The sequence below is a fragment of the Colius striatus genome, chromosome 10 (genome assembly GCF_028858725.1).
Source record: "Colius striatus isolate bColStr4 chromosome 10, bColStr4.1.hap1, whole genome shotgun sequence".
Taxonomy (NCBI): Eukaryota; Metazoa; Chordata; class Aves; order Coliiformes; family Coliidae; genus Colius; species Colius striatus.
In genome coordinates, this window is record NC_084768.1 from 7,267,458 (window position 1) to 7,394,085 (window position 126,628).

Consider the following 126,628-nt stretch of genomic DNA (forward strand, 5'->3'; position numbering starts at 1 on the left):
AATAAGTCGGTGTTTATCTATCGCTGTCACCATCGTGCCAAGGGGGGGGTGTACGACCCCCCCACGGTGCGAAGCCACGACTCCTGCCTCTGTCCGGGGTGTGAGTCAGCGCTTTCCCGGGCAGGAGCGCGCAGGCCGCTCAGCCGGGCGGGACACAAAGAGTCAGCGCCGCGCAGCTTCCAGGCGCCCCCTCCCCTCTTCCTCCTCGTTGACGGAAAAACGGCGCCGCCGGTGCGGGGAGCCGCCTCTCGCCGTGACGCGGCGCCGGTGCGGGGAGCCGCCTCTCCGCCCCCGTGGCCGCCGCGGCCTACAAGCTCCACGCAGCGCCGCCAACGCGGTTGCCTCACCGCCTCTCATCCCCTCGCCGCCTCAGCCGGGCCCGCCCCTCTCCCAGTCTCCTCCGCGGCTCCCCCCTCCCCGAGCCAGGCGGAGCTGGCTCTGGGACCGACGTTGTTTCTCGTCGCTGCCGCCGCCTTTCCCCGGTGACCGAGGGCACCGGCGCCGTCCGGCGGGATCCTTTCTCTGGCCACCGCCTAACCCTCAGCGTCGCCTCTGCAGGAGCCGGCACTGCCCGCGAAGCGGCCATGAGCTGGGGCACGGAGCTGTGGGTGAGTCTCGGCTCGCCTCTCATTGTGTCTGGGATTCACCGCCTTCCCTTGTCTGGCGAGGCGGCTTCCTCAGAGGAGGCGCGGAGCGGCCGATGCCTCTGAGGCCTCTGAGGCGCTTTGTTCGGCCCTCGCGGGGGGAAGGCGGGGAGCCGCAAGCCTCGGGCAGGGGGAGCCGCGGAGGGGCGCGCGGCGGGCCGCGGAGCGCCTCGGCCGGGAAGCGAGTGCGCGCGCGCCATGGCGCTCCCCGGGCCGCGGAGGAGGGGCACGCGCCGCCTCGCCCTCCGCCGCTCGTCCGGTAACGGTCACGGCAGGTCGAGCGCCTTTGTGTGCGCTCGCCACTGGGGTGCGGGAAGGGGAGGGCTGTCGGTGCGAGGGGGCGGGGGCCTGAGGCGCGCCCGGGGGCTGCCAGGGGCGGGGTCCCGGCTCGGGCAGGGCAGGGCGGCCCCAGCGGCTCGCACCGGGCGTTCGCAGGGCGGCTGCTCCTTTCCCGAACATCGCCGGTCTGCGCTGGCGAGTAGAGCGTTTTGAGCCCCTCATTGGAAGCGTGGCGTTAGGTCTTTTCTTAAACCTCTGCCCCTCGTCGGAAGGCTTTTTGTCTGTGCCGAGGGCAGTAAAGAAAGGGCTTCTCGCGGGGCATGTGCCGAAGTGAAGCGCGGCGATGTCTGCTCGCGGGCAGTCACGGGATGTTTGATTTTGTCTTGTCGGATTTCCTGCTATAACTAGACCCGATACTGATCGTGGGAAAGTTTAAACAAACAAACAAAAAAGATAGTACCGAGGAAGGTTTAACGTCCCCGTTTCAAACGCTCCCTGCGTTTGTTTGATTTAAAGATTGTGAAGCACAGACGCTTGCAGTGAGGAAAAAATAATTAAAGCTGGAGATTCCAGCTCGTGATCCTGGCGTTATAGTCTTTATTTATGGTTCTTTAAAAAATGGAGTTGAATTAAATTCCTTTATCAGTAGTTTCTATGATAAGGGCTATTGGTTGAGGAGCAAAGAGCTGCTTAGCACTGAGACAGTTGGCCGAGTGAGCTGGGGAGGCCGAGGGCACTGAAGTGTGTGAGCACTGAAGTCTGGTTGTGTGGGTAAGGTACAGGAGCTGGGCCAGTGGAGCTCCCCAAGCCACCGGAATAAGTCGTATCTGGCTATGCAAATGAAGATGTTATAGCATTGCATCAAGTGTGCTATGTGGAGAAGCCTGAATTTAAGAGTTGCTTTAGTGCTTTGTACAGTAACTTAATTAGGATGAGGCATGATGAGAAGTCAGATAAAATACACTTGTGAAGTACTGACAGCACTGCTGTAACAAACCTGAAATATAAAACTGTTGTACTGTTAACAGTAAGGAGTAAGTAAAATCCAGGGTTTATATTATCAGTACAGGTGTGTCTTTGTAGCTCATGCTTGTGTATACTTCAGGTGAGGGTGTAAGTATTTTGGAAGAGTGGAGTTTTACATTTTAGGAGAGCACTTAAGTGTGTATCATTTTGGAAATGATACCCATGATTTTGCTTATGTGTCTCCATTTTGTCTGCCTCTTATTTTCTTTGTTCAGCTTCTAAATGACACTTAAGACTTTGAGGTTTCTCTTATATTCAGTCTTGTTAAAAAGTGTTTATCATTCTCACGTGCTTAAGAAATATATACAAAGGTGGATTGTGACTTTTCAGTTCGTTTTAGTGATGCACATTTCATTCAAAATGTCATGAAACTAGCTGAATTTTATGTAGAACTACTAGATTTTTTTTCCCAAGTCATTAATTATTGTATGTTAGCTTGAAGAAATGATGTTCAGAACTTGGAGCTAGAAGTTTTACTACAACACTTATTTCAATGAAATGCTTTTTTTCTTGGTATTGGGGATGCCTGCATTTCTGCACTAATGAGGCTGCTTCATGCATAAAATGGTCTGTTTGTAACTCTACCACTAGACTGACAATACAAGTTTTTACATGAAAATGTACCTTTTAAATGTGGGTTGTTTGTTTTTTTCTTCCTGTTGAATCTAATCATACTTCAAAAAAATTTTAGGGCTCTAAAGCAGATTTGTTTTCTTAGTTGGAAAAATATTCAGTACTTCCCTTATTGCAAACCAGATTGAATGTTTAATGGTTTTAACAATATGCATTGGGCAAACTAACATTACTTTTTAAAAACTGATACTTAATTAAAAATTAGCTTAAATCTAGGTTAAAAACACAATATCAATACCTGTGGAAATTCAAAGACAGGATTCTGAACAAGGAGTAAATAAACTATTAGATGTGTTTGTGTTCTGCTGTAGCTTTTCTTTCATCAGTGCAGCTTCGGAAGGTAGCCCACCTGCACTGGGTTTGCTAATGGCCATAGGACACTGGCAACTAGTGATGTCAAGCACGTGTAGCTGCAGAAAGCTGTTCTGCACAGGTTTTCTGAAGGCCTGATGGAGCTCTTGGTCATTTAGTGCTTACACCTGTGGTTGTAAAGTGGAATTTGTCAGGATTAGGACTGATACCTAGATGATAGCTTTTTCAGAGCATTTTCAAATAAGTATTTAGGCTTTGCTGATTCCCTAGAGGCAAATTTGATGATTTTTTTTTTTAAATCAGATGTTTTAATATGTCCTTAACTCTTGCCTTCTCAAATTATATCTCTTTGTGCTGATTATTGGTATTTTATGCTGATTTTTTTTCCTGAAGTCGTGCTTTTTGTGATTTCCGATGAAGTAAAAAGTGTGTGTGAAGGAATTGATATCGACTGCTTGTCTCTAGACAAATGACGAGCCAGAAGAAAAGTCAGGGGATTAGGAAAGCAATTTGTATGTGTGTTTGGTATTGATGTGGAACTTACTTAATATGGGTGTTCTGGTATTGAAACAATGCATGTGCTAATTATTACACCAGGGACATGACAAGGGAGAGATTTTCTTTGCATCAGTATTTTCTAATTCTTGATATTCTGTAGCTGCTCTTTCTGTTTGTGGATAATGGTGTGATTTTGTTTGTTTGTTTTTTCAAGCAACTGTTTTTATAAGTACACCCCTGTTCTCTGCAGTGGGTGTGCATTGGCCAGAACATATGCCTTGAGTAGGCTAAGGCTCTTCTTGCTTTTCAGTATGTCTTAGCTAAACAGCATGCTCCCTGTTGTGTTTACTTTGATAGCACTGAAATATGTTCCCCTTTTATGCTTGCTTTTTTTAACAAGAAGTTTTGGTTGATTTTGAAAGTATTGTTCCACAAATAGTTTCATCCTTCTCAGTGCATTTATCTTTGTGGTCACACTGCAGCATATACCTTATAGTATTCCCATACAAACCAGTGCAGGGCCACCAAGATGATAAGAGAACTGGAACAACTTCCTTATGAGGAAAGGCTGTGGGAACTGGGGCTGTTTAGTCTAGAGAAGGGGAGACTGAGGGGGATCTAATTAATATTTATGAGTATCTTAATAGTGGATGTCAGGAGTTTGGGGCGTACCTTTTTTGCTGTTGTATCTAGCAACAGGTCAAGGGGTAATGGGATGAAACTGGAACACAGAAGGTGATGGAGCAGTGGCACAGGCTGCCCAGGGAAGTTGTAGAGTCTACTTCCTTGGAGGTCTTCAAAACCCACCTGGATCCGTTCCTGTGCAACCTGATCTAGGTGGACCTGCTTTAGCAGGGGATTTGGACTAGATGATCTCTAAAAGGTCCCTTCCATCATTCTGTGATGATTCTATGAAAACTGAAGATACTTTCGAGAACTCACTTGCAGGATAATATTCTCTGTTACAACAGAGTAGTCAGAACTGGGAAGGCTCATCTTCTGTAATCCAGTTGAAATGATATTTTCTGAGAATTTGATTCTTGTGTGCTGAGTTTTTGTATCTGTAATATTTATTTTTTTTGAGGTAACATTTGTAAAGCAGTAACCATCTGATGAAGGAGGGCACTTAATCACAAAGTAGTATTGCTGCATTTTCTAGAATCATAGAATGGTAGGGGACCTTTAGAGGTCATCCCGTTCAACCCCCCTGCAGAAGCAGGTCGCATAGGAACATGTCCAGGTGGGTCTTGAAGACCTCCAAAGAAGACTCCACAATCCCCCTGGGCAGCCTGTGCCAGGGCTCCCTCAGCATGAAATAGTTTTCTCTTGTGTTTAAATGGAACTTTTTTTGTGTTCCAGCTTCATTCCCTTACCCCTTGTACACTTCATTAGTGATAGAAAGTTGTTGCTGTTTATTTAGGTAGAATTTGCAGAGTTTTAACTTTTTTTGACAGGCTTTTTTTTTGAAAGCAGCATGCTTACGTTTGCAACACGGTGGTAAGAGACTGGGCAGACTTGCAGACTTGCTTTATAAGGTGCCTCTGTCTTATTTCTGTCAAACTGTGTTGCAGTATCCGAGGCAAGAGCAGGTGAATGAAACTAAAATTGTCGGTTGGGTTTTTGTGCATTAATTGAATATATAGTGCATATGCTTTGATGCTGAAGGCTGATTGAGCCTTGGAAACACAGGGATAGTTGATAATGAAGTTCTTGGCTTCGTGAGCGGGACAAGTTAAACTGTATGATCAGCACTCTGAAGTGGCTTCTTTGGAAATTAATTAAAAAGTTTGTGCTGTCTCTTGAAAAATATCCTTCCTGATTTTTTTTTTTTTTTAACTTTTGATGCATGTTCTGTCTTTCCAACCCCTTAATGGCAGTTGGCAGGAAGAGTTTGAATACTACGTCAGAACATTTTTAATCTGTAAAACCAGTCTATCCATCTGTTCCTCACCTCTTAAATATTTAAAGCAGAAATTCTGCTGAGGGCTTTTGTGCTAAGATGTCATGATTAAAAAAAAAGTTGTAGAAGATTTAATGATACTACTGTTGTGAGCTCCTTGAGTCCAGAAGCACAACATCTTCTACAATTAAGAAACCACTGGCACTGAAGGATATTATTTTAGAAATGAGTTACGTTGGACCACAGAAAGATTACAGTATGTTTGGTGACTTGTGCTTTTTAATCTTGAGCAAAATGCATTCTGTGCCTAAACACAAGTTTTACTACCAAAGATATTAAGCAGTTTTCAGTTTTATTAATAGTGTTCAAAAGCTGCTAAAAATTTTCCTATGCTTTGCAGACATTATTTCCTCTTTGTTTTAAAATCTCTTTTTGTAGACGAGAAATTGGGTGACATTGTCTAATCGTAAAAGTTGCTGAGTTTAATTACATGAAAAACATCCACAGAATGTAAATATGGAAAAATTAGACTTTAGAAAGTAGCTAGAGTATTATGTAGCATGTTTCTGTTGTAATAATTTCTTGTATTTCTGTTCACTAGATTAGAAAAACTGATTAGCTAAATAAGTTTTATTCAAAGCAGTTTGAAACTGAGAAACCTTTCTCTACAATTAGTATGTCTGTGTGATTATGTAGTCCCTAGCATTGTTAATGACAGAAGTTGTTTTTTAATCAGTTAAGAAAACATTGAAGATAACTCTAAATATCAAACTATATCCCTTGTGGAAAGTTCTTCTGGGCTTTTGAACCCAAATCTTCTGTGAGCTTTCTTTTCCAGTGTGCTAACGCAGCTTGTGTTAAAGCTAACGTTCTGTTTAATACATAGATGTTTGTGAGATGAAACTTGGATATTTTCCCCCTGATTTCTCCTTCAATATAACCCAAAGATTGCAAGTAGTACTCCGGATTCTCTTTTAATTCAGTGTTCTTGCTGTTGTGGTCTGCAAATATGTGCAAGGTATGTGTCTTGTGGCTGAAGGATGAAAATACAGAGTTTTCCAGATGCATGCAGTGGTCTTACATGTCTCCTGTCATGGGTAGGATACTGGATAAAATGCTTAGCCTCTGTGAGGTTACCATCTTTCACAAGGAGTATTGTGCGATTTATCCCATCCTTGTGAAGACCTCTGAGATTTTTCCATAGGAAGTTATGTAAGGATCAGGTACTTGATTATTGAACGTGTAGTTGCTTCAGATTCTGGAATGAAACAATTGTATTGAGTTTTAGTTAGCAATAATGTTTGTCTGTATTTTTCTTGCAATTGTCTGGTTTGTAAACATCTGCCCTTTTTACTGATTTTTCCAGGAAGGAGTGAGTCATTGTCTTGAGACTTTATCAGTTTGATTTTGGCAGTGAACATAGTTTAATTTCAGAATGCATGCATGCTGGTGACTTTGAGTATCAATTTAAAAGTAGTTTTTTCATTTTGGAAAGCTGATTATCACCTGATAACCATTAAAATGGCATCTGGTTTTATTTATGGCCTGAATTTTGTATATACTTGGAAATGTATATGCTGTTCAAGGAAGTTTGAACGAACATACATGAGACTTTACTAATCTGGAAATGCTAAGTGCTTTCTTTGTAGAAATGTATGTAATATCCTTATTCACAATACAAAATCTGAGAGTTGCCTAGATCAAGATTCTAAACGCCACAGCTAGTAGTTTGTGATTTCCTGAGTGAGAATAACAGGAGGTTGGTTGAGATTTCAAGATCTTCGACATCAACCAGGCAGAGAATTTCTTTAAGGAGTGTATCTGTCAAAATGATCATCCTTTTCAATGACAAATCCATCAGAACTTGGGGTGCTGAACAGCACGAACAGAGAAAAGTCCATTTTAATGTGCTGAGGTTTCTATTCGTGGTCAGGGATGTCCAAGTAGATATGATTTGTGCTTTCAACAGTTTGCAGGTAAATACTGGGAGACAGAAGGTTTCTGTTAATGCTTGTGTAAGTTGTCACTGATGCTATAGACCTACTGAAATAAGTCTGAAATCTCTAAGTTCATTTGTGTATTTGAATTAATTCTTACACTGTGTATAGTTAAATATGCGGTCCTTACATTTGCAGAACAATGCTTTATCATGCTTGATAAGGCCAGTAATTGAGTAACATGGGGTTTTTGGGTGCTTTTTGTGTGTTTTTTTATGGAGAGGAAGTTTTTCAACACATTTCAAATTAAAATGTCATTGTTCATAGCACACACATGTGCATACTTCTTAAGCAACTTGAATTTGGTAGGAAAAGAATTCCCCAAAGCCCAGCTGTGTTCATCTTTTTCCTGTGTTGGTGAACAAATTGTTCAGTGAAAGTTGACATTCCAATTAGCTTGTTTCATTTTGTCCCTAGTGAATTTATGTACCCCAGTCTCAGTGCTCTCTTGGCAGAAAGTTGAGAGGTTTGTCTTCAAATGAATGTCAGTGCTTCAGCTGGATGGGAGAAGGAAAAAAAAACTGTGCTAATGTAAACCTAAGCTTCTGGTTTTCATTAAAATGTGGACCCCCTACACTGATTTTTTTTTTTATGGACTTATCTGCAACAAATTTTGTTAGTCTGAATTTGTTTTTTCTCAACTACAAGTTCTGTTTTAAGAGGAGAGTGGCAGCAGTATTGTATTACCTGCTAGGTAACAAGAAGAAAGGGCTTAATTTCAGGTGTACTTACCTTTCTGTTATTTCCAATCATGCTGAAATTTGTAGTAGTTACATGTGAGACTCACATGAAGCTTTTCCTTCATTAGTCAGAACTCTGCATCTGCTTTGTCATTTACAATAAAAGGGTATTAGCCTGCTAAAACAGCTTTCTGGCAATATGCTTTATGTGTTTGTACATAGCTTTGTTACTTCTCCTTAAAAAATGTAAAAAATGCAGTCTTACAGTGAGCCAAAAAGCTAGTATTTCAAGCCCTGAATTTTTCTTGGGCTTTACTGTGAAACTCTTGTGTGGTCTTGGACAAGTAAACTTCTTGTCTCTGTTCTTTGGGTTGTAGGTTTGGAAAAAAATATTGAATTTTTAAAAAAATCAAATGGAAATCGTAACAATACCTGCATTTATAGAATACTTTAACGTTCTTCAATGTTTAAGTGCAAAACAAGTTTTTAAAGTGTTAGAAGCAAAACACAAAAAGGAAGAAGTTTTAATAATTTATCCTAACTCTCTTTGATCTTGACTTGGACTTGGAGTAACCATTAAAACTCGTCACTTGCATGGGTGAACTCTGCTATGTAGGAACAGAAAGGTTCACCCTTGTATTATAGTATCTATCCTTGTAAAGCTTATGCTTGGCAAGTATTTGTTCAAGAGGCAGGTAACATGCATCAGCTGGTACATCATCAGCAGGTACACATGAAATAGTAGAATGTGCTGTTTTGTAGTTCCACATTAAGTAAGCAATATTTTTTCAGCATTGTGCAATGAAATGACATCTACTTGATTTGAGATTGCAGTACTATTTAAGAACTGAACTACTGAAATATGACAACAGCTGCCATGGAGAGTTGAGAGGCAACCTTGCTTTTGACATGCTTGGGGGAACCAGGTGTGAGTGAAGGTAATGAAGATAAGTGTGCCTCTTAAATTTTGTCTTTCCTTTGAAAAGGCAGCATCGATTGCTGGATTCTTTCTCATCATGGATGCCCATGTGGATGGGAAAAGCTCACCTTATGAATTCTGTTTGGCAGAGTAATTGAGAGGGTTTTCTTTGAATGTGCATATGATTAATGTGCACTCAGTTTTCCTCTCAGATGCTTCATTTCTTTCCAAGAAGGTAAATTGCTCTTGCAGGGGAATTGGACTAGATGATCTTTTGAGGGCCCTTCCAATCCTGTGTGCTTCTGTGATTTGCTCTAGGTTACACAGGGTTCACCCCTGATAATAAGTGGATAAATTATACCTGGTTTAGCTATCTGTTATGATGATAATTACCTGGCTGTTTTGTCCGCAATTTATATGAAGTCAGTTGCAAGCTATTGTGATGAAATGAGTGATGCTCATACAAGAATGTAGAGACATAAGGGACATTTGTGCAAGGATGCACGCGGGCAACATAGCACAACCAGCAGGGTTGACTCAAAGCCACCTTTTGTTTGCCTTCTACTTCCTTATATATCCTGCTTCCACCCATATGATCACACAGGGTTCCATTGATTAACATGGAGCACTTGTTCCTAATAATTGGAAGCAGCTTGGCAGCTGCATCAACTTGTCCCTGCCACCTTTACTCAAACTGAGGAAATATCTGGCTTGTCCAAATCATATTCTTTCTCAATTAAAACACGTGCCCACAGCAAGTAGAGGAAATTTTAGGATATTTAACATCTGTAATCAATGATTGGAGTTTATTTTATGTTTGTAATTATTTAATGCCTAGAACCATTGGTGGCATAGGGGGCTTATGTTGTGCTGTGTCCTACATACAATGTGACGACCATCCCCAATTCAGTTAACTTTCAATTCTAGCAGAGGATGGGTCATTTACTGATATGGCAAATGAAGGAGTTGTGGAAAATGTAGTATTGTTCAGCGTGATGGACAGTCATCTCAACTGTGGCATCTTACCTGTTTCTTTTGGTAAGCCTTGAAAGCAAAGAGTAGCAATGGGGTGAAACTTTGTCATGTTTGCAGGGTACTAGCATGTAAGCAACCTAGGAGAATGCAGGAAATACTGGTTGAAGTGTATAAGGGAGTATTGGAGTCTCCTCTGCAAACAGTAATCCTTTGGTATAATGAGGTAATAGAGCAGGAATCAGCCAGCAACGCCCTTAGAAGTGAGGATAAGAAGCTAATGTTTGATGTAAAGAAACAGGGAGAGAGAACACTCAAGAAACATGGAGGTGAAATTATCTCTCAATACTAGAAAAAAGACTGTTGCTGTAATAGGGAAATTAGATGGATAGAGAAAGGATAAAGGTTGCAGCTATTTTAATGGTTAGAAAGAGCTTGATTTTCCAAAAAAAAAGTAGAATTTGTTACCAAGTCTTAGGATAGAACATAGATTTGAGGAAGAAGTAAAATGCTCAGGTGAAAGAGATTAAAAGATTGACCCAAGTTTGTAAAAGGTACAAAGCAGTACAATGAAATTAAGGAATGATGCATATTATCTGCATTTTAATGAAACATGCTTTATCTCTGAAATTCTTGAAAATAAGTAGTAGTTTGTCAGGAAAATCCAAATGCCTGGGATTTTTCTGCTTTATAAGCAATGCAAGAACTATTTAGACGTGTCAGTTCCATGAAACTTCAGTAGAAGTGTCACCATGTGAAGAAAGCCAAGTAATTTTGAGGTGTCCTGACTCTTTGGTGTGATACTCAAATATTTACTTCTGTAGCAAGAGGTGTGGCAGTCTGATTAAGTCTTCAGCTTAAGACTAAGGAAGTAAGCATTGTGGGTTATTTGTGTTGGTTTGGTTTGATAGCTTCTTTGTTTTGTAAAAGTTGCAGGGCTGTTTGTTGTCTTCCTGCTGCATTAGTATAACCTGGAGTTTATCTCCCTGAGTTTAAGGCTCGTATTTTTTTTTTTTCCTGACTGATCTCTCTATAACAACAAGGGTAACTTCTTTCTAAAGTATTTTTTTAAGAAACATTTTTACTTCGGTTCTGGTGGTGTATTGATGATCTCTTTCCAGGAACAATGTGGCAGTTCCTCAGGCACTAGGCTGGCACTTGGGAGATACAAGCGTGATTTCCCAGAGTTTCAGTTTTATCATCTGCATTTCTGAGAAGGAAATAGTGGGGTAGGGGTGGTTGTGTGTAACTAAGATGTTTTTACTGGAAAAAAAATTCCAATTAATGGATTGGAATTGGATTCTTGTAAAACCAAAAACTGACTCAGTGTTAAGACCTTAGTTGGTGCAAACAAAACCAATGACAGCTGTGTTGTCCTAGCTGCTCTTGGTATAATGACTTTCAATTACCTTGGTTCTGAGGGTATGTCATTTAATTTCACTGAAATTTCAATAGTTGAACTGAAGTAGTTTTTATATGGGCTTAAATACCTAAAGATGAGATGGCAGTAGTATTTATGCTTAGTGATTCTTAGATAAAACATTTTTTTCATGGTTTGTACTGTAAGGCTGTAGTTGTGGGCTGTGTAATGAATACAACTTGACATCATGTGAATGAAATGCCTTGCAATTTTGGAGAAACTAAGTCATCAATGGAAGGGGACAAAAATACACAGATTTTATTACAGTATAGACTTTATTTTTGCAATTTAAGAAATGCCAAGTATTAAGCTGTATTTCATTCTGTTATCATCAGAGTCACATTCATTTAAATGACATGGGCTAAAATCTAGTTAGGGAAAAGGCACTTATCTTGCTTTTTTTTTTCCCTACTGATTATAATTAGGCATGTTTTAGTCACCGAATTGAAAATGTTTTTGCTAGGATGTAAAGTGTGAAATATCGATTTTCAGTGGGTTTTAATCAAGCTCATAATGTTAAAACCAAAGTTGGAACTCCCATATGCAATTAGATGGTTTCAGTTTTAGAATCAATGTAAGAAGAGCAGATATAACAGTTTTGTTCAGTGTAAAATATATGATTTTGTGGTTTTCCCGTATCTCATGTTTTATTCAATATTTGAAGCTGTTTCTTGGAATTTATTTATTATTTTCTGACAGTTCCTAGAGTACTGATTGTCACTTATTGTTTAGTATTTTGCTATTTGAATTCCCTGAGGACTTATCTCACTAAACACTTAATAAGGACATAAGTAGCACTTTATGTTTAAAAGGAAATTACCAATAGTTGGATTTTACGTATAGGACATACAAAATACGATGAGTCAATGCCATAAAATACAGAAGCATTTCCATGTCTTTAGGTGATGTCTTTCATTCTCCTTACAGGTCTAAGTGTAGTAAGGAGTGTTAGTTTTATAGAGTTTGGTTAGAACTTGCTTTTGAAAGGGAAGTACTATGATTTGTGGCAAGTTACTGTGCTGATCTGCAATTAATTTTAAAGTATATCTCCAGTATATTATTGAGCACTTTCCTACTGCTTTACTCATTATTATTTCTGATTTGGTAATCACAGAATCATAAGGATTGAAAGGGACCTTGAAATATCATCTAGTCCAACCTCCCTGCCAGAGCAGGATCTCCTAGAGTAGGTCACACAGGAACTCGTTCGGGTTGGTTTTGAATGTCTCCAGAGAAGGAGAATCAACAACCCAGCTGGGCAGCCTGTTCCAGTGCTCCATCAGCCTCACAGCAAAGAAATTCTTCCTTGAGTTTCTTTAAGACTTTTTTTATGTTCTGGCTTGTACCTGTTGCCTCATGTTCTGTCGTTGGACATCATTGAGAGCAGCCTGGCTCTATCCTCCCGACACCTGCCCTTTACATATTTGTAAACATTAATGTTTACATATTTGTAAACATTAATGAGATCACCCCTTGGTCTCCTCCAAGCTAAAGAGCCCCAGCTCCTTCAGCCTTTCATCATAATGGAGGTGCTTCATTCCCTTAATTATCTTTGTGGCCCTGCATTGAACTTTCTCCAGCAGTTCCCTGTCCTTCTGGAACTGAGAGGCCCAGAACTGGACACATTATTCCAGATGCAGTCTCAGGAGGGCAGAGTATGGGGAGAGGAGAACCTCTCTTGGCCTGCTGCCCACAGGCCTTCTAATAGACCCCAGGATGCCATTGGTGTTCTAGGCCATAAGGGCACAGTCCTGGGTCATGCTCATTCTGCTGTCCATCAGGACCTGCAGGTCCTTTTCCCTACTCTACTCTGTTAAGAGTTCATTCCCCAACCTGTACTAGTACATGGGGTTATTCTTCCCCAGATACAAGATTGTACACTTGCCCTAGTTAAATTTCATTAGATTTCTCCCTGCTCAACTCTCCAGCCTGTCTAGGTCTCATTGAATGGCAGCACAGCCTTCTGGTGTGTCAGCCACTCCCCCCAGTTCAATATCATCAGCAAACTTGCTGACAGTGCCCTCTGTTCCCTCATCAAGGTCGTTAATATATTGAACAGTGCTGGTCCCAGCACTGACCCCTGAGGGACTCCACTAGACACAGGCCTCCAGCTAGACCTTGTCCCATTGATCACAACTCTCTGCTTTCTTCCCTTCAACCAGTGAACGATCCACCTCACTACCTGATCATCCAGCCCACACTTTCTCAGTTTTGCTGTGAGGATGCTGTGGGAGATGGTGTCAACTGCTTTACTGAAATCAAGATAAACCACATCCACTGCACTACCACCATCTATCCACCTGATTACATCTTCACAAAAGGCTATCAGGTTGGTCAAACATGACTTCCCCTTGGTAAAACCATGTTGACTGCTCCTAAAGACCCTCTTGTCCTTTAAATATCTGGAGACAGCACCCATGATAGGTTGTTCCATCACCTTGCCAGGGATGGAGATGAGGCTGACCAGTCTGTTGTTACCTGGGTCTTCCTTCTTGCCCTTTTTGAAGACTACAGTGACATTTGCTTTCCTCCAGTTCTCAGGCACCTTGTCTGTTCTCCACAACTTGCTGAAGGTTACATATTACAGTAGTTGTGATGGTCATCAATGGAATAAGCACTTTTGCATGGAGTATAGAAATAACATAGTGCTTAAAATGATGGTGTGGAAAATCAAAGTATTTCTTGATTAGGGCAGTGAGAAAATTCTCAGTATCTGTCTATTGAGTAAACAGTGCAGTTACATTGGTAGGGCAAATTGTGCAAAAGGGGCATGAAGAAAGAATTAAAAGGCAAATAGATGGACAAGAGAGTGAAAAATTAGATTAGATGATCAAGAAGTGATCCTGAGAAATTGTGAGGGACAAAAATTGGCCAAGACATTTTTTTGATTGAGTCACAGATGAAGTACCTAGATTGGATGCTTCTTTATGCCTTTCTGATCTCCATTGTATTTCAATGTGAATACTCTTATATTTGTATTAGTCAGGAAGGAAATAACGGCAGAAGGGAGGCTCCTGTTGGAGTAGCATTTGATTTCTACATTGGCTGTTTGATGGTCTCTGAAATGGGAATTGTCTCTTCAAAAAGAACAGATGCAGTTCAGTTTCAGTTTTCTCAGATGGAATGTCATTCCATGTTTAGTCCTCTCCCGAAGTGAGTACTATTTGTCTTGCTTCAGAAATATTTGCACCAGTTATGTAGTAGATTGCTTGCTTTCAGTATTGAACTCCTGCAGTGCTGTGAAATATATTTATGGAGGCTATTGTCATTTTCATACTGAAGAAATTGCTATGCCGGATTACCAAAACAATACAAAATTTAGCTGTATTGATTGTGGGCTTTGTATGTGTTTTGGAAAGAATCAGAAATGTAGCTCTGACAATTTAAAGATGTGGTGGTTTGCTTTTGGTTGGGTTTTTTTTTAATATGCTGGAGTATGTATTCAGCTTTTATATATCCAACTTCAATGTCCAAATATGCTGTAATAGGGGTTTTTTTACCAAGTCACTTTTCTTACAGGAGTGCATATGCTTATGGTTAAATTACATCACTTTGATAATTTCCCATGTAATTTAAGGTATTTGGAAGGAAGTACACCTTGTTAACTTGGAAGGGGAACAGTATGTTTTTAATATTTGATCTTGCAAAGAAAGTACGTTACTAGAAAAGGTGATTTATGAATAATTTTAATCTTATCCTGACAGTGCAGGTTGTGACTTCGAAGTATATGGTGAAATATAAGAGGAATTTATTGTATATTTTAGGTTTATATCTTAAAAACTGAAACTTACGGGCAGTACCATTATGTTATGTTTTAATATTACATTGTCTGAATCTCAAAACCTTAAAAAATTCCGTTGTTTTGGAGAGGCCATTAGTTACATCTGGTTTTAGTTTAAATTCTTTATTCAGCTATGTTCATGTTACTGCAAATTTTGCTTTAAAAGCAGTAAGTGCAGTAGATCTGTTTTAAGTAACGGATGAGTTTGGAGGTGTCTTGTGGGTGTGTTTTTGTTGTTTGGGGGTTCTTTTGTTTGTTCTCCCAGAGTGCTATCTTTATCTTATGTAATGTTCCAAAGAAGACAGGAAAGCTTTTCTTTGCTGTGCTGTTAATTTCCTGTTAAGTATATGGATCTAGTTTTATAATCAAGTTTGTAAAGTATTTACTGTTTGCAAGATATTTGTGAAGAGGTAAAAGTGTGGCTTGTATATTCTGTCTCTTGAACACCAAAAGTCTTCACGGGTGATACTAAAAAGGGAAGTTCACCTTAGAGTGATTTTTAGAGACAAATTCCCTAGTCTATTGACAAAAAAACCAAACAGCATCTGGTGAATCAGTTAATGGGTGAGCCTGCCAGTTTCACAACTGTTTACCTAACCCAGTCCCCTCTGATCTCTGATGTTCTGAAGTGTTGAACATTGTCTGCTCCTGTTTAGTGGGGAGTTGTGCACAAAACACTCTGTGGTGATGAATCCTGTTACTATATGCAGCCTTTTCTAAACAAAAAAGGGCTAATGATTCAATCTTACTCTGAGTGATTTAGAAGAACAAATACTTGTTGACAATCTGTATAGCACAGTTGTATCTTTTGAATGCCAAGAATTTCAAGGTATATGCCTTCATCTTAGAATTATCTGATAGGAGCTGATAATAGCACTAGGAAATACCTTCTTTCATTCCAGTAGCATTCACTGACTCGAGTAGTTGAAGCAGCTTATCAGAGCTATGCTAAATAAGGAGATTGTGTCTGGACCTAGTGTCTGCACCATGGACATAGTGTCTGTGTTTAAAGGTAAAAGATCTAGTATATATTATTTCAGTACAAAATCCTTGTGGGCTTACTAGGTATTTTAATTGCACTTATTGTGAGAAGTTATCTAAAAGTTAATACCAGGATATGTTTGGTTTATTCCTATGCCATAAATTTTATTTTATGAGTTCATTGTTTAAAGAATTATGGATTAGAAATAGTGCCATGAAATATGTTTTGTTTAAGGATCTGTTGACTTGAGTTTAATATTCTAAATAATGTGTACCTTTACTTTCCTCACAAATATTTAATATTAAGGAGTGTACTTTGTTCTCTATGTGTTGAAATGATAAAGGTCTGCTGCTGATACTCAATGCTTGATTCGGTATAGGTATTTTTATATTACGTTTTTCTTAATTGTCAGAATGATAAAGAATATGTGAATCATATATACCAATTTCTTCTCTCTACTTACTCCACTGAGATAACGCTTACATGTGCACCTTTAAATGCGAAACACGGCAAATTGACTCTTCTGTGTGGGATTTGTGTGCTCTACTTATTAAACTCTATGGTTTTGAAGTCAGTTAAAAATTGTATTCTTGGAGCCGCCTACTTAATAGCTGAGCAGACAAATACAAGGAAATGCTATTTGAATAACAGGGAAGTTGATACTCTCCCTTCTTTTTCTCCTCCCCCAGCTGGCAGAAAGTACTTCCTTGTTTTAAATTGGTACTGCTTGCTATCACAGTCATCTTGGCTTTTTGGTGAGTTCAGAGCTGTGACTGTCTATACTATAATATATAGTGTAGACTCGAACTACGTTATATGCAAACAGTTATTTTACTTATGTCACATTTCAGTTCGGTAAAATACTCACATAGTGCAGTGTAAGCTGGGTGTCATGGTAGTGCAACTGGACATACTGTAATACAGCTTGTACAGAGTTGTGCATGTATATTTGAGGGATAGAGATAAAAATAAACAAGGAACTGTGTCCTGCAAAGCAGTGGATGCAGGTTCATTGCCATAAAGTGAGCAGCAAAGCTGATAGAACTTGTTTTCTTCTGAATTTGTGGTGTAGGGCATCTAGGTGTTACATAATAATATTCCATTTACAAAATCTTCTGTTTTCCCCAGTTGTCTCCTCTGTACCTCCTCCCTTATCACTATACCCCAGGGTAATAACCAGCTACTTGCAGGGAACTTTTTCACTTTGTGGCATTGATACCGCTCCCTTCTTCTGTTGAGCCCACAAGGTGTTCTAAGTTCACTTCCATACATGTGTATAGAGAGGAAAAAAGCAGTGCATACTCGTGCTTGTTGGATACTATGCTAGACTGGCCAGAGCAGGAACTTAACAGTAAGTAAGATCTCTTCCCCGTTTCTACAAGTTTTTAGAAAAGAGGTCCTTTAGAATGCAAAAATAGACTGTCACAGATATAAGAGCTGGAGAGTATCAGGGCTGCTTATGCATTTGGGCTCCTGTAGATGCATTTTTACTAATATTGTGGCAATATCTAGTATTTGTAGAGCGGCATTTAGAAGTTTTAAAAGTTTTCAGTAGTTTAGTTTCACCAATTCATTTTTAGTCATACACTAAAATACCTTGTATATTGAGCATCAAGCCATGTAATAACATTTCTAACTGAAGAAAAACATTTTTTCAAAAATAAAAATCTTGTAGTATTGTTTTCCAAACAAGATACTTTGTTCTTGCAGATTTTCTGCAGGCTAAAGTTACTCATGCAGTAGATGTGCTGGTTTTATACAGAACTTCTCCTTCACGTGGCTCTTGAGCATACAACGCATTCAGTATTTTGCTACTTCATTGATGGATAGCCCTACTGCTTTATACTATTTGTTATTGCAGTGTTGCTTTAAAGACATGGGATTTTTCCCAAGTATTTATTATAACGAACAACAGCAAATCTAAGCATTGTATGAATACTAGTGTTTTTTTACTCTGGTGCATTACATTCCACTTCTTTATGGTTAATCTTAAGGTCTTCCTGGCTCTTTTTGCAGTAACTAGGACTTAAATCTACTTATGCTTCTGTCTTTTTATTAACAGCATTCAGCCACTCCCAGAAGATTCGAGAAGTGCCTACTTTCTGCCTTGGCTATGATGAAAATAAGATATATTTAGGGGAATTGACATAATTATGTCCTTTGTATAGACAAGGCAGGTATAGTGCTGTCCCTGTGTTGGTGACAGCTATTTTAAGGAGCTTAAAGGGGCTATTTGGAAGCTAAGTGACTGGATTCTGATTCAGTTTTCAAAGTAGGATTTCAGGGTATATATTTTATGTATGGTTGTATTCTGCAGGAAGGAGACTATGGTTAGTGATGCTTTATATATATGTGTGTATGTGTTTATATGTTTCTCAAATGGTGATGGTTAGGAAGTCCATTCTATTTGCCTGGGGCAAAGTATCTTACTTTTGGTAAGTTGTAGGTAAAGACAGTTGATACCACAGTGAACAACCCTATTTATTGACAAGCTCATTGTGTAATGAGTAGCAGAGACAGCGGATGCCTCTGAGTGTTCTGGCAGCTATGCTGTGTGTTGGTAGAATGTCCTGAGGAGGAGACAAAGATGTGTTTAGGAAACCACCCTCACTGCAGAATCAGACAGGTTGTGACCTGTCCTGGGAAGACAGAGCCAGGAGTCCCCTGAGAGCAGCAGAAAGCAGACTCATTGGTAAACTCATGTGATTAATTGAATTTTTTTCTTTATGTAAGTTTGCATCTTGATAGGGTGAAGTAAATACACTGCTTTAGTTCAGATAAGTGTGCCCATCCATTCTGGAGATGATTCATAAGCTAGACGAATAGGAGTGACCATTGAGATGCCCTCTGTGGCATTCCTATTCTCTCTGTTGTTCAGTCTCCCAGCAGTTAACAGTTTCAATTGATTTGTTCTGCTGGTAGAAAACTGATGCTGTAAAATTGCTAGTCTAGCTGATATATTCAGTGGCATGGGTGAACTGGAGTGCACAGCTGTAACCTCTAATATCTTTCTGCTGATGTCCAGATGCAGAACTTGATTCTGTTGTGCTTCTGGCTGCTCATTCCAAAAGCAGTCACAAACATGTCTTCTCTTCTGTCTGTGATAGATTCCTGCCCTTTCCTGGAAAATAAATGTGGCTGTCACACCTGTGAAGTTGTTAGCTGCCAAACAAGACATCCCCTCTTGCGAGCCCTGACTTCACAGCAGATGTTTCCAAAGCGATTCCCTTGCTGCTTCTCTTTGGCACTGCAGCTCTCCCTTTTCAGCTTCACTTTAGAAACCTGACTTGCCGTGTATCTTATGGCATGGCTAGATATCTAGTGGCTTGGTGTCACTTTTGAGTTGTTTGCTCACTTCATGCAAACATTTCCCTAACCATAGAAATAAACTTTTCAAAAAGAAAACTGATGGTGGTGCTACTTTTTAAGAATATATGCGAAAGTTTTAACAGGCAAATGGCTTTTTCACACTACATTCATACTATAAATTTATTGATTCTTTATTCCTTAAAGCAATGGAGTTTTTCTTCCAGCTAGAAGTAATTTTTTAATTCCCATTGTTTTCCTTTTGGATATTAAGCACTTCAAGACTGCATTTCTGTAGTAGAGTTTCTCACAAATATTTTCAAGCTACGACATAAAGTTTACTGTTAATACCAGTGTCTTAATTTTTGCAAGCAAAATAGGTCCATGTCCTGAAGGTCTGCCTACGAATTTTCAGAGGTTCTTTTTAGGAGTGATTTTTCCTTTTCATGTCTCCAAAGGACCAGTAGTTTCTCTTCATACTATCCTGCCCATACAGTCTATACTGAACCTTTGATGTAATATGAAGTTAAAATGTGAAGTTCTGTTTAGTTTATGTATATGCACCTGTAACTTTATTTTTTTATCTGAATCTCTGAATACCCCTGCTTTATTTCCAGTGTAGCTGTGGCTTTTTATTTTGCTGCTCTGAACCTTCCCATGGATATTGATTTCCTAGTCTATAAAATGCCTAGCCTTAAAGTTTGCTCACAGCCACGTTTGTTTTCACACATTTATTTGTTATAATACATAGATAATTTCAGAGAGGAATGAGGTATAATTTGCAGGTTAGTCTTGCAGCTACAATCTGCAAGTTTTTGTAGAAAGCAGAAAAGCAATAAACTTTGTTCCTGATATAGAAACAGTTCTTTGTTAGTTTTTAGATGTAAAACTAACAGGATGTTTAAAAAAAAATAAACTACTGTTTAGCTGGAATCAGTTCTTGCTTGCCTGTTAGGAGGAAGCACATTGCAGGTGCCAGCAAAAAAGGAAGACCAGAAGACTAAATTGATGATAATAAAAACAGGCAGTAAGAGAGAGGTGATAATTGCTTCACACAATAAAATAGAAGAGCTACTATCCTAGCCTAGAAAAGGAAGCAGGAATGCATGAAGATAGACACAGAAGTATGCTATGGTTTAAGCCCAGCTAGCCAGCAATGAAAACAAAAAACAGTTAGGCACTGAAGAGATTTCAAAGATCAGAAAAACTACAACATGTTGTCAGAAGTAGATTAGTGTTACATACTCTAATTAAAAGAGAATTTTATAATCTAATGTGTCCTGAAGACAAATAGGGACAGGAATACTATACTGGTAACTTAATAATACATTTATGTCTGATTATAGTTGCCATAATTTTTAATGTAGCTCATCAAATAGTTCTTTGCATAAACACTGCAAGTTTGTTTTGTTTTTAAAAAAAACAAGCAACGAGTTCCACAGTGTTTTCTAGAAACACTTCAGATATTTCAGGAGAAGATCTTGATAAAATCTTAATATGTGAAGTAGTCACTTTATAATGTTTAATAATTTCAAATATTTAACTTCTTGGACAGTTGGGACTTTCTGTCTTCTGCAGTACTGCTGGTGCAGGATGGAAGCACGATATGCAGACTTTATAATTTAAACTTATCCATAATTGAGGTTCATTTGAAAAGCCCTCATGGACTTTAAGAAAACAAGACCTGTGCTCAATGCCAAGTTACATAATCATCCATTTTTTCATACTTGGATTACTGTGTACTTGCAGTTGTGTAAGTAATTTGTCACTTTTCCTAAAGTAATAATAAAATAGAACATTTATATCCACAAATGCACTGTTGTTTTTATTTTCTATGCCAAATGTTTCGGGTTGTTTTTCTGAACAAGACCTGATTCCTGTTTTTTCCATGGTCTGAACACTTTCTTCTTGCAGTCTCATTACAGTGTAGTATATATTTCATTATACTGGACTTTAGAAGTGTTAAGAACTCAGAGCAAAATATGGAATTAACCCTCCACCCACTGAATCAGAAGGTTAGACTGGCAAAACTATACAGCCTGGAGAACAAAGAACTGAGGGGGGAAAAAAAAAAGTCCTGTGCCAGTTGTACACAAATTGCTATTAAAATCACTTGGATATCTGTGGACTAAAATTGTAGTCAGGTAAAAGTACAGAAATAATGATGTACAATTGAGACAAAGGTGAATAAAATGGTGGTACCGTAATTAATACAGAATGTTGTGATTTCAAATAAAATGTCTTAATAATATGTTTTAAAGATATCGCAGATTTAATGAATTGTAGTAATTAATTGAGGTAGATTGCTTAAACTTGAAGTTCTGTGTTTAATATAATTTGTAAGGCTTTTAACTTCTGGAGATTGTCAAAACGAAATCAGTGAAAGGGAGGCTTAATAAGTAGACGTTAACGTAATAAACTATTACATTATCTATTGTAAAGGAATCATTAAGTAAAATGGAGATTTATTTTTTTACAGAACTTGATACCACAATGCTAGTTTTTAATACAAGTAGAAACACTTTCCGAAGTTGATGAAAGCTGAGAATGTTAACCCTTTAAAAATGCCTTTTATTTGAAACTCCAGTCTAAAAAAAAAAATAACTGGACTAGCTACTGATAGCTTTAGGAAGACTACAGTTTTGGTATTTCCACTGCCATGTTCCATCTGTGTTCACCCTTTGAAGAGATTGTCCATGCTTTTCATGGCTTCTTGAGGCTTGTTGCAGGGAAAAACAGTTGTCTGTAAGAAGGGGAGAGCAAATCTGGTATTTTGGACATGTTTTGTCTTTGGTACAGACTTGATTCAGCTTGGCTTCTTGCTTTGATGCTTCAGCTGCTGTTATAGAGCTTTATGGTATCTGCAAAAACCCGATAAGTTTAGAACTGTGTGTCTGAAGCATTTGTAACATTGATCTGTGGTTCCAGTAAATAATCTGGAAGTGGAATTTAGGGAGGTAATATTTATTTTGGAATGGTCTATATTGATGTACCACAAACTTTTTGTGTATTGACAGATTTGTTTGTTTACAATGTAGAGACTTGGGACTACATTCCAGTTTTTGAGTGGGCAGTTTGTACTTAGGGCCACCATCCATTAGCTAACGTTAATCAGTTTAATAACAGTCAGCTGTAGTTTTTATAAAGCTTTTTACAAAAATCGCCTGCTCAGCTGATAAGGGTTGTGGGGAGTTACTAGACAAACAGCAATACATATTTGCCTTGGAGTACTGTTGAGAACACATGGTCCTATCAACTCAGTAGACAGATAGCCAGAGAAAAGGAGCCAGCCAAATTAATACACTGAGATATTAGTACACTGATAAAAATTCCAGCCTTAAAATTTGTTGGAGCTATTTAGTTCATTTTCTCCTCTGCATGGTATTGCCTGGTTTTTGAGCTTTGTGTTTTCCACTCCTTGACTTGTATCTCAGTGTATTAATTTCATTTCCTTTTTAGTAATGTGGAAGATTTTCTGTTTGTTTTCTGGATGAAAAGGAGCACAATTGTGTAATGCAGGCCCAGAGCTCAACCATGGATGCCTCTGGAAAGAAGTTGAAAGGACCACAAATAAATTTGTGACTTACCTCTAGAAGCTGTTCTGAAAAGGCCATTCCTGTCTGCTTATTCATTTATTTTGCTTTTATCTTTTGCTCATTTATCTCAGTGTCATTACTGACCAGTGTAAGATGATTTTGACTGCATACTTCACTGCTTCATTGTTTATAGAGAATTTGAAAACTTGTCAAGTTGATGTGTTTGCTTAAGGTATTTTCTTTATATGTTAACTGAGAGTGACATCATCAGTATGTTCAATTGAATCCAATAAATCAATATTTATGTGGGAGTTTATGATAGTGCTTTTATTTTGAATGCAAATCTACAAGGCATCTGTGGATACAGGTTGTTTACACATCCAACTTTGGTCATTCATAAACCATTTATCAAAAAATGCTTTGATACTTCTTGGAGGTATTAGTTTTTTTATCTTTCATGCTATATGCTGTAAGATAGTGCATGTTATAATTGCTGACCAAAAAAAGGGCAGTGAACAAACATGTTGTGAAGCTGTCTCACTCTTCAAAAAAGTGGGGATGTACCTCTGCTTTCATTCCAGTGGACTAATGGTCCACTATATTTGGATTTCCATTCCTTATCTGGAGATGATTAATGCATCCATGAGTGGTTCATAGATGTCAATAATGGTGAAGCTGGACTAATGTGGAAGTCTGCAGGGTGGTGAGGATAGCTAAGGGATTTTATTTTTTCTTACATGGGATTTACTCAGTTCAGGTTGTTCTGTGTATGTTCCTCGTATAGGGAGGGAATAAATTCTTTCTTCCCTTGAGGGTTTATGGGATAATCCTACAAAGCTGTTTTTTACAAAGAGCATACTGTTTGTAGAATCAGATGAAGAGAAGGCTTTGAGAAAAAGAGTGAATTTTTGGCACTCGTTTATTGATTAAATACTTCTAGTAAAGCATGAGGGGAGAATAGCATGTCAATGCACTCACTTTTTTCCACTCCAGTTTCATAATAGTAGAGGATTAATTTTCATGAGTAGAGACCTTTTTGGTGTAAACAAAGTATTTGGAAAGCTATGCTCTATGGTTCCATGTTCAGAAGCAGAAGTAATGTGTTCCCTAATAGTAATGAAACCTTAGCTCTTGTCAGGGTGATGACAAAAAAGTGGAACGTGAAAAAGAGAAGCTTCTTGAGATTGAAGATGTAATTTTATGGCATATATGCAACAGCAGTTTGACACTACAACATGGTAACCATCTCCATCTTCCCCTACACAAACATGACATGTACAACTTTTTCTAAAAACAGTAGCAGGAACGTCACTTTATTTGACAAAAGATATTGTGTGTGGAAATGTCCAGTTGGTGTAAAGTGGGTGCATCAGAACAACATGAGATACAGGCCGTGGTTTAGATTGTTGTCTTCAGCCCCTCACCTGTCTCTTGTCAGTTTGCATGTTTCTCTGGTGAAACAGATCAGGGAAAGTGATTGGGATTTTGGTGGAGAGAATGATGCAGAGATGGGAGCACCATGGATGGTAGTGGAACATGATAGATGCTTTCAGTTGGCAGTACTTGCATGCCATTGGATTGTTGTGTTTAAGGCAGTAACCTCCGTGGTTGTTAATCTTCAGAGCAGCAAGGCAAGATTTGAGAGCAACCTTAATCATTTTTATTATTCTTGTTGCTTATGTATGGTTGTGTGTTCTTGGTATCTTTTAGTGACTACGTTTTCCTTGAGTCCTAAGCCCTGCAGCATTTTATAGCTTTTTGATTTAACATATCCTACCACATATTGAAATTGAACTTCAATTGCTAATACTAAAGGTGGGCATAATTCATTAGGTTCAGGCAAGTTACTGAAAAGTGCAAGGCACAGCTTCTGATAAACAGCTCTCTCTTTTTTTGTGTGTGTAAATGAAATAAGTTTTGCCTTTAAATGCTTTCTTTAGATTATTTTTTCTTCTTTTTTTTCTACTTTTTATTTTTTAAATGTACCATGATGTGTATTTGGATTCAGCAACTAGAGGACAAAAGCTTTGATGTTGCAGTTGCTTGTCCTTTTGGATTACAGAAAAAAATAGCAAAAAATACAAATATGAGCTCGACTGAAAGTATTTGCTTTGCTAGGGTGTGTTTTGTACCTTTATTCATCCTTGCCTAATTCCAGCCCTCCATATTTCTGGGTTATTTTGGTATTTTGAACCTAGTTTAATTAGTGTATCCTTCACCTTTTGATCAGTACAGAATACAGTGAAAGGTTGGTTTTGAAGATGATTTAATGTAACAAAAATCCCCCAAGTTTTTTTGAAGTGTTGTTTATTTTTTATTGTTTCTCGTTGTTTGGTGCCATGGCTTTACTGTAACTTTCTTAATGGAATGTTTTTCATAGACAGACTATGCTCACTTGGTCATGGAGCTGTAATTTACATTATTTTTCTTTCAGTGGGTAATTTTAAGAGTAGAAGTGATTTTTCTGTATCTAATGAAATCACAACTCCTGTTTTAAAACTGCTAAATACTTCTTTTCTGTGAAAGTCTCATTTACCTAATACTGATCTTTGTTTCTATCTTTGTTATCTTGGTGGAAAAGATAGACTTTAGAATGAAATGATTTTTAGGAGAAAAAAAGAGATACTTTTCCCTTTTGAAAGTGATCAAAGGCTACATACAACTTAAACCAAAATTATTTAGAGCTGTTTTTGCTGAAAAAAGTACGTCTGTGTCTGCACATACAGCTTATTGTTTTGATATATGACTGGTAGATACATATATATATACATGAGTCGTTTATAACTTGAGTACCTTTCATCCAATTAGCAAGCAGTCTGTCAACATAACTCATAAAATGTAATTTCTCATGTTACTGTGATTCTTAACTAATTCTGGGTATTTTTGTTCCCTTTTGTTTTTAAAGGATCAGTTTGATAACTTGGACAAGCATACGCAGTGGGGTATTGACTTCTTGGAGAAATATGCAAAATTTGTTAAAGAAAGGATAGAAATTGAGCAAAACTATGCAAAACAACTGAGGTAAGGATTTTTTCTTTCTAAAAGAATCTTAATAGTTACATTAAATTACAGTATCAGATGATGGGCAAGTATGTAATGTTATGACTAATGACCGTTTTTCATTTACAAAGTGAATTAGATCACTGTTTTTTTTAATGACACATGATTTTGTCTTTACCAGTCCAAACCAGAAAATGATCTGGATGTGCACTTGCTTGTTTTTTTGACTTCTCTCACTCTCTTCCTATCCACCTCACAAGTCTTTGAACTAAAAAGATTTAAGATTTAAATTTTATGATTCAAAACAAAACCTTAGCAGTATTTTTCCACGGACTGTCAGCATGTTTGTTGCAAAAAATGTGTATTTATATTTTTGTGAGTGTGTTCAACCAGCTTCAAGCCTCTGCTGTTACTAATTAATTTCTCACATCGAATTGGCAAGATCTACACTACATTGTGTGAATAAATCTGATTGAAATTTATGAGCAGAACTTGAGAAAGCAGCAGATCTTCCTGTCCTTAAAGCACACCCTTTCCGTAGCTGGCTAGTGCTTTTGGGTAAGACTATAACCCAACCACCCTTTTGTCTTACCTCTCCAGTTTACTTTCTGTTTGATGCCAAGTGAAACACTTTGTAGGTCCAATAGGAATTTCCCCTCACGGATCTTGCAAGGATTGTATAAGAATGATAGCAGCAATAAAATGGCAGAGAAGCACGTCCTTTATTCTAGAGTGATTTTTACCAAAAGGTGCATGCAGTGCTTGAAAAATAACATGTAAAATAATTCACTCCTGTGAATTTAGCTTTCACTGTGTTGTGGTTTAGGACTATCCAGGGACAAAAGACCATGATTAGACTTAAGTACCACAGACCCTGGAACTCCAGGGCAGGGAGAGCTTAATTGCTGCTTATGGTTGCTTATGGTCCCAGACAAAACGGACCAGGCTACTTAACTTGGGGAAGAAAACAGAAAATAATTTAATCCACCACCAACTGAAACATAACCATAAAACCCCAAAACATAACAAACAGAAGACCACACAGGGTGGTACAATGATAAAGAGCACAACCAGGTCTTTAAGACTACCTTCTGCCCACCCCTCCCCTCTTCCCAGGCTCAGAGTCCTGATCCCGATGTCTTTATATCAGGGGGCTCAGCGGGGCAGGGAATGGGAGTTTCAGTCAGTCTTTTCTCAATGGCTCCTGCAGTTTGTCTCTCATCAAGGCAGGTGGGCTTGTCACCAGTCCTTCCTGCTCCTCCGCAGGTTCCCTCACACACCTGGCAGTCCTGCACTGGCCACTCAGATGTGCGTTTATCCTAAGGACTGCAGCTCCTCTCCACCTCTTGTGTGCGTCTCACCTCCTCACACCATCTCCTGCGTGTCTGAGCACACTCATCCCGAGCTGCTGATGGCTCTCAGCCCTGCCATTGCCCTCTGTGGGTTGCAGGGACACAGCTGTGTTCTTGCCACAGGTTGTAGAGAAGTTTCCAGCGCTCCTTCTTCTCTGACTGTGGGGTCTGTATGGTCACCTCCATCTTATACCACTCCTCCAACTCCTCCCACACATTTCAAATTCCTGTCCTTAAATAGTGATCTCAGAGGTGCCAGACTGGCCAGGCCAGAGGTAGGTCCAAACCTCAGAGCTGGGGAAAAGTCCAAGAACTCTTTACGAGGCCTGCACTGCAACCCCCTCCCCCTATTACCAAGCAAAAATGTCTCCTCCCAAAACTGTGACACACTGTAATCTTTGCTGTCTTGAACTCCTTTGGGGATTCAGCTGAAGCTGCTGCCCAGCCTTTGTCAGACTAAAACTTTTATCAGCTTCTCTCTTGTCGTGTCTTCCATCATCTTGTTGTTGGCAAACTGGATTGTCACCAGATACACAGTTGAGGAATCTTTCCTTACAAGTGCAGTAAGAGAAAGTGCAGAGATTCGCAGCTGAAGATTCGGATGTCCTCTGTCTAGGCAGCTTGTCTCCTTGATTCTTTCAGTGAGAGTTTTTAGTTTTTTTAATTTTGGTGCAGTTGTGTATGTTCACCTAACGTAGTACCCCATTACTTTACTGAAGGAATTTTTTTCTTAAAGGAAGTAAATACCACTTTTCCAAAGCTGGCGTAGAAGAACTTCAGGAGGTAAAGGAAATTTTGAAGCATGCACAGCACCAGTTCACATGTTGATTTTCATTTGTTTTGACTGTTTAAAAATGGAAATGTGTTTTATTTGCATGGATTTAGCCAAATATTTCCCTTAAATATTATGAACAAATGCCTTTTTGCTTAATTATGTTTATTATTTGAAGGTTCATTCTACAGCTAGCAAGATGAGACACCACATTATTATTTCAGGATTTGACTAGAAATAGGAAATCTGTTCAACACTTTACTACCGATTTTTCTCAAAATGTCTCTCAAAAATGTAAGAGTTGTGTCAAGTACCCCTTCTGTCAGATGATTGGACTGACTGTCCATATTCAGTAAGTATGACAGTGTTTTGGGAAGCACAGGTCTTGCTGCACACATGTTGTACAGTGCATGCATGCACTTCCTGCCTGCTGCCAATGAAGATCTGGACATATACATAACACGCAAGAGGGTGACTGATTTTCTGCCAGTAGACCAGTTCATTAAGCTAATCCTTAATATTCATGCCTGTGTTTTCCTTGGAGGAGAATTGATTGTTAGTAGTGAACTGTCTTGTGATAACAACTAGGTTGCAGTCATCATTGCTCTTGAGGATGCTCACTGATTCTAACCACATAACGCAGTCATGAAGCCCTAGGATGAGATCATGCAAAATTTTTGCCTCCAGAAGTGTTAGCCGTCCTACAGCTGGCTTCTGGAAAGTTGTGAGAGAAGATCTTGGGATTGAGCTGTGATTCTGGTGAATTTTAATGCTGGCAGCACATAGCCTTTATGATAGGTATTAATATTTCTGATAGAAATTTCTAGTTTTATCATAGATTTTTCCCTTTGTAGTGAAATAAGATGCAAAAAATTGAATGTTGAGAATCTCTTCATAAAGAACTTAGTCACTGAGCTTTTTTTATGCTTTTAGATATCTAAACAGTTTGGTAAGTGTTCAGCTCCTGGTAGTTCTACAGCTCTTTTAGTACTTGGATGTGAGACCAAGAGAAAACATATTTAGTTGGGAGATAGGTGGTTGGGGATTTTTTTGTGTCTTTGTTCATGGACCACACTGAAACCTTCTTTTGAGAATGATGATCTTACTCTCATAGCCTTAAATCCAAGGAAGAAAACTTGTGTGTGAATTTTTCATAAATGTTCACAATTTAGAGTCTGTGTCCTGGCAGAAATTCATACTTGCTTTGTGTATACCCTTGCATTTTGATAAATAGGTTTTTTTGTACACTGTCACACCTAGTGATGAGAGTTTCCCAGGTGCGACAGCTGTTATGGGTCTTGTAGGAGATGATGAGTAATGCTTGTACAGCATATGAGGAACTGTGCGAGTGAACTCACTGTACGCTTACTGTATACTGTCATTGCAGTTTATAGTTGAACTGGCTGGCTAGATGAGGGGAGAGCAGCAGATGTCATCTGCTTTGACTTCAGCAAGGCTTTTGACACTGTCTCCTACAACATCCTCATCAGAAAGCTCAGAAAGTGTGGGTTGGGTGAGTGGACGATGGGCTGGATCGAGAGCTGGCTGAATTATAGAGCCCAGGGGGTGGTGATCAATGGCTCAGAATGGAGTTGGAGGCCTGTGGCCAGTCGAGTTCCACAGGGATTAGTTCTGAGGCCAGTCTTGTTCAGCATCTTCATTGATGATCTGGCTGAGGGAACAGAGCGTACCCTCAGTAGGTTCTCTGCTGGCACCAAACTGGGAGCACTGGCTGATTCCCCAGAGGCTGTGCTGCCATTCAGCGGGATCTCGACAATGTCAGCTTGAGAGTTGGGCAGAGAGGAACCTCATGAGGTTCAACAAGGACAAGTGCAGAGTCCTGCATCTGGGGAGGAACAACCCCATGCACCAGGACAGGCTGGGGGTTGACCTGCTGGAGAGCAGCTGTGCAGAGAGAGACCTGGGAGTCCTGATTGATAATAAAATAACCATGAGCCAGCAATGTGCCCTCGTGGCCAAGAAGCCAATGGCATCCTGGGATGCATCAAGAAGAGTGTGGCCAGCAGATTGAGGGAGGTTCTGCTCCCCCTGTACTCTACCCTGGTGAGGCCTCATTTGGAGTCCTGTGTCCAGTTCTGGGCTCCTCAGCTCAAGAGGGACAGGGAACTTCTGGAGAGAGTCCAGCACAGGGCCACCAAGATGATCAGGGGACTGGAACATCTTTCTTTTTGAGGAAAGGCTGCGGGAACTGCGGCTATTCAGTCTAGAAAAGAGGAGACTATGGGGGGATCTCATTAATTTATAAGTATATAAATGGTGGGTGTCAGGAGGTTGGGACATCCCTTTTTTCTATAGTAGCTACCAAGAGGACAAGGGGTGATGGGATGAAGCTGGAACACAAAAAGTTCCATTTAAACATAAAGAGAAACTATTTCACTGTAAGGGTGAGGGAGCCCTGGCACAGGCTGCCCAAGGAGGGTGTGGAGTCTTCTTCTCTGCAGGTCTTCAGGGCCCAACCTGCTTTAGCAGGGGCGTTGGACTAGATGATCTCCAAAGATCCCTTCCAACCCCTACCATTCTATGATTTTATGATTATGGTACTGCAAGGTTTCTGAAGGTGGTTATAGGATGTTACTGAGTTACAGAGATGTGAATCTGGGCAAACATATTGCGATATACATTGTAAATTAACAGATTTCTGTTTCATTATGGGTGTTTAATTTGTTATTATTTCAAAATTAGAAAAAATAGATTTAATATGTGCCATATTACTGAGTTGTTGGCTGAACTTTGTAATTGAATTCTCAGATGCAGATTTTGATCCGTATTATTTTTAAAAAGGGCAAGGTGAAGGTCTGTTTGCTTTACTTCCACATTATCACACAGAAGAGAATTCTGTAGGTTCACTCCCTTCTTGTTCTGTCTGAAGCATTATGACACTTAAGAAGACAGAGGAGTTCCTGTGATGTCAGGCAGTAATACAAGTTATACCTGCAGTTACAGATGAAACTACCATGTGGAATACGATTTGTGAATTTGTTCAGCTTCTTTATTGTCAGTTTAAAGAAAATATCAGTGTTTGGTTTTGAAGTATTTGAGTGTTTCACTTTAAAATTGTATGTTATCTCTAGAGATGCTGAGTTAATCTGAGCAAATGTATGTTCCTTTGCATACTGTTGTGGATTGTTTCTGAATACAATATTAACATGTGCATATATCTAGCAAAACTGAGACATAGTTACCACGTTTTTATGCGCAGAATCTTGGAGACAGTATTTAAAATGGATATAAGCCCAAATGTGAAATTGGGGACACGAATTATCACCATGTGTTCGATGCTCAAATCTCTCTTCCTTTCATGGGAGCTGAGAATTTACACTACTCATTATTATTCAAATATGGATGTGGGAAGTCTGTTTTTACAGTGATGTTTCTGAAGGCCAAAACACATGAGTTCTGAACAGTTCTAAGGGTATTCAGCTTTGTAAACTCAAATTTCATGTTACAGTGTTTTAAGAATCAGCTTTTCAGTTTAAACTTTTCTGATGATGCTACTAAATGCAGTTCCTTGTCATTGTTTTTGTGCAATCACCGAAGCCATCAGAACCATATTGACAATATACTTATAAATATGAAACATATTTTAAGTATTTACCGTATTTTTTTTAGTAATGGATGAAAGTAGACTTCACAATTTGTTCCCAGGCTTTGTTTGTACTATGATGTAGAGGCTGTAGGGGTTCAGCTAGAAGCAGATGCCACAGTACCTGATCTGTTTCTTTAATATGGATTCCACCGTATTGATCATGCTGCTCCCATTCTTTATGTTCTGTATTAATTGATTAAAGATAACTTAGTTTTGAGTTGCTAAACACAATTTTTGTGCTAATGTCTGTAAAATTTTATGCAGACATTTTATGTACGTGACTACAAATTTATTAACTAGGTTACTTTCTGGCTATCCAACTGGTGATGGTTCTCTTAAAAATAAGTGTAGTCTAGGCTGCTATCTCACTGGTGTTGACCTGAAGCAAACTTAGACTGGTTTTTGAGTACAAAGTGTGATTGTTTAGAGATCTATGGGAGGAGGGGGAAAGCCAGTATTGTGTTGCTTCTATTTCTGCATTGTAAAGCAAATAATTGATGTGTATTATTTTCTGCTGAGGTGTTAATTCACACTTAAATATATTACTTTGATAGTTTCAGTGAGAGCTATCATAACAGATAACTTAAACAAGACTTCAATTAAGTGGTTCTAGTGAAGTCCGAGAACTTTTTACCGGGTCTTCACTGCGCCCCCTCCCCGTTACCAAGCAAAAGCTGCTCCTTGCTAAGCCATGACATGTTCATCATAGGATTTGGGATATTTGTAACAATATATGTAACTGCAAATATTTTGCAGTTGTTTGTATAAGCAATGTATGCCTGTGTTAGTTATTTTATAGGACAGAGCAGGTGATGTGGTTTGTATGTTTCTTAAGATGCTGTTGCTGTATAGTATGATAAGCAAATTAGTTCATATTAGTGTTCTCTGAAGTTGGGCCGTGATACTTTGTAAAGTACTGGTCCTGTGGATCTTCTTTTAGAGATCTTGGTTTCCAAAAACCTGGTGTTTACAGCACTGATAGTAAGACAAAATGTAAAATCTTTTGTGAAAAGAGATGTTGCGTGTTCTGTTCTGGAAATATCCTTGTTGAAGATTTGGAGACACTGGTTAAAACCTTCACCCTGAACGTAGGCTCAAAGCTTATTTGAGGCATGGAGTTTTGTGCCCATGGGTATAGCATACAATGTGTGCTGTCTGTATGTTACATAGTGATCACACCTTTGCTTTTTTCTTGTCTGATAGCTTCTTTTGCATGTGTGAAAAGGATGTTCATTGTTTTATGTCTAGTCACTGTGCAATAAAGATTTTTAAATACTTATAAATATATTGTTGTAGGTCAAAGTGACTTAAAACTTTGAAAATGCCATGGATTTCTGCCTTGTGTTATCTAGATATCCGAAGGAATAGATTTGTTCCTTGAAGTCATTAAAAGTAAATAATTTATTCATGCAGTTTTCTCTGCGTATGTCTTCTCAAAAGAGATTCTAAAAGAACATCTTTTTCCTTCTTCCTCAATAGAAATCTGGTTAAGAAGTACTGTCCTAAACGTTCACCGAAAGATGAGGAACCCAGGTAAAAATGTGTATTTCAAGTTCTATGTATAAGAAATGAGGACTACAGTATACTCTGTCCTTTCATTTATTTGTTTATTTATTTTTAAGATAAAGTTCAATGGGTTAAGACATCAAAAGAATTGTGCTTGGCTTCTTACAGTTCTATTGTAATTCTAAAGCGTGAAACCTGAGTTTACTTCCTTTTAGTATTGTGAAGCAGTAAACATGGCAGGTTGTACTTGCATGGTTCCAAATTAATCTTTAGCTAGCTAGAAGTTTGAAAGCAGAAGTTTAGTACATACAGCCCAGTATTATTTTTTTATGGAAAAATAAGTAATTTTCTTCAATTGCAAAACAATTATGTATCCTTGGGCTGTGTTTTTTGCTTGGTTTAGTGGAGTTTTTGAGTGTATTTGTATGGCCATACAAATGTAGATATGCATTTGTGTACTGAGATTTGGCTGTACACAAAGTAGCTGTGTTTTTGACAAGAAGAGATCTTAAGCTGCTGACTTGCTTTAACTCTGGAGACAAGTCTAACTATGGAGGAGCAATTAGTGCTAAACAACGTATGATTCTTTGTCAGAGAGGTGCTTGTTTTGCTGTCCATGTCCGTAGCCATTTTTAAATTTATTTAGAAAAAAAAACCAGTAATTTTTTTTCTTTAGAGATGACTCTAAAGCAAAGAAAGGAGGCAAGTTTCAGGTTGCAGCAGAGTACATGGTGTGCACAGAGTGCCTGAGAAGTCACACTAATATTTCCAGTAGCTCTTTTGACTATTTAAAGATCTTGGACCATGGGGAATTGGGTTTCTAGTGCTAGGGTAGCCTTTGAATTCCCCAGAGCCAAGCCTATGAAGATGGCAGTATTCCACAGTTAAAAGAGAAAGATGTGTGTTTTAATTTGGTGCCTCTTTGTTTTGTGGTTTGTTTTTTTTCCCCTCTCTTCCCTTCCACACACACTTTCTACCCTTTGCCCCTCCTCTTCCCCCTTTTTAGTGCCAGCCATAGTGGCACCTTACTTCCAGCCAAGAGGTGGGCAGGCAAACAGGCAGCTGTCTCCAGAGCTGATAGCAAACTTGTTCTGTAGATCATCCATCGGGATGCATATGAGTGCTATGATTGGCATGTTCCGCCCTCAAGACTACCAAGCACATCATCTCTGCAGCAAGTTCAGCCTTCGAGCCTAGGGACGTATGTATCCGTTCCCAAGCTCAGGCCTCTCAGTTGGCAGCTTAGGAGATACTACTATACTACAGGGCTTTCCAGGTAGTATTCTTCTTCTTTCTTTTCTATCCACAAAAGTCCATGTTCTTATAAAATGTATTTGAAGAGAGAATGGAACGTATAGTACATGTGAGGCTTAATGGAGGTGTTCCTGACTTGCATCTCTACTATAAAACATTTAGCATTAAGATAAGGTTTATTGTAAAATATGTATAGTTTTTTTTAATCAATCAGGAGTGCAGACTGCATTAAAAGAAGTTAAAAAACCCCCAGAAACCCTGTCTCACTTTTTGTATATATGTGTTTGTGTGTGTGCTTCCTGTCAGGTTTACTTCGTGTATTGCCTTTTTTAACATCCTTAATGAGTTGAATGACTATGCAGGACAACGAGAAGTGGTTGCAGAGGAAATGGGACACAGAGTGTATGGGGAACTGATGAGATATTCTCATGATCTGAAAACTGAGAGAAAAATGGTAATTTCTGTATTTTGATTTAATAATAGGATATGAAACCAGATACCTTTTAATGGATTGTTTACTCAATTTAGTGAACTTAGCAACAAATAGATTTTATAAAACATTTATAAAACATAAAAATACCAAATAATTGTAAGTGTATGTAGTGGCTTACTACAGTTTTTAAACCTAAGATTTTAGAGGGATAGTGCTTACCAGTGATTCTTGGCACAGTATTTTAATCTGTGGTAGTACTGTCTTCCAGAGAGTACTCGTAACTTGTGGGAAATGCTGCACATCAGTGTGTCAATAAAGCAGGGACTAACTAATGGTAATAGTACTGTTACCATACTAACTAATAGTACTAACTAATGGTAATAATGGTAAAAAGATGTGTAAATTAAAGTTTTGTGGTGTTTTTAGCATCTTCAGGAAGGACGAAAGGCTCAACAGTATCTGGACATGTGCTGGAAACAGATGGATAATGTGAGTGTTTTGGGCTTTTCTTTTGTCAAACTGAGTAATATACAGTGTGTAAATGGAACTGCTGTCATCTGTCTTGCTCAGACTTAAATGTTTAGTTGTATGACCGGCCATCTGAATCAGACTTAGTAACATCCAAAAGACAATTCAGTGTAGTTTTTTTGTATTAAACAACCTCACGTAAACAGCTTGTGTGTGTATGTTTGAGTGAAGCCTTGGGTTTTATCCAGCGTGAAGGAATCTATTTTAAACAGCGATACAGACGACTTTGGTTGCTGCTCCACACACAGGCTATGTTTTATTTACAGAGTAGTTAGTAATTATAGTTTATTTGTATGAAGATGAAATCTTAAGTCACTGTATTTGACTTGCATCTGAGGGTTTGTTTACATGAGGTCTATTCAACAGTACCACTCTAGACTTTCAGGAGTTACTTTCTAGCAGAAATGCAGGAAAGTAGAAAAAGATTCAAAGTTCTTTTTTTCTTGGGAGACTGCTTTTAAAGATGAGAAAATATAAAATTCAAGAAAGTGTGTTCAAGATGCATTCTGATATTCTGCTGGCTTTGTATCTCAGCAATTTATTGTATCTTTGATCCAGATGATTGTGAAGCAATGCCTAAGAGGTGAATTTCTACTCTGTAGTTGTGGACCCAGCTAAGCAATGTCTTGCTTCAGTCATGAAAGAGTTTAATTCACGTTCAGAGAATTTGAGTAGAAGCAGATGTGGTAGTTTTAGATGCTTTCACCCATCACCAAGATTATTCCCAGAGTTCACCTTAAACAAACAGTTGCATTATGTGCACTGTATTTTCTTGAGTACAAAGTCAGTCTTTTAAATGTATGCAACCTTTAAGGGATGCATTAACCTCAATTACCTGACTTTGCACTGAAGCAGGAGAGCAGTGCTTACGGATTTCTGTGTCCAATTTGTCTCTAGAAATATGAACTTCTTGAGATGCAACAGGTTTTTCTGTAGCAGTTGTCTTGACAACAACCACACTGAACATCAAATACATTGAATACTGTTGTCTGTGCTGATTATAGCTGTGACAGTTGATAGGAATACTGATGGTAATGGATGGATATGCTAAGGTCTCGTAATGCCTTCAGAATAATTTAGTTGAATTTATTTAATTAAAAATGATCACTGAGGAAGGGAACTTGAAAATTTTACTCATAGAAGTCCAGGTTTAAGTTTTCTGCTAACTTTCATTTATTTATTGAGATCAGACTAAAAAATTGATTTGTCTGTTTATAATTAACTGCAGATCTTTGTAATAGGTTGTTTTGCGTTTTGATTAACTGATATTTTATAGCATAATTACAGTTGTTTCCTTGCTGGTAGTTGAAGGAAAGACGTTTTTATTAGAAAAGTTGAAAGTTTTTGAGAATTGGTTGCTGTGATAACAATGTATTTAATTAAAAGTACTTAGGGAATTTGAGATATTTAAATGGAAGCTTTGATCTTTGGAATTCAAAATTACTGTACAAAACCAAAAGAAGATAGTGGCTCTTGAAACAGTAAGTTTGTGGTTTTTGTAGAGCAAAAAGAAATTTGAGAGGGAATGCAGAGAGGCAGAGAAGGCACAGCAAAGCTACGAAAGACTGGACAATGACACTAATGCGACAAAGGCTGATGTTGAGAAGGTAAGAGCGGTGCCTTTTCTTTCTTTACTCTGTTGTAAAAAGTATTTTATGTGCATGTTTATCATCAGTACTGGAACAACATTCTTTGAGTGTGAAATATGCTTGCTAGTTATGTGCAAAGCCAAAGTTACAGTAAAATATAAGACAGCATGGACAGAGAGAGAACGCTTCATTAGTCCCTAGATGATGCTGTTGAAATACTGTCTTTGTTAAACTGATAGGTTTACTGGTAATTGGCATCTTGTTCAGTCTCTTCTCTGTTTTCATAGGTTACCCATTTAAGCGACATGATTAAGGGAGCTACAATGATGATTGCTCTCTCTGTATATAATAAATTAGGTCTGTAGACTGTTACTGTGCATTAATGTGATGGTTTAACCAGGTGCCTGTCAAGTCATAATATCCCTCCCCCTCATAAACTGGACAGGGGAGAGAGAAATATAAAGAGAGGTTTGTGAGTCGAGATAAGGACAGAGAGGTCGCTCAGCAATTAGTGTCATAGGCAAAACAGACTCAGCTTGGGGAGAAAAAAGGTTTGATTTATTGAATGAACAATAAGAACAGGGAGATGAGAAATAAAACCAAATCTTAAAACACCCCCCCCTCACTTCTCCCTCCTCCAGGACTCTCCTTCCTTTCCTGCCTGTGGCGCAGGGGATGGGGGAGAGGGGTTGCGGTCAGTTCATTAGAGATGGACTTTGCTGCTGCTGCTTCTTCTCAGGGGGAGGCCTTCTCACACTTCCCACTGCTATGATGTGGGGTCCCTCCCCATGGGAGATAATCCCTCATGAACTTCTGCAATGTGAGTCCTTCCCATAGGCTACTGCTCTTTACAAACTGCTCCAGCCTGGGGCCTCCCAAGGGGGCAGCTCCTCACACCCTGCCCCAACGTGGGTCATCCACCGGGAGAACAGCCCTTCAGGTACCGACTGCTCCAGCCTCACAGGGTCACAGGTCCTGACAGCAAACCTGCTCTGGTGTGGGCTGCTCTCCCGCCAGCCTCCCAGGTCCTGCCAGGAACCTGCTCCAACATGGGCTTCTCAGGGAGTCACAGCCTCCTTCAGGCATCTACCCACTCTGGTGTGGGGTCCTCCATGGGCTGTGAGTGGATCTCTGCTCCCCTGTGGCCTCCATGGACTGCAGAGGCACGGCTGTCTCACCATGGTCTTTACCACAGGTCACGGGGGAGTCTTTCTTTCAGGGCCTAAACAGTCTCCTCCCCCTCCATCTCCACTGACCTTGGTGTCTGCGGAGATGTTTTCACATTCTCACTCCCTGTTGCTGCTGCAGTTTAGCAACTGGGCAGCAACTTCTTCCCCTTCTCAAATACATTATTCACAGAGGCATTACCTCAGTCACTAATTAACCAGGCCTGGGTCAGCTGTAGGGTCCATCTTAGAAGTGACTGGCCTTAGCCCTATCAGCTACAGGGGAAGCTTCTGGCAGCACTTTGTTTAAAGCCACCCCTGTAGCTCCCCTGCTACCAAAACCTGGCCCAGGCAAACCACCTCAATGAATTTTCAGACTCTTTTGATATAAGTTACAAGGATGTCAGCTTTTGATGACTTGTGATTAGTGGTTTTTCATAGTTATTAAAATAAATCACAGTAGTAATGTGTGTCATTGAAAAGTGCAAGACGTGTTTGAACTAATAACACTTTCTTTTTAGGCTAAGCAACAGTTAAACCTGCGTACACATATGGCTGATGAAAACAAAAATGAATATGCTGCACAACTACAGAATTTTAATGGAGAACAGCACAAACACTACTATATAGTCATTCCTCAGATTTATAAGGTAAAATAATTAACAGAGAAAGTACATTTGATCATCTTCTAAGAGAGAAGTAGAATTTAAGATTTAAGAGACTTTATTTTGGGGATTTTATTGGATATTTTTTATCAAGAAATTAGCATAATCTTGATACAACCTGCATTTTATCATGAGACTCAGTGCTTATAGTGCTTGTGCTTAGATTTGCCATGAAAATATTCTGATATGTTTTCTGTAAAGATTTTATATTTTATAGACTCTTGTTTAAATGGTGCTGAAGAGGTATGGCAAAATAAACATTTGAGACATCTGGGTGAGAGCAAAACATTTAAAGCTTATCATTCTACTAAGGTTTGATCACTAGTTCTCTTGCTAGTTGTAGTTGTGTGTGTGAGTGATTTGATTCTGACAAGGATGAAGGAAAGTATATTGCTAATGGTGACTGTGGTTAATGCATCTCATGTGTAGGTATAGAATGAGCAGGCTGGGGGCAGAGGTACACACATTGGTCATTGCTTCATCAGTAGTACCAGCAATCCACAGAACTCTGAAATAAAGGTTAAAGGTCAAATTCAATCAATACTTTGCATCTAAAAAGGGATTTCTCAAGATGCTTCATGTAACTTAAGTTTTACTTTAAAACCAGACAGGCTTTGGAAAACTAGTTTCTAGTAAAGTAGTTGGAGGGGCATCAGATGAGGGAGAGTTCAGAAGTGTATTGGCATACAGCCAATACATTCAGCCATTTGGGAGAGTGCTGTGAGTGTAGAAACTAATTGTGGGACATTGGAGTGAGGAAATGGAAAGTGAAAACACTGACTTTATTTGAAAGCGTACCAGCTTCAGAATGTTTGATACTTTCCAGAAGCACCAGGGAATTCATATTTTTAAAAAATACTTGCTAAAAGGTCAAGGATTCACAGGACAAAATTGTCTTGACATATTTTAATTGTTAGGCAGCACTCGAGTAGATCTGACATTAGCACACGGATGGGGGAATTGCAGTCAGCTCCCAGGAGAAACAGTTCAGTCATCTTTGTAACTTGGACCACAGTTTTAGTTTATTGCCTTTATTTCTCTGGGGTTAAAATTCATTATCGTACTGCTTATGTTTGCTGAAATCTCTAGTCAGAGCAGAAAGGCTCAGTCTTACTTTCTCTTGGGACTGCATTTTTATAATTTCCTTGCAAGTATTTGGTAACATTCTAGAGAAGAACCTCGAGAGAGGGATTTATCATGACTAGGTTGTTACTGTATTTGAGAGAGGTGAAATTGTATGCTGTCTGAGACGTGTGCCTTGATTAGAGTAGATACAGGTAAGATCCAACTTCGTATCCTGTTTTTGATAACCTATTGATGTATGTACTGTTGCTCTTTGTTTTCTTTTGTGTTTATTTTTTTCCCCTACTTTCAATTAGGTGAAAGGTCTAGGGCTATTACCTTAACAGTTCTTAATTTGTTCCTTGTTTTTGTTATGTTCCAGTAGACCTTTATTACAAATCTTATGTAATGGTATCCTTTTCTTTGTTTTCTTGCACACTTCTAAAGGAAATGGTTTGTATTTAAAATCAGAGAGCATGTCTGAACAGCATATCATTTTGATATTTCTGTTTTGAAAAACTTTTGGTGTTTAATGGAAAGTATAAAAATAAAAGCAAGATAGAGATACTTAACACCAATGAGAAATTACTTGGAACTAGGAGGAGTGAGGAGATGGAGAAATTAGTAGAATGTCTTTACTGTAGTTTTCATTTTTGCATGACACAAATATTGTAAACTAAATAGCTGGCTGTAGATACTGTACACATGCTTAAGAACAGAATAAGGAAAAGTCAGTTCCTTTAAATAATTCCTAAGTCCATTCCTTTGTAATTACTGTTCTGGGCATCTGAAGTCTATGTCTGAAAGGACTTGATTTTTTTAAATGTAATGAAGTTCTGTTTTGCCAAGCAAATAAGAATACTGGGAAAGCACAGAGACTCTGTACTGCACTGTGGTGAGCACAGTAACTGCATACATCAGGATTGGGGGAAAAAGTCTGCAAATAAAATATTTTATCTCACTTTGTGCTTGCAGCAACTTCAAGAAATGGATGAAAGAAGGACTATAAAACTTAGTGAATGTTACAAAGGCTTTGCTGACTCCGAGCGCAAGGTTATTCCAATTATCTCTAAATGTTTAGAAGGGATGATCCTTGCAGCAAAGTCAGTTGATGAACATAGAGTAAGTTGAATTGAGTGACTTTTCAAATATGCATGAGCAATTTCACTGATATGGGAGCTGGGGAGAGGGGAAGGACAGACTTAACCTGTGCCTTTATCTTTCTCTTGTAAAATTCGTCTGCTTAAAAAGTGTTGTGATTTCAGTTTTAACCTCAATGATCACTTCCACTTTGGCTATCTGTTCTATTCCTCTTACTGCTTTTTTGTAATCTCAACATCTTGGACGCTTTCTGTCTGTATGTGATTTTGATCACATTGTTTCGGTAATCCTGAAACATCCTAGAATACAACCATGGCATGTGTTTTCTCCAGTGCGTAGCATTAAACCAAGTAAAGGGTTAAAGTATCATTGCATGTCCTGTTGGATTGCAGTTATTGGCATGTCTTTCTTGCTCCTTTTAATACTGATTTTTCCCTCTTGTATCTACATCTAGTTTAAGTGCTATTTTCATTTCAGTGCTGTGTTGAAGGATTAGAACATGGAGTAGTAGTTTGGTTCTAGACCATGTCCTGTTTTAAATTTGTGATAACTCATGGAGTATTTGCTGGATTCTGGATAGCACAGTGTACTTTGATTCCTGTTCATGGTAACACTGCTGAGAAAAAAGGAACGTACCTTACCTTAACTGGATCTGTCCAACACCTTGCTCTCGCGTTCTCATCTGTGCATCTCTGCAATTAAAGGGATAATTGTGTTCCGTGTTTTTCTCTCTCTGGTTCTTGCTGCGTTTGCTTGTTTTGATTTTTAAACTCCTTAATGTCTTATTTGTAGGACTCTCAACTAGTGATAGACTGCTTCAAATCTGGTTTTGAACCTCCTGGAGATTTTCCATTTGAAGATTACAGTCAGAATATTTACAGAACTATCTCTGATGGAACCATCAGTACACCAAAGCAGGAAGGAATGAGAATTGATTCAAAAACTACAGTGGGAAAGGCAAAAGGAAAGCTGTGGCTATTTGGAAAGAAGCCAAAGGTAACAATTACCAAGTTAACGTTCTTAATTAATATTCAGAAAATTAAAAATATCAATATCTAGAGTGCATGGAAGCAGCAACGTGGTTTTTGGATAACCTTCCCCTTACCTGCCACTGACCTTTAAATCATGTAGGGACATCTAAAGGGTTGAGTAGGGCTGGATACTTAGCATATTAAAAATTGAGTTCTCACTGTGGGAAGTTTTCCAGTTGTTCTTCTAGTGATTTGTGTCTGGGAATGTTTTTCATCATTCCCATTTCTATAATGTTTCTAAGTTTCCATAAAGAGTTTCTGCAGCTGCATAGAAAAGCTATTAATGGTGAATGTAAAAATAAGGGAAGGGACAGTGTGCTTTGGAATCAGGCAGACTCAGTATCTCTCTCTTATATGCAACCCTCTTCTAAATGTCACATTTTGTAATGTTTGTTTATAGGAGTGTTACATAGGTTTTTATTATACCTGCTGCTCCTTTTGAAAACTTCAGAGGTTTGTCTGAAAACATTGAAATTTGTAATACCTCATTGACAAAACATACTGTTGAAGCTCCCTACAGGTAAATGTCTCAGAAGAAATATTACCATGAAGTAGGTAAAAACATTCCTATGGTCAAGGAAAAAATTAAGCAGAGAAATTACTCCTTTCTTGTATTGTTATGAGTTTCAGTTAATACTTTCTGTTCAAGATGCCTTCATGATTCAACAAAAAATATCACCAACATGTGCATTAGTTGTATAAATGAAAAATGAAGCATATACATGTTTAAATTTTGTGCTAGATCTTAGTATGGGAGCATGTCAGTGGATTGACACAAAATTCTGTGGGCTTATTTTCATGCTCCCAAGTCAGTGTCTGCCATTTATAGGAAACAACTCTTAGAGCTTGTTAGTGGTAGGATTTATTTTCCACTTGATAATATTCCAAGAAAGCGAGTCTTTACAGAACGAGAGGATAGAGCAGGTTCTTTAGTCTGTCCACAGTATCTTATGTCACTGCAGCTGTGTGATACAATGACAACTGATTTTTTTTTCTTTCCATGCAGTGTAATTAATGATTGAAACTAGTTTAAATGCATTAATGTATTAGCTTATTTATTGCATTTGGCTGCAGAGGTTGGGTGATATTCAGCCTGTTCTGAAATTAAATCATGATCACCAGACAATTTTCTGAGAATTTTAGAGAGGGAAGCTATGTAAATCTGCACTGGTTTTCAATCCTAACCTTGGCATTTACTGTAGTTAGAAGAAATCCCATAGTATGATGACAATGAAGGTGGCTGCCAGGACTTTCCATACTCTCTGTTCTTCCTAGTTCTTTCACTTTGTATATAGTGTTTAGGGAGTCAGCCTGCCTGTTTCTTGTATGGGATCACAGGTGTACGTATGTGTACACATTTTGCATGCATCTTTTCCATAAGGACCGGGAGGGAATGGAAGATGATGCCCCCCTTTTTCACCTGTTTTTGGGGAGGACGGAGGAGCATTCTACAAAAAAGCAGCTGGGAGCAAAATACTTATCAGGATATAAATGTTTAATTCCAATACTATTTGCAGATTTTAAAAGTTCTTAAATTAAAATTCTTAATATAAAAATATACTGCTTTACTGTAACTGAGGTATTCATGGTGGCCTTTGAGCCTTTGTTTAGCTGAAACCATGGCTGGTGTTGACTTCCAGATATGCATTTACCCATTTTTGATGTTGTTAAAGACATAAAAAGGAAAGGCAACGAATTGGGCAGCAGAAGAAATAGTATAGAAAAACTGAACTAGGAAAATGCAGCACAGGTATGAGACCAAAAAAAAAAAAAGGAGAGAAGCAATTAGAAAAAAGGAGAAGAAAAAAGGTGGAGGAAGTTCCGTGATGGTTAAGAATGCCATGCAGCCATTGTGTCAGTCCTGCCTGACTATGGAGATTGAGTACACTTCTTGTGTATTTTAGCTTACCTGCTGGGGTACATCAAAATGCAGGCCAAAGCAGCGGGCAGACATACACAAGCTTCCAGAATAACTGTAACTAAAGCTGGGAAAAGCAGAACTTCCCATCTTAAGAAAAAAGGCACCTTGGGGATCTTGTTAGGACCTTGTAGAATGGTTCAGCCTAAAGCTTGTTTGAATATTCTTTCATTCTCTGCACTAACCTGTAATTCTGAAGTGTGATTCATGCCAGGAACTTTGGAAAAACCATGCGGTTGTACTGTAAATGTGTCTGGAACGTTAAAAGCTGTTTCTGTGCTGGATAGAGATTTTTTTTGTAAGAGAGAATTTTCATTTTAAAATCGCTTGGAACAATTGGCTTATTTATTGCTTTCTTTATTTCCACATTAGCCACAATCCCCACCCCTAACCCCTACTAGTTTATTCACATCCAGTACTCCTAATGGGTCCCAGTATCCCATATTCTCCATTGAACCAGTGCATTATTGCATGAGTGACATAAAAACAGGCAAGCCCAGAATTCCTTCTTTCAGAAGCCTCAAAAGAGGGGTAAGTTCAACAACAAGTTGAAATGCATGATGGGCAGTGTGTTTGTGATGTGGCTTTTCTAATGCTCTTCACCCTCATTATAAGGCTTATTTCATCAAAATAAGACTTAAACTATAAGGTCACTTGTAGGATACTTTGTGTTACACAGAAGTAACCAAAGGGGTAAAAATGAAATAAAATAGAAGTACTCCTTACTGCATTCCAAATGCTTGTGCCCAAAAGAAAGGTGTTATAAAGAGGGTGCTCAGCATGTGGTTGATACCTTTCTTCATTGTTGTTCACATTCACAAATGTTTTCCTATCACCATGTAACATATTTCTGCAGTAATTGATCATTGGGTACATAGTCACCACATCTGACGGATCAGATGTCTTATTTGCTGACCTTTAATTGAAATAATAGTAGTTGATGGTAAGACACAGAACTAAGAAGGGAGAAATTTCATTGCTTTTATACTTCAAATGCTATAGCACATGGTGGTTACCGATCTTGAAATACTTGTTTTTGAAATGTTACAATTTTAAAGCATTTTCTGATAAATTGTTCCTGTTTGTCCAAGGCTCTTTTGGGTAAAATTCTTGACAAAGTACTAACCAAGTGCCACCTTCTGAGATTAATTGACTTGGTTACTAATTTGTATGGCAGATTTTTTTCAAATACAATAAAAGGGGAATGTTAAGTGATGTTCTAGTGATAAATGTACTTTGCTGCTATGGCAGTGAAGCACAGGCTACCCTGTTTATGTTTTATGATAATTATTGATCCAAATAATGAGATGATTGGATTAATTTGATTATATATAATTCATGATTTTCATTATTTGAGAACATGATTATAACATATTCATGATTTGAGAACAGTATTGACTTGCTGTCTTGAGCAACAGTTGACTACTGTTGACATAATATTGCTATCACAACTGTTACACTACAATGAAGTTACAGTTTAGAAGCTCTCTTGCTGTCATTCTGAAATATAATTACACTTAAAGCTTACTGTAATTAAGTCTTCTTGTGGCACCTTATTTCAGGTCCTCAGCTATCTTAGAAGTACCCTTTCTACTACTACCATTTATTAGAAAATTCTTGTGGTCTTTTTCGTGTTTCCTCTTCTGAGTCACTTATCATTTATTCCATTCATGAACATCATGTTCCTTCTTCAGTACTGAGTGAGGAACTAACGGGATTAGATTCTTGTTGAATTAGATTCTTGTTGAAATGGCACAAGTCTTGATTGTACCTCCACTTTTGATCACTAAGTGTATTGACTCCTTACAAGTCACCACCTTGGAACATCAGTAGTCCTGGAACCTCTGACAGCTACAGAAGGTTAATTGCAAATTAAACTGTATTTTTATTCAATGTTCTTGATTCTTACAAGTCATTCTTTGTGTTATAGGAGGGAATGAATTTAATATAGAATAGGATTCTGTAAGATTAGCAAGGATCAGTAGTGTCCTACAAACCTAGGTTAAGTTACATATCCCACAATATTAAATAGGTAACCTTTGTATAGCTGCAGGAGGAACATTTGAATTTTGCATATTTTCAAATTCCTTGCAAGCATTTTAACAGACATCACATTCTCACATACCGAGTGCCTTTTCAGCTGAAATACATACTGTAAATCTAGTAGGTTTTATAATCTCATTGATCAGTTTTAGCTTCATAATGCATCTTGATGCTTTAGTAGTTGCTAGTACGTGATGTTGTTTTCCACAGTTTTGTCCCTAGAAAATGACGTCCAAGTGGTACTGACATGCAGAACTATCAAATGGTAGCAATCCACTTCTGCTTCTACCAAGAATAATCTATGAGTTGGCAAATATCACACAGTAAGCAGAGTAGTTGTTTAACGTGCCCAGTACAAGATTTCACTCCAGGCATTGGAGATCACAAAACCAGATTGCCTTTGTTCTGTGCCTCACCCATTAACTCTTCCTGTGATGATGTATCACAGGAGCAGCAAACAGTAACTGTAGAACTGATGATTGAAAATGATTGAGAAAAGTCTTACCAAGAAAGTGTAAGCAAGTGTCACTCATGTTGTTAGCACTGTGCTGCTTGGCATCCTTTGAAATGTTAACATTTCCAGATAGTGTTAGTGCTTATGCTCAAGGCCCCTTCACACAAATAGATGCAGCATCAACAGTAGCATATAAACTGTACTTGTGTTTTCTTGGAATACTCTAAAGACAACAAAAAGTTTGTTCTGTAGCAGTTTTACATCTTCGGACTTGACTGATGTTTCTACAAAAGCATCATCATATCATCATCCTTGCTTTTCTTTCCGTATTGCTTGAAATTCTAATTGTATGTGCATCAGTCAGCGGCGTTAACGGTTGCTGAGGGTAATAAGTGATGCTGGAGATACATATCTTCTCTAAGTTGCTTCTTATTTTTCTGGAAGGGGTTATTCAAAGTCATTGAAAGCATGGTAAATCTCAAAAATGCTGTGACAGTTAAACCCAAGCACAGCATCCCATAGTTTATTTGCTTCCTCTAAGGAGACAGTCTTTACTCTTTAAATATCTGTATTTTTGTCTGGGCTAACACGTTCCCAGTACAGCAGCAATGCTCCAAATGCTGGTTTTCAGTCACTAAATTTAAAAGTAATTAGTAAAAATGAGTAAAATTTCTAAATTCTAAACTTGACAAAGGTCTTTGTTCATTGTAGTTCTGCTGCAATAATAAATACATTGTTTGTAAAAGTGACAGTAGTGGATTGTTGGTTATAAGTAACAAATTATTTACATACAGCTGACCAGTCCATCATTGAGTTCTGCTGTATTGTGCAATGTTGGCTGTATGTTTGTTTCTTCTCACAACAGAAGTTCCTTAGTGTACAATTTCGAACGTGACAATTCACAAGCAGTGTAATGAAGTTGTGTAGTGGAATTGTGTAAGCTGAACTACCCACTGTCACACAGTAATTATGTATTAATTCTTCAAGCAGAAGTGCATTTCTGATTATTGTATTTTACTTTTCGTGTGCTCATAGTGAAATGTGGCTGTTATAAATTGAAATTTCAGTCCTTAAGTAATATTCTAAAGATGCATTTTTAGGCATGAATCATTTTTGTAACTAGTGGTTGCATGTGAATAATTTCCTGTTTCTTTCTGTTTTCAAATGAACTGTGCAGTGGTCGGTGAAGATGGTAAGCCTGTGTGCTGATCTGTCTGCTGTACTTCTGCTAAGATAGCATGAAAAGTAATCTCTTGAAAGTGTTTCCATATCATAACTGCTTTAAGTCAGGTGCTGAAATACATCTGCAGATCTTCCACTCATATACACAGTCTTCTTAATCATCTGTGCTTAATGTAAGATAACTAGACTTGTCATCTGGTTGCAGCTACATCTGTGATTTTGGAATTTTAGGGCTGGCCAGTATTCACAAGCTGGGAAACTTCCATTTTCCATGATGGAAATACGTGGCAATTTCTGTTTGTCATGAAAAGTGTTAAAGCAGCACAAAATAGGTATCTGAAAATATGTCAAAACTTGTGTAAATGCGGAATACCGCAAAATTAATGCCTTTGCTTTTAAACAGCAATTGCAGGGGGGAAGATCCATCCTGCTTAGGAACATTAGAAAGCTGTTCTATTAAGTGAAAACCACACATTAAGCAATATTGTTGTTTTGCAGAGTAAATTGGTAAAAAAGTTCCAAAAAGACCACTGTTCTTGTGATTGTTGCTCTTGGGATACTCTGGTTCTAGCTGACCTGTAAGGAAGAACGATCCGGAGGACGGGATTCGCTTTTTGCTGCTTTGTGATGTGTTAAAGCACCTGTGAAAGGATTAATTCTTTTGTTTTTCCTCCAGAAAGAAACACTTCCGCTTTCTTTTGGAAACATTATATCTTGGTTTCCCTTCTTCTATGGTGTCTTGTGTTCTCTTCTTAAAAAGCAGCGAGATTACGATTTTACAACTGCGAACGAACCATGAAGTTGAAGGGGAAGATCTTAAGTGCAGGGGGCATTAGAAACTTGGCAGTGGAGCCTAAGGCTGCTCCTGTTAGAATCTCAACAGTCAAGTTTCTTCTTGGCAAAAGAAAGCTTTCTGTTTGGGTTTGCCTCTAGGGAGGGCTACTGTAAGGGCAAGAGAGTTCCTTGTGTGAAAGCTCAACTTTCTTAGGCAACTAGGACACAAAGAATGTAACTTAACTTCCTGTCACAAAGATGTGTACCATATTTCCTTAAGACCATCACCCCGAAGGGAAGAGTTTTCACAGCAAGTTCATAAAATATGTAAAAATCTCTCCCCATGCTTTTCATGCCTCAGTCACTGCACGTTTGCAGTCAGATGTTGACAGGTTTGGGCTCATCATAGGTGTGCTCTTAAGGGTTTGGGTGGAAGGTTTGTTTTAAGGAAGTTTTTGTAAGTAGGCAGCTTTTGCCCTTCCTGAAATGTTATCTCTTTGTTATGAGAAAGGTGGCTTGGAGTTCTTCGTATGAGGAAAGGCTCTGGAAACTGGGGCTGTTTAGTCTAGAGAAGAGGAGACTGGGGGGGGGGATCTTATTAACATTTACAAATATCTAAAATGGTGGGTGTCAGGAGGCTGGGGCATCATTTTTTTCTGTTGTATCCAGTGACAGGACAAGGGGTAATGGAAAGAAGCTGGAACACAAAAAGTTCAATTTAAACACAAGGAAAAACTATTTCAGTGAGGGTGAGGGAGCCCTGGCACAGGCTGCCCAGGGAGGGTGTGAAATCTCCTTTTCTAGAGATTTTCAAACCTGCCTGGATGTGTTTATGTGTGACCTAAGTGGACCTGCTTTAGCAGGGGGGGTTGGACTAAATGACCTTTCAAGGTCCTTTCCAACCACGACTAATCTGTGATTCTGTGAGTATTTGAGCAACTTTTGATGCAGACTAACAAATCTAAGATCAAAATTTCAGTGTGTTAAAAAGCCTTTTCTGTGCTTGATGAAGTGATTTCACTTGAGGTAAAACACAGCAGACCTTTCTAAGTTTTAATGTTTTTTAGCAAGATTGATGAAGTTTTGGAAGAGAACTGCAGTGGTACTTTGGAATGAAGATCCGAAATACAGTATTTTTCTTTCAATAGCATCCAAATTGCCATAGAACACACACTCCAGAGGAATAATCAATTCTGTGTGTTATATACATACCTTAGCTTTTTGTTCCAACAGAATTAGTGTCATAATTCTGTCCTTTCTAAATCAGCTTTAAGTGCAGCAAATGTAGTAGGAGGTACATGGCTTAGCTTTTCAGAAGAATAATTTACAAATTTTGAACTACATCTCTGAGCCAGCTGTTACAGAGAGCACAAAGAGCCTTGAATGTGATCAGGCAGCAGGAATGCGCATTTATTCTGTTGCCGTCTTCTATGGAGTCATGTGTCAAGTAGGGTTTTTGAGAAGGTCCATCCTGCTTCCAGTGAGCACTGTTTGTGTATGGGTATGTCAGTTTAGCTGTCCGGAGGTGAGTGCTACTTGTTTAATAGTACCTGTACTTACAGGGTCCTGCACTAGAAGACTTCAGCCATCTCCCTCCAGAGCAAAGGCGCAAGAAACTGCAACAGAGAATTGATGAACTTAACAGAGAACTACAGAAGGAAACAGACCAAAAGTGGGTGCATTTTTTTGAGTTTTGTCATGTTCTCTGTTTCTTTTGAGGTCCTCTACCTAAGCCAGCAGCTCAGAAGCTAGGACAGAAGATAGAATATGCTAGTCCCAGCTATTACAAAGCATTTTTTAGGTCGTGGTTTATGGTACATGGGTTCTGTTCGCATCACTCTATTCTGCTTTACTATGTTGATCCTAACATTGCATAGAGAACATTGGATTGGAAAGTATGCATTAAAAAAACTCCCTAGGTTTGCTGAGCAAGAGAGCTGCAACTTAGTGCATTATGAACACTATCAATATTTAGGAAATATGTAGAGTCTCTCTCCTTGGAGGTCTTCAAGACCCGCCTGGACATGTTCATGTGACCTGATCTAGGTGAACCTGCTTCTGCAGGGGGGTTGGACTGGATGATCTCTAAAGGTCCCTTCCAACCCTACCATTCTATGACTCTATGAAATTGTGTATGGCAAACAATATGGGAAACAATATGGAGACTAGATAGACACAAGGTGACAGTTGGAGTCCTTGTGTGCTTGTGCACAACACAACAGAGGAAGGCAAAGTGCTAAGATGACAGAATGAGAGGGGATTTAGGGGGCAGTGGTTCCCCAGGCCTGTGCTTAGTGTCTAATAATAGGTCAAGATCTCAAACACATGAACATTATTTTAGCTTTAATCAATCAGTACTGATGTAGGTAATTTTTATAACTATTGTTGGGTTTTGTATGATTTTAGAGATGCCCTCATCAAGATGAAGGATGTTTATGAAAAAAATCCCCAGATGGGTGATCCAGGCAGTTTGCAACCAAAACTAACTGAAACTATGAGCAACATGGACCGTCTCCGCATGGAAATACACAAGAACGAGGTTAGAGTCTAAAACAATCCCTTGGAAAATGTAAGAGAGTGACAATTTTGTAGTTTGTTTTATGGGTTATAAATATAGTACCCAGAAAACAACTTGATTTAAGGAAGTGCTCCTGATGCAGTTTTTTGTGAGGAGCCATATTGTCATGTATGTCCACCTAGCTAGAATAAGGATGTACATTGTTAAACATGTGAACTGTTTGAAAAAAATCTCACTTTCCCTGACATGTAAATGTATGAATGTCTAGCCTAGTATGGAATGTAGGCTAAGTATGTGGGAGAGGCTCGTGCTTCATGTGAAGTAGGGATGAGACTTCACGCAGGAATGCAGTTGCTGTGTGGCTGTGTACTGACAAATCAGCTGTGTGCAGTCAAGTGCATTTGGTAAGTGGTATTTGTTGGTTTAGAATCCAGTTTTCTTTGACACCAATATTTGTCTTTTTTTCCCCTAAGGCCTGGCTCTCTGAAGTTGAAGGTAAAGTAGCAGCCAGAAGCGACAGACGGCACAGCAGTGATATCAACCACCTTGTAACACAGGGCAGAGAGAGGTCAGTATTCTGTCTACTGCTTTTGTATCTTATGCTAGACTCAGTACATCTCTTCAATAGCTAACAGTATGTCATAGTTGCTACTTATCCTCTGAAAGCTTCAGTCCTTCTAAAGGAAAACTGTATTGGTTCTGAATTGCAGAGGTCAGTTCATGTCATTATGGTAACAAATAGCCAAGTCTAATCAAAACACCCACTTAGCAGCACCTTTTAAAGTTATTTTCTTCAATTGCATAAGACTTCCCATGTTCTGTAGAGCCAGGTATGTCAAATATCTGTTTACTTTCACAGCAGAATTCAGTGTAAGCCTTTGCTAGATAAGTATGTTCAGAAAATCACTTCCAGCAGTAAATAGAAAAACCGCTCCCAGGCGTTCCCAGAGCAACGTCCCTGGCCTGCCCTTAGTGCCATGCACAAGTCTGTTCTGAGCTTTAAAGCTGAAAACTCACCGGTGTCCTCACTCAGGGGACTGGAACATCATACAAGGAAAGGCTGCAGGAACTGGGGCTGTTTAGTCTAGAAAAGAGGAGACTGAGGGGGGATCTCATTAACATTTACAACTATCTAAATGGTTGGTGTCAGGAGGTTGGGACATCCCTTTTTTCTATTGTATCTAGTAACAGGACAAGGGATAATGGGGTGAAGCTGGAACACAAAGACTTCCATTTAAGTATAAGAAAAAACTATTTCAGTGTGAGGTGAGGGAGCCCTGGCACAGGCTGCCCAGGGAGGGTGTGGAGTCTCCTTCCTTGGAGGTCTTCAAGACCCACCTGGACATGTTCCTGTGCAACCTGATCTAGGTGGACCTGCTTCTGCAGGGGGGTTGGACTGGATTATCTCTAAAGGTCCCTTCCAGCCCTACCATTCTATGATTCTATGACTCCTCTTGATGTGTTACAGCCCTGAAGGGAGCTACACAGATGATGCAAACCAGGAAGTTCGAGGCCCACCACAGCAACACACGCATCCCAATGAGTTTGATGATGAGTTTGAAGATGATGATCCGTTACCTGCTATAGGACATTGCAAGGCAATATATCCGTTTGATGGTAAGGTCAACAACACACAGTAGGAACCCTTGAAGCTAGAGCATGGATTATTTGTTGTGGAGGACAGGTTGAGTGATTTAAAGCACTGTATGAGCAACTACAATCAGTAGAAATATTATAGAAATCAATTCATAAGCAGTGCTTCTGTGCTGGTTGAAGATAAATATTATCACAGCTATTGGCAAACGCTCAGCTGTACAAAATTGGACTAGGGTTTTGTCTGTATGCCTGCAGGACCACATGTTCTGTTGCACAGATTTTTTGTTCTTCCTGTTTATATATGATTTGGAAACCATGCCCTGGGAAAAAGATGACTTAAAATTCTGTCTGAATGCTGAGACTTCTTTGCATGTTGTTTTTCCCAGGTCATAATGAAGGCACTCTAGCAATGAAAGAAGGAGAAATTCTGTACATTATTGAGGAGGACAAAGGAGATGGGTGGACAAGAGCTCGAAGACATAATGGAGAGGAAGGCTATGTTCCAACATCATATATAGATGTAACGTTAGAGAAAAACAGCAAAGGTGCAGTAACCTATATCTAACAATAAACTGGCAGCTTTCAATTGTACATTCTCCAGGGAACATAGTGGAAAAATAGTAAGTTACACAGATTCATGGAAAGCATTAGAAGATCAGAAGTCAGTAACGATATGTTGTTTCTAATGTGAGTTTGTGCTGGTTTTTTCAGAGATGACCACATTAAGTTATGCATCTTACAGTGGTCTGTAATTCTGACCAATGTCTTCTGCTTTGTTTAACTGAGCTAGTGTCCCAGCTTTACAAAGCACTAAATGCAGTTCAGCTACTAAACTGACAAGACCATGATTCCTGCTTGTTCTGTAGAATACTTTGTTTTTTATAGAGAACAGAAAAATTACTTGAAAGTCTCTCAAGATTTACTGTTGCCACTTCTGTGACTTAAACTATGTGCTTAAAACAGAGGGCTTTTTTCTTCTAATAACTGAACGTAGTTACTGAAAAATGATGAGTTTCCTTCCTTAGCAAATACTTGGCAGCTTTCACTTCTTAAAACAGGAAAATGTTTTCTGATTGTGAAAGCCCAACACAAAAACTCAGGAAAAGACATTTTGATTAAGGACAAAGTCCACTGATCTGCCTCTCTCCTTCCTTTTCAGTACTTGTAATATTGTGTACTAGACACAACTTCATTGTTTTAACTCTGGCTACCTTGAACGAACAAACAAAAAAGAGACCACATGTAATGCTTGATGTCTTACTGAAATCTCTTTCTGCTTTTGGAAATAGAAAGAGTTTATATTCTTAATCTGTGCCTGTAAGCTAAGTCTTTGGATTGCATCATGTTTGGTTTAGATCAGGGTCTTAAATGTCCAGTAATTCCCCTCACTTTTTAAAAGTGTTGATCTAAAGGCTTGTATTTTTAATGAGAGTATGTGGACTTAAGTACAAGGCTAATGTATAGCCACTGACAATGGCCTGTTAGAACTGAGCACGCTTCTCTGTCTTCTAAAGGCCTGCAGTAACTTTGTTCTTTTCTTTTTCCTCTTGGACTGCAGGTTCCTGAAGCGGGTTTCTGAGAAAATGGGCGAGATCTTGAAGGAGGTTACATGCAGCTGCTTGGGGGGGTGGGGGATGGGGGAGTACAAGACTGGGAGGCCCAAGGGGAAAAGCTAGTTGCATGAATGCATGCAGACATACATTTAGTCACTAACATCTTAGCATCTTCATACATAGGTAAGGATGTATTGCAAATGCTTCAATTTGTGCAGGAAAATACGAGTTCGATTACCAGAGTAAAAAGGCTACTGCTCTTAAAATTGCTTTATTTTCACTGTCCTAGGTTGTCCCAGATGTACAAACTACATTTTTGCTTGTGCTGTGTTTTGATTCTCTGAATTACGGTCTCTTCCAACTCATTTTAATTGGCAGCCATTTAGAAGCATATGTCAGTTATCAGTCTGCCTGTGCCACCTCCATGCTCACCGTTAACCTCCTCCTGCATGCCTAGGACACTCAGGCATGTCTGTGTTAACACTCGGCCATCGTCGCTTGTCTGATTATTTTAACAAATCATTTTGTTTAAACATTTTCAGCACTAGAGTTTCATCCCAGTATCCATGTATGCTGCTATAACTATACCACTGCAACCATCACTACATTCCAGTTTCTGGCATAACTGATAAGAGACCATAATGTATTTGCGTTGATTCGGGGAAATACTACATCTCAGCTCTAGCCTACGATGCAAGCAAGGGAAACTCCTAAAACTGTGGTCCATCTTCAGCACTTCAGTAACCTGTTGTGAGCACTGAAAACCTGGAACACTTCCAGAAGGATTCACCACTGTTTGACACTAATGACTGTTTTCAGAAGTCAACCACTTGCCATTCAAGTGCTGCCTTAAACAAGAGTGCCTAAATCTGTTATTTGCCAACACTGTCGCTTACTTACAGTATCCCACAAAGGGCTTGGTATCTCAGCTCTTTCCACAGTGCTGCAGCTGCTGAGGTAGCCATGGTAGGTATTTTCTAGAGCTCTAATTTACTGGATAGATGGTGCATCACGAATTTTATACATTGAAATGTTGCATCTCTTCATTTGACTTTAATATTTTAAAAATATTTTTATGGAAACTGTCTTTTAGTTTTTCACAATGAAGTTTCTAATTTTAATTACTGCAGCGCTCGTCCATTTCCAGGTGACGTGTCATTGTATGGACCCCTTGAAATTGGAGTCGTAATGATCGATGTGCACTTTGACTTGTAAACAATTGAAATTTGGATATGTTTATACGTGTAAATAGAGTCATCTGCAGTGCCCCCGTTGCTTACGTTGTCTTGCCTCCCGTTTGTGGTACTATTAATAAATACATCATGTCTGATTGATTAGGGTGATAAGAATTAGCCTAGAGATGGTGGGGGGAGGGATACCTGTATCAGAGCAAGTTTGTCAACCCAGCCACCTGCTGTTTGGGGAAAAGAAATAATCAAAACATCCTGTTGTTCTGGGCTCTGAAGCAATATGTGGATGCAGCAGTGCTGGATTCTTTTTCATTTCAGTGTTACTAGGAACTGTACTACCAGTAAATTGGAATTTTGAGTGACTTGCGTAGAAGTTGATTCCTTTTGTTATGTATACCACTATTTCACAGTTTGACCTAGTGTATTATGGGGCTATTAAACTCTAGATTTTTGGAGCTTGTATACAGGGTTATTTATATAATAATGTGACATTACTCAATACTGACAAAACTACTTAGGTGGTTTTTTGGCTTGGGGGTTGTTGGGGGTTTGTTGGGTTTTCTGGTCTGTTGTTTTGGTGGGTTTTTTTTTAAATCTAGTGCTTTTTTATTTTAAAGTTAGAGAAAAGGAGGAAGTGCAGTCTCTGTATTTTCTGCTAAAGGGCCTGTGGTTTGCCTCACTAACAGCCTTGCAGGTCAGTAATAACACTTCCCGATAAAGGACTAAACGTTCTTTTCGTGCTGTTTGTTTTTCCAAAACCAGGATTTGCTTTCTTTGGAGGCAAGTTGCTTTCATGAGGGGTAGTGCAACTTGTTTGAGGGTTATTAAACATAGGAAAAAAACCATTTGTACTTGCACAGCTAGTTAGAAATCACTTATTCTAAAGCTCTGAACGTGAGTTGTCTTCATTTTGCAGTAATTTTTAATCCTTTTATGTGCACGTTGATTTCCTAAATGTTAAATGCTTTGTTTAAAAATAGTGTTCTCTGTTGAGAATATTTTCATGGAATAAAACAATCTTTTCATGGTCTAAGTAATTAGCTTCCCCCTTTGTCTTCTGTTGAGACTGACAGGGATACTTCCAGCATGAGGTCTGTAACCTCTTACTAATGGTGGTAGAACCTTTGCTCTGAGTGTAGATGGGAGGGAATGGGTAACACGCTTGTGGTGTTGGAGTCTATAAATGCTGTAACATCTCACTCCAGCAACAGGCTTACTGACAACAAGCACATGCAGCTCTAACCATAGTTCGTTCTTCACTATTTACACAGTTTCTAAGGATAATGCTTATACCCCTATTCTGTATGTGACAAAGTGGGATTTGCTGCTAAGGCAGTCCCTGTATAAACACCGTGCACTCTTGATTTCCTATGTGAAGTGTTAACAGCTCATGCTTTGCCTTCATCCAAGGGGAAAAAAACCCCTGCAAAACTACTTAGCAAAGTGATTAACCTAAGTGAAGCAAGTTTAATATATAGATACACTCACCTTTACTCATCTGAAAGCATTTTAATTATCCAGACTGTTTGTTCCTGCCCTTTCAGCACTCATTCCTGGCTGGGTAGCTGGTGTGCAGGCTCCAGCAATCGTCAAAGCACTACGGATGCTGTCTTAAAAAAACCAACATAACTAATGTTCTGCTTTCATAGGTGCAGTGATATTTGAGCCTTCTTTTGTGGTCAAAGATAAAGCACCTGCAGTATTTCTGCCATCTGCAAATCTGTTTCTGTAGGGGGGTTGCACTAGATGATCTCTCAAGGTCCCTTCCAAACTTACCATTCTATGATTCTATGCCAATTATTTTGCATAAAGATACATTTTAATTCACAATTCTATGTACAGTGCTCTATATTCATTAATATTATACAACAAATGTTCTGCAATGTCACATCATCTGTCATTTTATTTACAATATTTCGTTCATTTGTAGTATTAAGATGCCAATGCATTTAATTCCTAGGCACTGTCAAAACATTGCAACTCAGGGGAAATACAGAAAGCTGTAAGACTACCTTACAGGGATAATCTGTTTAAGGGGATCACTGAATGACTTGGTGACACAGTTAATAAATACATTTTTTTTAGAAACAGTAGTTTTCAAACAGGTGTCCACTGTGCAGCTAGAAGTTCTAAACATCTCATGAAATCCAAGAAGTCTGTGCAGTATCGAATTGCCAAAAAAAGGTTACTTCAAGTATGTTATTTAAATAGTGCTTACGGAGTCTCATATACTTAATTGTTCCATTTGTTTCACCAGAGGAGGTTCCAGTTTTCGGGAAAGTGCAGTTAAAATCTGTCTGAATTTCTCATATCTTTCATTTTGATTAACTTGTGCTCCTTTGCTGCCCCAGAGCAATCGCATTTGAAATTCTGTCTTGAAGATTTCACTCATCTCTTCATCTGGCTGAAAACCTAGTAAGTAAAAAGAATCCCATGGTATCACTGTTAGGCAAGCTTTTTTTTTTTTCCTTTCCATATGTGACATTCTAGTAGCACACAGTTAGCTCTAGGGACACGAGGACAGGCTTGCCTTTGCTCAGTTTTAATGGTCAGGCTGTAATTGTTACAGCCTGACCTTAAATATAATTACATGCTGTCTGAAGAAGTACTTGTATTTTCCTCCCCTCCCTTGAATTTTCACTGCAAGTTTAAAATATAAAGCCACTTTATTAACATCTGTTTTGTTAATAACATTGTTGTTAGGGTTAGGTCTGCAGTCACGATCTTCATGTGGCATCTTGCACTGCTGTAAAGAATCTTACTGTGATGGGTGAGTGAGTTGCAAAAGTCAAAGAGTAGGAATTTGAAATGGTACAGAGAAGATGGGAAGTTATCTTTGGTCCTTACTGTACTTCTGCTCAGTTGCTACAAGGCTCAGCAGATGTATGCTCTGTTGCTTACTGGAGAACTGGAGTAATGAATAATTTACTGTCTGCTTTTAAACAACATTGATATCCTCACACTGAGCTTCCTGCAGGATATTTGCTACCATCTCAGCTCCCACAGTCGAGGAGAACTTCTTGCCCTTTCAGGGGCACTTAGAGACCTTATTCTTGAGACATACCTCACCCATTCTGTTAATGTGCAGCAGTTGCTCCTACCCGTGCTCCCTACCTTCCAGCATCTGCTCTGCAGTGCAGCTGTACACTTCTGCATTCTGTGCTATCTGACGAGCTGCGGCCAAGTGCTTGAGCATTATTTCGCAGCCTTGGTCACTGCTTTCCCACAGGTCCATGCCTTCAAAAGTGACAGCTTGTCGCTCCATCAACGTAATGAGAGGCATCAGCAGGGGCACTGTTACGTTGTTCTGTGGAGTGCTGATGGTCTCTGGGATAAAGAGTAACAAATCATACATTATAAAACCTGGTGAGTGAAGAAGGTACTGTAACTAACTGCCATATTCTTTTCAAAGTTGGAAACTACTAATTGTCTCCCATCTTTCAAATGAACACTTTGTCAGATACACCTGTCCTCCCTGCTTCCAGGGAACGGGCACAGGGAGAAAGACAAGAGAAATTAGTGTTGGAAAACTGCATTTAGTACAGGCAAGGGCTCTGCTGAATTACCAGACAGCGGCACAGAGATTTTACACGTTTAAAATCTGTGTCCTTTCAATAAAGTCCAAGTCTAAAAAGTTCTCCTTCCCTCCAATTCTTTTGGAGAAATGTTCAGAGAACTGTTACCTCCACCCTGCCTCCCCAAGAGCTGCAAAGAATCTGATGCAGGAGCACCTGATGCTAGCAGAGAATTAGATAATTCTAGCTAAGCAATCGTTTGTATTTGAGGATTCATCTTCTGATCCAATGAGCAGAGCAAACAACAGCCAGAGTTTGTCAGAAGTAGCTCTCCTCTGAGGAAGAAGGAGATTCTTTGTCTTTGAGGCAAGATAATGCAGAGCGTTTCAGTTTCTGCTTCACAAACAGGGAGCATGGGTTTGGGCAGAATGTTACTTTCTGTGTGGGTATATGCACACAAGCATGTGCTGATGTTTGGCTGGCAGGCTGTTTCCATCTATTTTTTGGTCTTATGCTGCATTATACAAGTTCACATAGTCATTTTAACATAGGATGCGCTGTTATTGTAACAGCAGCTGCCTCATCTCCCTACACAGGAAAGGAGTACTGGGAGAGTTAAAAGGCTAAATAGAAACCAGTGTCACTCATACTCACTATTCCACTCATCTTGTCCTTCATGCAAAGCCTTGCTGAATGGTTTCAGCTGTTTTTCATACAGAATGGCAGTCTGTGTATAATGATGTCTCAGAGAGGTCCAGGTTTGTTCTAACCTTGTGACCTGTCAACACAAAACAGAATACCTGTTACTGACTCCATAGCCAGTCACAGGAAAGGTACACTGCTAGTGACAAAGATTCTGTTCTGTTTATCTCTCTGGTCTTGAAGAAATTGCATATATTAGATTAACTGAACAACTGCCATGTTTTGGAACATGAAGGGCAACGGGTTTCTTTACCTGTGGCATTTCTAGTGCTTTCATAATGGCAGAAAATGCATACAAATCCCCCAGTGAGTCCTTCAGCTCCACTGCTACTTGGATGATCTTGTTTAATGTTGCAGCTCTGTCATCTAGATTTCCTGTGCAACCCAAGATATCCACAGCAATTCCTATTGCCATGGTGTTGTGCCTGCAAAGCAATTTATACTGCTGGTTACAGATTATTGAATTAATGATAATTATGCTGTACATGTGTTCAGAGATCCAATGCAAAGATACATTACAATATCTTGGTGTGCCCAGCCAACTTACCTAATCTTCCAAACATCTTTGTTTCAAGAGCAGTATTGCCATTATATGGCATATATATACACACTGGATTTGAATTTGTGTTTTAGTAAGTTTTCCTAAGATAGTACTACTGCATAAAATGCTGCTCAAGCAGTGAGTGAATTAACACTTTGGGGAAGATTGCCCCAGTTACCTTGGTCCTTCACATGCAGGTCCTGGTACCTTCCCCTAAATTTCAGTAACCAAACTACTGACATCTGAATCAGACACATAAAAGCTAGGTCAGGGATAGAAGACTCTGATTGTTCTCCCTTAAATTGTACAGAGGCTTTCCAGAAAGCTTTAATGTTCACTTTTTACTTTACTAGATCCTCTGAGGTCTTCCTCAGGTGCAGAAGGCTACATCTTCAGTTCTACAAACACACTTGGTAAGGCTATAGCTCTGCTAAACATCTGTTTACCTGACCTCTTAAAGGAGAGCTGAGAGCATTCAGCAGCTCTCTGGCCTTTGCTTTCAATTTGATTCCTCCTCAGTACAATGGAGTTGCCCCATGACCTAAAAAATTTTTCCCATGATAAAAGAAGTTACAGACCATGTCACTAAATTATCCTCTATACACAAAACCACCCCATGCAGGAGAGCATTCTCTGAGGAACACAGGGAGCAACAGAGCAGTGCTGTGATCTTCTGGCTATCTGCCTTGGAACTGAGTAGCAGGAACATTTACCTTTCAATTAGGTCAAGGCGCAGCTGATGTCCGTAAGGCAAGGTAATCAGCTCAAGACCAGAGTTCACTCCCATAATCCTCCTCATCTCTTCAGAAACTTCTAGTATCCTTGCCACCTGTCAAGTGCAAAAATTAGTGCATGAGTTTTGAAACTAACTTATTGAAAGAAACCCCAAACCCTGGCCGCAGAGAAGTCCTCCAGGTTAGTGCAGGGCACACAGAGCCGTGTACAGCATGCAACATTAGACTACAGTCATCTCAGAAAAACTTAATGAGCACACTCAGTGCCTTACACAGAAAGACCAGTACTTTTATTTTTGCATGATTCAGCCATCAGAAAACACAAAACTGGCTTATGAAATTTGTCCTTCACCTCAGAAGGAGATTCATGTGCAAGCTCCAGGCACTGTGGTACTCTCTTGGCCTCTTCCTTGTCAGGGTAGCACTGTTCTTAGCCTTAAAGATGGACTCACTCACTTTGTTCCTTCACTTCTAAAAATACGACTGCTCAGAATGTTTGGGGACACCCCAGGGTCCTCTTAAGGATTAATCAGTAAAAGCATAAAGTCTTAGCCACATAACGAGCCTCAGTGGTACAAAATCTAGCAGGCAGAAGTGTTTCACTTCTAGACCAAAGAGGGGTAAGAAGCCCCTGGAGACACACTGATTGCTGCTCTCAGGTACGCAAGTGGCAGATGATGCACTCCATCACTTAAGACATGGCTGCTTCGTCTGTTATTACAGATGTCATTATTTAAAAGGCAAACTAAACTATTGATGTCACATGAGAAGACCTATGAACTTCAGCCTTTATCACAGATCTCAGTACAAGGTGTTTATTCTGACTCAGTTCACATGCCAATCTCACTGGATCGTGCAGTTCTTATCAGTGCAGTAGCATGCAACAGTTACCAATAAATGACAGTCCCTGGCTCTCAGCACTGCAAGATGAAGGTGAAATAGACTTCTCTGTGTTACAGCCAGTTACTGTTCTTGCTCCAAAACCCAAAAATCTGTTTCTGTAAAACACTCCAGTGACTCTTAGTTACTTGTACAGGCTCCCACACTTTCAGCAGGCCAGGGTCCCTGGCTCCCTTCCAGACTTCATAGGATTTAAAATAAGGAAATATATATAGATATTAAATGAGCTGATTATTAGTGAAGACCTCTTAGTATTTAAGGCATGCATCTCCTGTGCCTTCAAGCAACATACTCTTTAACAATCCATTAAAAGATATTCTGGTTATTGCTATGGGGTTGATGGAGAAACAGGTTAATTTTGGAACTAAAACATTAGAGAATGCTGTTACTGAAAGAAAGCAGCATCTGTCACTGCTGAAAAGACCAAGCAGTTGTGGAACTGAGTTCTTCTGAGTCACCACGTCTGCATGAAGCGTGACTTAGCAGCAGCCAGCACTGCTACTGAGGACAGAAGCAGTGTTTGCTGTTGGCAGGAACCCAGCAGCTGGTCAGTACTCCCACACACACACACTTGTCCCACTGCTGCTCCAGCAAACTGCTCTCAGCCCTACGGTGACACCTTTCTCCTGGAGCACCACCACTCCCACTTCCTTTCTTGTCTGCAAGGTAGTTGCCCAGTAAGTAGCCATGTATGTTTAACAGCCAACCAAAAACCAACCAAGCCTGTGGCACTTGCAGATTCAGCTGCAGTTGCATTTCTTTTCTTAGACAAAATAATGATCTTATAAGGAGATGACTTCTCCTGTCTTCCCATCTCTCAGATCTCCAAGCAATGTCAGCTGAACAAAGCCAACACTGTGAAAAACAATTCTTCATGGGTTTACATATTTCTAAACAGTTCCATGAGCACTACAGTTCCCTCACAGGAAAGAAATGTAGAAGTCCTGATTGCTTTTTCCTACACCACTTATCCAGTTGTAGGACAGAGACTCAAAGATTAGAAGAGCAGCTAGTTTCAAAAGTGTAACTATATTTAGCTTCACTGAGCATCTTGTGTTGTGGCCAGTCATACAGCAACCAAGCAACATCTGTCTGCTGTTTACCCTTGCAAGGTAACTTGCTCTTTTCTGCCACGAGGAATACTTTTCACAATGGTTTACAGCATAGATAGCTCTTCTTCCAAGCCAGAAGAAAAGCTGAGCCACAGATACACAGCACCTGATGTGAACACTGAGAATTTGAGCCTAAAGCAAAGGATGATGAGAGACCTTTAGTCCAAAAGGTTAGTTAACATTCTTGTTCTTCAAATGAAGACAACACCACACCCCAGCCTAAAAATTCCTGCAAGCAAGTCAATAATTTATGACATTAGCTGTAAATCTATCCATTAATCTTTTCAGATCACTTCTTTAAAAAGTCTAAACTTGCACAATACAAAATGAAATGTAATCATTCTTTTCCCTTACCTTGCAGTCCACTCTGAGAATATGCTGTGCAATAATCTTTGGATTGGTGTTGGTGAAAAGCTCCTTAACTCTTCTTAACATTGATGTTTCCAGTGGCTTGTTTTCAGGAGGAAGTAGTTTGGATTCAAAATCATTTGGTTTAAAACTAGACACCGTCTCACAGACAGGTGCAGAAAAGGTGCTGTCTTCTTCAGCCAACTCACTTGAAGCATCTAAAGGATCTGCAGAGTTCATTGTAGGGTCATCTTCCAGGATCAAGTAGTTTGTTTCAGAGTTCCTGAAGGAGTGTGTTCCTCTCTCCTTTTGTGTCAGATGTTCCACATAGCTGCTTTTCTGCCATAAATGTTTTGTTCCTGCAGGACCTTTGGCAGGGCTTAGTTCACAGTAGTGTCCTTCTGAACTGTAGGAAGAAAAGGGAGAATCTGGAGGCTTCATCAGGGGTGTTTTGCTGGGTTTAGGTGGTGGCTTTGGACAGAGCTGACTGTCTGATCCTCTAAGAGCTTCCCCTATTTGTGACTCGGAGGTGAGTTTCTGAACAACTGTGGGGCTTAGCGAAGGTTCACTGCCTGTTCTAAATGCAGGAGAGCTTGGATAGGAGGCTGCATCTGCTTCGGGCAGTTGAGATGGATGTCTTGAACCTGCAGGGGAAAGCAGTATTTTAGAAAGCCAAACATGCAATTCCTGATACCTGCTCCAGGGTTCACCTTTAATGAAATTTCCTGAGGAAAATACTGTTAGATCACATAAATTATTTGTTGACAGAAACATACATGAAGTTATATTTTGAGGAATGAGCTAACCAGCTACTTCCATTCAGTTGCTGATCATCCCAAATACCCACAACAGCTGCACCATAATATTATTCCACGGTAATGCTGACGATAATTCCAGTCTGTGCTGTCAGAACTGGATGCTCCCCATGGCTTGGAATAGGTTTCTTTGTAACCCAGTCTAGACCATAAAAACAGAAACTTCCAGCCACGCCACATAAAAGGTGAATGATGAGTTTGAGGTGAAGGAGAAGTCAAGCCTGAACCTGCAATAAGGTATACAAGGAATGAATTTCAGGGATGCTAATCTTTTTGCTAAGCAGCTGATTTGAAGAGCTGGAGGAACACATCCATGCACTTCTGTGTATTTATGCCTCATCCTATGCTCACTGCATATGCCAACCTCAGATCCAATATAGAACTGAACCCCGTGTCAGACATTCCCCATCTGCAGTTCTCAGTGCATTTGCTGGTATCTTCAGCAGTGTGGCCAGTTGCATCACATACATGGGCTTTAGTGCTTGTTTCCAGCTGGCACTCAATTTATGCAGACAAGAATATCTGCAAATCAGTCTGTCACCACTCTGCATACCTTACCCTGAGAAAAAGCAGCTACCAGGATTTCCATGAAATACTGATGAATAGTGTTCTGTCAGATGACATGAGTGAAACAAGCCAGTTCTTGTACAGCACAGGTGAGGAAAGGTAATGCTCTCAAAAGGGATATTCATGCCAACTGTAGCCACCTTTGTTTTTGGTGTTGTGTTTTTGAGTTGTGTGCTCAAGTACTCAGCTGGTGCATTGTAAATAAAACACCTGTTCCAAAGGCTTAAAAAGCAAGCACTATGATAACACCAGCCATTAAGTAGAACTGTATCTTCAGTACTCAGAACACTCAACAGTCTCACTTTGGTCTGAAGCATAACAGACCACCTGGGCACACACAGATTTGAAGGGGGAAACATTTAATTACAAACCATACCTATTAGCAGATAGCTCTCTGATTGGTGAGCTTTTAAAGGGAACCTTTTCTCCAGAACATGATCCAGACTAGCTGGCTGGCTACCGCTTTTTTCTTTGTTTCTAGGGTAAACAAAAAGGCAAACGAAAACACATCAGTATATCCATCCTTACAACACATAACTAATTGCCAGAATATATCATAACCAGTGCAAGGATCATTAGCTTTCCACGTGGGCAGCTTATAAGAATAGCAGTACTCCATGCTGTAGCAATGAACTGGGCTATAGTATGCGTGACCCTGTGGCACCCAAGAGGATGTTTCTTTGAATGCTGAGACTTTTCAATGGCACATTTTATTTGGACACTGAAATTACAATCCATTATCCCACTTGGTATTTTTATTGCAGAAGTCAAATAAAGAAAGACTTCACTGGAGTGGCAGCAAGATTTGCCAAGTCACTAGAGAACAAGTTGCACTGTTGTGCTTCTAGAGTCTGCGTTTGCTCTCACTGTGGATTTGCTGATTATTTAAGGCCTAAAAAACCTTTTGCTAAGAATCAGTAAATCCTCATGCCTAGTCTTTCATCTAAAATCAGAGTGAAAATTCACATCCCCTACAGTAGAATTATAGAATGGGCGGGTTGGAAGGGAACTTTAGAGATCATCTAGTCCAACTCCCCTGCAGAAGCAGGGTCACCTAGATCAGGTCGCATAGGAAAGTGTCCAGGTGGGTCTTGCAGGCCTTCAAGGAAGGAGCCTCCACAACCCCTCTGGGCAGCCTGTGCCAGGGCTCCCTCACTGAAACACTGAAACAGTTTTTTTCTTATATTTAAATGGAACTTTTTGTGTTCCAGCTTCATCCCATCACCCCTTGTCTTGTTGGTAGCTACCATAGAAAAAAGGGATGTCCCAACCTCCTGACACCCACCCTTTATATATTTGTAAATGTTAGTAAGATCCCCCCTCAGTCTCCTCTTTTCTAGACTAAACAGCCCCAGTTCAGAGTTACCACATTTTCCTCCATAAGGACAGCAGAATTACAGTACCTCAAAAGATTTCCTCTGGGTATGCTCTGCTCCAGGGACTGCATGCTGGGTATACCAAGACTCAGCCTCTTTGCAGTGTCTGTTTTTCCTTCATGGGCACTTGGCTCTTTTTGTTGGGCTGGAGTTACACCATGGTTTTCTTCTAGACACCTGAGAGGCACGGTCCTGTTGACAGGCTGAGAAATAATCGCTCCACTCTGTTTTGATATTGGCGTGCGATTCCCAACATAGTATCTAACTAAGCCAGGGATGCTGTTGAAACTTTCAAGTTCAAACTGATACTGAACACGGCAGTAAGCTTCACTGAGTCTTAGAACTGTTCTGTTGATTTTAAAATGCTGAGAGGTATTTTTCCACTGACAGGTAAGAACAAAGTTCCCAGGACTGGAGAGAGAATCCCTAATCAGAAAATCTCCGTCTCTCCGAACTAAGCTTTCTGCTACCTTGGAGGAAAAAAGAATGATACAAAACAAATACTTTCAGAATCAGAAAAAAAATAGTCAAACACCACATTGCAACAACATGTTCTTAAATATTGGACTTAATTTGGCTGCTCTGGTATGAGAGAGAGTCAGAAATACAAAGCAAAGCATGCAGTAGAAGCATGATGTCTCCATTTACAATTAAGAGCTCACCCCACAGCTGAGATCTGGAGGAGCTTCTTGGAAAATGATGAGCAGCCAGAAGCATGACCCACTTTTGCACATATAGTTATTTCTCCTAGTTTGCTAACAGAAAACAAAGCATGAAGGGAAAGCAATAAATCAGGATTTTAAAGAGTTTAGACCACCTGAATAGTCACAGTGAAGTTTAGAAGCCATTACTACCGATCCAGGAATTGTCCATTATTACCATAAGGGACTGCTGCATTCATTCTTTATTCTTCAGGAATGCTGCACAGCACTAGGAGTCAGAGAAACCCCGTTTTTCTGATTTGATTGAGTTCTTCCATGGGATGAGATTAACTGCCAGCTGAGTGGCTTAAGTGCAGCCGACGTGGCTGTCATGCCCACTGTCCTTGGGCGGGCCAAGAGCAGTGGCAGCAGCTCCAGCAAAGGGAGGCTGCAGGGGGAAGCTCCAGGGGCTCTGGGAACCTGAGCTCCAACCCAACCACTGTTTGGATCTATTTTTAACTACCTTTTCAAGGATCAAAACTAAGTTATTCCATAGATTTTACTTGGTTTTCTTCCCTTCTCCCAAATTAATTCCAAGGGCAAGAAGGAAAATAGAAAAGAACATTTTAACTTGGGTTGAGAACACCCAACTAAATTAACGTCAGTGGGTCTAAACAGCATGTGGAGATAGATATGAACCTTAAATTGCATTTCCACCTTTAGTCACTGTACAGAAACATCTGTATTTTCCACCAGTGTCTTCCCTGAACCCTTACTCAGAATCACTACACACCCTAAAAATAATACCAAAAAAAATAAATCACAAAACCAAGCATTATGCTTCTACTAAATGCAGTTTCAGAGCTGTGTCTCATACCGCTGTGCAGTTCTGCCTGTCCATGGAAGCTCAAAGGACACTTGGCAATCCAAAGACCACGTACCTGCCGAGGAATACGTCCGTGGTACCAGGCATGGCTACGCAGGTCTTCACTACTCAGCTGCAGTTCTTCCTCTAACAACTTCTTCAGTTTTTCTGGGCTGTTGTCCATGACCTGCCTCTCCCTAGAAAACTGCAATTAAAGATTAAAAGCTTTGAGTGTGCCAAGTTTAGTGATTAACATTTTACCTGGGTTATAAGTTCTATCACATGACCTGCACTAGCCACTGGAATGCAGGTGCTGCTCTTGGCAGGCTGTCTTGGCTTCGCTCTCTGGAATGTATTTGCAAGATCCAGCATCTGATGAGATAACGTTTGATTGTTACAGACTGCCCCGAACAGAGCAAACTGTTCTGTCTGTACACCAACAATGACACACCTACAAAGTCACTTCTATTACTTCCTCTTCCTAATAAGAGCTCTAACTATACCCCCAAACAGATTTGGATGCAAATGCCTTGCTCCAACATTCTTCCTCCTGTTTAACCTTCCATTTTAAATTCCAGTTCTTCGCAGCCTCTTTCACAGAATCACAGAATGGTAGGGCTTGGAAGAGACCTCTTGAGATCATCCAGTCCAACCCCTCTGCTGAGGGAAGTTCAGCTAGATCAGGTCATACTGGAACGTGTCCAGGCGGGTTTTGAAAACCTCCAGAGCAGGAGCCTCCACACCCTTCCCGGGCAGCCTGTGCCAGGGCTCCCTCACCTCAACAGGAAAGACATTTTTACTTAAGTGGAACTATTTGTGTTCCAGCTTTTGTCCCTTACCCCTAGTCCTGTCACTGGACACTACAGAAAAAAGTGTCACTCCATCCTCCTGACATGCACCTTTCAAATACTTCTAAGTATTAATGAGCTCCCCCTCCAGGCTGAACAGCCCCAGGTCCCACAGCCTTTCCTCGTATGAAAGATGTTCCAGTCCCCTGATCATCTTGGTGGCCCTGCGCTGGACTCTCTCCAGCACTTCCCTGTCCCACTTGAGCTGAGGAGCCCAGAACTGGACACAGGACTCCAGATGAGGCCTCATCAGGGCAGAGCAGAGGGGGAGCAGAACCTCCCTTGACCTGCTGGCCACACTCTTCTTGATGCATCCCAGGCTGCCATTGGCTTCTTGGCCATGAGGGCACATTGCTGGCTCAAATATGCAACACATACATTACTTAAAAAAGAACTGGAAATGTTCACCCACCAATGCTGTTCTTTCCAGGAACATGGCTCTCTACAGCACTGTCTTCTTCATATTGAATACTCACAGCACCCAACCATGGGAACAGGTGGCATACACGCAGCACTTCATTCAACCATCCTCCCTGCAGTTTCAAGCAGACTGTATTACATGTTACGAGACAGCAGATTTTTGATGGATTAATGCCAGAAGAGGTTTCCTGCTGCCAAGACTATCTAAATATGCTGGGAGCCCAGAGAAATTGTACAATTACTTCTTCCCTTCCTCCTGCTTTTCTCTACAGCTTCTCTTGACAAACACAAATGAGTGTAGTAGCTTGTACAGGAAGGAAAGAGATAAAAACAACTTGGTACGGAACGACTTTTCACCTCAGATTTTTTCTGTGACCCATAACAGCACGGTATTTACAAATGTGGTTCAAAATGGATAATCATTTTCAACAAGGAGTAAGTATTTTGTGCTATTGTACAGTCAAGGCCTTTCACCAACTCCTCCCAAACTTTATGTGAAGAAATGTCCGTGCAGGAACAAACCAAGGCAAAAAAAATCCCCAACCAACCTTCACCGGAAGGGCTCTTTCACAAAACTGTGTACAAGATGAAGAGATAAAGTTACTGGGTGCAGAAACGGTCAAGGCTTGGGTAGGGCTCAACTCCTAAAGCATATTTAAAAACATAGCTAAGTAAGGCCAAAAATATCCCCTTCAGTCCAAACCTCTGTGACCTACCAGACTAACAGAGCTAAAGGAAAGTGGCACATGCCTGCCACATTTATTTCCCAACTAAAATGGATAGGTAACTCCAGATGACTTCCAGAATTAACAGCATTTCACTGCCACACCTCACAGAATGACTGCAAGTATTACAGAATTTGTGTAAGCTGAAGGTACAGTGGAGAGCAGACAAAACAACAGGAGACTTTTCAGGAGCATCTTTCCCTCGACTGCATAAGGAAGTTGCTGGAGAACTTTTAAAGTATTCCCTTCCAATCTAAAACCCAGCATTCCATCAGAATGGTACATGAATCTCTTACATTCATAGCTGTGTAAGTTGTTGATAACTACCTTAATGTGAACTGTATTTGAAAGATGCTGTTGGCTGGATAAGGATCTTAAAAAAAACCCCAAAGCTACAGTACAAATTGTTACCATTGTTCCAAAAGCATCTCACTGCATTTCAGTGGTAGGCAAAGCTACTGCAAATGGAACACAGTACAGCATACAAACGTAGTAACTGAATCTGCTCAGGAGAGCTAGGTTCTTAGCCAAGAAAAAGACCTACAGGTCTCTGTGTATGGATTAATTTTGTTCATTGTACTGACACATCTTAAAAAACAAGGATCAGAGTTACAGGAATTACAAATACAGCAGAAAAACCTAGAATTTCTTCTGGGGGTTAAATGGGTTTTCCATTACTCAGCCAAACGTATTGAGACACGTACTGCACTTGAATTACATCAAGCAACACAAGAAGAAAACATTTAAAGAAGCCAAACCAACTAAATTGTTAACATTCATGATTATTGGTTTGTTACAAATTCTCTCCAGCACGGTCTACCACACTGGGCACTCTCTGATTGCCAGAGGTCAGACATTGCCAGAGACAAAGCAAACATGCTTCAACAATCCTTATGCAACTCTGAACTCAGTGGGAGAACTCCTGTGGGTAGCACAAATCCCAAAATACACAGGAGTGAAACTGCCTAGGTAAGCAAATTTAGAATAGTATGTCTTTCTGGACAGGTTTTTGTTAGCAGAGACTGATTTCCTATGCAACCTACAACCATTACAGCAGAAGTGTGACCAATGAGCTGCCTGTACTCATACCAGCTTATTCCTTTCTAAGCTAAACACTACAACCAAGGCTTCTCGTTCTGCAAGTCTCTGCACCCACTGAACTTCACATCATCCAAGTAAGGGGTGAAAAGTCACTTCAGGCACAGTCTGCACAGCATATTAGTCCATAAAGAGGGAAGAGTGTAAGCTTAGAACAGTGTAATTAGCTATATCTCAAAAGAAAGGATGACCCATTCCACACAATGTGATGGAGACGCTTCAGCCTCACTCCCCAGTAGCATCCAAAATTTAATGGGCAAAAACAGTATCCTGTACATTTGCACTGACTTTACAGCCACAAACCTTCATGTTATTTCTTTGTCTAAGACAGTTTGTTGGCCCCTACCCAATGACAGAAAGAACTTCAATGTACATTTAGAGCTAGATAGTGAGGTGGGTGGCAAAAAGATGTTTTATTTAAAATCTAGGGCAAAAAAAAATCAAGACTTCAGGATATTCTGAAACAAAACTCAGTGGAAGCAGCAAATGGGAGCATCCAGTTTAAATGCTTTAAGATTTCCACATAGTAACAACTCTGTCAGAGATCCCTGGAATATAAAAGCAGATCAAGCCAGCAGAACTCTCTGCAAATACAGATGCTTTTCCTGACCTAAAAAGAACTGCCCCTAAGTACGTGCTTTCCAGAACTGCTCACATCTCAGTGACATTGTTTCCAGTCCTAGTGCTATTTTAAAACATTCCTGCCACACTAAGACTTTATGACAAGGTCTTTAAAAGAAAAGTACAAAACTATCTATCAACAGAATATGATCAACCTCCAGCAAGAGCCCTCACTCCTACTTACATACCAAGTGGAAAACCAAAGAGCCAGGATTGTAGATGGGGGGGGGGAAATTTCCAGTCTGTAATTTTTAATAAATGCCACACAAATGTATTCAGTTTCACAGAGGATTTCTACTTCAGAGCCATGAAACTAAAAGCAGACTTGTATTACAGATGTAACAATGGTACATGGTCATGTTACATAAACTTTACACTTTTTCTGGCAAATGCAGCGCACTGAAAACTGGAAAATCTAAAACATTAAGGAAATAAAAGATCTAAATGTGATCTTATTTAGGGTGAATTTTGAAAAGACTTGACCTACCACAACATGCTGTACCTATGAAACTTGTCAACACATTTTAATGGGAGTTTCTCACAATGACCTTTGTTTGCTCATCCAAGGGGTTCCTTTCATTTGAGGGTTAGGCACTCTCCAAAAGAAACTCGCTGCATCAAGCATCAATAGTTATTACTTAATTCCTCTCTAAGCTCATCAAGTGGAGGGGTTTTTTTTGCTTGTTTTGGTTTTTGTCTTTTTAACTAGTTTGATTTATGAGGGAAAGACTTTTGGTTTTCAGATACAGTTTAGAAGTCCAAAAATCTGTCATGCTAGAGCATCTCCTCCCCTTCTGGCAACAGCCTAACATCTCTCTATGTATCCTTCTGACAATGTATTATTTCCTTAAAGTACAGCCAAGGACCATTACAGGTACGTGACTAAAGGTGGCCTCACTCCCATCTACTCTCAATTATTTCCAGGTGACTTGCACAGCTCTGCCAGCTGATATTTAAATTAACCCAACAGCCAGCCTTAGAAGCACCTGATTTCCTGCAGCCTTGAGGTTTCAAGAAATAGAAAGAAAAACAAACAGGAAAATTATCAGGGATGAAAGAGAACAGCTTTGTGAAAACAGAGTGTGATCTAAGCAATGAAATACATCAAGCCAGTACCTTTCCTAAACTTTCAGTAACTGTATGGTATCTAGCTAAAGCAATTCTACTACAGCTGTCTCCCAAATCCACCTTTCTCCATCACTGGAGGCCTGCTATGCTTAAGTGCACCATCGACTCTGTACTCAGCTTTCTAATCCTGTAAAATCACTAGGTCCTACAGAATCTCCATATAAATGAGAAAAGGTGGGGAATATTTTGTGATTCAGTAAAAACTTCAATTTTTTGAGATTTACCTTGTTAAATTATTCACTTGAGCTAAGCCAAATCACGAGAAAATGTAACGGGGATGCTGGGGTAGAGATGGGAAATACCGAGAGGCAAGACAATAATGTGAAACAAGAAAGAAGAGAGGGCACACTCTGACACAGGACACTAAAAACATCTGGAAAAATGAAAAATTAATGAAATAATTCCATTTCCAAACTGCTAGAGAGCAATCAACTTGATCATACAGAGAATGATCCAATTCTGGATCAAGATACACTTCACTAGCTGCAGAGATTCCTTAAGTCTCTAACTGTGCTTTCTGATCCTGATTTGACTGCCTGTCTGGCACTGAGAGTACAAGCATTTTACAGTGTACAGTTACAGCAATTTATAAGATGTTTTCATTTTATTTAGAATGAGTACAATGTATTTCATTTCACTTTTAACTCTATTGGCCACCAAAACCAACAGACGTGCAGCAGGCATGTAACAGAATACACCTGTGGAATCAGACTCTCCATCTTTGAAAACATTCTTATCAGTCCTTTTTTTCTCCTGTTAAAGTAGTATCATTGGCCAAAAACTTACAGAGTGACAAGAAATTAAAGTGACACAGACAGAGTTATTTCTGAAATAGGTTTTTTTGAGAAAGAGCGAATGGGAAGAAGGAAGTCTCCAGGTTCAGGACACTATTTACTGATTAACTTGAACATTTGGAACCACAACTGTGGCAATCGTCTTCAAAGGGGCAGTTTTCTCTGATCTTCCAGAGTGCACAAAACTCACACAAGACTATAACAAGTGCAACATTAAGGAACTGGAGGTACAAAATAGGTGAGAGACGTCTCCTTGCATGGAAGACTGACAGCTTCTGCAGGGTTTTAGTTTCTTGTGGCCTAATTGGCTGAGATAGAATAAAAATATCTATAAACTTTCACCAAGATACTGGAAAGAATTAATCTCTGAGTAGTCCAAGACTTAATACAGAAGCATGTCAGTTTTGAAGCCACAAGCTTTGTGTGCTTGTTTAGGTAACAGGTTACAACTTTTAAGGTGCCTGATGAAAAAATAACCAGTCACCATGAAAACTTCCATCATGACTGTGATGGCTCTAAAATCAAATAAACTCCATCGTGTGCATGTTCTTACTCTGTCCCTAGGAACAACATAACCTGCCTGCCATTCACAGAAAAGCAGGGATTTTTTTAGTAACTAATAATTGAGATATTAGTTTGGGAGGAGGAAAATAAACAAAGCTTTTAGTAGCAAGTTCAGTCTAATGTTAACTGAAGGTAACAGAAAGACTTAATTCTAGTGGAGTGCACAACTACCTTCCACTACAGCACTACACTGATAACAATTCCTCATTTTTCTAGGTGACCACATTCAGAGCTACAAGGACAGCCTTATTTCTAGAATGATTCTGAGAAAACCTGTTTAGTCAAATTCTAATCTCTCCACTCAGGGATGCTGGGGATTTTGACTACTAAATCTAAAAGACTTTAGAAGTTGTGATGTTGTGGGTTTGGTTTGTTTGTTTGGTTGGTTTTTAATTTGAGAAAGACCTAAGTAAAAGTTATTACCAAGAAGTTAATGCTAAAGTATCTACTGGAGAATGTTCCCATTCCCATCAAACACTAATTGTTAACCGACAGAGGGTAGGATGCAGTGGCAGTTCAATAAACTGTAAAAAAACTAACATGGGAAGTTGAGACAAGTTTTATAGTGTAAGACTCATCAAAACTCAAACTCAGTGACAAGACCATGGGGAATCAGAGTTCAGGGAGCTATACACAATTTCCCATCACTTTGGTAAGTCAGTCTTTCCCTGTCTGGCCCTCTCCAATAACAACAAACCTAACGTCAAAAAGGCAGACCCATAACGCCGGGTGGCGATGACTTGTAAATTCACGTTATTAAATCCAGCAGCCTCCACGGACATGCTGAAAATGGATACAAGAAGCCCGAGGATGCCAGTGAAGCAGATTTAGATCATGAACTGAAGAGATATCATCCACTATCTATAAAAAGTGTTTGTGACTCATCCAAGATAAAAGATGGCATTTGCAAGAAGTAGCTGCTTTTAAAAGGCTTCTTACGCGCGCCACATTCACAGCATTAGTATATAACCCAGTAATGAGCTAGATCAATGTCCTGGAAGCAGTCCTGATGATTTGAGTGGCTTTCCCCTTTAGTCGACAGCTGAGGGTAAATCACACCAGAGAATTAAGAATGAAAATACTTGAACTTCAAGGTCTTTCCCTCCTGTCACGACAACGATGCCAGGTACGACTAAAAAAACCTGTCTGGCAGCAGCTTACTTTAGCAATTTAGACCTCTTTATCTTTTAAAATCACTGTTTCCCATTGATTTAGTCTTGAATTAATTCTTAACTTCAGAAACTGCACAAATTAAAGAACAATACACTAACTTGGAAGTTGTGTCACTCACAAACAGGAATCTCTTGCTTTGAAGTTTGCCTTTATGTAGAAGCTGAGCACAACTGTAACCAGCTATTAAAACCAATCAGGATTGTAAAAGTTATTGATACCTCGTGACTGAAAAATTGATCCCAGTTCAGATCTTCTGCACTGATCATTGTATTTTCTGTTAACATATGGGAAAAGAAACCAAACCTCTGCTATTGAGATTCTAATTTCACACCGAGTACAGCAAAGCATGGGTGCTCAAGTGCTGTACTGTTCCCTGTGCTTTCCTGGACAGACAAGGCATCTCTGAGATTGGCCACATCCAGTCTTCAATTCTACTGGATAACATAATTACAATTAAATTATCTCAGTGCAGCAAAAAAATACAACTCTCTCAAGAGGCAGCTGTGGATTTCAGCATGACTATGTATGAATTTTTAACTTCATTACAGATGTAATTACTATTAAAAATGTTCTTACCTAATTACACAAACTTAAGTAAGGTGACTTAGCCTCAGCTGTTCATACTGTCCTAAGCCCTTTGCCACTTCATAGAATGAACATGGTTTGGCCCCAAGGTGCAGACCTTCCTTGATTTGACAACCAGGTGTTTCTATACCTACAGCCACTTTCTCTTCAGAAAACACACCCCAGTTTCCTACTATCAGAGCTTCTCAAAATAGCAGTTAATCTGATTCAACTAATGCTAAAACTGCATGTTGGAACACATGCATTCAAATCTATTTTAGATGGTGCAAATATCTTTAAATAGAACCTTATTTTTGAAAGAGCCCAGCTGTAATTTGCTTCTACATAAAAGGCTTTATTTTTCACCCTCCACACAGCAAACCTTATTAATGTTTCCGTTTCTCTAGAGGCTATATAGATTAGACTAAATGGAAAATTGCCATGACAACAACACTTATTTTAGGTATTAGAAACACATGCCAAGTTAAACAAAAGGCATACTTGGTCAAGAACAATGGTTTTATAACTGTTCTGACAACCAACAATAAAACACAATGTCATTTTGAAGTTTTAGAACAGAAGAGTTAAGCCTGATGCTTAAAATTTGAATGAAAACTAATTGCAGTAACAGGAGAGCATCTTTAGCTCTCTATTCTGATATTAACTTTTGACATTTGTCCCAGTGAAAAAGAGAAGACAGTGTAATTAGAGCCATCTTTTCAGCATGCCCAAAACTCTGGGCCCCACACCTCAATTTCAGAAACGGACAGATAAAAGGCTAAACCATCTAAGGAGAGGGAAGGGTGACAGCTATTCCTAGCTTCCAAGTGCCCTCATCAAAACTGAAGCCTACAAGCCACAAGACAGCAATCTTCACATCCTTCCTCTTTCTAAGTGCTCCAGAAAAAACATCTCTACACATTACACAGTGACTTACAGACCTGGTACTTCGTTACTCAAAGAACAATTAAAGCACAAACTTGAAAAGATTTAGTTGTAGCTCACACATCCTCAATAGTAACTCCATAAAAATAATTTCCCAAGCCACTGAGACACTTCCCTGTGCCTCAAAATGTTTACAAAGGGGCTTTTTTTTTTACGTGGAGTTTTGCATAAAGTGAAAGATGTCCCTGCCCACAGCAACAGGGCTGCACTAGAGGATGATCTTTAAAGGTTCCTTCCAATCCAAACCACTCTAAATATGATTTCTATATGACTTAGAACTTTTAGAAGTTCTAAAATATAAAGATAAGTTCAGTGTTTAAAATAACTGAGCTCCTGATCACAAGGGCCTGTTTTCAGTAAGCCACTGAAGAAGATAGGGAACCAAGTGGTCTCATCAGTTAATTTCTGAAAGCATCCAACCTTGCTAGAATTCCCTTCAGCAAGTCCCAAAACAGAGCATTTTTAACTTGGTGCCTAACAAAGACAATCAGCCTCAGGCTCATAAAATTGAAAGTTGTTTAGGCTTCTCTGAGACAATAAAGACATTACTTAGGACAGAAACACACTACCAAACCATCATATAAAAACAAACACTCCTGAACAAAACCTGAAACAGTTACTAGCACACTGCATACTTGTTGAAAAAAGGCACTTACCTTGACTCTGATCATAGATTTAAAATGATACAAGCAGCAAAGTGTTGAAATCAGCAGTTGAAAAACATTACGATCCTTCGTCATCTTCAGTTCTGCTGCTTGTGGATCTCCAACACTGCAGATAAAGTCTCTATATCCCGGCTACTCACTTAGCAGTATGGGACACTTTCCACAGCTGAAGCTGATACTACCAATTCAGTGGCTGCTGGCATGCCAGAGAGTACCAGAACCCTCATGTGATCTGTTTCACTCACCACTGAAATCCTAGCTCCTCTATCTTGGTATCCCCTGGCTGAGATGTATTTCAGCCACCAGCTCAAGGCAAACTTCTCTTCTTGGTGAGATACAACACCTGTTTGTCTCCCTGTGCCTATAAAGGCTTAATCAGTTGCTCCAGTTCAATCAGGCAATGTCTCTATTTGCCTCATCAATATCATAATCATAAAACACAAAGAAGAAAAACCAAAAAGGAAAAGCAACAGATTACAACTGGATGACTATCACTCTTCATACTCTAATAAGAATGACATCCTGAGAGGTTAGGTAACCAAGGAAAATGATAGACCTGTTTATTTTTAATTAGGAAGCCTCTGGCAAGCAGTCCTTGGAAAAAACCAGCAAGAAACCAACACTGTCAACATAGTCTGTATTAGTGGTGCAATCAAGTTACCTTGATTTGATACATTAGTATTTGAAGCTATCAGTGGACAGCTTTAGCTTGGTAATAGTCCCATCGGATTGTGCACATTGCTAGAGAAAGAACTGAACTAAAGACTTCACCTTCACTGCAGTCCTGTTCCTTGGTGAAAGGAAACAAAACTCATTGGATTGAGGGGTGAAAGAAAGCCTTTTACACTGAAAGAGAAACTCTGAGGATATCAGTCACTTATAAAGCAGATGGTACCTAATTCACTGATATTTCAGGTCTCCAATTAGGGATATATTAGTCCCAAGGAGTGGTTAAAGGGAAGAGTTACTTTTCTCTTTCATCAGCAACAAATATATCCCATAATTAGGAGAGAACATATATTAAATGTTTACTGATGCCCTCAGGTATTACATGCTTGTTTTCAAGCAGCACGATCAAAAAGCATCTTCAGGTTGCTCCAAATTACACGTTGTGTGTAAGAAGACTTACAATTGTAAATGTTCACTCAGAGAAGAAAGGATGGTTTAACCATATTTTCACTCTCCTGTCCTTTGACTTTTTGCTGGTACTTTGGGTTCCTGTGCAGACTCTGCACATGAGAAAAAACCCATCTGTTTCTTGCACCTTACAAACACCAAACACAATTTTAAGTCAATCTATCGATATATTTGTAATCCTCTCCAGCATCAACAGATCAACCATCAGCTTCACTTCTCTGTTTTCAAAGATTCTTGCCAAGAATCTTAGAATACCTGATAATTCCTTCATCTGCTTCTAAGGATGCCTGGCTAGAGTGGTTTGATGATCAAGTTCATTAAGAAAGGACTTCTAAATTCATGGAATTCAAGGTCACATGAGTTAAAGGACACTTGGTTGTATATGCTGCACTGAGTTCCTAATAATCATCAGAAAGAGAAACTGTATCTCTGCTGACCCTATCTGTGTTACTGCCTCTGGAGTTACTTAGAGTGTTTTCATGGTCTCGTTTAAATTACACTTACCCAGCACTCTATACTGGGGCTGTTCCCCTGACACACCTAAACTCTCTCTAAAATACTGAACTGTTTTGCTTCAAAATTGTAAGTAGCTCAAGTAAGGCAACCAAACTCCATGAAAATATTAACGCTCAAAAACTCCCAAGCAGTCTGACATTATCAAAATAGTCTGTGGATCTACAAGAAACTAATGTGAACCAAATACCACCCATGTTCATAGAAGTGCTTATAGTTCACACACAGAATGATGATTTGCTATTTCCTATCACCACAGAAAAACAGTTTCAGACTAAATTAGATGAGGGAATTGGTGGCTTGCAATTGTTACTTAGTACCACATCAAATTGTTTAAGCATTTAAGTCAGCCTAACAATATTCAGTGAAATGCACGTAAAGCCTTCAGTTTCTCTCCACTAAATGACAGTAAGCAATCCAAGCAGAGAGGTAGCCATAAATGAAAGAAGGCATGGTGTACTGTACAAAGGTCAACCACATAAATCTGATTTGATCCAGCATGAGGTTAATCTAGAGCATGCTGCTCACTGTCACCAGACTAATGATGGAATACAGACACCTTGTGATTACACAGTGCATATGCACAACCTGACTGGTTGTGAGTGTCTATGGCTATCAAATGCTACCTCTGAGGTTTTAATAAAGTACAATATGAATAAAGCTTAAAAGAAAAAACCTAAAAAAAGGAAATCAAAGCATTTAAATCTTCAGATTGAAACATTCTTCATTTAACAGAAGGTTTTTCTCTATAGCGAGTTATTTGTTCTTTTTAATGTAGTAAAAAGTCAGGAAATGGGAAAACTACTGATAAATAATTTGTCCACACAAACAACACCTTTGCAATGTCCACTACCATTTAGTCTCAGTTCTTCAGACATGGCTCATTGCCTCTACAAGTACTGTGACTGGCTCCAAATACATGTAGTGCCCAACTATTTGAGGCTGAACACTCAAAGTGGAAGAAAAGGGACAACACCACTATCAGAAAGTGTTGCTTACTTTTACCTGCTTATTCATCTACAGGCACATAAAGTCCCACCACCCAGTTCATATCCTGTCATTACTGTGTCAACTATCTTTCATGTTCTCTTCTGTGACCTCAGTTCCTGCACACAACAACAGTTGGTGCAGCTTCTGATCATGAATCAATAGATACAGCGGCAACTTTATTTGGATTGCACAGGTGCGGTACGGGAAAGGTCAGCACTATTTCTTCCTTTATCACAGTTCCATGAGGCAAAAGTCAGAAACACGACTCAGTTGTACAGGAATAGTGATAAAACAATTTGTACCTGTTTAGTTTACAATGCTGAATAAAACTCTTTGAAAATCTGGCTCATAGACACCTAGACTGGCAGCTACAAGAAATAAGCACCCAACCTGCTTGTGAGCTTCCTACTAGGTCCTAATTTGCACTTTTAGACATCCAAATATTTTTGACAAACCTGACCTTCTATAATTGAAACATACAACATTTTGAAGTCACGTGGCAACAGTCCTGGTTTTCCTGCTAGCCATCTTCCTGTGAAGGAGCCACAAGCAGGTTTTATTGATCCTACCAAAAACTCTTGAGTTCATCTACTGTCTGCCATCCCATGCACAAACAAGTAATTTTCTCATGTCTCACCTGGTTTTACTTCAATGTATTGCTTGGCTTGGAAATAAAAGATAAAATGGCCTTTTGTTCACAATTAGTTCACAACTTACGACTCATACTTTCTTCTCTTTCCTGATGACTTAGCCAGCGTTAGTCTAGCTTTGCTGGACAGCATACAAGATCTCTCTTGCATATAAAAAGAAGCCGTTACTACAATTGCTAACTAAAGATTTCTTGTTGGAAAGCCTCCCCAGTTCTGTCAAAGTAAAAGTTTTCTCTGAGATTTGTAACAATTCCAAATATCATTCAAAGACTTAAAAATTTGGCTATTTTGCCAGGCTGAGTGGAGGCATTTCAAAATCAGCTATTTATCTAAAACCTCTCAATACCCCACAATACATCCTTGTTACATAAGGATACATTTTTCAATATGCACCACTGAAAATAAAACTCACATGTCATTTGGGCTCTGTCAGAACTCAGTTTTTCAAAAGTCTTTACCACCATGTATGACTTTGAGGAGCCCTGTCTCCCTCCCAGTTTTGCAGGATGTACTTCAATAAAGCAAAAGCAACAAGCAAACCTTAGCTCATGCATCTCCCTTTCAACGTTTTACTAACAGGAGCATTTGAGGGCATGGGAGGCAAGTGATCTCTGTGTACTCTAGATATCCAACATAATGTCATATTCCTTGATCTGTGTAGGTGCTTAGTTCCTAATAATGTCTGACATACAAAAATCTCGGGCAAACCTGTTCTTTTGACAGCACACAGTAGTAGACAGCACTACAATTGAAACACATTAATGCTCTTGCTGCCCACTCCACAGGCTGAACTGTAGCTAAACAGTACATCTCCAAAAAGAGGCAAGATATACACACACACACGATATACCAGACTTATTTTAATTATCTATAACCACAACTTCAAGAGATTAGGAACTTTACCTCCATGGAGGTTTTGTCCGTAAGAATAACCAAAAGGCTTATAAACAATCTGCCTTCCACAAGCTTCCTTCCTCACCCTCCCTGGTGGCTCTCATGCTTGTCTGCATTTAAAAAATCAACTTCGGTAAGGCATTGCTATGGAGAAGGTAAATGTAATTATTTTCATGTCCCAGTCAGTTTTTGTTATTAGTTCAACGATGAAAAGGATCCAACAGCATCAATAACTATCAATGTTAAGGCACAGCTCCTCTGGAACAATGCTGGAAGTCCAAAATGAATAGAAAAGTAAATATTCCACACCAGAGATCTAGCTCAGCAACAGTTAAGAAAAGATCAACACCAAAGTTGGTATACTGTCATCTGATCTTTGCTGTTATTAACAGTTTCAATATCTCTCATGAAAGGGAGTAACATTCTGTGTGGCATATACAGTTAGAAAACATACATTAAAATTATATATATACACACATACACACACATATCCACATACATATATGTGTGTGTGTCTCTGTGTGTATACACATCAAGTTTGCTGATAACACCAAACTGGGAGCACTGGCTGATTCCCCAGAGGCTGTGCTGCCGTTCAGCGGGATCTCGACCGGCTTGAGAGTTGGACAGAGAGGAACCTCATGAGGTTCAACAAGTGCAGAGTCCTGCATCTGGGAAGGAACAACCCCATGCACCAGTACAGGCTGGGGGTCGAACTGCTGGAGAACAGCTCTGCAGAGAGACACCTGGGAGTCCTGATTGATAATAAACTGACCATGAGCCAGCAACGTGCCCTCGTGGCCAAGAAGGCCAATGGCATCCTGGGATGCATCAAGAAGAGTGTGGCCAGCAGGTCAAGGAAGGTTCTGCTCCCCCTCTGCCCTGGTGAGGCCTCATCTGGAGTCCCGTGTCCAGTTCTGGGCTCCCCAGCTCAAGAGGGACAGGGAAGTGCTGGAGAGAGTCCAGCACAGGGCCACCAAGATGATCAGGGGACTGGAACATCTTTCTTTATGAGGAAAGGCTGCAGGAACTGGGGCTGTTTAGTCTGGAGGACACTGAGTGGTGATCTTATTAACATTTATAAATATCTGAATGGTGTGTGTCAGGAGGTTGGGACATCCCTTTTTTTCTATTGTATCTAGCAACAGGACAAGGGATAATGGGATGAATCTGGAACACAAAAAGTTCCATTTAAACATAAGAAAGAGCTCTTTCAGTGTGAGGTGAGGAAGCCCTGGCACAGGCTGCCCAAAGGGCTTGTGGAGGCTCCTTTCATGGAGGTCTTTAAGACCCACCTGGACATGTTCCTATGCGACCTGATCTAGGTGAACCTGCTTCTGCAGGGGGTTTGGACTAGATGATCTCTAAAGGTCCCTTCCAAGCCTACCATTCTATGATTCTATGATACACATATACCCCTCTCTGACTATCTCAGCAACACCCCTAGGACCTACTTCTATAACTTATGTATGTTACATATGTAAAACGTATCCAACCATAATGGCTGGGGGAAGGGTGAGTAGAAACTTCACCCACACCGTTTTGTTTCTCTGCGGAAAAAAGCAATCAACTTGCAACAGTCAGGCCACAGACTTTTTGTTACTACAAAAGTTACAAGGACATTATTATCCAAAATATTATTTTAATAGCCATGACCTGAATTTAAAGATAAAATTACCCTTACAGTGTTGTTTTTCCAGCAGATGGCAGTGTATTACTAGCAACTACTCATCAAGCATCAAACCTAAAAGTTGTCACTGAGGGACTGATAAACTTATGTATTTAATATTTTAATGACTCTAACAGGATCTTGTATTTCTGAATTATACAGCTTGTAAACAAAGATGTGGATGCAACTGATGTGGAGTGATATTTGTGAGGCTTCAGCTCCTACCAAGTTGAGAAACATGGGAAAAAAGATAAGCATGACTTGACAACAATAATGATCTTTGAGTCATACAACAAATATGTAATGGCAAAAGAGACACGTGTAAAATCCAAGTCAGCTGTATGGGCACACTCCTTTTTTCCCCCCTAAATAAAATACATTCCATCTGACAATTCCACCTTCTGTGATGCTCTTGCCCTTGCTGTAGTCACAAAAAGGAAGAAAAAAATAAAATCCAAGAAAATAGAGCTAGAGATTCAGAAAGAACTTCCTGGTCATTTGGTGCCACACTGTCAGGCAGTCCTCTGAGCTCAGATACCTCACATATAATGCTGTCAGACAACGTAGAAACCAAACAAACTTTCTGCTCACAAGTCACAGCTTGCACCTCAACAGGCAAGTCTCCACAGGAGAGTGATACGCAGCAGCTCATGAACACTGCAGTTGGCAACTTTTCCAGTGGGGTAAGAATTTCTCTAATACATATTTCCATGTCTAAAAAACCCTCCCCTTGCAATGAAACTTCAATGTCATCAGAAGAATGATGACAACTAGACTGACCACTTGTCATGCTGACACAGATTTTTTTCTAATCTTATCCAGATACACACACACACACACACACACACACACAGAAAGTTCACTTTTGACAGTATTCTTACCATATTATTTTCTTGGCACAGGCATTAGAATGAAGAGAATCCAACACCCACACATATGTTTGATTGGCATCCACTATATTATGAACTTGTGCAATTAACTCTGCATCAGAACAGCTTATCACCTGATCAAAGTTCCCTGAAGGTGACTTACACTCACAAAATACTGTCCTATCTTGCAAAGTTACAGACAACAACCAGCACATTGGAATGTCAAAATTCTATTTGCCATCATGCTCACAGCAGTTGCCATAAACGACAATAATTTCTACGGCAAAAGAAGTAAAAATAGAGAACAAATCAACACTCTGGGGCTGAGACAAACAAGAATCTCTCGGTAGAACTTCACAAGGGAATAATGTTTCTCTGAAGCTGTAACTTCTTTAGACCAGTGACATTTTTTTCAGGTCTGAATCTAAATATAAACTTGCCTCATGACCGTGCTGAGCATACAGTCACTCACAGATTTTGGGATTCTTCCTCTAATAGATTAAAACACAACTCCAAATCATCAGACCACAGTAACACCCATCACCCCATTGCTGGTAAGTATTTCTCTAATTATTAGCGCTATTTTCCACTATTGGCACTATCTGGGAAACACCCAAAAGATTTCCATCTGTTGTTCTTTCTTTCCACCCTGATACAGCCTTAGTGATTACAGCACAGACCTTTTTTTAAAAGACCATTAAGTATTTACAGGGACAGGACAGAAAGCTACCTTTAGTTCACATGAATTTGATCAAAACTCCTCAAAAGAAGTTGTCTGACACACTCAAATCTGCAAGCACTTGATCCTTTCTGCCCTGCAGGGGTCTGTTCTGTGGATTGCAGACTTGGGATGTGGGAAGAACCTGCCGAGACTACCAATGGATCTATTATTTGGTTCATGAAACTTGTAAAGATCTCACAGAATGTACAACGTGCTATTGTGTCCGTAAATCTCTTTCATGACTTGGTTAGCAGCCTGACTCAAAGCAGTCTGGCCTGTTTTCATTTCTACCATAAAAGGGTTTTTTGAAAGAGCCATTTAACCGTGGCCATGGTTTCAGCAACACTGCAGAGACAAAAAGAAGGGTTGAAGCCATGCAGACACTTCAATACTCAGACTCCAGAAAATCAGTACCTTTTTTCCTCAGGATTTTCTTTTGCATAATTAGTTGTCTTTATACACTGAATAGACTAATACATCAATATTCAAGATGCAGGAAACTGACACTTGTGAGCTGTAATTTAGATTCAAGTATTAGAAACTATAGAAACTATGCATCTATAGAAAGCATTCTCTAAAACGTGCCTTCAGAGGATTAATTTTCCACTCAGTGCTTTCTGCCTTGTATCCGGAACAGAATAGGAGGAAAACCAATTTATTTTGCTTTTCCTCTGTCCAGAGTATCTCTAAATACAATGAATCATTTACATATTTAATTTTTAGATATATATTTTAGTCACCAGCTTCTAGCAAGGAAAGGTTTGTACAAAAAGCAAATTGACAAATTGACTTCTAAGTTTCCCATAAGTCTCTCTGCCCTACGCAGCAACACTGGCTTGCCATCACTGCTGCTTCAGCAAACACTATGGTATTCTTTTCTCTGGGAAACAGAGCACATAAAAAAATCCTCATATTACTGTCCCTCAGACATGAACGAATTCTCCACACTCTGTGTCCATATTTATCACTCCCCAGCAGGGGCACATTCTGAACAATGTATTACTTGTCCTTCTTATGGGATGCACAAGGAATTCCAGTAGCATGCCTGCATCACTACAGAAACAGTGGCAACTTGCAACAGTGAAGCTGCAGGATTACTGCTGTGCCCAGACTCTCTTTTAAATTACTTTTGAGATCTAGCTAGTTTAAAACTAGCTGCTGTCTTGAGGGGGGTTGGACTTCGGCAGGGGGAGTGGACTAGATGATCTCTAAAGCTCCCTTCCAACCCTGCCATTCTATGATTCTATGAAAGGTGACCCAGGAGCACAGGGTGGCTAAGACATTCACCAACGTGCAGTCCCACAGCACCAAAGATGCAAGCAGGCTGAGCTGGGTGATGACACCAGTGGGACCACAGTTCACTGAGCCTCAGGCAAGACAGGGTATCAAGCCAGGCTCAAGATCCATCTGGGGCTTCTCACACAGCACGTCAGGAAGAGAGCAAGGGGCAGACTCACCTAAGGCACAGCTCAGGCAAGCCCTGAGTACTTACTCTGTGGGTGTGAGCGGACTTGCCAAGAGAGGCCAGTGAGGACACTTGAAGCCAATTAATGCCCTCAGGGTCCTGACTAAGTGCACTGCTTGGAACTGTAACGTCTGTAGAATCACCAGCAGCCAGATTACCCTAATATACCTTACATTTTTGCCATGTCCTACTTTGAACATATGCCATTTTTTTTACAGGGCAAATTAATCCAGAGTCTCTTGTTCCTCTACAGTCTGAACAGCAAGATGAGAGAAACAAGAATCAGTCAGTATCAAAACTTTGTGTACAATTAGCTTGTTCTAGTGTTAATTTTGATGCATGCTTGATACATCACACATGCTTAATACTAGTGTTTATATGTGTTTTCATCCAGTGATTTAACACTTCTCTACCTAGAGACAACACTAACTATATTTTCCTGAGTACCAGAAATATGAATCCATCTCTCAGAACTTTGGTATCCTGAATCAGCAAAATAGGATTCCCCACAAGTGCTCTTGCTGTTTTCTCCCTCTTCTCTTCCTATTCCTTCTTCATTTAAATGCATTTTTTTCATCACTTAAGCAGCATCTTTGAAAGCCTACCCAATTGGCATGGACCCTGCTTGCTCAAACTAAATATGCATGCATTGCATGTCAGATAGGCTTGTGCAAGTGGCCATGTTGGTACAAGCATAGTGAGATGCTACAAAAATACGTTCTTTCAGCTTTGTAACTTCAGTAGGTGAGTGTTCTGCAGCTCGTACCTGACCTAACAGTGTCATCATAATTGATTCAAAGAGCTGGAAAATTTACATTAATATACTAGCTACTGTAAGGTAAGTTACAGAAGACAATGAACACATACTTGCTGAAACTTATGCCAAAGAGGGTCCCAAGATCCTGTTATGAATTCAGGCACATCTTTTACAGTCATAGAAAACTGATAGGAAATTACTGATGAAAAGTCTCCTTATTTGGCACTAATGATTTTTTTTGTGTGTGTGTGTAAGAATTCATTTCTGGAATCAGTTTTTATAGTAATCTGGACTTTTACAGCCAAAAAAGTGTTAGGGGAGGGGGCTGCATTTATTAGAAAGCAATTGCTGCACCTTTTTCCAAGTTGTCGTTTAAGATTCCTCATCTCGAATTCCTGTTATCATCGAACTGGGGACCAAACTCACAGTTCAATAAAGGTAGGGATATAGACAGGAAAAAGTGAAAAATAAAGGAGAAAAGGAGGGAGTGGTAACCTTTGTATTCTCTTTCATGAGTCTCTTTTCCCCAGGCTTTCCTCCTCAACATCAAAGTTTTAGTAAGCTTATTAGCACCAATGCTATTGACAAGAGTCCAAGACAAGCTTCTACTAGACAAGTTGGAAAGATCAGAAACCACATTTATCACATAGAACCTGCTGCAACAAGAGACACATATTGATGCACTGGCACACAAAATCTCTGCCTTCTACTTGGCCTGATTATTAAAACTGTAACAAAGTACTCTGTACAGCATAGGGTAAGATACACAGCGAATTAAATAAGGCCGTTAACACATCCACTACTTTGTTGCCTTTGGCATCCCCTCTTCTACAGTACTCTTCAGAAGTCTCTTGGCCTTCTCCACCTCTGCAACTTTACCATACTCCAGGCTGGGATTGAGGCCAGGGGCCTTACAATACTGCACTAAGTGTTCAGAGCAGAATTCTGGCGACAGACTTCAGAGTCCTTTGGCAGCCCTTTTCCCATGGACCTTCACGCTCTGCTCTTCCCTTTCCCTGCTTCCAAACCCTAATTCCTATCTCCATTCCAAATCTAGGCAGAAAACCCAGCAGAGGAACTATCCAGACTTTCAAACAAATAAATTCTCAGCACTTGCCTTTGGCAGTCCCCTCTCAACACTGCATTACATTCTCCAATCTGAACCCTAACGTGGACACTTCTCCATTTCCCTCAACTATGAACACCTACACAAGGAATTCTAGCTGCAGAACTCAGTTGCCTGGTTCTTCTGTCTCTTCCTCACTCAAACTCTAATCTGAAACAGAAATTCAGGTGTCTGGGAAAGTCAGACTGTCCACATGAACACATACAGGAAAATGCTATGTTCATGGATAACCTTTGTTTATCAGACACTTTTCAGAAGATTATAGTCTTCTAAAAGACAGGCCACAAAGACCAATAATTAAAGTAGCCCACTCTTGAGAGACATGGCATAGAAGACAGATTCTTTCAAGGTTCTGAGCAGTAATATTCACTTAAATGAAACAGGTTAGAAGGTAGTAATTCAGGGGAAATTACAGCACTGCAAGAGATTCAGAGTACAGAATCACATTCCTCTTGCAAAACTTCTACAGCACCACCCCAGGACTGATTTTTAAACAAAATTTATGAATGCTTCAGAGTCTGTTTGATTTACTCTTTAAAAATACCCACATATTTCTGTTTACTTTTCTCTTTGGTTTTCGTGGAGCTGCTTTTAGGTTGGTAAGAGGGGGAGAAGGCTGCAGTGCAAGGCTGCCTGGTCTGTGAGGGACCGACAAGGAGTCAATCTGCCTTGAGGAGAGACAAATGGCAGGAGCCATCAGGAAAGGACTGACTGAAACAGTCCCTGCCCTCCTGAGCCACTCATGGGGGAGGAGGGAAAGACACTGGGATCAGGTGCCTGAACCTGGGATGAGGGGAGGGGTGGAGGAAAGATGGTCTTAAAGGGCTGGTTGTGCTCCTCAGCATTGTACCACTGTGTTGTTTTCTGTTTGTTATGTTTTCCTTGGTAGTGATTTACATTCGTTTTTGTTTACTCCCCCAAGTTGAGTAGTCCTTGTCTGTTTTGCCAGAGACTGTAAGTGGTGAGTGGACTCTCCCTGTCCTTAGGGGTTCCAAAGGCCTTTGGTATTTATGGCTGCTCATGGTTCTTTGTTCCTGGATGTGCCTAAATCAGCACTAGTCTTGTACAAAAGGAAAACAGAACATACATTTTTGCCAGGATTCCAGTTACTTTTTGGGCCAGAAGCGAATTTAACTGCAATATATGTAAATATACTGCTAAACCAATAAACCTAAATCGAACATATTTATTATCTTTTCACACGTGTTCCTTTACTTCCCCAGAAATGCATAAGCAAGAAATATGGATTCCTTTAATCTGCTAACAAAGGCAAGATCATAGGTAGTCATTATATCTCTGAAAAGAGCCCCAATATAAAAATGCAACCTAATCCCAAAGCACAACACCCAAATATTTCACCAAAGCATGCAGAAAATAGTCTAACATATAATTGGGGTTTTTTTCAATAGCAAAAGATAAGACAGAAGCATCATTTAACTACAAACAACTGGTAATGCTATGGCAGTGCTGGTTATATACTGAATATAATATTTTGAGGGTAAGAAATGTTACCTTACCTTAACATATTCCAAAGCAGAGTCCGGACTATTCTGATCTCTGTAAGAAAACGGGGCAAGGAAGGAGGACAAAAGGACACAAAACCAAACAAAAATAGTGAGTTCAGATATAATCTTGTACTGAAGAGATGCATTCATACAAGCAATAGGCTACCAGGTCATGTTAAAATCCTCATTGAAAACTCTGATATAGCTAGATGGCCTATGCTAGCTAATGTTTAGCATTGATTTCTTCTAGGTCAGGTAGTGGTGCCACTAGTAATTAATTTGGGAAACAAAGTTAATTGTAGAGTTTTAAGCAACACAAAAACAATCTTGAAATTTCAACAGATGGCCAAAAATATCAGCTAAAATATCTGAAATAAAAGGCAGCTCTCCTAATGGATTCTGTTCTTATTTCTTTGCTTGTACATTCTCCCATCTAAGCTACTGCTACTGGTAGCATCGAGAGGTCATTGTTAACACAAGAAAGGAAACTGAAAGGAAAACATTCACTTTTAACATAAACAAAGCAAAAGATTTGCAATAGTAGAAGGCTTTATTTTCCATTTGGAAAAATAGATATGGTTCTTGCATTCTTTTAAAGAGATCTCAAAATCATCTCAACATTAAAACTATTTGAAAGCCAGATAATCAAGTCTTAAAAAGACAAGATAGCCTCAAAAGTTTTCTGGACATACAGATCACAAATGGTGCAGAAGCCTAAGTGAAGAGCCTTGTGATCAATTACAACTCTTTCATGGAATAGAAATAAAAACAAACACACATTTCAAAAGGTTTTTGTGTATGTGTTTGTATTTGAGATGTAGCAGGTTAACAGAGCTTGCAGTGCATGAATGGACGCTTTCTACAGAACCTGGGAAAACATACACCGTGCTACCTTAAATACAAACATGTAACAAGTACAGAGAAAACCTTGCAAATTTACACAGGGATCAGGAGCTTGTTATAAGCAATCAAGTTTGCCAGCCAGACGTCATAGGCCCCATAAACTTAGAAACTGTTTGGTGGCAGTTGGTATAGTGATGTAACACTGGAAATCGAATAAGCAGTTTCAGATGTGCAGAAACTGGGTTACACTGGAATCAACTGAAAGAGAATATAGTCTCCCCGTGTTATTTGGAATGTAATTCTATGTCACCTGAAACTAAGTTATTATTTTATACTCAGTTTTCAGTCTGGTTCCCCAAGAAGTTTTAATTCAGAATACCTATACAAAGGCCTCCCATTTCTTAGCCCTGCCCATTAAAGATGATGCTGAGCTGTTCAGGCTGCATCATGGGTTATTGTATCATATTATCCCAATATTTATCAAGTTCCATTCCTAGCTTAGTTTATAAAAAAACAACAACAAAAATTCTGCAAAATTCAATGGGAATAGAATTTGGACCATTTTCCTAGCCAACATATAAAGAAGAGGCAACTTGGTAACTGTATGCAGACAAAATATGTACAAGCACACCAGAGAAAGTGGGGTGAAGCACTGAGGAAAAAGGAAGTTTCTCAAAAGAAAAAGTTTCCCTTCTCAATACTTTGCAATGTGACAGGGGAAAAACAAACCCCTATTGTTAATCAGTTCAGTGGTCACCGCTGAACTATTCTCACATACAAATGGTCTGAATGAAGCTGTGCTAGTACCAAACACTTCTGAAAAACTTGCCATTTTAGTTCTTCACTTGTCTGTAGAATCTTTCAGGACAAAGGGTCTACCAGCACTGCATATGCAACACATGCCAAAAGAACAAACCTGAGCAATAAGGCTTAACAAGTAGCTTATTTGCTTACTTTGGCAGTAAGCATGTCTTGTTATTTACAAACTCTACTCCTGCAGATGCCTTCCTATGGGCTCCACTTGCTAAAGCAAAATGAAGGAGGTAGAAAAAGCTTTAAGACAAAACAGTCTGCTTACTGTTAGATAACGTACAAAAAACCTGAAGGGGCAAAAAGTGACCTACACTTTCACCATCCACATAACAAAACTGCTTGGAAAATGTTGGCTTTAGGAAGTGGATGGTGTAACAAATCTCTTCATAAGTACTGCAATACTCAATGTTAGGCTGTTCCGCAAAATATGTTGGAAACTCTGCGATTCACAAGCATGGGTTATACATGAAGATATTTACACTGCAGCCTTAATCCTCAGATACCTTTCCCCTACCAGATCTACCCTCCTCTCCCCATCTTCCCTTGCTGTTTAAATGATCTTAGTGCAAACTTTTTGAAGTTATTTTCAAGGAATGATAAATTCCACTGATGAAACTAAATAATAAAGATTAACTACGGCATTTTCTGGTCATTTGCTTCCACCATATCACTGCCATATCACATGATGGAACACAGATTAAGCAGCTAGCCCAAATAACTAGGAACTAACCAAATAGCTCCTTTATACCACATGCTCCCAGTGAAGGAAACCCATAAAGTTAGAAACCTAAAGAAAGATTTATTTTGCTTTCCATTTTTCTGCTCAGGGAATCTTAACAAACATGGTGAACCCACATTGTCGCTTCTTGTACTACGTGATCTGCACAAAAGAATGATACCTTCCGATAACTACCAGATCAGATGCAAGGTACCAGCAGGCTCTGCTTTCTCTCAATTCAATATTACTGAAACAGTCCTTCAACTAAATTCTTAATCTTTCATCAGATTATAACATTTATCTTTGTAATAAGCCTGACTTTACAGTGTATTCACTTGCTTTACACTGACCGCATGTATGTACTAGACTCTGCACATACGTCAACCGTTACTACATAAATCATGGATTCATAGGCTGGGTTTTATTACATATTTTGGCTTTCTAATAATCAGATAAGCCCTACACCTGTTCAGATAAAATGCACATTTAATGCAGAAAGATGTCACCTGGAAGACAGAAGTTTTCAGAACACCTCAAGGTATTAGATGTTGGGTAAGGGTTGCAGTATGATGCACGGTATTGACTTCATGCTCATCTGTCACAGAAAAGAACTTAAGGAAGGGATGCAAATACACTTCCACAACCATTTCAGGTGCTCACAGAGCAACCAGACTATCACTTCATTTCATGACAAAACCAAATCCCTTTCTGGCATTTTTTTTCCTGTTCATATTAAAAAGAATGCGTCTGACTTGACTAATGTAATTATGCCATTCTCATTAATATTTTAGTCCTCTGTTGACCCTCCTCCACATGTAGTAGTGTAAACATTCCTCCAGTAATAATTCATCACTGAAAGAAAGCAGTCATCATAGTCTTAACCTTCACCATCCTAGGGCCATCCTAGCCAGAAACACATCCATTCTAGAGCATCCCTACTGACATGTGACAACACCTTTCTCTTTGCTGGCTGATCTTGCAGATACATAACCCTTTAATCTATTCCTACTAGTCCTTGGAAACAAGCTCAATTTCTCTTCAGTCTAGCTACAAGATTCTTATTAGAGTTACAGGGCTTTTTGCACATATGGGTTTCTTATTGATATTGCCAAGAAAATACAGAGCTTGAAAATCAGGCATAGAGCTCCTGTAACCCTACAAAAAGATGAAGACAACATCAACACAAAATGTAGAGACACTCCTTTGATTCCATCTTCTTCCCCCAAAACAAAAACTGTTGCAACAAAGACCTTGTCCTACTGGCTGGAAGTGACAGCCTATGAGTAAGTACAGATAGTTTTACACACTGTGAGAACCAACATCTCAGAAAACAGGGATTATCATTAAATGTAGATGCAAGATACAGCTGAAGCTGACTGAGACTGGAAAAGGAAATGGAATTCAGACATTATTGGATGCTATCTTTCCACTTTCCAACACCTCTAATGACAGCCAAATATGTGGGAAGAAAAAAAGAAAAGAAAGCATTTGAGTTGTCAACATCAGCAGTCATCAGCTAAAAGGAAGAAAGAAATCTCTATAAGCAACTTGAATCCTGAATTGAATCTGATAAATACGGCCAACTTCAAATACTGCATTGATTTGAAGACAGTGAGCAAACAAACATGAAAATCTAGTAAAGAAAACACTGAAGTCCAAGTAACTAGTCACTCTTCAAAATATCTGATAAAATTATAGTTAACATGATAATTGAAAAACTAAACCCTAGAGTTTAACTGCAACACAAATGATTCAGCTCAGTGGGTACAGGACTACACACACAACCTCAGTAGCTCTGAAAGATGTTTGTCAGGCTATGAGGTTTCTCCACTAATTGGCTATACCACTGCTTCAATGAAGAATCTTCAAGCAGGTATCATGTAATCTTTGTGGATTCTATGAAAATGTCCACCTTTCTACTAACAATTGTACGTTACCTTCTGTCATTGCTGCTGAAAAGAATCCTACAACATACGGACCTTGACAGATTAAGCCACATTAAGCATCTACTATCTCCAGACCTCTGGTATCCTCACAGACATATCAAGCACAACTACAAATTAGCTGTGATAGCTAACAAAATTTAAGCATGGGCACAACAGTCTTATCAGAGATATCCAAATCCTAATTGTCATTCAACAATCGTACAGAATGTCTTACAGAGACTGAAACTGATGAATGGTTCTGAAGCAGCTTTGTGCTACTCCACACATAAACTTGTGAGAAAAACATTAGGACACATTCCCAGTACTTGATGTATGAAAGTATATTTCTTTATTTTGAAGTGATCTTGCTTAGGGACATTTTCAAACGCATTTTCTTTTCTACTACACTGAAAGCGATCCTGAGAAGAACAATAATGCCAACACCAAATCAGAGCAAGGACAATACAGGCTCAAAGGGAGTCTGAGAAACGGAAAGCATACCAAGCTTTGGTTTGCATGGCTGCTAAACAGAACTGCTTTATAGAGCCCAGATGGCACAAAAATGTATTCTTCAATTTGTGTCTTTGAAATCTGTCCATCTATGGAGTTCTGTGCAAGTTTGAGCATGACAGACCTACGGTGATTAAGCATATGCACTGCAGAGTGATGTTATTTGTACTGTAAACTAGAGTAAAAGATCCTGTGATTTTATCCTCCAGCAGCTTCTGCTTCACATGCACACTCCTACTACATTCCTAAGGCCATTCCACCCTTCTGACTACAGCTGCAGAACTCATGGACGTGACTCATTCAAATACCAGTGGAAACAAGGACAAACTGCAATGGCTAACTGCTATGACTAAAGACCTGCAGTTAACACAACAGTAGGGACTCATTGGTAATGAAAACTCAAGCAAAGATATAGTGTGAATGAAATACAATCTCAACTGAATGAAATAAATGAATTTCTCTCTGAATGAAATGAAATCTCAACTCATTCATACTTGTTCAGAATGCCCTGGCAGAGATAGTGTTACAATCATTTACTTCTACCACTTTCTTTCACATCCTGCCAAATTGTTGCATTTTACCCCATTTTTTCTACCTCTTCCAAATAAATTTCTACTTCTGCACCACATACAGTACTGGTTTCTACAACTGGTTCAAAAGCTCACATTAGGCACTCCTACTCTTTTGATTTTCCTTAACATATAAGAGTCCCACATCTAAAACACTGTTCTTCAACTTTTATTCACAAGACTGTTAAAATGTTGTGGAAATAGTGGTTGGGCAGCAAGACTATGGCTTATCCAAAACAGTCACTGTTTTACCAACTTCTTTATATGTACACTGTCATCTGTTGACTTATACCCTCAGGAGGTAACACTTTACAGAGAGCGCTTTAGTTTTTGTAGTTACTCAGAATCCGGCTCTGCAAATTCTTAAGTGTTCAAAGATAATTCAACCTTGCAAAATGAGTAGCCACATTCTCAAAAGACTGACAAATGCTCAGTAGAACCATAGTAGAACTCCATCAATTCATTTGAAGTTCATGTAAATCTAGGTACTGCTTATTGATAAAGCATGGCTATCATCAGCAGCATGTATAATTGGAATAAAGCATAGAAAGTTAATCCTTTGCTTTAGTACTGAACAGGATGATGGTGGGAGAAAGAACTGTCCTCCCTATCTATTCCCTTACTCCAATTTAAGAAGCACATAGCATCAAATGCTGTTGATTCAATCACGTTGAATGTTGGAAGTGGGCATTAGGACTATATTCCCTTATGTGACTTACCTACATGGGGAATATTCTACTTAATTTCATTGTTTTCCTGCTAATTAACATGTTTCTAATCCTGTATTAAAATTGATCACTCATCTCCCTTCCTCACCTCCCATCATCAAAATAGATTTTGACAAGATTTCACTGGTGAATGGCAACAAGGTCAGAACATAAACCTGAGAAAATGCAACCTAAGCACATATATGTGGCAAAAAGTGGGCACAGAAGTACTGTTCCTACACTGGAGCTGGTTATCAAATGTTGGGGATACTTGATTTTAATTTCATGTATCTGTATGTTTCTATGCTAAGTGAACGGGTTTCTGCAGTAGTAGTTGAAACTCTTTAAATGCCAAAGTGTCAAATTATTACTAGAACAGACATGAAAAATCCACTGGCTCTATGCTTTTTCAGCTACAGAACAGAAAGACTGAAAATACCTTTAAGAACACGTTGTGAAGTGTAACAAAGCGGTTCTAAGGTATTAAGAAAGATAGCAAGGGGATGGAAGAAGAGCAATTCTGAAAGACTGACTATAGCTTCTGTAATACTTTCAGAGGCCAGCAGGTATTTCACACAACCTATCATAAAAATACCCATCAGACCATAGCATAGGAAAATGTGCAATGCAGAAGTATCTTTTGCTAACAAACACTTCTTGCTGAAAGGAAGAAGTACAGCCACGAATGGTAGTTTCACTCAGAATGTAACAGACTGACAAGTGCCTTGCATCATATACAAAGTTGGTAAAACTTTTGACATAAAAGTGCTCTCTCAATCTAAAAATGTAAGAACAGTTGTACAATATTGTCATATGCTGCTTTATTGTGTTTTCAAAAAGAAGGCCTCTAAAATAATGAATGACTTAAGAAAAAATGTTTGCTAGAAGTAAGTGTCCAAGCACAGGTAAGAAAAGAGGTATTTTTCAATTGTAGCTGCCTTTTTGTTATGCACTTTCTATCTGTCTTCACTCATGGACTACAGAGAAAATTGTCAGTTTCACATTTAGCTACAGAACTGTTGGTTGTCAGCCATAGGTACCAACATACTGTTGTTATGCCCTGCAATAGTCATGGAAAGTGGATATTTGTTTAAAGCACAAAAGGGATGGAAAGAAAACATAAACGGTCACATGTGGACAGGGGGCAAGCTGAAGAAGCAATACAGTACTTGGTATAATCAGGAAACAGCAGAGCTGGCAGAGAAACTCTGAGTATGATAGAAAGGTGTAATTCAAGAAACTTCCCATTACACACAACATCCTCTGCCCAAAGAATAAATGGCCTGAAAAGAGAGAAGTTTTCAGGACACTTTTGAAAAAAATATCACTTATTTTGGTTGAGGCTTTGAGGAATTTGGGCTCAAGTTTATCTGGCAAGTCATTCAGTAACAATAAGGTCCTGATCACACAATTAGTTTCAACCAGTGATAGAACTGTGCCCATCGCACATGGCACTTCAAATCCTATGCTCAGAAGCTAAAGGACAGGTTAGTTAGTCTCCGGTACTGGAGAGATGGTTTCTCTTTGAGACATTTTGTCCAACTGCCCTCATCTCCCTTCCCCTAAGATCCCACATGGGCAGGTTTTTCATAACTATCACTTGTAGCCAGGTTTCCAAAATCTCCATAAAAATCAAATGAAGTTTTGATTCTGCAGTACTATGTCAAGAAAGCAAAGATAGCAGATGTGAGCATCTAAAGGTGAACAAAGGGGTGAAGTGTTGAGTAGAGCTCCACAACAGAAGACTCTGACCCAAACAATGGAGAGATCATAGAATCACAGAATGGTAGGGGTCAGAAGGGACCTTTAGAGATCATCTAGTCCAAGCCCCCTGCAGAAGCAGGTCCCACAGGAACGCATCCAGGCGGGTCTTAAAGACCTCCAAGGAAGGAGACTCCACATCCTCCCTGGACAGCCTGTTCTAGTGCTCCATCACCCTCCGTCAGCCCATCATAGATGGACTAGAAAGGAAAACGGGCTTCTTCAGCTTGCCTCCATCAGCCCAGAAAGTAAAGGCAGACAAGCTGAACCAAGAACTACCCCTAAAAGTTAAAGGATGAGAGAATTTTGTAGTGAAGGTAAGCAGAGAACATTAGCTGTTCTCTGCTAATACAACAGAGCATTCTCTCTATCACAAACATCCAACAGCTTTAGTGGGCAGATCTGCTCCACCTGAGACAGCAGAGCTCAGATTTGCAGGTGCGTATGTCAACAAGACACATCAAGAGAAAGAATGGAAAAATCTGTGACAATAAGTAAGCAGCTTTGGCAACATCTAATGAACCCTTCCCTTTGAAATAACTTTCATGTGTGCATGGAAGAAGTCAACAAGATATTTAGTAGCCTTAAATTCACTGTGCTTGTCTTATTCCTGTTAAAAACCACAACAAAATTCCAGTTCAGGGTTTTTGGAAAACAAACCTCACACTACGAGGAAGTTTCAGACCTCACACCAAAACCATTCCTACTTTTACTTTAAAAATTATGTGGTTTTATACAAATTTTCTCCCCGCCTTACCCTAAAATTTAAAAGGGAACCAAAAGTATTGATCTTCTTCCTGTTAATCTTGCAAGTGTTTCCATACCTGTAGAACTGCACAGCATTCTATAAATGCAAACAGTATTACTTTTCTCTGCACAGGAAACATATAAAACACTTATTTTACTGGATATGTTAGAATTATCCAACAAATACTTTCAAAATCACTAGTTTGAACAAGATAAATGCTGTCTAAATATCCAACCCACCCCATCCTCAGAAACTAAAGGAGAAAGAGAACTTGCAGCATCTGGAGAAGCAAAACAGGCTGCAAATTCTGACAATAAGGAATCAAATACCTGAACAGTGTGTTCCTCAGCAAGTACTGGCTTGCCAGCTCTATTCCCTTCTAAATCAACTGTCAATTCAGAGACTTCAGCAGATCTCATTTATTGGGGTAATACACTAAAAGGAAAGGAGAAACTTCAGGAATCCAAATTCCAGCCACTGATGGCTTCATAACGCAAGACTAACACCTTGCTAACTTCCTTATGCATTGCTCTCCAAGGACAAACCCCTGCAGAGGACAGCGAGCCTGCTTAACTTTATGCTGAGGAAGTTACTCTATTTCAGTGGCACTGGTCAAGTTTAAGATTGAACCTATTGTTACTGTTTTCCTGGATAGTTACATAAGTATGCAATTCTCACACAGCTAAACATGCAAAGCATCGAACACCAGAAATATTCAAGAATACAGAACATTCCAAATGACCAGATAAACTCATCTACTCTAGAACAACTCTGCTGCAGCAATAGAAAGTCCAATGCTAGATGACAACACTTTATCTGAAATAATGGAGAAAAAAGCTGGCACAGAGAAACAAGAGAGGAAGAAAAATCTGCTGACCAGTGCTCAAACTAAGTCTGAAGTCTAGCTCAATACACAGTTGGACACGTGTCACATTTTCAGAACTAAAGAAGGCAAATGTGTTCTTAGTGTCTGTATGTAAATACTTAGGACTAGTCTATAAAATACATTTTAGTTTAGAGGTTATTTGCCACATTTTGATCTTCTACAACAGGGTTCAGTGAGCATTGGAAAATGTTAGAGCTACTAGTTTGCCCAATTCCTCAGTGACAAAAACTAATCACAACTTGACTCCCCATCTCTCCCCACAGCCACCAGATGCAATTTTTCCTTTTTAATGTGCCTGAGCTGTGTTTAAAAACATGTTGGATATGAACAGTTTCTGTTTGAGATTCTGGTAGAGTAAAAAGCTGTTACAACCTATCTACCTACAGAAAGGAACAGTTTGTAGCCACATCAAAGAACCATAAGCAGCACTGTAGCTATGATCACATTCAGGAATTCTAGCACAGCCAGGAATTTACAGGGCTTGAAAACACAAAATCAAGAGAGGAGGAGAACAGATGAAAATTATAGTTCTGTAGTTACAACTCTACACTTCTAAATGTATATTAGTTAAAAGCAACATTTTAAAAATAGGGTGGGGTGGGGGGGAGAATATAACTCTGAGCAGCTGGTAGGGCAGAACCTCATGATCAGTAAAACAAAGCATCTGGAGCATTACACATAATTTAGAGAAATGCACAATTTTGATTCCAAGCCAATTTGAACAGTACAGTACTACTGTTTATCAGTGACTCTGAAATGTCAGTATAGACAAAGAATGGAATTTGAACAAAAAATTGTCTTTCCAAGTGTGAACAGATGAAATGGCTACTGGAAAGACAGCTAGTAAACAGGAATGAAGCCACCATACATTCACAGCCGTCTTGTAAAACGGGAAACAGACAGTATAAATTCATGTCAACTTTGTTTTAAAGCTTTAACTAGCATGAAGAGTGATCATCTCTGGCAGGTGGTGCACTTCAATACTTCTTAAGAGAAGGCTCAGGGAAGACAGTGATTTAGTGCAAATGTGGGACCACATAGTGTCTCCTAAAATATCCAAAGCTGCACTCTTCAGAGTCCTGCACATACACATATAGTTCAAGGGCAAAATTAACTCATCTTTCCTTCCATCAAATGCTAGATTTCTCATACACATACTTTTACTAGTCAAGTATCTTGTCTAAAAAGTCTGAGTTGGACACGTAAAACACTAAGGGGTTTAAGAAGTCACATTACTACTGTGCTAGATTATCTGTGCTGAAATTTGTAATAAATTCCTTCAAAGCACCACAAAGAAAAAAAATGGACAAGGCCAACTTTGTGTAAATTTGGATCCTACTTCTGTGCTCTTGACAATTTCACACCAGAACTGTTATTAAATTGAACTTCAGTTAATTTTGTTGCAAAGCCTGATTGTTTGAAGAGGAGTTTTTCTTCCTTTTACTTTGCAAGCAATAGAGGAATTGCTACTATTTAGACAGGAGTATCTTCATTCTTTTCTTCACCATGCTTTAAACTGATGGTGAAGATCACATTTCTATTAGCCTGATACTTTAAGAACACAATGTTGAAACTAGCATACTACTTCTACATGCATTTTCTGCTCTAATATTACTGGGCTGTCTGGTCATAGAGCAGAATGTATAAAGATCCATCACAAATTAAAGAAAGCAAAAGTTTGAAAGCGTTATCACAGCATTGTGTGTGTGTTTGAGCAAAACAATTGGAAGACCAAACACCAGAACCACAACTGCTGCTATGACTCAAAAGACTCAAGTTCTATTAACAGGCTGCACTAACAACATCCTTTGAACATCTTATTATTTCAAAAGCATCATGTTTAAATTATGACTTGGCAGAATTTCTTGACATTTGCTTCTCAAGTATTCTGTTCTTACTCTTATTGCTTGTGCAAAAGTGCTCTTCATAGGACAAGGCAAGTCATCAGTTGTAAGTATAAATATATGCAATATATGGAAAGATACAGAAACTATGGAAACCTTGGTCTCTCAAGAAAAGGAAATATCTCTTGCAAATCATGTTCAGTAACTGCTCTTGAGAAAGAAGATCAAGATAAAACTCCAGTGTACATCACTGGAGTTTTTTTGTGGCAGTAGCTCTGCCTGTTTGTGTTCTCTAAAAGTACATAAATCAATGAAGTGAACTGTAAAAAAGCCAGTTCATATAAGCAGGTACATCTCAGAGATCAGTGACAGAGGAATGCTAATAAACATACTGAGGCCCTTTCTTCTTTCAAAGTGAATGGGGTAAAGAGAAGACAGACTTATTTTCAGGTGAGAAGAAAGCTTGTGGCATACGGGATCAAGACAAAGCACACAAAAGCTACTCCACATAATAATTCCTACACAACTAATGTATGTTAATAAAAGTTTACAAGGTACCTGGCATGGAGCTTGTTGCTCTTCTCATCTTGTGGAGAGTATTCTTCTATAACATCCTGTACAAAAGGTGTCTGCTGCTGGTGTGTTCTGGTGTATGGCAACACGTGGCTAAACATATCACAAGGCCTAGTGGTAATTGGCCCCTTCTTCTTCCTGGGGAGAGTGCCATGGATCGAGATGTCTTGAAAGGAGTCTGAGTGATGTTCAGCTGGCAAAGGCTTAGAGGTCAAAAGGTCCATGGAAGAAGCCAATGTGAACTTGTGGTTCACCGGGCCATTTCTGATAAGATTTGAAACTTTTCCTGCAGCTATCATTCTCGGTTCTGGAAAAATAAAAATCAAGATTAATTATTGCACATCAACCATCAAAGCCCCCACTTGTATTAAAGATAAAAAATAGCATGACTGACAAAGGCATCTAAGATCTAGGCATCTAAGATCTAAGCTTTGAGGTGGATACCTCAAGATGTAGCCTGTCATGTTGCTGCCAACTACACATCTATATTCACTTTTATACATGTAAGGACTGGCTGATTCCCCAGAGGCTGTGCTGCCATTCAGCAAGATCTCAACTGGCTTGAGAGTTGGGCAGAGAGGAACCTCATGAGGTTCAACAAGGACAAGTGCAGAGTCCTGCACCTGGGGAGGAACAACCCCATGCACGACGACAGGCTGGGGGTTGACCTGCTGGAGAGTAGCTCTGCAGAGAGAGACCTGGGAGTCCTGATTGATAATAAACTAACCATGAGCCAGCAACGTGCCCTCGTGGCCAAGAAAGCCAGTGGCATTCTGGGATGCAGCAAGAAGAGTGTGGCCAGCAGGTTGAGAGAGGTTCTGCTCCCCCTGTACTCTGCCCTGGTGAGGCCTCGTCTGGAGTCCTGTGTCCAGTTCTGGGCTCCTCAGCTCAAGAGGGACAGGGGACTTCTGGAGAGAGTCCAGCACAGGCCCACCAAGATGACCGGAGCATCTTTCATATGAGGAAAGGCTGTGGGAACTGGGGCTGTTTAGTCTAGAGGAGACCGAGGAGAGGTCTCATTAATATTTACAAAATATTTAAATAGTGGGTGTCAGGAGGCTGAGGCATCACCTTTTTCTCTTGTATCCAGTGACAGGACAAGAGGTAATGGAGAAACGCTGGAACACAAAAAGCTCCACTTAAATATAAGGAAAAATTATTTCACTGTTGAGGTGAGGGAGCCCTGGCACAGGCTGCCCAGGGAGGGTGTGGAGGCTCCTTCTCTGGAAGTTCTTAAAACCCGTCTCGACGTGTTCCTGTGCGACCTGATCTAGGTGGACCTGCTTGAGCAACGGGGTTAGACTAGATAATCTCCAGAGGTCCCTTCCAACCCCTAGCAGTCTGATTCTGTGAAAAAGTGACAACAAAAAGATCTGGATACATGCAAGAACAGGGTCTAAGCAACTCTCCATTTTTATCTACCAAATTCCTCTTTTTTCTCCTTCACATCCTCTGGAAACTCAGATATCAACTTAGAACCATTAACAAAAAGCTGTTTTTAGAACATTTTGACAAAAACTAAAGGACACTCTACAGCTTAGTTTAGAAGAACATGTTTCTGAATCCAGTAGCTAGCACATCCTGAGTAAAAAAATCTGTTTGCCAACAGTCTTGTTGCAGTAATAAATCTAGCAGAGACCTGGTCACATATTCCTAATAGGCTGTAAACTAAAGGGGTCTACTCAAGAGGGCAAGAGCAGATTACTGAAATTCTGTTCTTCAGCATGCACAGCGTACTGGCTGAAATTGTGTTTGACTTTAGGGATTTGCATAGCTGTCAGTTTCTTGTACAATCAATTACAGCCAGCCCTACAGTACAGGTTTTTCTGTTATTGTGCACAAAAAAATTAGTGAGAAAAACACTTCAGGCACATTACCAGGCTGATGTTCCATTCCTTGTGCTCACTTTGAAGTGTTATATTACAGAAGACAGGCTGTCTTATCCTATCTTGTTGCATTAGCCTGCAAGAGGCACTCTACGGAACATACTTACAGACCCATAGGTCAACCAGCCCCATATTATTTAACCTAGGTGGTAGGTCAGCCAGGTGCTACCTACAAAAACTGGAAAAGCCACAGAAGCAGAAGACATCAATGTGAAATCAGAAAGCAGGAGAGTTGGGGAGAATCTGTTCCAACTGTGGTCAAGTTTCATGCTGAAAACTAGCAGTAGTACCCTGAAGGCCCTGTAGCCTGGATGTCACCTGCCTAGAGCTGCACAAGAACTCCCCTGGTTTTGGGGAAAGCACAGGTATTGCAAAGAAGACAGAGCTGCCTCTCTATAGTCCTCCCGCTCCCTTCTCCAGCCTCAGCATCACAGGTACTGTCAAAGTACTGCTGCACTGAAGCTATTGTTACTTATAGAGGTTATCATAACAAGTTTACTTTTACAGTAACACTAAAGCCGATGCCAAATTTAGCAAAGAACTCTGCTATTTCCTCTCAGCTGGATTAGAGAGATTCATAGGCTGGATAAGGTTTCTAGATATCAACAACAAACGCCTTAGCATTTCTCCCTTATGGAAGGCCCTACAATAAATCCTCATTAGTTACAGACAATAAATAGTATTTTGATTTTCTTTAAAAAAAATCTGCAATTTGCCAAGGCTCTGTTTGAGCACAGCTACTACATCCTAGAGCAGAAAAGCCTCTGGAAATAGCACCTCTGTCTAAACAGAATCTATTTGATTTAGTCAGGTTTCTTGTTGAAGAGTAAATAAAATGACATTTTAAGGTTTTATAAGTTCAAGTTACACAGACCTAAACAGAATTCAATATCCCACAGAAACCAAACCACACTCACAAAAAATCTGGTATAAATTATCCTATGGTCCTCTGATGTGAAATACCATATCACTTAATTTAATATGTGATCTAAGGACACAGCTTCTGCTGGCTAATATTAAAAATATCACATAATCATTTTCAAAGTAATAATTGAAATGTTCTGTATGCAAAACAGAGATACAGAAATCTAAAATGCAAATACTTGCCATAAAGGTACAACCTCCTATGGCTAAAATAAATCAACAGAGCTTGCTTCTAGTAAATGAAACTTGACTATTAGAAAAGAATGATAAAAATTACCCCAAAACATTAGAGATTTAAAAAAGTTTCCTAGAACTCACATGATCATTTGAAAACTCAAATTTACGTTTTTACTGTAGTAAGGCAACAAATATCACTTAGAGAGTCTGAAAAATTGGAGGCTAGCTTATTACACAAGCATGTTGTTATTCCACCTGGGAGCTGCTGAGAGCCTGGATTCAATAATCATACTTTCTTATTGGTTTATAAAAAAACCCCTCCAAACCTCTGATTCATAGGGTAGAGTTGGAAGGCAGCTTTATAGATGATCTAGTCCAACCCCCCTGCAGAAGCAGGTTCACCTAGATCAGGTTGCAGAGGAACATGTCCAGGCGGGTACTGAAGACCTCCAAGAAAGGAGCCTCCACAACCCCTCTGGGCAGCCTGTGCCAGGGCTCCCTCACTGAAACACTGAAAGAGTTTTTTCTTATGTTTAAATGGAACTTTTTGTGTTCCAGCTTCATCCCATCACCCCTTGTCCTGTTGCTAGATATCATAGAAAAAAGGGATGTCCCAACCTCCTGACACCCACCATTTCGATATTTGTAAATGTTAATAAGATCCCCCCTCAGTCTCCTCTTCTCCAGACTAAACAGCCCCAGTTCCCTCAGCCTTTCCTCATATGAAAGACGTTCCAGTCCCCTGATTCCTGACTATTTAATACAGCTTATCCAGTCAGAAATTTTCCTTAGGCTTTCCTGCAGGATTACCACTGCTATGCTGAAATGGAACACAGGGCAAACGGGTATCAAAACCAAGCAGGTATAAACATAACCAGCACAAGTTTCTATTTAATAGTTGGTAAGTCCACAACAGGCTTACAGTGACAAACTGTCAACTACTTCCTGAGGATCCATAAAGAAAGCTAAGAATTCCCATTCCTAACCAAATCACAGGGTAATTATTATAGCAATCCAGTAGGTTTCCAATCCAACAGTCTTGAGAACTTTTCAAATAATGAAGACTCATTCAAGTACAGCGCTCTCCATTTCATGTCCTGTCATAACTTCTATCCACAGATTTATCTCCTTCCCTGTATGCTGCTGCACTGTGTATTCTTCATAAATGTAAACTAAGAATGACATCTAAGCTCAGTAACAAAAGTCTCACCAAACTATCTACAGCTCTTTTTTTATATTGAATGTAAACATGAAGACTCTGGAATGTCTCAAATACTTTAGCATATGATTCAAAGAATCTTTGACTTTGGTAGATACAGAAATACTGAAAGTTTTACTCCCTAAGAGACAGTGTGCTTTGAACATCTGCCATCATGCAAACAACAATGGAAATGGTAGAAATTATGGTAGAAAAACAGCACAAAAGGAACTGAAATTTAATTGTATACATTCTCATTTGTCAAAATGCAGCATCAACAAAACAGAGCGGTTCAGAAGTCATACAAGTTTCCCCTAACTAGATGCAAACAAGATTGACTCATGCCAACACAGTGTTAAAAATGCTAGGCGAATTTGTATCTATATGGAGAGTGGCATTTATCTTCTTCAGTCTGTAAGTTAGGAAAGTATATGTGAACAGAAATGGCAGGAGTCAGATTGTGAATTTGGAGAACTGGAGCGAATGAAAAGTTTCCAGATAAGGTCTGATATGTTCTGGGTTTTTTATTATCAGTGAGAGTGAGGGAACACAAATGAAGAAGTCTTTAAAATCAATATGGCATTTTGGAAAACAGTATGAGATTTGACAGAATAAGGTATGTTTCTGGTAGGCAAAACCAAACTGATGCAAGCTCTAACCCAATGGTGTTTGCATCTTTTGGTGCCATTGCTCAAAACAAAAAAAGAACCGTAAGAACAACGAAACAAATAACCTTCGCTTTCCCAAAACAATATACAAAATGTCCTTCTACTTGGGCCCTTCTAGCTTTGGGATGCAAATACAAACTTTCTGGCTCAGCTTGTTTTCATGAAAAATTTCCAGTGTTCACGTGGTCTGAAGAAGTGTTCTGACAGTTCACTCAACTTGATGCACGTACAAGATTAACACAACACAACACAACCAGAGGCAACAGTTACTACTTTGGTTTCTCAATACATTGGAGGAGGGGCAGCAAGGGAAAGGAAAATCTCCAGTTCAGCCTCAAAGATTCATGAATGGCCTAACAAATAGTCCAAGGCTGTATATGCCTCGTAAAAGGAAACAGAAATCTCAGTTTAAAATCAGACTCTCAAGCGACCTCAAAGCTCTGACTTAACACTAAACCAGTTTCAGACATTAAGAGTCAAACTTCTCTCAGTCTTATTTTAGTATGGGTAGTATTTCCTACTAGATCAAAGTCTCTGAAATCTATGCTGGGCGTTAGCATATCACCAATAGTACAATATTTTACTCAAGGTCTTACCATGTCTTCATCACTATAAATGCTACAAAGCTAAGAGGGCTTGAACATGGTTTACTATATCCAACTGAAGAACAACAGGTCTTTACAAGATGGAGTCCACTTTTGTGAAATCCCTATTTAGTTTTGACACAGTAAATCTCTTCACAACCTCCTACCCACTCACCTGCCCTCCCTGCCTCCAAACCAGTAACAGTAAACTACACCAAGTGGGAGATTTACTACTTTTTTTCTCCTTGCTACATTACTTGGCATAGTTGCAGCCACTATGCAGATGCTCAGAAGAAATAAAGTGATCAACCTTAATAGTGAAGAAAGTCAGGTTCAGGACAAAAACCAGATCAATTTCCTTGGATTGATTTTGTGCAGTAAGATAGAAAAAATAGGGAAGCAGAAAAAATATGACTGAAAAGCCACTGAAGTTAACATATCATAGGAAGAAATACAGTTAAAACTATAGCCACTATAATTTCAAAGCAGATTTCACACTGTCTAGAAGCAATATATTGTTCTTCATGAGTAAAACAAGAGAGGATCTGATCTCAAAATGGCTTAGAAGCAGCCTCTACAATCTGCAATTTCTGCTTTAAAAAAAAAAAAAAAAAGATGAATTGATGCAGTAGCTGCTACTAGCAAACAGGTCACAGGACTTTGAGAAGAACAGTAAGGTTCAAGAATCTACAGCTTGTTATGATAGGGAGAAATAGATAGAGAAAGGCTATGCAACAGTTCAAAGGCTTTAAACTGCTATCAGAACAAACATGAGCCTGCTGAACATCAAAAACTCTCCACAAGATTACACCCAGGTCAGTGGTTCCAAACGGTCTTGAAGTGCTATCAAAATGCTCATGCTTTCTTTCTCTCTCTCTCCTTATATACATGACACAATTTCTACTCTCACTGTAACCTGCCAATCTATTTCAAATGTTATTTTAACTATTATTCTCAGGTAACAGAAAGCACACAGACCAACATTAGTTACCTTTGATTTTTTTTCTGTTTTGACAATAGAGAAACAAATAAACCCCTCACTTCCTGAGTTTTCACACATAGAAAGCCTTGATCTATAGAAAATGCCATGAAAAAGTGATCACTGAAGGGGATTCAATAATAAGTAGAGACTTCTTCATCTGAGTTATACTATGAAATTACCTCAGAAACTGAAGTGCACGATCAGCTCAGTAATCCTGAATGATATTGACTTGAAATAAACATTCTCTCCCCATTTTGCTGGCAGAAACAGAGGGCTTCCCCAAAGTTACAGTCAAATTAAGTGTTTTCCAGCTATTCCTTCAAATATAAGCTTTTGTTCCTCCAATATAGGAAGTAATTTATTGTTTTGCCCGCTCCTGTCTTCCCATGAGGGAAGACAGGAAAAAAACCCCACAAAACCCACTGTAACTGACAATGAAGTATTTTTAAAAACCCTTTTCAGCAATAATTATGCATTTAGTTATTTTGAACTTAATCACCAACTTAGGAAATGTCAAATCTGGACAGAAAGAGGTGCTTTCATATGTGCTTCTCTTTAATTGACAAAAAAACCCAAACCACTCCAAACGTTTCTACTCTGTGAGGTATTTTGGTATCTTGAGTACATCAGTGTTTTATACTTGAAGAATACTTGATAGATTTCCATGGTATCTATTCCCGCAAAGCCTAAGCATTGGATTAAACGTCTCGGTGGTTACTGTCCCAGCTACGGCACTTCCAGCATTTCGCATGCCAACCGCCGCCAGCGCCAGGGGCCACCCTGCTCTGTCGTTCCCTGTCCCGAGAGAGACAGACACGCTCATACACACACAAAGACAGCTTTTGATTCTCCACCCGAGAGGACTCCGCTGTTCCCGCAGTTACCAGTCTGATCACTGCTGCTTCTTTCCAAGGCTCCTGGAGATAAGTCGGAGGTTTCGTCCTGGCCAAGCGATCTCCGGCCACCGAGTGCCGTCCAGGTCCCTCGGGGCTGCGGAGCCGGGACGAGCGGGTAAGAGGAAAGGGGTAGCCGCAGGCCGTACTCGCAACACCAACGCGCCGGAGCGCTTCCAGCACACGAACTGGGGCGTTCCCGAGAAAGCCCACGGTGCGGCCGTGCCGCGGCAGGAACCCGCACGTACACTTGTACCAGCCCGCCCTAAAAAAGGAGCGTTTCGCTGTAACTACAGTAAGGCTGACTCAACCGGCGCCGTCCCAGAACACTTTATCGCTCACTCGCCCGGACCGCGAAGGTACAGACCTGGTATCGTGACTCTCCTCTTCCCACCCCGGCAAACGAGACGACTCCCGGGCGCCACTCACCTGGCGGGCGCGGGGCTGACGGGCAGGGGCGGGGGTGGGGGTGACGTCGGGGCGGCCCCTGCAGCTCCGACAGCGCCATGCGCTGTGCGGCGGCGCCCTCAGCTCAGGGCAGCAGCTCCCCGCGGCGCTCCGCTCCCCGCCGCCCTCCGCTCCCCGCAGTGCTCAGCACCGTGTGGCCCTCCGCTCCCCGCGGCCCTCAGCTCCGCGCGACGCTCCGCTCCGCGCGACAGAGTGGCCGCGGGCTGTGGGCGGCGCGGCTCGCGCCCGTCCGGGTTTACGGCAGCCCGCCGCATCCTCCACAGGTGTTTCAGACCACGTCTCGCCGTGGTTTTGGCGTACGCGCACTCAAGAGTAGTGACCTGTCCGTGCCCTTTTCCGTGGATTTAAGAACTTGACTTGTGAAATTTTGTCTCCCAGATCAGCGCTACAGCAGAAATGACCCTTCCTAAATCCTCCGAGTTTGCGGACACTTCAGAGCCTGTTGCTTCACACACGCTTTACACACACCATTTTCTTACATGAGCAGACTTCCTCCTCATCCCACCGTGTCATACGAAGTTCTCTGTCGAACAGGTTTGTGGAATAAAATGCACTGTCTAAAACAAAGGCTAAATAGCTCTAAAAGGTCGAGAACGAGCGACAGAGGGCTAGTTAATTTCCTTTCTTAAAGTGTGTCCTTTAAGACAACCATAACGTTCTATCTAATTACATCAGGCACCTTCAGCGGCACCACTGGCTCAGCCCAAGGGCTTATGCATAAATGGAAATCAAGGCACACTCCGCTGACTTGCTGACTTTTAAAGGACTGGCTAGATCAAAGTTTTCTTAAGTATTGTAATTGTCTCTTTCTTGTTGGCTGCTCAACCACCAGTCCTGTGGTTTTGCCACAGTTATTCCAGTTTTAGAAAGCAATTTTGATGACACTATTGTTTCCCTCTTAGCAGAATTCATTCATAAGCCAACATTCCGCAAACCTCTTCACAGCTATCCTGTTGGCATTAACTTTCCAGAAGCAAATATTTCTCTGCCTAACCAAACATTTAATTGATTATTACATTAAAAATCCATTGATCCCTAGTTGAATTGTTCTTCTGGTTTGGGAGATCCATTTAACTCTAATGTTCAATCCTTTTGCTCTCTTTCTCCGTTTTTTGTAGAACTAGCTTTAATAAGCCTCTTCTGATATATCTGCTTCTGAGCCTGGCTACATGATGTTGACAAAGTTATGGTCCTCAACTATCTAAATGATAACTGTCATTAAGGAACAGATTATTCATCTTCCAGGACCTCTGTGTATTACCAAAATGAATTATCAAAACCAAATGATATGATGGTACTCTCAGTCCAATCCAAGTTAAGCTACACCCAGTGGTGACAATAGCAGGACTAAAATTCCACATTGGTGATTTACCATCATGATGACATCTTCCTCTTGTAGTTTGGGGTTTATGCATTGTCCAGAACACTGACTTTTGCAATCTAAATGTATCTTACAGAAGAATTATTTATTTATTCATTTATTTATTTATTTACTTATTTTACAGATGAAGCAATTCAAAACTGAAAGAGCACTGGACTGTCCTTTGAAATGTAGCTACAGTTTAAGAAACATTTAACTCATCAAGATTCTTTAGCCATCTTGTTTGTTTCAGGAGTAGATACTGGGAGAGGAAAGTTGATAATCAACAGACAGGTAGAGTAGCAACCATACTTTGGTTCCTTAAGACAGACACACGTAGTAGGAGATAATTTTCACTGTTTTTATTGCCACACACCTTTTGCATTAACTTCCAAAACAGAAAAGGTGAGGTAACTATAAAAGACAACAGTTTCTGAAAAGATTCAGTCACTCATACTAGGACATATGTCACCACTTGTGGCATGCTGATGGACAGAGGCTTCTACGCTTACGTAAATATCATACTGATACTGAACAGAACCTTTAAGTTAAGATCTAAATTCAAATCAATTTCAAGTAAAATGAGGCCTAAATGCACAACCAAAACTCACCTCAGTCTTTTTTCAAATGTTTCCTCAAATGCAATGACATTTGAGTTACTGATGAACTAGGAAATGTAGCAAATCTTGAAGAACTGATGGTACTTTGCTTTTGTCATTGCCAGTTGTGCAAAATCAAGTAAATATTGAGGACAGGGAAGTACCAGAATTGTTTCAGGCACAGTAAAAGATTCCAGGACTTCACTGCCACAAGTAGCAATGTATGGAGATTTCCCATAGGACATTTCAGGCATGATCTTTCTTCAAAATACAGCTGGGGAAAGAAGGGGAAGAACAGGGGTAGGAGAAAGGAACCAAAAATCAACTGACTGTGATCCCGTCTTGCAGACAAAAATGACTCTCTAATACATCCTGTGCAAGAAATAATGGAATTGTGGTAAGAATACAGAAAGAGGAGTTGAGATACTTGGATTTCACTTTCAGTTCCAGTATTCTAACCAGGTTATTTACCATATGACACATACTTTAATTTTTGTAACATGCCTCAAATATTTTTCACACTGTATAGTACTTTATCAGCTTATCAAGTGGAAGATGGTAGAACCCACATGTTCCACAATTTGGGTAAAAGACACAGTCTCTATCGACTGATTCTGAAAATGAACAAAATTTTCAGGCACTGTAATTCCACAGGAAGTAATATCATGCTTCATTGTCATGTTTGATGAATAAGAACGAGAAAATGAGTAGTAATTTCCTTAGTAACATGACTGCATGCGAAGTCATGGGACTGGTAGCTGGGCAGCCCTACATAAACTATGGTTACTCTTGCATGAGTCACTACATCCGTTTCCTAGGAGTTTTATTGTGTCTTCAGATGAAATTAAAAATTGGTCTTTGTCTTCATATATGACAATTTATACAACCCATCTTTGTACATACTTGACACAAAGCTGGTAAAGAGAACAGGCTTGCAAGCTGCAAATATGAAGAATTTGCAGGACTGCCTACACTAGCTACATTAGTTGTGAGTTACTATGAATTAAGCTAGATTAGATTCCTAGTTGCAAATGTTTTTTTGTTTTCATACTTGACATCTGCTTTGGAAATGGATTTACTGAGATGTGGAAGCCTGGAAGCACGAATGTCCTGAAACAAGCACAACACAGGCCCTTCCCATCAGCATTGTTGACCTGCCATACCTCTTAGCCATCTGTTTATCTACATGACATCATGCTGTCTATTATCACCTTGCTGTTAGTGGTGAAGTTCTGTCCTTTGTGACATCAACCTAGGGGAGGCTGAGAAGCCAGCAGTGTGCTGGCCATCACTGGCCACACCTCACACACTGCTCTGGCCTTCTGTGGTCGCCCTTCTGCATTTTGAAAAGAGTTATGTACAAGTGTATCTTTCCATGTAGTGCAAAGATACCTGTAGAAAGAGCTATCTGAACACATGAGTGAGGAGGAACATGACTAGGACCTGGGTTCCAAGACCTAAGATGTGTACCTTAATGCGCCAAGAGTTGAGTACTTGCCAGTTCTTGAGAGATCATTTTCAAAGTGTGCCTTGCTTACAGTAACAAAAAGAGATGATGGGACAAGAGAAGAAGATTTATTGGAACTTTTCAGTTTGACCTTAAACATCAGAATTCCAATCTTCCTAAAATAACTAGGAGAAAATACACCACCCTAAAAGCACTGCTGTGCAACTGCAATGATAAAATGCAGAACATCTTTTAACCTCTTAAAGGAAAACACTGTAAGATGTTAATGAAATCACATTAAGCCATAAAATGCTATTGATCAGAATATGGTTTAGTAAAAGAAGGTACAGGCAAACCAAAATTTTAGCTCTCAGAACGTCTCATAAAATAAAGCTTCTCATCACTTAGCTTGCTATATATCTTTCCACTTACAACCAATGATATATACAAAAGTACATCATGAATACTTACAAATGTACACAAACATTTTAATAGTCAAATGATTCAAAGCTTTCCAAAATAATTCTATCTTTAAATCCATGGTTATAAGTGAACCAAGAAACATCTTCCATCTCTGACAAAATCCAAGGTATTTTTTTATTATATCAAAATAGACATTTGCATGTATATATTTAAATTACCCTCTGAAGAGAAATTTTTACCTGTCTATTATGACCTGTCTATAGGTCATAATAAAACCATACTCCTAAAGACTGTAGCATGAGATGGTAGTAAGATTAAACAGCACTCTGTCTCAGTCTCAAATAAGCATCAAATCCTGTTTCAGTTGTATTAGAGGATACTGAGAAAACCACAGTTTCCTCCTGGAACACTACTCTACAAGTAATGGGCTTTAGCTTTCAGGATGCCTGTCCTGAACTGCTGATTGATACAGAATAGAATGCTCTACCTTATCCTCTGGGAAGGGAGACATTTTTGTGTAATACAGGAGTCAGATTACACCCAATGTGTCAGTTTATCTCATGCCAGAAGCAGCTACTTCTAGAAGAGGAAATAATCCTGACTTCTTTGCAATTCCAAACAATGATTTCTAAGACTACAAAAAGGTGCTAGATACCTAGTGAGAACATTCCTATAAGCACAGTCAGAAGCATAACCTATATTTTGCTTTACTTAAGAGTGGTTTAGTACCAGATTTTTTGATGCATCTTAATTCTCTACTGGGACAAGCCCATGCAAGCTGCAGGCCCCACCCTCTGACTCTGCAATTTCCCTGGAGCAGAAAGTAAAAGGTACATCTTGAAGGAGTCACAGCATGCTATGAGTACATGAATGGGTACTACTCTAGATGAAAGGACACCAAGATCCAGAATCTGCCACAGTGCACATCAAAAGATAAGATATAGGCAAAAGGATTGTGGAAAAATATTTATGGGTTTTCATATTCATACCTTTCGGAAACAGAATTTGTTAGATTAAATGCCTAGAGGTTGAGAAATTATTCATTATCAATTGGTGTGTCCTTTCGCATTTCACTTGACATCTGCTTAGGCACTACATGATACAAGATCCTGGACTTGAGCAACTATCAGTTTGACTCAGTACACAGCCATGTGCCCTTCTGTTCATGAAGTAGTGGTAGGAAGTATGTTAGAGCAGGTAACAGTTTTGCACTTTGTAAGATAGTTTGCAGAAATTGGAAACATTTTTGCACAGTGTACTTTGATTTGCAGGAAATGAAATAAGCCCTAAGCAAATATTTGAGATCATCAGGATTTAGAGAAAAGGAAACAAAAGCTTTCTTGAACCTTGGAAGGCTACACTCAAAAAAAAAGAGAGGAGATGTACCAGGCCAACTGCAGTTTTAGCTTTTAGGCCAAAATTAATTTCAGCAGCTGTCAGCACTTGCTGAGTGATCTGCCAGGAAGTCAGCTATCCTGGGATATCTGTACAATCAACAAAAAAATGTAGACACATAAGGTGTCTATTACTTAAGGTACTTCAAATTGAAAATGGAATTACCTGCTGAATTAATCTGCCTTTTTTGATACCTAGCAGTAGAACATAATGACCACCTCTAGCTGTGGTTTCAGTTTAGATGGTGGAGCTATTTTAGTCACCATGGCTCACCTCTGCTGTCTCTTCCTTGGCCATTCATACTTGCACAAGTGTTTGTGCAGCTGAATGGTGGACTGCCATGGGGACTTGATCTAGATGAACATGAGGGGAAAAAAATGTTGCTTATCAGTCAGATAAATTTCCCAATGGGCTCATCATGCAGCTGGGGGATAGTTTACTGGCAAATTATGAAATATACACAGATGGGAAAAAGCAGCTAAAGGAAAGCTGAAGAGGACATAGACATTTTGGTTGGCTTAGAGTCAGGAGTCAATGGCACAGCAGCCATTCAATTCTCTAATGACCAAAAATATCAAACCCAGATTATTCAAAGCACTCTATAAAATTCATTCTACTGAAGTGGTTTAGCAATTTTGAAGAGTTATTTTTCTACTGATTAGCTAATACTACTCAATCCAGTTATTCTAGTCACTTCCCTACCATTGGCTGGCATAAAGATAGTGTAAAAGCATAAAGGTAGTGACCTTTGTATTGTGTACTCTGCCTCATTCAACAGATATGTGATCACATGCGTCTATTTGATCCAGATCATATGTGTTGCTGAGTGTTATGTCAATGCACAGATCTTGGTGTTAATTAATTTGGAAACACAGCCCAAGTAGCTAGAGCTAGACGGGATGAATCCAAACCTTGGAGTATTGAGACGTGTTCTAGTCAAAGTAGTTTCAGAAACAGATGATATTTTAGAAAACAGAAAATGTTTTGACAATTTTTTCCAAAGCTTAACTTCACTGTACAAGGAAATGCTTAGTCTATAATGTTAATATTGTGAAAATGCTTACATGTTAAAGTTATTTATCACATTAAGCACTGTCTGGAAACTGTTGAACCAGCAGCAGATACAGTGCTGCAATTTAGAGCTCAAAAGAGCAGCAAACGGAATCATATATCTTTTACTCTGTGCTGCTAAGTACAGAGCAGGACATTAGTGTTTATTTAATGCAATGGAAGATGTTTTTTTAAAACTGTTTTTTTCTAATGTTTGACTTCAGTACAGCTCAGTGATGAGAAACAAGCAGTTCAGTGTCACCGATTATGCACTTTGCTCCTAGACACAGTACTTCAAAGACAGACAGAAAACAAAAGCATGTCGTATTAGGCTGGAGACTAGATAACAACTATTGGTCCCTACTGTGAAAACAAAACAGTCTACACTCATGTATGACTGACTGAACCGTTCTGTTTTGCAGTCTCCCCACAATTCTTTAATACAATAGGCAAAGCTATGGAGTGGTCTAAATATCCTAGTATAAACAAAACAACCCAGAGATCAATTTGGCTCTGTTTTTTCAAGCACATAATTAAATTTCAAGCACACACTATATTTTCATTAGCCAAAATCAGAGAGTGAACAAAAACATTGCTCACCATAAAAGTGTGAACACCAGTACTTTTACTAGAATTTAGCTTAAGGAATTCAAATACTTAATTGCTAAAAAACCCAAGCCAAAACAAATGGCATCATGCCCTCACCTTGCAAGACCTATGTCCAGAAGTCAAAAAATAGAGACATTCCATTTTGGAGATATAATGTTTGATTCAAATTCACTGAGATCTCAAAAAGTACAGCAAGGTTAGATTTAGCTCAACATATCTGAAGCTGAACAATCACAAGTTGGAGCAATCACATTGTTTCACTGTGACTGTTGACATGGAATTTCTACTCTTAAGTGAGCCACTGGTTTTGAAACTGTCATTTAAAAATCTTTCAGGAAATCTAAAACTACTGCAAAAGCATGACAGTCTTTTATTTAGACTAATTGCTGAAAGCCTTAATTTATGTTACTATCTGTAACCATTTCAAAAGCTGTTAGGGAAATTGAGCTGTGCCTGAAAACATCATATTAAGGGTTTCTCAAATGATACCTCATATGTATCTAATGACTCCAATTAAATGAGTCGAATAATTATTACTCTGTCCCTTTCTACATTTACTCACATGCAAAAATTGATGCTAATGATGAATTCACATTTCAGTTGAAAGGATTTTTCAGCTTTGGCAACAGTGACAGAGGATTCCTCTGCTTCTCTCAAAGAACCCCAACACACTCCCTCTAAAATATTCCTCCAAGAAAAAACAATACACAAAGCAGTTAAAATACAATATTCCCACTCTTCGACTTTTAGCAAAAAACAAGTTAAGAGAAACACAGAAGAGGTGGTTGTTAACTCCAGTACTGAACAGTGTAACACAGTAGGAGCTTCATGGTAGACATATTCTGGTGGTATTTTTTTTTCAATAGCTATAAATGACTTGCTGCATTTTGCAGCAGACACATCAACATGTAGAAATTTTGTCAGGTAGAACAGTCTGCAGCCTTGAAGTTTTCTTTCTTCAGTCAAGATCATAAACTCTTTCTGGTCTTGATAAAGAACTGTCCAGAGTGGACTGAAACCTAAGAATTCTGTCTTCTACTGCCATGAATTTACTACTTTGCTAAGAAGAATTTATTCAAGAAACTATACATCACTGCCCTCCTCAGCAAAATTCATATAATCATACCTTCTACTGTACAGATAAAAAAACCCCAGTGTAAATAGTTATTAGCAAACATTTATGAAAGTAGAAGACATCAAAGGCAACTACTTAGGCTTTTAAGAACTTAGAAGCTTGGTTCATCATGGTTCTTAAGTGTATGCCTGGTATTAAGCAGGTTAGTAAGTAGGTGAAGTCAGGGTAGGTCAGGCGTTTTCTCAAACGTTTGTTTTGGGAAAACAGTCATTTTGCCGGGGGAAATGATGTAACATCTGTTATCTGCAGATATTGCACAACTGATATTCTGACTCGTGGCTTTGAACTTCAAAAAAAGTCTATTGTATCTAGAATGATGCATTAAGCCTATTTTTAAATGTTGCACTTCAGCAAAAGCTTTTCACAGGCACTTCTGTGGCTCTTTTCATTCTGTAAGCTGTAAAGTTGTTGCTGCTGTTGTTTTCGTTCGTTTGTTGATTGTCAAGCTAGCTGTCCCATGGTTCTATATTACTGTTTGCTGTGTTAGAGTGGTAGTGTAAATCCCATAAGATTTTCCAACATGCTTCTAAGGTTTACTGAGTTCATTTGGGAAAGCAGAAAATACTCTCCTTTTCCTATTTATGACATTCTACTTGTCTTTAAAATCCTTTCATTTTCATTTTGCTTGGATTATGAGATTGCCATGACACTTATGAAGAACTCTAGTATACAAGCAGCCAGATGTGACTCAGAAGCCAATTTTAAATCTACTTCAGTGCCACTTCATGAAATTTTTATTAGTAACAAAAAAAAGTTAACAAAATTGTTTAAAAGTCAATCCAAGGATATTTTAAGTCGATGAGAATATTCAGTTGTATTTTTTTACACTCATTTTCTTAGCCAGAATTAAAACATGTCAAAGAGGCATTGAATTGACTATATAGTATGCAAATGAAAATACATTTGTATGTGGTTAAGAACTGAAAAATCAAATGGACAATAAAGAAGAAATTTTGATTAAGTAACACCTACAGAAAAGTGCTTCATAGAATCATAGAATGGTCGGGGTTGGAAGGGATCTTTAGAGATCATCTAGTCCAACCCCCCTGCAGAAGCAGGTTCACCTAGATCAGGCAGCATAGGAACATGTCCAGGCGGGTCTTGAAGACTCCAAGGAAGGAGACTCCACAACCCCTCTGGGCAACCTGTGCCACTGCTCCCTCACCCTCACAGTAATCTTTCTATCCTCCCCTGGAAGACTCTGCTATATTACTTGGTTTTTTGCAAGATTTTTTTAATTATCACGAAAATATTGAATGCTATGGATGACAAATATATCTAAAGAATGGTGGTATGACAGTAACAAAATTCATGTGGAGTAACTTCAATTCCAAAATCTCAGTATTTAATGCACATATCACAAAAGATTTTTTTGAGTCATGTTAAAGCCACAGGGAACGTTCTTATGTGAGGTGAGGGCAAAGTCAGCCTCTGAAATCTTTCATTTGCTGGTTTGCTTTAAGCAAGTACTTTCAGATTGCAAAATGGTCAGCATGAAAGGCATACGATGTTTAGAGAGATAAAAGGAAAACTCAGCTAGCTGCTTAGTACGTTAGTAAAACTGTGGACAAATATCTGTTTTATTGTTCATACATTTCTAAGTCAGCCACAGACTTTAATTTTGCTGTCATAAAGGAATTTGTTTTCAAAACTCTTTAACAGCTTCATTAGGAATCTGTTTTTTAAAACTACAAACCTTGTATTTCATGTTGAATTCTTCCACGATAGTATTGACAATTAAACAATACCTACAAGAATTGCTGGAGAATCACCACTTTTGGCAGAACAAATAGAAATTCTACACTAAGCAGGGAAACAATCCCAGAATTTCCACAGAGCAACAATCTCTTTAAACAATGTGGTGATACACGCTGACTGTCTAGTCTTACTTGGCTAGCTGCATTTGCTCTGTTACTTAGCTTATACCAAATGAAAAAAAACCAAACAAAAAACCCCAAACCACCAATACCCTGCTGTCACTAAACCACCATACAAAAGGAAATTCAACTTTAAGCAGAAAATGGCATTAACTTTATATGGCTACACACTAAGAGGTATGAGATGCATTGCTTTCAAATGTACTGCGCTTATACCTTTGAATGTGATTAATTTATGGCACCATTTTTGTGTGCTATGAAGTCTTTGTTTACAGTTGTGTAGATCTCCCCTACAGTTTTAAGGAAATATTTTCTTCCTGTATATGAAACAACAACAACAAAAACAAACTCCAAAAACTCTCCTCCTCTCCCACAAAATAACAAATTGCCATTCTGATCCTTCTGCTAATGCTAGTTTTGGTGAAGAAAGGTAACAGAAACATAAACTCAAGCATCTTATTTAACCAGTATTACACTGTTTACTGGATATAGGGTACAACCTAGTGGTCAGAGCACAATATAACTTTAATCAGACTCTGAATATGAGTAAAATGAAATTACAAAATGAATTGTAAAACACTCTAAATATATCACTGTAAAAACTGGTTTTAGGCAGGGGGAATTTCCTGTTATTCTTTTATGCTTTTTATTTTTACTTCTGAAAACAGGATTAACTCTTGCTTAGTGCAGGCAATGCCAACATTTTTTAACATCCAAAATACAATTATAAACTCATCATCAAGGTGTGTGGTAGATATTGGGCACATAACTTTTCCTCAATGAGAAATTAATATCCTTCCATTCCAAACGAAGAAAGGAAACAAAAATAGAAGAGTGATATGGAGCTTTATAACATGTTGTGTTGATATAAATTTAACTATTAAGGTATTCATTATGGGTACAAGGATGAGGCACATAAGTTGCACAAAAGTTGTGGTTCTGTTTACTTCACCTGTTTTACACGATCTAGTCCAATCCCCCTGCAGAAGCAGGTTCACCTAGATCAGGTCGCACAGGAACACATCCAGGTGGGTGTTGAAGACCTCCAAAGAAGGAGCCTCCACACCCTCTCTGGGCAGCCTGTGCCCGGGCTCCCTCACCTGAACAGTGAAATAGCTTTTTCTTATGTTTAAGTGGAACTTTTTGTGTCCCAGCTTCATCCCATCACCCCTTGTCCTGTTGCTAGATACAATAGAAAAAAGGGATGTCCCAACCTCCTGACACCCACCATTTAGATATTTGTAAATATTAATGAGATCTCCCCTCAGTCTCCTCTTCTCTAGAAAAAGTAGCCCCAGTTACAGGTTTTCTGTCCAGTCTTAAATATCAATTGTTTTAAATTAGAACCAGACTACCATATGCTGAGATTATGTGCATTGGTCTCCTTACATAAATACACTTTTGCAAATACAGTTTTCAGTCATGAGCAGTTCTGGTGTCTTGTAATCAACTGGGATTTGAAACATGTTTGGAGTCCCCATGAGTATTGTTTGTCCTGGAGTGAGTTATACTCAAAGCATCCTTTTCCTCTATGTTAGAAAACAGCAATATAAAAACATGAAACAACCTAAAGTATTAAATGGTGTCACTCATGAGGTAGGTGAGCCCTACAAGGTGTTGGTGATTTGTTGTGGATTCAGAGGACAGAGGTAGTGGCAGTGGTGATGCAGAGTTCTGCCCTATAAGCATCATTTCAGTCTAGAGAAAAATCACACTTCCTAAAGGTAAAAACGGGCTTTTATTGCATTAATGACACAGTCCCTTGTTCTCAGTCATGCTTGGGTCTTTCTAGAACACTTTTATACGGTGAAAGAAGTGTAAATCGCTTGTAAATGTAACTTGTGCTTGCTTTAAGGTCTCTCTAAAATACCAGAGTGCTAGAAAGGAGCTTTATGCTTCTGACCAGTATCTTCTGATGGTGACAGCACTCAGTGAGGGACCCAATAAGCAGCTGGAGCAGTGAGGGTGTAAACTTCACCTGTAAATTCACTGGACGGTGTGTCTCAGAGGCCTGAGAGAAACCTGTTCAGCCCAAGTATGTGAGTGGCCTCATCCTGCTACCTTCACAGCAGGTGCAAAGCAGAGACACTTCTGAAATTGTGAGAGAGCTTCCAAGGAAGTTCCTCAACTTTAAGGCAGAGTCTTGAAGGTTGTGGACTGTCCTCCACTGCCTACGCATGTTTAGAGAGTTTCAACCAGCGATGGCATCAATTACAGTGTTATTTTGTGTTTTGATCAAAAAAAGGTGCAGCCCTGGTGGGGTATTTTCAGATGCAGAAGAGCATTATTTCACCTGATAGAAGCTGTAATAGCTTTTGTCAGCTGAGGAACTGCCCCAGTGTTTATAAACACTGCAGACATGACATGACCTGATTAGGTACCTACTCACTATTTTTGCAAATTAATAACACACACATTTCTTTAGCTTTGTCTCATTCAACAGAAGGAAGCAAATATATTTCTGATTATGCAATAGATTGCAAGTCAAGGGAAACTCAGCATTCCCAGACCATAACTGACAGAAATTTGGAAAAGCTCTCTTACCTTCTGCAACCTCAAGAAGTTGAAACTGCTTGTGTATTTTGTATTAGAGTGTGTGTACAATAACTAACTTACTATATGACTTCTAGTGGACAAGTGATGATAGGGATTTTTTTCCAGATGACTCATCCTCTGTTGACTTACATGAGTAACTCTGCAGAAAATGGAACATTGCTGTGTGGCTGAGAGATACCAATTCTGGCTGCTGAGGTAAGCGACCACTGAAGGGGCTGGGAACTTGTCAGGTGAGGGCAAGTTCATGTTGAGACCTTGAAAATGCTGAAGCTCTGCATTAGGAGTGTAACTTAAAGAATGTGGTAGTGATCCTGAAACACTGACACTAGGTGAAGAGTGATGTGCATGTATACAATGAAGCAAAATCATTCAAACGTAGTATCATGGAATATCATTTTTTAATTGTCTCTTCCTTACTGAAGGAAGCAAGGTGGGAAACTTGGCCAGCTCCTGCAGCATGACTGGCAGATTCAGAGGGAAAACAAACAGGCAGTTCTTTACAAATACAGTTGAACAGTGGACTTCCTTAGGGATGCTCGAAATTCCTGAGTTCAACAGGTACTGGGCACCAATTCTTAAATGCAAAGGTAGTACCTCTGGCTGAGGAAGTTCCTGAACCATAAATTGCTACAGAATGAAAGAGGATTCTGGGGAATCACCATTAATATTTTTTTTTAATCTCCTATAGGCATCCATTGCTGCAGAGAGGAACAGATGGCCCTGGTTTGACCTGGTATAGCTATTCTTACATGGATAGAGCATTTGGGGAAAAAAGAGGCTTGAGGTCACCTTCAGCAAAGATGTCTGTGGTTTAATCTTGTCCTGAGTAGATAGACTAGGAAAAACATGCCAAGTCTTTCATTTATTTTTAATAGATTATGTGCACATAATCAAATTTCTGATTTATTGAGTCCAAGCCCTCAAAATGGTGTTTGAGCTGGCTTTATCCTGCTATAAAGGCCACCCAGCTGGATCTGACAGAAAGACAGATGATATCTGACATAGCTGTAAGTCTGCCAGAATTAATTTACCCCTTCCAAAATCTTGAGCCAGCCTTTGAACATTTGAAATAGCAGATTGAATTAGAGATTGAAGTGCTGATTATGGCAGTTAGCATTTTGTGTCATGAAGCTCCAAGTTTTTGGTAGCATTAAATAGTCTTAACAAAATAAAATATGTAGTGTGACTTTGCCTAAAAGGGCAGATTTTTAGGGAGTTTACCCTCATAGAGCAATTGTACATGTAATTACAAACAGCAGAATTAAAGTTGCCATTCCTGTTAACATTTAAGGCTGGAAAGCTTGAAAGTGCCTGTATAAGCTACTATTTCATAGCCTTGTATATGGATCTTGGTGCTATCTCACCGTTGAAAATCCAAGGCCTGGTCGATGCCATGTGAATACTGAAAGCAGCTTTGATGAATGAAAAGGGGGCCATGGAAGTAGTTTTTTAGCCAGTATACTGAAATTTGGCTCCTCTGTCAGAAACATCTCTGCTGTAGGAGAAGTGGGGAAAACTTGTACCATTTCTCATCAGAAAAATCATGTTCTAGGAACTGAATTGCTGCAGTCAAATTAGGGAGGGCCACTAAGATAGCACAGAAAATCAAGTTTGAAATCAGTTTTTAAATGAGCCTGTTCCCAAGTCTAAGACACAGAAGGAAGCTGAAGAATTCCTCATAGTTTATAACCACAGAACTTCATGTGTTACATGAAGGAAGACACACAAATCAAGATTTCCCTACAGTTTTCTTAATATTATTCTGAACACCTAATACTAGGTGTTGTGAGCTCAGTTCACAACATTCTTCAGTTTTACCACAAGGAAATCAGGGATGAGTCCATTCTCATCAGCACTTTTGACAACAAGGAATTCAATAACAAATTCAGGTGCTAACAAACATTAATTCTTTTTCCCAAGGACATGTGCCATTATTTAGAAGTTAAACAGACCTTGCTTTGAGATTTAAATTTGTTAGAAAGGCGTGATACTGTCTGACCTCTTGGTTGGGTTCCTTTGATAGGTGAGCAGCTGCTCCATGTCTCATTACAAGGCCAATGAAGATGCTCGGGGAGGATACACTGACAAGTTCATTATTTGACAACACATATTTAACCTACTCACAAGCAAATTAAAAATATCATGTGTTTTCAAGGGAATGATTGATTCATGCAAATTTCCAAAAAGTAATGATTAAAAGTATAAATACATCCTTCAATTATCTATCCATAACCATTCTAATGATCAGTTCCTATCATCGTTCAGAAGGCCTATGGAAAGTTTGGCTTACCATTCCTCTTGCCAGAAACACTGGAGAGGAGCTGAGTAAGTTACACCCATTGGCAGTGTTGGGGTGGAATCCTTCATTAAGGTCACCTATGTGTCTTTGTCAATTATTAACTAAGTTGCCCAAAGGCAAGGGGCTGTCAGGTTTTCTAAATTAGGCTTATGAAAGAAACACCACGGGGAGGGGTTTCTTTTTCCCTCAAATAAACAAACTCTGCTAAAAAGAATTAAGCAGAAAACTCCTGGTTAAAAAATAAACCCAACAGCCCTCCCTTTCCAAAACATCTAAATAAATCCTCTTCCCTCAAAAGATGTTTAAAGTAATGGAAAGGATACCTGAACCTAATAAAAAAACCACATTACTATTTCTAAATATTGACTTGATCAAGGGAACCTACAGGCATCTTGATTATCTGATAGAGTAGCAGCTTATCAGCCTGGTTGTGAAACAGGCTTAAAAGTTGCCAGACACTTGTGATACTTTGGAATTGTGTAACTGCAGAATTAGATTGTGCAACACAATATGGTCCAATTGTCAAGTAAAGTATGAAATTTAACCAGAAAGTCTTAATGTGCTACAATAATTGTAATTGATGGGCATATATGCTTCATAGGGTATTTATTTGCTGCCCAGGGAGGGTTTGGAGGCTCCTTCTCTGGAGGTCTTCAAAACCTGCCTGGACACATTCCTGTGTGACCTGATCTAGGAGGACCTGCTTTGGCAGGGGGGTTGATCTCTAACGGTCCCTAACAACCCCTATCATTGATTCTGTGGTCCTTAAGAAAGGCTTGATTTCTGTAAAGATGCTCTCCAATTTGATGGAGGAAAATTAATAAGGAAACCTTCCCAGGGCTTAGTTTTGTGCAGTGTTAAACCCCTGATCCTGATTCAACAAGGCATTGAAGCACAGGCCTAATTTTCAGCCCTCAGGTAACACACAACCTCTTACTGAGCTACTAAGCAGTGGAGTGGGAGTCAGTAATGGAATAGAAAACACTTAGAACAACACCAGTGCCTGTGGCATTCCTGCTGAAGCACTGATAAGCTAAACAAAGCACTTTTCAAAGACTAATATGGGATGGGCTTTGTAGGATAAACAATGTGCCTTGTTAGTCCCCAGTCCCCAGGGCATCTTCCTCAGTTTGTTACAGACAAATTGGCAACAAATGAAATAGTGTCTGTGATTTCCTGGGTTGGGTATGCATATGTGCTTGAATGCCAGTAGGATAGCTGTCATTTATTATTTATCCAAGTACATATACAAATCTACAGTGTGATTTAATTACTTATTAAAGGTGCCAGAGTGACAGATGCAGAAACTGGAGCCCTTTATCCAGAGAACTGAGACAGCATAAGCAGTGGCATACTCTTTGGGCTGTTCTAGCAAAATGCTTCTCCCCAAATATCTGAGCATAGCTCTTTCTCTCCAACCTTTTCCCAGCTACTGTGCTCAACATGTTATATTCATAAAAGCTGCTAACAAAGACGTCAGTTATTCCTGGGATTTTTAGAAAGGAATGTTTATACACTGGAAAGAGGGTTTGAACACATTAAATCTCTTAGCAAGGCCACTTGAGCATTTGATTAGACTTAACTCAAAAAAAGGACCTGAACTGTTTTAATACAGAGGTGAACCTACCTTAACTAAGCAAAAAGATTACAGATGTTTCATAAAGGTGAAATGAGCTTTATGCACAGTGCCATGGCCCCTTTGTGGTCACTTACACCTAACAGACATAGTAGTCTTGGGAACTGGATGCTAAATTCTGCATGTTTCAATAAGCAGGGTTTTGGTTCCATTTGGTTTGGTTCTCATTCCAGTTCAGAGCAATTCCCCCTGTCCCAGGCACAGCGAGGTGCAGGACAGCATGGAATCAGGGGCCTTCTCACACTTAGATCAATGCCCAGTCTTTAACAGAGATTTTATTAGGTTTAACTCATTGAATGTTACCATACCTGTTTGCCAGAGAAAGACTGTTAAATAATAGCAAGGTTTCCTTCACATAGTTTCAGAATATATTGAGACAGATAATGGGCACAAGAAAATCTCCTAAACTTCTATGCATCTCTGTGTTAAATCAGTACAAATGTGGCTGCCCAAGGCCAGCCCTTCATATTGCCTTGACATCTTTTTTGGTCTCAGTACAGGCCTGAAAGTTGCAATCCTGGATCCATGTGCCTAATGGTAGGTTGGGCTTCTTTGGTGCTAGATGTTTGGCATAACTACAGTGCAAGTAATACTGTTTACTGATAATAAGCATGTCATTTTGGCTTTGGAGTTTGGGCTGGCAAACTCTGGCGTTCCCGAGTTATTTTGTGTAGTTGAATAGTCCCATCAAAGCCAACAGGTCTGTTCATGCCAACCACTCGTATTACTGCATTATTAATTCACAATTTTATAAATAAACCTTCTTATTCTACTCCACAAAAGCCTCCCTAAACAAAAATTGGGCCTGGGAAGTATAAAGATGGGATGGGGAAGCATGAAGCTGTGCAATAACACTTCCTGGCAGTGTTTTGGAGCAGAGCCTGTGTAATGGCTTTTGACACAAACCGGGGGGGGTTCAGCTGAGATGCAGTTGTGCATTATGTACCCTCAGTGTGTCCCAGCTGTGACCTAATTCCATCTTGGGCTATAAGAGGGCTGGCTGCTGGAGATGTAGGCAGGCTCCACAGCGTGCTGCTGAACTGAGGAGCTAAGAACCCAGCTCCTCTGTGAGAGCAGACCATGTCAGGCCAGCTGTCAGTGAAGAGCACCAGGGAAGCGAGAGGGAAACCTCTTTAAATGGAGGCAGAAGTGAATGGCAAGTCAAATTGGACAATCCTAACTTTTATCTTAAAAAATGATACAAGTGCAAAATGCGATTTTGCTAGAAATGCCAATAAAAATAATTGTAACCTCCCTGGCACTACTCAGATCAAGCAATCTGTCCAGAAGAGGCTCACCCCACCCTGCTGCAGAAGTTGGCTTTCACTCTCTGCAATACACTAGAGCAAGAGGACTGTAAAATATGAAAGAAAATGTGGTCAATTTTGTAGGCAAATTGAAGCTTCTTTTCAAAGAAAAAAAAAAAAGA

General features: G+C 39.5%; 2 protein-coding genes across 5 annotated transcripts; one reads left to right on the plus strand and one right to left on the minus strand.

Annotated features, from left to right (window-relative positions):
• The first annotated feature begins 271 nt into the window (after positions 1 to 271).
• FNBP1L (formin binding protein 1 like) lies at positions 272 to 55,264 on the plus strand. Of its 2 annotated transcripts, XM_062004057.1 has the most exons (15): positions 316 to 608; positions 25,791 to 25,906; positions 33,096 to 33,149; positions 34,683 to 34,830; positions 35,236 to 35,298; positions 36,840 to 36,944; positions 38,614 to 38,742; positions 40,795 to 40,941; positions 41,713 to 41,916; positions 49,885 to 49,994; positions 50,729 to 50,861; positions 51,314 to 51,408; positions 52,309 to 52,457; positions 52,823 to 52,981; positions 53,995 to 55,264. In XM_062004057.1, the coding sequence occupies exons 1-15, from the start codon at positions 585 to 587 to the stop codon at positions 54,000 to 54,002; spliced, it is 1,644 nt and encodes a 547-aa protein (XP_061860041.1). In that variant the 5' UTR covers positions 316 to 584; the 3' UTR covers positions 54,003 to 55,264. The 2 variants fall into 2 exon arrangements, with proteins under 2 accessions (XP_061860042.1, XP_061860041.1); XM_062004058.1 differs by lacking the exon at positions 53,995 to 55,264 and having other exon boundaries at positions 272 to 608; positions 52,823 to 53,988.
• A 1,712-nt stretch (positions 55,265 to 56,976) lies between these two features.
• Positions 56,977 to 108,790, minus strand: BCAR3 (BCAR3 adaptor protein, NSP family member). 3 transcript variants are annotated; one of them, XM_062004054.1, is made up of 12 exons: positions 108,775 to 108,790; positions 101,019 to 101,340; positions 89,149 to 89,188; positions 67,372 to 67,500; positions 65,817 to 66,259; positions 64,790 to 64,890; positions 63,038 to 63,675; positions 60,651 to 60,766; positions 59,650 to 59,821; positions 59,349 to 59,472; positions 58,294 to 58,506; positions 56,977 to 57,591 (listed from the first exon to the last, which is right to left on the minus strand). In XM_062004054.1, exons 2-12 carry the CDS (start codon positions 101,330 to 101,332, stop codon positions 57,404 to 57,406), a joined length of 2,478 nt encoding a protein of 825 aa, XP_061860038.1. In that variant the 5' UTR covers positions 101,333 to 101,340; positions 108,775 to 108,790; the 3' UTR covers positions 56,977 to 57,403. The 3 variants fall into 3 exon arrangements, with proteins under 3 accessions (XP_061860038.1, XP_061860039.1, XP_061860040.1); XM_062004055.1 differs by having other exon boundaries at positions 108,713 to 108,780; XM_062004056.1 differs by lacking the exon at positions 108,775 to 108,790 and adding an exon at positions 108,337 to 108,386.
• Positions 108,791 to 126,628: the final 17,838 nt, after the last annotated feature.

Excerpts from the sequence above, each read along its gene's own strand:
- FNBP1L (XM_062004058.1), top strand. The coding sequence starts at position 585 with ATGAGCTGGGGCACGGAGCTGTGG. Across the intron at positions 34,831-35,235 it reads TGAAAACTGAGAGAAAAATG|CATCTTCAGGAAGGACGAAA; the intron begins GTAATTTCTGTA and ends TGGTGTTTTTAG. Across the intron at positions 50,862-51,313 it reads TGGAAATACACAAGAACGAG|GCCTGGCTCTCTGAAGTTGA; the intron begins GTTAGAGTCTAA and ends TTTTCCCCTAAG.
- BCAR3 (XM_062004054.1), bottom strand. The coding sequence starts at position 101,332 with ATGATAGCTGCAGGAAAAGTTTCAAATCTTATCAGAAATGGCCCGGTG. Across the intron at positions 64,891-65,816 it reads CCCAGAGGAAATCTTTTGAG|AAACAAAGAAAAAAGCGGTA; the intron begins GTACTGTAATTC and ends TGTTTACCCTAG. Across the intron at positions 63,676-64,789 it reads AGAGAGCTATCTGCTAATAG|GTTCAAGACATCCATCTCAA; the intron begins GTATGGTTTGTA and ends TTTCCCCTGCAG.